General features: G+C 49.7%; 3 protein-coding genes across 4 annotated transcripts; 1 reads left to right on the top strand and 2 right to left on the bottom strand.

Moving 5' to 3' along the window:
- Positions 1–13,661: 13,661 nt before the first annotated feature.
- PWWP2B (PWWP domain containing 2B) lies at positions 13,662–31,161 on the bottom strand. The gene is made up of 3 exons (XM_050337460.1): positions 30,970–31,161; positions 23,317–24,964; positions 13,662–14,190 (listed from the first exon to the last, which is right to left on the bottom strand). The coding sequence occupies exons 1-2, from the start codon at positions 31,143–31,145 to the stop codon at positions 23,335–23,337; spliced, it is 1,806 nt and encodes a 601-aa protein (XP_050193417.1). The 5' UTR covers positions 31,146–31,161; the 3' UTR covers positions 13,662–14,190; positions 23,317–23,334.
- Positions 31,162–59,413: 28,252 nt separating this feature from the next.
- STK32C (serine/threonine kinase 32C) lies at positions 59,414–126,051 on the top strand. 2 transcript variants are annotated; one of them, XM_050337563.1, is made up of 12 exons: positions 59,414–59,580; positions 95,233–95,288; positions 113,584–113,735; positions 116,078–116,251; positions 116,694–116,731; positions 117,363–117,452; positions 118,047–118,150; positions 118,242–118,358; positions 120,169–120,294; positions 120,427–120,558; positions 121,222–121,289; positions 122,104–126,051. In XM_050337563.1, the coding sequence occupies exons 1-12, from the start codon at positions 59,496–59,498 to the stop codon at positions 122,237–122,239; spliced, it is 1,278 nt and encodes a 425-aa protein (XP_050193520.1). In that variant the 5' UTR covers positions 59,414–59,495; the 3' UTR covers positions 122,240–126,051. The 2 variants fall into 2 exon arrangements, with proteins under 2 accessions (XP_050193520.1, XP_050193526.1); XM_050337569.1 differs by lacking the exon at positions 95,233–95,288 and having other exon boundaries at positions 59,421–59,580.
- Positions 126,052–129,062: 3,011 nt separating this feature from the next.
- Positions 129,063–141,268, bottom strand: DPYSL4 (dihydropyrimidinase like 4). The gene is made up of 14 exons (XM_050337537.1): positions 141,194–141,268; positions 139,293–139,381; positions 138,808–138,992; positions 137,836–138,000; positions 136,457–136,518; positions 136,284–136,364; positions 134,677–134,745; positions 134,471–134,591; positions 133,687–133,843; positions 133,331–133,472; positions 132,768–132,938; positions 132,069–132,248; positions 130,827–130,998; positions 129,063–130,027 (listed from the first exon to the last, which is right to left on the bottom strand). The coding sequence occupies exons 1-14, from the start codon at positions 141,230–141,232 to the stop codon at positions 129,936–129,938; spliced, it is 1,725 nt and encodes a 574-aa protein (XP_050193494.1). The 5' UTR covers positions 141,233–141,268; the 3' UTR covers positions 129,063–129,935.
- Positions 141,269–141,691: the final 423 nt, after the last annotated feature.

Raw genomic sequence — 141,691 nt, 5'->3', positions numbered from 1 at the left:
TGATGCCAGCCTTTCCATGGATGGCTGCAGGGTGATGCCGACCTGCCCAGGGATGGCTGTGGGTGATGCTTAACCTGTCCAGGGATCCCCAGTTTGCCACTGATCACCAAGAGCAGGGGCATAGAGCACTTACATCAAGGTAAACCAACACAAACCTTTAAAGTAAAGCAAAGACCAAACCCCTATAAACCACGGAGCATCCCCTGGAACCATCCCAGGGACAGATTCCCAGGCTTTCTCCAGCACTTGCTTGCAGAGCTCCTTGTGTGGCTCTCAGAGGGGCCCTTGGGATCCTGCAAAGCCAGATTACACCAGAGCAAGAGGATTTCCAGTCAAGGTACATCCCAAAGGATGTTCTGCCAGCAGCTCTGATCAGCCCAGCTCTCAGCACATCCCAGGTCAATACAGCCAGGGCAGTCCCACGGTGGGCAGGAGTGGGAGAGATTTTCTTTTCCCTTTCAATAAGCACCTGTGCATCAACTTGCACCACCTGCCATCACTGACTCTGTCATGGACAGTGTGTTTACATGGGGATTGGGAGCCATTCCTGCAGGAGCCTCCCAGGTCAGTCCAGGAGAGCCACACTGCTGATCCCCCACACAGCTGGCGGTGGCACAGCCCTCCTGACCAGAAAACTAACAAGAAAGGATAACCTGGTCACAGAAAGGATCCTGTGTGGCCTTCAGCTGAGTTACTGGTTGATTCACAATCCCCAGACCCTGTCCAGCTGCAATCAGCCTTCCTGGCAAGTGCCAAATAGGGCAAAAGAAACAGAAGCACAAGAAGCTCAGTTGACACTGAGATTAGCTCAGCTGGTTAGAGCACAGTGCTAATAACACTAAGGCTGTGGGTTTGATCCCCATATGGGCCATTCACTGAAGAGCTGCACTCAATGATCCTTGTGGGTCCCTTCCAACTAGGAATATTCAGTGATTCTGTGAATATTTTGCTCAAGGTAACAAGGTTTTCTGGTTGGGACCTCTGAAAGTTTTGGGACCAAGGTAGAGCTCCAGGCTGGCCCAGTGCACAGTAACCTACCAGCCTCATTTGTTAACTCCCCAAACTACACAGGTATATATTGTCCATGTTCCAGGTTACAGAAGAATCCCCCAAAGCCCAGTCACGGTGCCATCCCTGCCCACGGAGTGCCCATGGATCATGGCTGGTAACCATGTGCAGGAGGGCCTGGCAGCAGCTGCCTTCCAGCTTGTTTCTGTTAGTGATTTATTGAAGGCGACTGTTCTCCTCAGGAACCGTGACTTCAAACCCTGTGATTTATGAAAACCCCATATGTGCTGCTGCTCTCGTCACCCCCGGATGGTTCCAGCGGGGTTTCCCTGCTGCTGGCCTGGGGAGGAACCGGCACAGGCTGCACGTGGAGCAGCAGCTCACAGCCATCCATTTACCACGCTCCCCAAGCAACAGCATCTAAATTTAGTTCTCCACCTAATCCCTTCTCCGGAGGAAGTGTCAGTTTTCCACCGGCTGCAGGTTGCCAGCGGCTGGTGGCTCGGTCGGTGCCTGACTGCAGTGCACCTGACCCCCTGCACCAGTACTCCGTATTTGGGGATCTCACCTACAGCCCCCCAGGAAGGGGGTTTGCTGGTGCCATTGCTTGGGTCTCACAAAAAGATCAGAGGATTGAGAGGAGCCCACCTCAGTGCTCCGAGGGACCCCCTGCCCTCCCTGCACACGGGGGAGCTTCAGCAGCAAACGTGGACAGGATTTCTGCAGCACAGCTCCCTTCTGCATTGCCTGCATTATGGGGGAGCTCCCTCCCCACCCACCCCTCAAAACATGTCACAGGGAGAACAGCACTGCCGATGCTGATGCTCAGAATTCCAACATCTCACCGAGTTCTTCCCCTCAGTCCCAGATCCACAGCAAAACCACCCAGCACAAACCTTTGCCTCAAAGAGATGATCCTTTCCCATCTTCACGTCTGAGGAGAAGGGAGAGAGACTCGAGCCCGTCAAAGGGTAACTCAAAGGGCACATAAAAGGCAAATGCACGTTATTTAATCACCAAATCCCAGGAGCTCGTGGTGTTAAAGCTCACTTGTCTTTCGGCAGCACAGCCGAGGGTGTCTGTGCACCCTGCTACTGGAACAAAGGGGTGGCAGCTCTGGAGGGCGTCTCACCTGCAGGCAGCTTCGAGCAGAGGGCCTGGGATGGCAGCACTCTTACCCCTGCTGGAGGTTGTTCCATGGGGAGATGGGGCTGAGCCACCAGGAGTGGAGCTGAGGCAGGGGCCCATTGCACCCCAGCCAGGGCATCAGCCCTTCAACCCATTTCAGCTTCCTGAGGTAACAAAGCAAAGTTCCCCATGCAGCACTGTAAATCCTAAATATATGCAGGTGCATCCCCATAGGAAGCAGTTCTTATGACCCCAGAGTAATGTCCCATCCCGATAAACTGGGATGAGAACTGGCACAGGAGCTGAGAGAACAGGCCATGAGCATCCTCTCAGTGAGAATCTGAGCTCCCAGTTGTGTTCCACCCCCAGCAAAAATGGGCAACATGCCCGTCTTTATCAGAGGCACTGCCCATCACAGTGACATGTTGTTAAAGGTCTAGAGGAATAGAATCTGTGCTGGATTTGGCCACCATCTCTTTGGGTTTGTTCAGACTAGAAAAGCAAAGGCACATTGAGTAAGGCCCCTCCCAGAGCCAGCCCAGCTCACCCACCCATGGAGAGGGGGAATTTCAGCTCCCCAGGGCTCTTCTGAGGGGGCTGGGCCTGGGAACGTGATTTATTTCGAAAGGTCTTCACTACAATGCATCGATTTGCTGCTCTGCCTTCAAGCCTGCTGTCTTTGGTACACAAGGAGTCTTGAAAAGGCAGGAATAGCTACCTGATAAATATATTATAAACATAATTACCAGCAGCTAAGGAAGAACAGAACAGCAACAGCAGCATGGACCAGGGCTGGGCTCGTGCTGGACGCAGCACATGAAAGGCCCCCAGGTCACAGCACTGTCACCTGTCTGAGAACAACACAGCAAGGATTCCTCCCACCATCACACGCTGCAGGGGGGGATGGTGGGAGGCACTGTGCCGGGGTTGGGGGGGAACATCCATCAGCTCCATGAAAAGACACAACAGAGCTTCTCCCTGGCCTCCTACTGCACTTGGGTCCCGCAGGGTCAGGAGCTGGATGTTGCCATGGAAAACATGGATCTGGCCTCCTGCCACCCCCTGCCTCGGGCCACCGTGTGCTGCCCTTTGCCTGCCCACACCCATCACCCTCCCTGTGCCCTGCCCAGCTCTCGGAGAGAGGGACAGCTCTGAGGACACCCCACCATTCAGTCTCCTCCCCAGAGAAGTGGAGACTCATTCCCTTGCACTGCTCCAGCCCCTTCATCCGCCTTCTTTCCCCCCATCACCTCCCAGGATCTCCTCTTGGGTGAGATCCAAGCTGATGGTGCCGGGGTTTCCCCGGGACAGGGGGCTGTGCCTCCTCCACAGCCGGATCCATCCGGAATGCTCTGCCCAAGATGACTGCAAACAACAGCAGCAAATTATTGCCGGTGCTTGGATTCAGTTAGCAAGGCCTAATAAATGCAATTGAAATGCCAAAACAAAATGCCTGAAATGCCCGATTTCTAGTAGATAAACAGTTCATTTATCACCTTTTAATCAAAGATCCGAGTCACTGGAGTAACAGGCTCCCCGTGTTTGTCTGGCTTTTCCGTTCTGTTCTGCTGCAAACAAATGTTTATTGACCTGAGTGGCACTTCCTCCACAAGGCATTAGCGATGTGATGGCTCACTGCTGTATTTCAAAGCAATTCAGTGAGAGGAGGGTACGTTGCTACCATAGACATTAATATCTGCGATATTGCAGAGTTGTTTTCAATCTCACAGGGACAAGTAAGTTTCTAAGAGATCCTTTCCAAGGTTTGTCAATGTTTTTTTGCTGCAGGTGCGATGTGACACAGCCTCAAAGCTGCTGTGGGCTCTCTGGTGAGAAGAGCTGAAGCCCTGAGCTGGGCATGGACGGCACAGAGGGCACAGCCGGGCCTGTGCTGGCACTGGGGCCAACGCTCCTGCCAGCCCCCACAGCGGATGCAAGCAGTTAAGAACATATTTTCTACACAGGAAAACAGCACAATTGGACAGGGATGTGTCTCAGCATGACCTCACTTCTCTTCATGGTCAGATTCTGCAGACCAGGCTGCACCTTTAGTTACCGTCAGTCCCAGCCCTTCCCCTTCTGGCACTGGCGCTGCTGCACTTCCCAGCTGGTGCCACGTCCCTCCCCTGCTGGGCTCGCTCCATCCACCAGCTCTGATGGTTCCTGTGGCACTGAGCAGAGGGACAGGGCTGGGAAGGTCAGCTGATTCAGAGACAGAGCTATGGCTGTGTGTCCCTGCTTGGAGCCCTGCCCAGCAGCACCTTCCCCATCCAGCTCCAACCAAACCCAGCAGGGACAGCAGTCTGGGTGACCCATTTCAGGGGTGAAACGTGTCTGGGTTTTTTTACTGCAGCAGATGCAAAGTACTTCTAGAAGGAATGATTACTGCATCCATAAATTCCCAAAAGATGGAGGTCCTGAATCCTGGTCACAGCCACTCATCCCCCCACACAGAGTGTGACAGGTCCTAGTAAACACTTGTAGCAAAGGGAAAAACCCAAAGCCCTGAGCAAAAAACGCTTTTCTAAACAGACCTGCTGCTCCACACTTCCCAGAGAGACATCAGTGGTTTCTAATAGAGGAAAGGCTGGTGGCACCACCCAAAAAAGAGCATCCGTCACCACCATGCCAGGAGCTGATCCAAACTGCTGGTCATAACTCAGCCCCAGTAATGGGGGCTGGGAAACCCATTAATTACAGCTGGTAGTTAACATCTGTGATGGGAAGAACAGTTTAACCTTGGACAAAGGCAGAATTAAATGGAGGCGCAAAGCTGCCCTGGTGAGAGCAGGACCCTGGCACAGATCCTGCCCTGGCAGTGGGGCTGGGATCAGGCACAGCACAGGGAACAATGTTATGGAGCAAGCAGGTTTAATTCAGCCAAGCACCAGCTTTCCTTCAGGGCCTTCTGCAGCCTGTATGAAGGAGGGGACATCACTTGTGTGTCTGAGAGCTGCTGGTTTTCTCCCTGTGCAGGATGGCCGCCGTGCCACGGTGCCTGTGGCAGTGCCCGTGGCGGCAGAGCAAGTGCAGCCCCTGGGGATGCAGCATGGCTGTCCCTCTGCAGGGACCGGGGGCACGAGGGATTCCCATGGCTCGCTGCCCCTCCCCACTGCGCCACACAGCCAGGTTTAGCTCTGTTGGCCAGCTCTGTGCTGACTCTGCCTGGCACAGCAGCCTGGCACAGAGCCAGCCGGGGGCTGCAGAGCAGGGCAGGTTGGAGTCAGGCCCTTCCCACCCAACACAGCCTTCCCTCTGGAAAGGATTTCGGGTCTCTACATACAACAAAGCTGCTGCAGCCAGAACACCATGAAACTCAAAAATTGGCATCACCAGCTCAGTTCTCTGTGAGCAGAGGGTGGCCGGGGAGTTCTTTTAGAATTCCAGAATCACTGAGGTTGGAAAAGCCCTCCCAGCCCATCGAGTCCAACCTGTGCCCAATCCCCTCCTTGTCACCCAGCCCAGAGCACCAAATGCCGTGTCCAGTCATTCCTTGAGCACCTCCAGGGATGGGGACTCCACCACCTCCCTGGGCAGCCTCTTCCAATGCCTGAACACCCTCTTCCGACCAGGTATCCATTTGTAGGGGAGAAATTGCACTCGTGCAGCTTGCGTCATTTTTGAGTCACTCCAGGGACTGTGTTATACTGAACAAGCTTTTTTTTTTTTTTTTTTAATTCAAAAGATGTTTGCAGAAAGAGGCCATAGACAGAAAGGTGAAACAGATGTTCCCAAAGGCAATTCCTGCCCAGACCCCTACTCCTGTTTCTTGAAATTGCTGCAATTATCATACCAAGAGCTGTTTCATGTGTCAGGGACCATCCCCTGGGGCTGAGCCGGCAGCACAGATCAGCAGGCTGACAGCGTCTGGCACCAGGGAGAAAAATTACCTGGATATTGTAATAAACTTCCTTAGTTCAAGCCACAGTGGGAATGGCCTCTTGAGAAACTGCTGATGAAATTTTTGGTGCACACACTTGCAAGCCATAATAAAAAGAAAGATAAAAAGGATTATAGCAGCAGGAATAATTCCCAGCTGCTCCCCATGGAAATGCCTCCCACCTCCCCAAAAGCTCCCACGAGGTCCTGTGGTTTGGCAGCCACCCACGGGTGTTGCCCTGTGGTTGCTGGAGCCTGGTGGGTGTTGCCCAGGGACCCCACAGGGATATGTGCCTGGCCAGGGAGCACTCAGGGATTTGGGGTTCACGATCCCTTTGAGTTTTCCAGGGGAACATAGATGTTTCACAGTGATCTTGCTTCCTCAGTCACCTTTGAGGGACTTCAAAAGAAAATATTACCTCCAGAGTAAAAGCTGAGAACTACAGAATTCACAGAATCACAGAATCTCCCAAGTTGGAAGGGACCCAGAAGGATCATGGAGTCCAGCTCCTGGCCCTGCACAAGACACTCCTAAGAATCCCACCCCAAACCCACTTTTGTTCTCTCCCATTATGAACTTCAACACTTAATGTTGTAAAAATAAACCCTGTCCTCCTCAACCCCCTCTCACTCAGGCTGTTACCCCAGCTACTACATGATCCATCTAATTCAGCACAGACTCACACACTTATTCCCGAATTTAAAGCATCCTCACATACTGAAATTCACTCATGGATCTGAAGAAAGCAACACAGGCTCTGAGTGTCTTTACATATGAAGACCCACTCAGGAGAGCAGCACGCACCTACACAAGGGCTCCAAACCCCCGCGCGCTCACACCCTCCCCTGCCAGGGAAGAGACCCAAATTCTAAAATTATCCACTCCAAACGAGCATTTTCTCAGCCCACTCTGTATCAGCACCAGTGAGTAATTCACAGCAGGTCTAAGATTAGCTAACAAAACGCCGTGACTCATCGGCCAAGCCTCCGCGCCGCTGGGAAAATTCAATTTTTCTTTAGCAACAGAGCTTCAGCTGTGGAAATTATAAATAATTAGGGTTTGGAGAGGCCACAGTAATATGGGGATTCTTATTTAAGCTTCACTGATACAGGTACTGGTGCCTGTGATGCCCTTGTGCCAACAGCATCACTGAGCACTTGCCATAGCCAGGACTGTGTCCGGCTGTTCCGTGGCAGAGCTGTGGTGCCAGGTGGGAGTGGGTCTGGACGGGAGTGGGTCCGGACAGGAGGGAGCACACAGCGACAGTGCTCCGACCAGCAGAGCCTGATCCCCAACCGCTCATTAGCTCACGCCCATCAGCAAATTAAAAACATGCAGAACCACTGCAGCTCCTGTGAACGCCGCCGCGGCGGAGGAAAACGATGGGGTGGGGGAGAGTCATGAGCAGAATCAAAGCAGGCAGGATCCCCACCCCCACGCCAGCCACAGGCCACAAAACCAGACCGAGTTTCCACTCCAGAGCAAACATATGCTCCAGACCCCAGTCCCCTATGCTTGTGTGGGCCCCCCAGGGCTGGGACACCCATCACTGCGGTCCCCACAGGGCTGGTGACCCCCTGCCCACTCCCTCCGCTCTCCTCCTCGCCAGCCCCACTGCCCAGCCCAAGCCTCTCCACCAGGAGAACCACCTTTGCCTTCAGCAGCCATCACAGGTGGCCCAAGTGACCCCGTGTCCTCATCCCGTCCCAGGTTTGCCAGCAGCAGCAGCAGGGCCCCATCCCAGCCGAGGGCATGCCAGTGCTTCCCCACCTTGCCTGCCGAGCCCCTGGGGCACCTCTCCACCAAATGGGGGGCATAAGCACGCAGGAAAGAGGCTGTATTTCAGGGGATTTGGCCCCAGATGGTTTCCCTGTTCCAGGCTGGGCATTGGGAAACCCAACACAGGGAGATCAGGTTGAGCCCCCGGCAGCAGCTCCAGCCTTGGCACAGCCGGGCCCTGCACCTCCCCCAGAACAGGACACCTGCGCCCCTCGGGGCCAGCGCTTTGTCCCCTTTGTCACCTCCAGCCACTGAAGGTGGGCCTTCAGTATTATTCTGCTGGCACCAAGGACTCTGAGCAAGGAAAACCAGCCCTTTCCCAGCCCGGAGCCAGCGGCGGGGGCTGCTCCACAGGCCGTTCAGCTGCCCTCAGCATTCCATGTTTCAGCTACGTTCTGCTAAAAGCCACGTTGGGCCTCTGTTATCAAAGCCAAATGCTCCAGGTTTTGGCGTATAATGCAAACCAGCTTGCAGTTTATGTGCTTTTCCTCAGAAATCAGCTTTAAAAACAACTTGTCCAACTTTATCTTTTGTAAGATACACTTAAAAAAAAAATTGAGTTTAGGGGAAATAAAATATTTTCCTCATACAACAGACATTTGACTGGATTAAAGCAAGCTTCCCTTTAAGGGGGCTTGCTGGAGCCCCAGTGGAGAGTTGGGCACCCAAGGCCTAATTCCCCACAATGCTTGGCCAACCTCATTTCCTGTGCCCAGAGCTGGTCCCTCCTGTGCTGCTGGAGCTCAGGCTGGAGGCACAGAAACACAGATCAGTGCCCAGTAAGAGCTGGACTCCCTGGAGGCCTTTGGTCTGACCCCCTGCCAGGATGCAGGCAGGGATGGATGGACACGCCGGGATGTGGGGAGCAGAGGCAGTCGTGATGATCCAGCTGCCCCACTGGGGGGTCCCTGCTGAGGGGGACCCCAGATCCCACCTGGTTACCCTTGCTTGAGCTCGCTCCCTGGTCTCACAGCAGAGCCATGAATCCGTAGACACAGAAAATACACACACTGAGGCTGCTTGGACGTCATCTGCTACAAACAAGAATAAAAAATGGACAGCATATTAACCTGAAGATCTAGCAAAACAAGAAAATTCCCACATTCCAGAGGGACAGGTATCTCTTTTGCCAGGATAAAGCTACTTCCACCTTTAAAGGTCAACTTCCAACTTTTTCTCCTACCTACAGAGGGACACTGCAGCCTCAGGAAGGATTATTGCAGAGAGGCTGCAGCCAGGCTAGGAGGACAGATCAAGGTAAAACTGCTGCTAAAATCCAGCCTGTTTACTCGTGAGGACAGCTTTTCCCAGAGGCAGTGATTGGAAACCTCATGGAAACCTGACGGGGCTGGCAGTGACTGACTGAGGTGCATCAGGAGGGACATGTGGTGATGCTGCTGTCCTGGGCTGTGCCTGATGGCAGAAGGAGTTTTGTTTGACTCTTGTGTTCTGGATGACCCAGTGGGGCTGTTCTGCCTTTCCATCAGTCCCCAGCACTGGGACTGAACCAGCAGGAACTCACTTTGTTCGTCCTCACACAACCTGCCTGCCCTTGCTCCCGCAGCACAGGATGTGCTTGGAGGACACGGCCTGAGGCCCAGAGGTAAAGTGTGTGAGATGTTGACACAGTTACTGGCCATGGCCCAGTTGGGAAAGAAGTGAGGAACAGTCAGAACTGATGAATGCAGACACTCACCACTGACCCACCTCTCCCCACTCACAGCCTCACAAGCGGCAAAGAGCTCTTCAGGAAACAGATTCTCATCCTGTTCACTTTAAGATGCCTCTTCCCCAATTCAGCACTGGGGCAGGAAGAAAGCTGAAATGTCACAAACTCAGACCATGAGGAACGTTTATGTCAGGTCAGTGGGAAAGCCTGGGAAACTGCAGTGCTGACATGGCAGGAGGAAGGTCAGGGGGAGCCCTGCTGTGGGCAGCGCTGCCTGCTCCAGTGTGAAGCTGCCAGTGTGCCTGGAGAAACAGGACTTGGCTTCCCAAAACCACTTGTTCTTAAGGCTGTTCTGCTGTACAAGGTGTTTTAGGGGACATCCCGAGCTATAGCAAGAGGCACATCAATGGAGAGATGAAGGGTGTGGGGTGCAGGCAGCCCCTCGGCACAGCTCGGCTTTCCCTGCCTGCTCCAATGGCCTGGTGAGGGGGAGGACCCCTGGGAAGTGCTCAAAGGGGGAACAGAGCACAGAAAAGTGTGAAACTACTAGAGAGGCAAGAGGAGAAGCTTTAGGGGAATGTCCCAGGTGATGTTTAGACAGAAGCAGGTCCTGCAATGGTTTGCAACCATAACCCCAAATTTAATTTATAGAGTATTAGCAAATAGTCTTATTACAAGAAATATTGATAGGTTTGGTGTTGAATAATGCAGAGGGACTTTGGAAAAGGGCTTGGAGGGACAGAACAAAGGGGAACGGCTTCCGACAGAAGGCAGGGTTAGATGGGATACTAGGAAGAAACTCTTGCCTGTGAGGGTGGGGAGGCCCTGGCACAGGCTGCCCAGAGAAGCTGTGGATGCCCCATCCCTGGAAGTGTCCAAGGCCAGGTTGGATGGGGCTTGAAGCAACCTGGGCTAGTGGAAGGTGTCCCTGCCCATGGCAGGGTTGTGGAACTGGATGAGCTTTAAGGTTCCTTCCAACCGAAACCATTTTAGGATTCTATGAATGTCAGAATAAAAACCTGACCAACCCCCCACCTTCAAAAGCCCCACCCTGACTCTGCAGGGCTGGTGTTTCGGAGCCCAGCTGTCTGAGCTGGAGCACAGCTGTGGGGTCCAGGAGGAAACCTCCAAAACCACAGTGCGGAGCCCTGGAGGCTGTAATAAAGCCTTCAGTGTGGCAAGAACTGAACTGGACTGAGAAAGGCCCACCAGTTCCTGAAGTCCTGTACAAGTTTTAGAAGTATAAGGAGGGAAACCTTAAAAAGGGAACAGAAAGTGAAATTTCACAGCATAAAGGAGTCTGTGAACAACACTTGATGGGCAGCACACAGAACACTGAAAGACCCCTCACTATTCCTGAATGTTACATTTAGGTTTTCAGACCAATGCAGCTTTTCCTCTGACAGAATAAAAGACTGAATTAAGCAATTCCAACCTCACATTATTAAAAGTGACATTTAGAATATTCCCCATTAGCTTCTTTAAACCAGTCAAGAAACGAACCATCATTGTGTTCTTGGTTTATTCTTTTGCATTTGCTGAGAAATTATTTTCATTTATCTGCATAATGGCCAAGGCAAAGAAGCAGTTTGCTAGACCTTTGCTTTAAGCCTTGCCAAAACCCAAGAGTCATTTTTTCACCAAGGAGCAGTGGGGCGTCTGCTGCTGGTCTGTGGTTTGGTGCTGTGTAAGGCTGGGGTTTAACCCACCTCTAGCACTGAGCTGCTGCTTTTGAGCAGGACCTGTGTCCCATCCACTCACCTGCCTCTCAAGCACCATTTTCCCTGTTGCCACATTTTTACTGGAACTCTCTGTGGCAGTTCTTAGTAAAGTGGCAAAAATCCAGTGACTCACCTGCAGTGCTGAAATGTCACTCGTCTGCTTCTTCTCTAAGCTGGTGTTGGGACAGACAGACAGACCACCTGGCATCACCAGGGACACAGGGAAAAAACAAGGTCCTGACACACCAACCTTCCAGTGCTCTCTGGAGGAGGGTCCTTGCCCAGCCCCTGTCATAAAGGGCAGCAAAGCAGCTCTTGGAACCTCCTGCCTGCTGACACAGGGCCCAGGAGCCCTAACACTGACATTTTCCCCTGAACAACACTGACATTTCCACTCACCTCTGCAGCAGCAGAGCCTCGGCAGTAAGAGCTCATTGTTTACTTTCCACAAGGCCCAGCAATGTCAGGAATGTCACACACCCAGGTGTAAGGACAGCAGGAGCTGTGCCTGGACACAGCAGGGGAGAGTTTCCCTCAGGGATACGGGCACTCGCTCTTCCATCAGCCCTGAGTTGCAGAACCACCGCTGGGAGGGCATGAGCTGCCAGTGCTGAGCAGGGCAGGGGCCGAGGCCAGCAGGTCTGACTGTGCCATTACACACCTGGCAGGGCTGGTGTGCACCAGGGGCTTTACTGCAGAGACAAACCACTGTGGGGAAAAAGTGGACATCCTTTTAAACAACTCCATCCTGAGGACCACTCCAGTGTTAGAGAGTGAACACCAGACCTGAGCAAATCTTCTCAACCCATCTGATGCCCCAAGCCTAGAGAAAGTCCCTGGACCCTTGTGTGAAGTATCTCAGTTCCCCCTCACACCCAGCAGAGACTGAATACCTGGTCTGAAGGATGCTGCTGCCTGCTCAGGAATGTGGCCAGCACTCACCTATTGTGCTTGGCATGTCCTTCAGCCTCGGAGCAGCCTTTCGGTGCCTGGGCAGGAGCAGCCCTTCACTAGAGACAGGAGCAGCCCCGTGCTTTTCCTGGGAGCAGGAGGCAGTGGGGGCTTGGTTATTTTTGCTTTGCATTTTTAAAAAATTCTTTAAGTGAACAGAAGGCTGCTTGTACCTCCCTGCAGCTCTCTACTGTAACGCTACAGCCAAATGCTTGGCAGCACTTCGGGGCAGGGATTCTGTACAATGCAGAACTGTGTGAGCAGAAAACACAAAAACCACCTCACAGCCATCAGCTCAGCCCAGGCCTAGCTCGAGAAGATGCTAGAAAAAAACCTCACAAAGAGCCCCTGAGGCCGGACAGACGGGGGCTAAGAAAGGCAGAGCTGTTCCTCCCAGAGCAGGAGCACTCCCAGCACAGGGGCACCTCTGCCAGCCTGGGATGGGCCCAGCGGGCGCCTGGGTAAACACCCGCTGCACAAAGGCTTCACACAAGGTGCAGGAACGCGTCCCTCGCCGTATACTGCTGTCCTTCTTGCACTTATTTTGGGAAAACAGGAAGCTCATTGATTTGTTTGCAGAGGTGGCCAAAACGGGCCTGGGGAAACAGCTGTCCTGGTTCAGCATTCCATGTTTTACACCACAGCCTTCCCGCTGGTCTCAGGGATGCAGATTTGACTCACTGTGTGCTGGACCGAGAGTCAGCAGAACAGTTTTGGAGCTGAGCTCTTCTTGTGACACTTCACTGATGAAAAGGGAAGCTCTGACCTCTCTTGCTGACATTCAAAGACCACAATGTGAAGCACCACGAACCAGGAAAACACAAGCCTGTGTGATTTCCGACCTGCTCGCTCTAACTCAGTGAGAGTTCAATCCTGTGTTTGCTGCAGCAGGTCCAGCAGACAGGAAGCAGGATCTGTGCAGAGATCCTGCAGCTCCAAGGCCATCTCCAACAGCCAGATAACATTTCACTGAGCAGGGACACTCTGAACTGTTTTCTCCAGCATCAGAAGCAACGGCTTACCACAAATTAATGTTTCTGGACTGGGTAAATCCAAAGAAAAGCTAGACTAATGCAAACCCCAAAACTTAACCAATACAGTTCCAGAACGCTGTCCACAGGTCACTCCATCTGTGAACCGTTTGCACTCCAAATTTGTCACAAAAGCTGTTTGCTGGATTAGAGACCACAAGTGACCTCATGTGTAAGGAGGAAGATCCTTCTATCCAACAAGTATCCAACTGGCCTTAGATCACACTTGTTGACTGGGTGTGAGCACACGAAACAGTGCAGATCAGGGATTCCCTGTCTGGCTGGAGCCATTAGCTCAGACCCACCCTATGCACCCAGCACGGGCAGGCCCAGGCTGGGCTGCTGTTCCAGATGACTTTGGAAGTACTGGGGTAGGACACAGAGCCATCCAAGTCACCAGCACTGCTTGTTCACATACCTGAAACCACTGAGTCCCTCCACTCTGCAGCAAATGACACAAAAAGGCTTTAGCACACGCAATGACAGCCACACTGTTGTGTGTTGCACATCTTCCAAGGTTTAATAGACACAAAGTGAGTCCGTTGTACTTAAGACACTACAATGATTTCATTCTATTGCATGTCCTGACCCAATTACATTTCTCAGAGTACAGTATTGAATAAAAGTTTGGTAGCTTTAAAATTAACAAGTGTGTGAAATCCGTAAGTAAAATAAGCAGCAGCAATAATTTGGGGGATTTTATCAAGAATAGCTAATTTTAAGTAATAAATACATTCCGAGTTGTGGTTTTTGCTGTTCTCCTAGTTCATTGTCGTCTGACTGGTCAAATTCTCATTCTAGGGTAAGATATCCTTAAGCCTTTCCTGCCAGCCTCACACCAGAAGAGCCTCCCAACTCTGCATCCCGGTGCCTGTCACCTGTCCCGGATGAAACGCGGAGCACTCTGACCAGGAACCTTGTCCTCCCGCCTCCCGGCAGCCTCCGGGTTCTCCTGGGGAGCACGTCAGGGTGTTACAGACTCGGTGACCCTCTAGGAGAACAGCTGTGCTCGTCTTCTGTTACCTTGAAGGAAAGGAGAGAGGGAGAGGTTACTGCAATGGACTGACACACGCTCTGGCTTCCCTCTAAATATAGCCAGGAATTCTCCTGCTCCCAGCTGGCCCAGCAGGCAGAACCAGCAGTGGCTGCAGCTTGGGAAGAAACTTGTCAGGTTAACAAACACAAAGCAAGAGCGGGAATTTTCCTGAAGACCGACATGATATGAATTGCAGCGATGATCATAAATCTTCAGCGTGGCTTAAGGACTCTTAAGTCCCCTTTCAGGTGGGTTACTGTAGGTTAATCCACCACGAGTCCCTGTGGAGCACGCCATGTGAAGAACATCTGCCTCCAGTTTCCAAACACAATCTACAAAATAGGATTATTCTCCCCTCGAGAGCAGCCCTACAGAAGCTTTCCTAAGTACCTGCAACTGCTTGATACAAAATCACAGAAAGAGAAGAGAATGGCATGGAGAGCTCCACTCCCACTGATGAGCTGCATCACAGCAGCTTGAGCAGCCAGGAGTCTGACCAGCCCCCACACAAGTCTGTGCCACATCCACTCCAGTCCAGCGGGAACTGCAGGAGACACAAGCTTGGATCTCTGTTCCTGACAAACAGCATTAATGCTATGAAGGAACAGATCAAAGACCTTCAAATCCCCCCAGCTGAGGTTTGTGACTTACAGAGCACAATGAACCAAGAACACCAAACACAGGAAGAGGATCACATCCCCAGTGCTGCTGACACAGCAGCAGCAGTGCTTCTGTGGGCAGGGGACCCAAAGGGACACTGATTCACCCAGACTCAGCATCCAGAATGATCCTCAGCAGTGCCCACACAATGGAGAATGCAAAGAGCTGATTCAATACACCAGGAACATCTGTCCCAAAAGCTGTATTGCAGAGAAGGGCTGCAGTCAGGTTTCACACAGTCCTTCAGTACTTGGCAGAATCACCCCTGAGAAACTGGGAGGTCTCACCCCAGGGCTCTACTATCTACAGTCAGATTTATACAGAATATATTGTATTAATCTGTAGAGTATATACCTACAGATTTATACAGAGTATAAATCCATACTTAATCTTGAAGGACAATCTGTTCATTTGCCTTCTGATGAACAGAGACACTTTCAAGAGCGCACAACAAACTCCCTTGCAGGTTTCTCACCTTACACCTACCAAAGCCTTCCATGAGGCCCATTGACCCGGAACAATATCCCTCAAATGGCTTTGAGAGCACCACTTACAGAGTGAGACGACCTGGTCTAAACAGGAAAAAGTGCATTTCCTGGCTGAGCAAATCCTCAGGCAGGTTGGATTCTTAAGAATTTCTCACTTGGGGGAAGGAAACATCACACCAGAAGCAGGATGCCAAGCAGCTCCCAGGGAAGGGTCCTGCCTGTACCAGGGCAGACACTGCCCTTCCATGGGGACATGGATTGGGGCCAAACCATAGCTGCTTAGGGAACTACCTGGGGCAACTATTGGGGACTCTCTCCTGTGGGAGCAAAAAGTTGGTGCTCCCAGCAATATAGCAAGCTGCTTTAGAACAGCTGGATGCTCCACAGCTTGGAATGCCAGAGCCTCAACACCCAACTCAGCACCCTGTGCCTGCAGGGGAGGCGAGTGTCTGTCCCCAGCAGAGCTCCACAGCCAGGCTGGGTGGGGGACAGAGGCCACCCTCCAAAGAGCGAGAGAGCTCAGGCTTCTGTGCAAGCAGAGCAGACCCAGGAGTTTTCAGTGTGTCCAAGACAGTCCCTCATATGCTCTCACTTCACCCTTTGGAAAACTTTAAAGATTTCTGTTTAAAAAAAAAAACAACCTTCCAAGGTGGAGCAGCAGCTGAAGCTCCACATTCCGGGCACCGCTGCCGCCTCGGTCCACAGGTGAGTAATGAACATGACACAGGCTGACTCATGACAGCCTGGGTGCTAAGTTGTGTGTCCAAAGAAGAGCCAAGGCAGCTCTCCTGAAGCCAAGTGCTTGTTCATAATTAAAATAATGAAGTTTTGGATCAAATAAAGCAATTCACAAATCCAGATTTAACAGCAGTAGTAGAGTGCAGAAGACAATTTATAGGTTGTTGCACCCCAACTGTGCCCAAAATGTGTATTTTGAGGAACATTTTCTAATCATAAAGCAATTAACAAGAGGTTGTAATTGACCATCAACAAATCAGTCTTCCTCCAGCCATCTCCCCCTGGGAGTAGGGCAGAGTGGCTGCTGCTGGCAGCAGATTGAGAAAATAGTTTCTTCCCATGCCTTCCTCCTGAGGAAGGAGGGAGAGAGTGGGTGGGGGTTACTGGATGGTAGCTGGGATACCCATCTCTGGCCCACTGAATGGCATTTTGGAACCATCTCCAACTCTCAAGGCACCAGAAGCCAGCTGACTTGAGCAGGCTGGCAACTATGTTCTCCAGCACTGGAGTTCTCAAACTCCCTCATCCGAGCATCCCTACTACAAATCCTGCATCGTGGTCCAGGGTTTTGGCTTTTGGAAAGGGCTGCTTTCTGCATGAAAAAATGGCTCAAGTTATTGGCTTGAATCAAAACAGAGCAAGTCATCACTCACAAGGGAAGTTAAACTAGTAATTTGCTACAATTCATTTCTTCAGCTGCAGAGAGCACACAGGAAATGTGCTTTATAAAGAAACACAGGCTGGTTGATCCTGCACTAGCACAGGCCTAAAACAGATGAAACAGGAACTGGTATGTCAGTGAAGGCACTCGCTCCTTCAGAAATTCATCACCTTAATGAGAAGAGCCTTCATTAAAACCTGCCCAGCTCCTCCCTTCCAGAGACATGCACATCGTGACCAGGGAATGACACGGCTGATGTGGGGCAGCCACGGGGCTGTGGGACCCCTGGGGACCCCCTCCAAGGTGAGGTGAGTCACGTTCCCCTGCATGGGCAGAGGGGCCACGTGTGGACCTTCACCTCACGCTGCATCTGCTGGGATGGGAGCACTTCTGCTGCCCATGGGCACCTCGGGGCAGGCAGGAGACACAGCCACAGCCCTCACACACCAGAGGAACATTGTCACCCGTGTGCGTGGCAGGTCCCACGCTGCCCCTGCTCTGGCAGAGAAAGCACCAGGAGAAGCGAGAGCATTCTGCAGCTGACTGAAGAGCTGGAGATTTGAAGTTGTGAAGAGCACAAGCCCTCCAGAAGTTGAGGTATTAAGCCCCATCTGTGTCCTCACCGCCGGTCAGGGGAAGCCTCTTTGAGCTGTGCGTAATCTCAGGATGTGCAGAGTTCATTATCTGCCTAATGCAGAGCCCACGTGTTCCATACAGGTACACACACAGTGCAAAACAAATGCAGCAAACAGATTTAAATAAACTAAACCAGGACTCAGCTCAGCCTCATCTAGTCTGCAGGGTACAGGTAAGCTGTTCCTGAAGTCTTTTACAGTAAGAAGCCAGAGTTTGTCACTCAGCCCACATGCTCCTGTTCACCTTAATCTCAGTACCACTGATGGGGACTCATGGATAAAACAGAACACATCAGGGCTGAAGAACAGCAGCTTCTAAGTTTAAGACCATTCACAACAATTTTTGGGATCAAAGTCCTACCTTAACATGAAAATGGGAAATATTCAAATGTTCAAGGCCAGGTTGGACAGGGCTTGGAGCACCTGGTCTAGCAGAAGGTGTCCCTGCCCCTGGCAGGGAGGTGGAACGGAATAATCTTTAAGGTCCCTTGTGACCCAAACCATTCTGTGATTCCATGATTTGTGTCACCCCATTGTGTTACCATTAGCAATGCACAGCTACTGTGAGGATCCAGTTGGTTCCTCACCTGCAGAGTACAGGAACCCTTCCCTACGCAGAGCCACTGCCAAGTTTCCCAAAATCATCTGTTCCTTCTTGGCCCAAAGGAGCCTTTCCATATGTGCACCTTGGAGGTGCTCAGTACTGTACAAATTGCAGAGGCAGGATGAGCTCTGAGCCCTGCCTGGGAGACCAGAGGATTCCCTCAGGGGTTCTTCACCCCTGTGGGGACAAGCACTGCCCATCCCGGGCTGCCCCTCAGCTGCAGCTCCCACCCTGCTGCTCTCTGTGCTTGCTGGGAAAACCGGAATTGTAGCCTCAGTTTCAGACACCTCCACTTGAGTTCAAAACCCAAATGAGTAAATAAATGCAATTCAGGAAAACATACAGAAATTTTGGTTTTACATTACCTCAAAAAGTTTTCAAAGAAACCAGTTTCCAGGTTCTTTGTCCAGACATCTCTCCCACCCAGTGCCCCAAAACCCTGGCACAGCCCCCAGTCCTGCCTGGACCTTACAGTGCACTGTGGGCTGGTGACACCACTGAGGGACACGCACCCACCCACCCTGCCCACTGTGGGCACGCTTGGCCAGCACAACCAGCAGAGGCTGAGAGCTCCAGCTGGGGCTCAGAGACCCCCAGCCCCGGGAGCAGCTCCCTGTGCTCCCAAGGGAGTTACTAAGCCCTTGGTGGATACAATCTCCCCCAGCAGCTGAAGTTACAGCTCCCGTAAGCCGATCGCATTCCTGGGCATCGGCATGGCATGGGTGCAGTTAGAAATAGCACAATGTATGGCCTGGTGGCATTTCCAGAAAACACGCCTGGGAGCAGAGAGTGGAGGGAGAGGGGCCACGGGTAGCAGGATGGAGAGCAGCAGCACGGATCTAGGTGTCTCCAAATGCAGGCCGTGGGCACAGTGTGCTTTCGGGAACAGGAAGATCAGCAGGATGTCACCTGACACAGCTCCAGCCACCAGTGCAGGGCACACAAAAATGCAGCACAGTCTATTTTGGACTCGTTCTCCCACCTTGTATTAGCGTGCAGAGACGCTGACTCCAAGATGTTTGCAGGAAGACTGAGAAGCAGTAATTAAGTCGGATGCCTGGTGGACTGAAGCATCAAGAAAGCAGGCCAACAAAAATCTCAAACATTTGTCTTCTGCACTGAAATATTTCACGTGACTAGGCAGGTGTGTTAAAAAAAACACACGGCAATCACCACCACCACTTTATATCAAGAGATACAACCTTTTTGTGTCACGGGTAGAACAGAAGAAAAGAGGTAAAAGAGGAGTGATTTATGCTGCTTCACAAGCGCTGGCAGCAGCCCTGGCTGCATGGACACGCAGAGCCCTGAATGTCTTTGAAGGTGAAGTCACAACATGACGTGCCAGGTTTTATATTGGTGGTTACTATAGATAGGGAGCGTGCACCAGCTCTGATTCTGCTGCACACAGTGGCAGTGTGATGGATGGCTCCATGTACTGACACTGAGGGTCTATTAAGCTCACGGCAGTAAAATTAAAACCTTCAGCATTTGCAAGTTTGATGGTTCCACAGCCACGGCTTGGGGGAAGGGAGGAGAGGGAGAAGAGAAGAAGAACAAAGGAGTTTCCAGACTGAAAAAGCAAAGGAATATACATCTTGTAAACTTGTTTCATGTAGAGATGTGGATGAAAGCAGCTTTTACTAGAGGTTTTACTGCATGGAAGGGCTGTGGGTAGGGAGGGGGATCTGCCATGAGGAGCCACTGAGGAGGATCACAGAGTACGAGACCCAGCCCTGCGGCACAGCAGGACCTGCTGAACTTGCCAAGGGCCTGTTTCTGCAGGGACAACCCTCCTCACGCTGGGGCTTGGAGCAACACACGCTCCTGGAAAAGCCCAGCCCCACCACATCATGTGTTCCTGGAGCAGCGACAAGGGTGGCCTTTGGAAACACGGGTCTCCTTCCCTCCTGTGCCCAAGCCTGTGGCAGAGCTGGAGCTGTGGCTGCAGCCGCTGCTCACCTTCAACAAAACATTTGTGACACCAACCCAAGGGTTCTTGCTCCCCCATCCAGGCCCTTGGACGGGCCTTCCCTCAAAGAAAGGTGAACATCCATCACTCTGGGCCAGTGGCACTGGTCCCCTCGTGCCTTGTGATGGCTCCCTGATGTCACACACCAGGGAAGCTACGGGAAGAGTAGCACGAGGAGATGCTGAGCAGACATGTCTCCCCTGGCACTACTCTAAACCAAGAGTGTCTTACAAGTCTGAGTTCTACAGGCTGCCTGTTGTTTTTCCAGAAACTTGTTTTACTTCATTAAAACCCTGTCATTACCTGACTAGTACTCTCTTTGCAAAAAAAAGCCTAAGGACAAAGCAATAACAAGAAGTGATCCTACCAGCTCCTTCAACCCAGACCAAGTTTTTAAAAAGAATAAATCCAATTGTTCCAGTTTTAAATGCATCCACAAATGACCTGCATTATTTGTACATTTTTTCCCAGTAATTACTCTCTGCAGAACAGATCACATGCCAGAAGACAAAGTTTCTCAACAGAAAGTGTCACCAGTCACAAACATCTGCCATGCCCAGAATTAGCATGAGTGGTGTCAGTGCTGAAGGCACCTCCTGGACTCTTGTTCTGATGGCAATGAGCCCTTGTGTTGCTGCTGGTGAATCCCAGCACGATGGATTTTATAGTGGTCCCATGCAATATTACCAGGTTGCCCAGAGAAGCTGTGTCTGCCCCATCCTTGTAAGTGTTTAAGGCCAGGTTAGATGGGGCTTGGAGCAACCTGGGATAGTGGAAGGTGTCCCTGTCCATGGCAGGGGATTTGAACGAGATGAGATTTAAGGTCTCTTTCAATCCAACCCATTCTATGTCATCCTTCAGGAAAGAACAATTGACGAGCACCTGAAGGAAACGTTTCAGCTCTACCTTAGGGAAAATCAAAGAAAGCAATAAAATTCAATCCTCCTGAATAAAGAGAATTAGGAACAGGCAATTCTCTGAAATGAGAAGTTTTATAAGTGATGTATCAAAACACCAGACATGCTGGTCTAATGGGGAATCTACGTAAACATGACACATGGAACATGGGAAGTTGCTTGGTTCTGCTTTTCTAGTTTTGAGCAACTCAAGTTCTTTATTCAACTGTCATGTTGTCTCCAGCTAGGCAGACTGTGTTGGCAGCTCACCTTATATATATACCCATATACACATGAGGAAGTTTGGCTGCAGAGCACAGAGGGAAGGAAAGGTCTGGTCTAATCCAGGCCATCCCACCATCTTCTTGTCATTCTCAACATGCTCTTCTTCCCCCCAGTTTAAGGACCTGCTCTGTACCTCAGATCCCATCGTGTCTGCAATAACTCTGGCTTCTGGAGCAAGGGCTGCTCCTCCTTCCTGAGGCCCTGCCCTGCAGCCTGTCCCTCTGCATCTCCTGGCCAGGTCCTACTGGTACCAACAGCCAGTGTTTTTCACAGGCTGACATGGCTGGGCAAGCACCCTCCCATTCTGACTTCCAGGTCTGGACTTGGAACTCCTCTTGGACACAACACTTTCCTACTCCCTGTGGACTGACCAGCATGGCCAATGTCTGATCTGAAGCATTAGGTGCTTCTTCACAGAATCACAGAACTGTTAGGGTTGAAAGGGACCTCTGGAGATCATCCAGTCCAACCCCTCACCCTGTCCCTTCTCCTCCAGCCATGCCAGGCCAGCCCACCCAGAGCCTACAAGGTCAAGGATAGCTGTCAGGAACGGTGACATTCACTTCAGTTGTCCTACAATGCTCACACAGGCAGTGAAGACAGCCCAGAGAAGGATGAAGTTTGCTGCTCCTTTAACCAGAGCACTGTCCAGAGGAGCCATGGATTGGCCAGGACTCTTCCACTGGCAAGGACAGTGTATTCCGGGCAGCAGGTTTATTTATACTCCTGATCAAGCCAACAGGAATTTGGGTCCAATCCAAACACTCTTGATATAAGAAAGCCAGAGTTAAGCAGCAGTTGAAGGGGTGGATGAAGCCTAAATGCTGCTGCTGCAGTTATATGCTTTTACCAGCTCCGGTGTCCAGTTGTCCACACACCCCAAGCACACAGAATAAATATGCCGTGCTCTGATTATTTACTCCAGCCAGGTTTGCTGAGATGGAGTCATAACCCAAGCAAAGCAAGTCATTCATCACACTCAAGCAAGGGGTGAAGTCCCATGGCACAGGGTACAAAAAAAAATATCCTGTTTTCCTAAACAGGATTACAGAAGCACTGACCATCCCAGTCCCACCACACTACAAAGGCTTAGATAAAGAGCAGAGTCTACAGGACTGGCTTACACACATAGAGAGTCCTTCTAGCATGGAAGAGCAAAGAGTTCAGGAGACAACATGACAAACTGTGCTGCATAAACCAAAACCTTTGCCAATAAGGCTCTTCCTAAGGATTAGTTCTGTTTTTTCACAAAAAGTTAATCCCTCCCCTTGCCTAACATCAACTGGGATGACAGATGGTATTTCTATTTCCAATCACGCCACATCCTGTATTTTTAGGTAGCAAATTTTCACCCTGGGCAGAGTTTTGATTGTTTGATGAGAAAGGGAGACCCATCCTCCTCTACTACAAACAATCAGCTCCCATGCTTCCATTCCCACCTAATGCCCTCACACAAAGAGGTTGCAGGTGAAGCCCAAACGAATTTAATTTGATCCAGGCCATTCCCCAGCACCACACTGACAATTTAGGCACAAGCCAAACATCAAGTGCTGTGAGAGATATTGAAATACTGCTCCCCAGTTAAGGAAAGTTTTTGTAACAATCATTTGGAAGAGCCATAAAGGGCCATCATAAGAAATCCAAACCAGAGGGGTCAGAGCAGGGGGAGAAAAGGACCCTCAAGGGCCTGAACTGTTCCAGGTGACTGCTGGGCATCAGCACCTACATATGATAAACATCATCTCAATCCAGTAAAAGTTTTAGTTCTTTGAGCCAAAAGGTATTCCAAAGAAACTGAAAGCCTAGGGACTGTAAATCCTCCAGGTAAATGAAGCACCCTCAGTACTCCCCACACTCTCAGTCTCAGCTGTAAACAGTGCTGATACAGAGCTACAGGTTTATCATCTCTTTGAACAGGCAGTGCTGCTTCCTCATGGGATCAGCTGCCCTGCACTTCCCTCTGGGAACAGAGGCTCCAACTCCCATAGTCCCTCCAAAAGTCTGGAATTAAAGCGTCTCACCACCTCTGAAATTACCACCACCAACAGCCAGGTGCTTAAGTTTCACAATTGTCAACCTCAGATTTTATGGAAAAACAAATGCAAACAAAACAGATTTAAAAAGCTGAAGGAAGGTAAGCATTGATGGAAAGCATTAGTCCAGCAAGCACTCACCTGAAACTGGAGGCAAAGTTATGTCTCAAACTGTGTTAAGAGATCTCTTATTTCTGGAGTCAGGTGCTCGACTGCCTTTGCAGCTTCCGTGATCGCTTTCCGGTACATCCCTTTCTTCTTGCGATTAAATCTCAGTTTGAAAAATTCCGAGAAAGGAGACAGTTTTGAAACAGATAAGAACGAAGTCGTCGGAGAACCAAACCACGACACCTTAGCTTCTCGCCACGAGGGTTCCCCGTTTTCCTTCTGGCTGAGGTTTATGTCAAGAACACGTGCTGGCCACCATGGAAACCCATGAATTTTACCCCAGACAATATCCCCCACTGAAACAGTCCTTCCATCTTCTGTGACGCATTTAGACACACTCTGGGTGTGCAGTCTGACTGTCAGTGGCGGCACAATTTTACGCTCATCTTTTGAAGATGAAGAGACGGAGGCATCATCACCAGGCAAAAAGTCACACAGTTCTGGTGATGTCATTTCTGAACTAGAAGACTTGGATTCGTCTAGACTGTCATTGCTACACACCGATAAACTAGAAGAATCTGCTTTTCTTTTGCGATAATTCATGAGGAAAGCCAAGTTATCGTGTCCATCTTTAGCCTGGGGAAACCTTTTAAAGTCATCATCTTCACCTGAACTCCCTGAAGATATCTCAGCCAAACCTCTGTCAGTGGATTCATCATTATAAAATGCTCTGGGATTGGACTCCCTGCTGTTCTGAAGGACGTTGATTTCATCAATCAGCTCTGCCTTATAAATTGAAACACTCTGGCCATCGTTGATGCGATGGGGCTTCAGCCGTATCTTTGGGGGTGGGACATCCACACTGGAATGCACTGGCCGTGTGAGCTTCAGTTTTGGAATGGAAGCAAGCTGGCTGCCTGCTGACTTGTCCATTAAACATTTGGTTTCTCTACACCGTTCAGAGTCCCTGGTCTCCTCTTGGTCCCCCGCTCCGTTCTGCAATACTCGCTCTGGACAGAACGGTTTGACCGAGCCATGGACCCGGGAAGGGATTTTTACCACTTCACCTTTCCCTTGTGGGGTACTGTAGGATATCTTTATAACTGGTGTTCGATGTACCAGCTCCGCAGAAAACTTGTCATCCTCCCTCTTCTCTCTTTTGTTCCTTTTCTCCACGTAGTCGGAGTCGCTGTGCTTTTTCTGCTCCTTGTCCTGAATGCTCAGCTTCCTCCTGGTTTTGGTGTTCTGCCGCGGCGCCGCGTCCTCGGGGTTCAGGGTGTTCTTGCACTTCTCACAGAGCACCTGCCTGGGCCGCAGCCTGATGGTGCTCATGATGAGCCTCCCCGGGTCTCTGTTCCTCGACAGGCGCCTCCTCGTTCTCTTTATAGTCCGTGGTGGCGGCTGCGGGACCCACTGGTTGTAGGTGTGGCGCAGCCAGAGGGGCCGGGGGAAGGGGGCTCCCTCAAAGTACGGCGAGTAGGGGGGCAGGCCTGGCGGGGGGGGCGGCAGCAGCGGGGGCACCTGATCCTCACCGCTCCCCTTGGGAGGCTTTTCGGCAGCGGGCAGCGCCTCCGGCTCACCCTGTGCACCATCCCCACCGTCGGCAGTGCCATTAGCGCAGGCACCAGCGGGAGGGTCCTCGTGCTTCGGGAAGGAGGATGGGAGACAGAACAATCCAGACCTAAAGTGGGGTGACAAGGGCAAGGAGGAAAAGAAACAGTCAGGAGATTTGAAAAGTGGCAACCCAAAAACGCCAACCCTCCCACAAGTTCAATACCAAGAACACAACATTCTCCCTTGGCTTTTAAGACCAGGCAGCCAATTCTGCCACTGAAAAAGGTAACAGCAGTGCAAAATATCAGCAAGGTGTCCTACTCTTCTGCCAGGAAAGCTACAGAGATCAAAACCTCTCTCTCCAAGAACACTTAGCACAAAATTTTGCCCTAAGAAGTTGTAGGTTTTATCCTGCAAAGCAGTTTATTGCATCAGCAGGCTGCTAAGGCTGAGGAGGGCTGTGACAGGATTAGCCCTCAGGCAGCTATGAAACTGCACTTCTTCACACTGTACCTGCATGGCTGATCTTCCAACTTCTTGTTCCAAAACTGAACACCTTGACTTGGGTGCATAACTTGCACTTTTGAGCCACAGGTTCATGAGGACATGGCTCTGCTCCTCTCCCACAGTCTCTCCATATACAATTGTATTTATTCAAATAAGGAATCCACTACTGCTTCAGAACAGCAAGATTAACAATGATCATGTTCTTTTGTTCAAGGCCAAGTCTCACTACAGGCCACTGAAGTCTGGATTCAATATCTTCCCTAGATATTGACAAAAGCAGATCCTCTGAAATGCTGACACTTGCAGCTGCAATTCACATCTCCAGAATTTATGAATTTATGCCCTTGGCCTGACATTAGAAATATTGTGCTAACACAGCACTGGGATAGGTATCTGGCCTTAAACATTAACTCTGACCAGGCAGCATTTCCTGTCTTGACTTTCCAGAGACAATTCTGTAGAGAACACACCATCACTGAAGTGTGGGGGCTTTTTAAATAAGAACAAAATGCTGTATTGGGGAGCCACAAAGGAGACTCAAAGGGATGGAGAACAGGTGAAACCCAAACACCACTCTAAGATGCTACATTCCCATTCCCCTCCTTGCCAGCTACTGCTTTCTTTCCAACCCGCAGGAAGTAAGGGGGAAGTTTCTTGGTGGTGTTACAGAGAGGGGGCACTTTGGCAAGCATTAGCAGAAGAGCGCTGAAGAGGAGCTGAAGGCATCCACTCAGTCCCACACCCCTCACCAAGAGCAGCACAAAGCCACTGCCATGTGTTCACTGATGGAGAGGAGCCCGGAGAGTCCTTCCCCATTACCGAAAGAATGCAAGAACATGCTGTTAAATGACAGTTTAGTTTAACTGGGAAAGGATTAAGCTGTTGAAATCACATAATTTGGAACAAAATATTTTTGTTCTAAGAGGCTTTTTTAAACAAGACAACTGAGAACGTAGGTGTCTTCAAATGACAACCCAGAAAGCCAGTACAGTTTGCACAGCCAGAGAGAGATGTCGGCACTGTTCATAAAACAATCCAAAGTGGGACCATTTCTAAATGCAGTGATGGCTACAACTTATGATTATTTTATGCAGTGAGGTTGCATGAGTTGGTCACACCACACCACTGCTTCTTGTGTGGACACAAGCCCACGCCCCCTGCTCCTGCAGGCCAGCCCGGTCCCTGTCTGTTCCCACAGCCTGGCTCTGAGCAGGCAGGTCACTGAATCCATGTCCCGCCCCAGGATCCAGCCTGGCATGGGGCTCCTCACTTGGCACAAGTGGAGCACCCAAAGGGTAACTCAGGGGGTGGTTCAGCCTGTAAGATTAACCTATCAGCACCCTGTGACCCTGCTGGCTTGGACACAGCCTCCATGCCATGGAGCGCATCCCACAGGCCCCGGGCACTGCCTGCCCCAATTGTCACCCTGTGCCAGGGCACCAGCTCAGCAGGGAGGCCTGTAAGAAACCTGGGGACAAGCTTCTGGGTACGGCCTGTTGGGAATAGGACAAGGGGTGACAGTTTCACACTCACAGAGGGCAGACTTAGATGGGATATCAGGAAGGAATTCTTGGCTGTGAGGGTGGGGAGGCCCTGGCACAGGTTGGCCAGAGAAGCTGTGGCTGCCCCATCCCTGGAAGTATCCAATGCCACGCTGGATGGGGCTTGGAGCAACCTGGGATAGTGGAAGGAATCTCCCGCCATGGCAGGGGGTTGGAACTGGATGACCCTTTAAAGGTTCCTTCTGACCCAAGCCATTCCATGATTCCATGAGTCTATGTAGCCAGTGCTCTGAGAGAAGACATGACCTGCCTTGCCCAAGGGATTACACAAATTGCCATGCTGGACAACAAAGCAGCTTAAGAGTAATTTTCAGTGGCAGGACCTTCCACATGGTCAGGTAGTGGCTCTGTCAGGAAGGCCATGGCCAGATGGGGACAGACAAGCTCTGCAAACCCCACTGAGGCACATGATATCGAAGGACCACTCCTGTACTGGAAGTGTCTCCAAAGGCCAAGACAACAGTTCTGCTAAAGAACTGTGCTTTTTCCACACCTTCCATGCCAGGTCCAGGCAGAGGTAAGACGAGCTCTGATGTCTTGCCTGCCTGCCCATGAGACAGTCTGTCCCAGCCCTACATCTCAGGCACAGGGGGAAGGAAAACAGCTGCAGAGAGGCTGTGCACTGGTACCTCTGATCTTGTCACCACATTGCCAGGTGCCAGCAGCACCCGTTCAGCATGAGTGAACCCCTGCCACTGCCCAGGGCTGCTCTGGCTTTCTCTATCCATCCCACACACTCTGGAGGGGTTTCCCTATCCACCCACACTACACGCTCTAGAGGGGTTTCTTTATCCCTCTAGCCTACACACTACGGATGGGGAAGCACTGACAGACCAAGCTCTTCAGTGCTGCTTTGGCCCTGGGAAGGCCAGCTACAGGTGGTTAAGTCCTACCCCTGGAGAGCTGATCCAGCTGCCGTGCCCGCTGCCCCCGGTGCTGCCCCCCCAGCCTGAAGCCGCCTTCCACGCAGGCAGAGCTCCTTGTAAGAGGATTTAGTGCCGGTGTCTTTCCACCCACTGCAGAGTAAGGAATGTTCTAACTGACACACTTGTCTTTCTAAGAGAAGCTCACTTTTTCCACAAGGAGAAACACCCAATTCACCACCTTTCCCTACATCCCCAGACTTTTGTGTGCAACCCAGGATGTAGTTCACGTACTTCTCGTGTCTGCTCACCGTCACTGTTGGTCCTGCAGACCTCAGCCCACCCAGCCAGGGTGAAGGTGCCAGAGGTGAAGGTTAGGGGCAGGAATGCTGTGCAGGTGTTCAAAGCCAGGCTGGATGGGGCTTGGAGCAACCTGGGAAAGTGGAAGGTGTCCCTGCCCATGGCAGGGGGTGGGATTGGATGGGCTTTAAAGTCCCTCCCAACCCAAATGAGTTTGTGATACCGTGATTAAAGCAGCAGGAAATACTGCGTGATGGGATTTCAGCCTGCTTGTAATCCCCCTTTCTGGGGCAGCTGCAGCCAAATGGACTCAGTTACCTCAGCCCAGCCTCTGCTTGGAGCAGGAGATGCAGTCCTCTGATTTATGCCCGGGCGTAATTAAAAAACAACTAATTGTAAGTTCAGCTGCAAAAAAACTGCCAAGTCTTGTTATCAAAAACAGTGTAACTGCAGTCAAAATGCATTTAAATCTCCACTGAAGCGTGGACACTGTGGAGCTCATTTCGAGCACAGCCAATTTATTAGAAGCAAATAACTGCCAGTCACCGGGCAGGCCCTGGTGCTGCTGCACCACCCAGGCTGTGGCAGGAAGGGACGCCCGCAGGAAGGACACGGCCACTTTTTTCTGCAAATAATTCCCCAGCGGTTGGAAAGTCAGGCATGACTGTTCCCTACACCCCCACCCCCTGCTCCTAAGGGCACAGGAGAGAAGGCAGGGTGCAGGCAGGGTGCAGGCAGTTCCGCTGCCCACACGCCTGACTGCAGGTTGAGACCCCCAAACCCAGGCAGGTGGGTTTGGGGTTCAAACCTGTGCCTGCCTTTTGTGGCTAAAATAATGGAGTCACCTGGCAGGACTTGGACAGACAGGGATCACCTGGGTGCTCAGGGTTGCCTCTTCAGCCCCCCATGGCACTCTCTACACCTTAGGAGAAATAATAATGGAATTACAAAATGGTTTGTGTTGGGAGGGACCTTAAAGCTCATCCAGTTCCAACTCTCCTGCCATGGGCAAGACACCTTCCACTAGACCACACTGCTCCAAACCCCATCCAAGCTGACCTTGAGCACATCCAGGGATGGGGCAGCCACAGCTCAGTAAAACAGATTCATCCTCTATGTAACGCTAAACCCACTTTAAACCGCAAAAGAAAGCTGAACAGCCACCACACAGGCCCTCCTTCTCTTTTAGGGTATTCTCTTTCTGTGCAGGTAAAACAATCTGCTGTGGTGGCTTCTCTCCTGCCAGTCCTGTCCCACTGCCCAGGGGGTACAGGCAGAGCACCAGTGACCCCACACATGGAGAGGCTGACGGGACATGGCTCCATCAGCCAGGCACAGCAGGAAGGGACACATCTCTGCCACATCTCTGTTTGGGGCACTCCAAGTTCAGCAGCAAGCTGATAAATCCCTGCTGCCTTTGGGATACATCCTGACCTTCACCTTCCAACCACTGCCAGAGCACCTCCAGAGCACCTCATGTGCTCTGCTGTAGGATGAGCAAGACCTCTCCTCCTCTCCACGCCCCAAATCTGGGGGGTGCTTTCAGCCTGCTGCCTGTGCTCACCACAAGTCCCTGGGGTTCACCAGGAGCCAGGCACCTGCCACACACACACTCTCACTCCCTCCTTGCTCACTGCCAGAAGCAGAAGCCATGGCTCTCACCCACGTGCTGGCCACCACGTCACAGTCACCACAGGCCAGGCAGCACTGGGGACCCCCGTGGGCAGGATGTGGCCCCAGGGGATGGTAGCAGAATGAGATCCAGACCTGGACCACAGCCCCAGTGCTCAGGTGGCCACTGCTCACCTTCCCACCAGCACAGACCAGGGTTACCAGTGACAGGGCTGGGGCAGCACCAGGCTCCAGAGGTGCCTTCAAGCCTGCGAAAAACACCAGTCTGGTCATTTCTTGGACACACCAGGGGCAGAGAGAGGAAGAAAGCAGCAAAATAATAATGGAGAAAGGTTAGGGTGAAAAAATACAGGTTAAAAAAGAGTCACTGCAGAGGATGTGAATGCAAGACAGAAGCAGCTGGTTTGAGGGGCTGGAGGGACACCAAAGGCTCAGGCTGAGACCAGACTCCAGGCTGGTTTATGGACTCCCGGCAGCCATTGGTGCCTGAATACTTTTGAAAATAGTGCTCCAGTTTTCCAAGATAGCCACGTGAAACTAAACAAACGATAAAAATGAAGCTCAGAAGTCCTGCCCCACACATCTCCCAGGAAGAATCGGGGAGGTGAGGCTGCTGTGCTCCCACGCAGTGCCAACCCGACACATCCCTTCCTGAGCACACAGACACCAAACCTGCTCCTCAGAGCACCGCAGCCCAGCACCAACCTCGACCACAGCCTCGGACAGCCTGGCCTGCTCCGGGGGGAAACCACACCTCAGAGCCAGGGCGGAGTGGGGGACACACACACACGAGGGAGTGGGCTGGGGTAATCCACCGCGGGTCCGCGTCCGCAGCCCCAAAGCCTGGGGGTACCCTGTTTGGAGAGATGCCCCTCTGGGGTCCCCGGGACGTCGGGCTGTGCTCGGGGGGGCTGCTGCTGCTGCGGCCACAGCCCAACGGGAACCAGGGGGCACTGCAGGAACCGGCCTGGCCCCGGGGCTCTGCCGGGGGCTCCGGGCTGGAGGGAGGGCGGGGAGGGCAGTGCCGGCCCCGCTCCGGGACACGCTCCCGGCGCCACGTGCGGGGCCGCGGCCGGTCCGGCCCCACCGGCCCCGGGGCGGGGGCACCCCGGCCCCCGTGCGCCCCGGGCCGGTCCCCCCCGTCCTTCCCCCCCACTCCGGTGCCCCGCGCCGGTCCGGCCCCGCCGGGGCGAACAAAGGGCGCGGGGGCAGCGCGGCCCCGCCGCCCCAGCCCCGCGGCCCCTGTGCCCGCGGCGCCCCCGCCGTACCTCTTGGAGCAGTCCAGCAGCACGCCGGTGAAGCGCCGCTCGCCGCAGCTCAGCGTCACCACCAGCGTGTCGTTCACCATCTGCTCCACCAGCACCGGCACCCACGCGCCCACCCGCGGCGGCGCCCCCGCCGGCTCGCCCTGCGCCCCCCGGGGCTGGGGCTGGGGCTCGGCCATGCTGCCGCCGCTGCCGCCCGGGGCCGCCGGGCCGGGCCGGGCCGGGCCGTGACCTCACGGGCCGCCCGCCGACACCGCCCGTGACGTCACGGCACCGCCCCGCCGCCCGCGTGACGTCACAGCCCCCGCCCCGCGCCGGGGCACGTGCGGGAGCGGGGGCGGGGCCAGGCGGGAAAGGGGCGGGACCGGGTGGGGAAGGGGCGGGGCCGACGCTTCGCGCCACCTGGCGGCTGATCCGCGCACCGGCACCACCAGGGGGCGGGGCCACAGTGGGGGCGGGGCCACGGCAAGGGCGGGGTCACAGCGGGGCGGGGCCATGGGAGGGGCGGGGCCACTTCCCATTCTGGAGCAGGGATTCAAGCGCAGTCATCCCAGCCAGGGCAGTGCCAGCTCTCGGAGCACCGCCACGCACCTCCAGGTTCCTTTGGAATCCAACACTCTGAAAAGTTGCACCCACTTACCTTCGTATCTGTCCTCTGTGGAACCACAGAGTGGCTGGGTTGGAAGGGACCTCTGGGGATCACCCAGTTCCATCCCCCTGCCCAGGCAGGGTCACCTGGACTAGGTGTCCAGGTGGGGTTGGAATGTCTCCGGAGAGGGAGACTCCACACCCTCCCTGGGCGGCTGTTCCAGACTTTGCCGCCTCCATGGAAAGAAGTTCTGCTTCATGCTGAGATGGAACTTCTTGTGTTTTAGACTGTGGTCATTGCTCCTCATCCTGTCCCTGGGCACCACTGAACAGAGTGTGGGACCATCCTGACATCCTTTGGAGATATTTGTGTGGGTTGATGGCATTCCCCCTCAGCCACCTCTTCTCCTCCCTGGCTAACCATGCCTGGCTCCCGTAGTCTCTGCTCATCAGAGGGTTCAGCCAAGATCCCAGCAGTGTCCCCTGTCACACACACTCACTAAATCCAGTGACTCTGGATGCACCTGGGGCAGCTGGGCCATGTTGGAATATACAGAATCAATCCACTCCCAGCTACGAGTATGGACACAGTGGACAGACATACCCTCGCCTTTACAGACATTCAAAGGAGACCTTGTCAAAGTGAACTGCATTGGCCCTGATGGGATGTTCCTTTGCATTTTCCTTCTCCTGCTTTCATCATTCCCACGTGCTGCTTGACATGCTGTTCCAGCTGATTTTCTCTGAGGGATCTGAGTAAACACGACAAAATTATTATTTCAGTTGCTTTGTTTTCTGTGCTTCACTTTCTGTGCTGTCGTGGTTTTGCCCACCAGCTCATCCCTGGGGCTGAGGATGGTTTTGTCCAGGTGATTTCCGGACAAAAAACCAATCAAAAAGTTCAGTGACGCCTTTGCTAATTACATCTTTAAGAAAACGGAAGAGAAGGTGGTGGCGCAGTTGAAATTAGGAGCAGCAGCCATGTAGGAGAGAAGTAGTGGGCCCGAGGAGGGCCAAGGCCCCCTCCTCCCCGGCTTGGGCCGGGGGGGGGCAGGTGAGGTACTGAAGCCTCCCTTCTCTCTTGTGAGAGAGTTAAGAAAAAAAAAGTTTAAAAGACGAACTGCTTAGATGAGAAACTGCTGTAGAAGAATTCCAGCCATGAGATAACAAGACTTTCAAGGTCAAAGCTGCAGTCGCAGGAGAGAGAAGAAAAGTTCGAAGGGGGGGAGAGCTGCTTTTTCTCCCTTCCGCTCTCCCTCCCTTCAGCAGGGTAAAGACTGAAAAATAAAACCCTGCCACCTGTGAAAGTTTGTTGGGGTGAAGAGACCCCCCATGCGGCTCACAGAAGAGCTTGTGGATGCACCAGAGATTTGTGACTTTAACAGAGAGAAAGCCTTATGCTGGAGTAAAAGCGGCTCAGATGAGGCAGAGTCCTGTTAAAGACTTTGTGACCCTTGAAGGGATCGATGCTTATGCTGGAGCGAGACGGCTCAGATAAGCTTGGGATCTCAGTGAGAGATCCATGCTGCTGCTGTTGAAGATTTATGACCCTGACGGGTATTAGAACCTACGCTGGAACACAAAACGGTTCAGGTAGGGATGTTGGGATCCATGTGTGGGATCCGTGCTGCTGGTGCTAGAGAGAACCTACGCTGGAACAGAAAATGGCTCAGGTGGGATATTGGGATCCAAGTAAGGGATCCAGACTGGACCCATGCCGAGAAGTCAATCAAGGACTGTTCTCCCATGGGGAGGGACCTCCATAGGGAAACAGGGGTGAACTCTTAAACCATTATCCCCTGTAACCCTGTGGAAGAAGATCCATAGTAAGCAAGTGTCCCCTTGCAAGCCTATGGAAGGAGACCCTTCAGGACCTGGGTAACCCTCAGCCTTTGGTTTTAACCCAGGAGGGGGGTAGGCCCAGCCCTGGAGGCCAACACAGAATAAGAGAGAGATAAAGAAATTCCAACTGCGACGAAAGTGCTGCAGAGTTACTAGAGAGAGAGAAAGAGCTGGAATTCCAAGAACAGAAAAGGACTGCTTCTCCTCCTTGGACTGATATAAAGGGAAGTGGGGGGAGAAGTATCTTTTGTAAATACATAATACCTTTTACTTAAGTAAAATTATTGTAAATATAATTCTTTAGTTTTAGTTTGTTAATAATAAATACTCATACTTTTTTTTAATTCAGTCTCTTTTTGTCTGCATAAACCTTCTCTCAGCTAATAGTAATTGTATGTGGGAGTATAAAAGTAAATTGAGCCAGGGCAAAACCACGACATGTGCTCTTCAGACCTGTCTGACTGCAGCTGTGGGATCTGGAACCACCTCTCTGCCATATTAAAAGATAGTGTAAGGTCATATATTTTACCTTAGAGATGATGAAAATTCCCCTTGATTTACAGACACTGTTCAGTAATCATGTCCTGAGAGGACCAGCTGGAACATGCCTGTATAGACAGTTGAGATACAGCCTCAAATACAGATACACTAATTTTCAGATGTGCAAAACAGAGCAAACCATGATCTTGTCCTGAGGAAACCCAACAGAAGATCTCCAGCTTTCCCTGAGCATGGCTGGGTTACAGAAGGGCATGTGCCCTATCTTCCTCTGCCCTGGGGAAGGCAGTGGTGCCCTGCCTGCCCTCAGGGCCTCCTGCCAGATGTTCTGACCTCTGGCTGCCCAGATCAGTTATTTATGGAACATGGCTTTGCTGGGAAACACTGATGGGTGCTGACTCAGGAGCCTCGTGGGGTCACGGGTGGCAGAGCCAAGGCAGAGCCCCACCTCCACACTCCTCACATTCCCAGACTCCTGCTCCTTGGCACTCTGCTGCCAAGTTAGGCCCTTCCCTCAGCAGTTTCCAAATTAAGCTACCAAAAAAAAAAAAAAGAAGAAAAAAAAAAGTCTTTGTTCTGCCAGGTTGAATGTCTTTTAAAACCTCAAAATTATCCTGTGAAGCCAAACTATTTCCCAGACAAACCACCTTACCTGTGCTTCAAGTTCATAAATCCCCAGGTTTTGCACTGAGAGAAATTACTGTGGTAGGTTTGAATTATTTCATAGGCACTTCATTTGTCCCTGTGCAAAGCTCCCCTCTGTGCTGCTCGTGGGACAGCTGCCAAGTCTGTTTTACAGCAGTGCCTGTGCTGCTGCAGTCACTCAGCTCACAGAGGGAGAATCCTACGGAACAAACCCATTTCCAGAGCTCTCACTTATGGTATTATCGCTAAGGGTGATGAGAGAGCAGAAATGACAGGGCACACTCACCTCCATCTGACACAGAGGATTTACTCTGGGGAGAGCCAAGGTGTGATGGCACCTCAAGTACTCCCCTGAGCCTTTAGCTCAACTGACCAAAACCAGGATTGTAAATCCAAGACAACCCCATAATTCTAGGAAAAATATTCTTAGTTTTATTAAGCAAGGTCAGCCGCCTTGTGTTTTTTCCCCGTTCCAACAACAATTTGCAAACAGAAATCTTTGGGGTTAAATAAAGGAGTATTCCCTGTCACGCCCAAGGAATATGAAAACTGCTTCTAAGACGTGATCAGAGAACAAGAAAAACTAAACATGAGAGCAAAACGGAAACAGTCAGTATAAAAGTATGCGAATATGTTGCAGAGTTCTCCTTAATTCCTGTATTTATTGAGCATAAAGCAACCCTAACCCAGGCGAGCAAGGGGACACGTCCCGGGATGCCGTCCCGTGTCCAAGATAGCAGCCCCTCCCAGTGCTCCCAGTCCCTGCCGAGCAGCGGGCAGGCCGGTTATCCTGCCGGGAAACACCAGAGGACAGCATTGCCTTTTGCTGGAGCGTTGCTGGGAGCACCGGGGTGATCCAACGTGGGGAGCTGCAGAGGATTTGGGCACGCAGGGAAAGCCATCACCCTAAACCCAAGGAAGATGCTCACAGAAAGTGGTGACTACATGGGGATACTGAGACAGGTATCAAAGAGCAGCACAAAACTTAAAACTTAAAAGTGGATGTACAGAACAAGATTTATAAGATGAAGAATTGCAGGCATTACCTGATTTCCCAAAAAACTGTTCATGAATATTGGAGGGAAAAAAAGCATTGATACCATAGCAGTTAATGACCAAAAATAAAACTAAGAACATCTCCAGTGTGTTTATTCTCTCCTTCACACAACCAGGTACTTCCCTCTTTCAGAAAGGATTTGCCAATAAATTGTCCCCAATAGGGTTTGTGTTATTTGCATATTGTAAAGTGTGACAAATAAAGCATATTTTCCATGTTTTATATGCAAATGCAAAGGAATATAACCTGTATTTATACAGTTATTTATCATACTGCATATACTAGAAATGAAAAATTAAGTTACCTGCAGGATTCTACAGTCTGTTGTTATTCTGTATTATAAAACCCTATTGCTCTTCAACAGAAAGAATCTGGACATTCAAAGATACAATTAAAAAATAATAATACAACAGGCAGTACATAAGAAGATATAAAAGCTTGACAGTGCTTTTTAATTTTGGAGAAAAATATTTTCAATAATAGAAGATACCAAAGTTCGTTTGTATTCCATATACTTACGTCTAAAATACCATTTAGTAATCAAATACAGAATTAACAAAAATTCACATTAAACTGCTTTTATATTTTTCAGTAGAAATGTAAGTTTTCCAGCACTTGCACAATCCTTATCACCACTGAGGCTTGGTCACCTGCACAGAGGAGCTGCCTCAGAGCAGAGCTGTTCTTCCCTGTTCCAGTAGAATCCTGGGCTGCACCTACATGTTCGTCAGCAAGGAATTCTTATTTTTCATCTTTTCATATTTTGTCATTCCTTCTTTCAGCTACTGAGCTCTTGGCTTGTCGCCTTCCCTAGGCCACTCTCCTGACAGATCCACATTGGACTGTGACAGTTCCCTCAAGTTCAGCTTTTCAACAGGAGGCATTTCCAGGGAACGAAAGGGGCATTGCTGCAGTCCTGTGGACCAATTAAATTAATTGGGTTTTAAGGAAAACACTGTGTTCAGAGTGTCAATCAGTCCAACAGAAATGGGAGTCACTGGTCTGTTTTCTTTTAGTTCTTATTTTAATCTCAAGGATTCTTCACAAAGCAATCTGTGTTCTGGAAGAAACCAACAATCTGTTGATGCCTGTCAGTGGAACAGTGCCCTCCTTCTGACTGATAATTAACAGATCTCATGATTAATGGATCTCATCGTTCTGCAAACCTTTCACCTGGATTTTTATCCATCCCATGATGTAGAAGCTGATCCACCTCACAATCATTTCTGTTAAGTGCTTAATCCTTCTGAATCATGCCAAGTCTGAGAGCCCTGTGTCCTCCACACCCTGCAGAAATGAAGCTCTCAGACCTGTGTCCACCACAGCCCCCAGCAAGGTTTAAATATGTCACATCCACCATAAAATGATGGAATTCTGAAACAGAGCAGGACATGACAGCGGAAAATCCCAGCTCTGTGCTGGGATCTCTTTGAGATAAAAATAGACTGGAAGCTAAGACTGACGTAATGCATGTGCATATAAGGACTGAGTTAGGTCTGTATATAACCATAACTACTTCTCTCACTTCATTTGCCTGCAGCATTTATAGCCTGCCAGTGCAGACTGGGGTATAAATAAGTATTACATGAGCTGTGTATGACTGAGTTATAAGACAGTTCTCTGCATGATGAATAGGAGTTAAAAATAAGTTCCATGTATCAGACGAAGTAAAAAGGCAAAGCAAACAGCTACAATAATCATTAACATACTACGAGGGCCCAAATGCAATCTGTGAGTCAAAACAAGAGAGATCTTTTAACATGATCAATTTACGTTTCAAGGCCAGGCTGGATGGGCTTGGAGCAACCTGGTCTAAAGGAAGGTGTCCCTGACCACGCAGAAATGAGGTGAGCTTTGAGGTCCCTTCCAACCCAATCCCTTCTGTCATTCTGTGATTCTAAATATGTGATGTAATGCCATGTAATGATGGCAACCAAAGTACTGATGACTTTTACACACCTTGCATTTCATCCCAGCTGGCATCTCAGGTTAACAAACTTAGTATTATCTCAAATTACACCTTTATAAGTACTAATGTTCACACACAACTGAGCTCATTCTGTGATCTTTCATATCTACCTGCTGATGATTCATTCTAGGGTACATCTACACTGTGCTTGACCACCACAGAACTCACTCACTTTTCAGGTGGGTCTGTGCCCTAGATCTGCTGCTGCCCCACCCACCAACAGCTGAACCTGCCCCAGCTCACCCATGTGTTGTCCAGAGATCACAAGGTACACAAAGGTTTGGCTTTATCCAAACTACACACTCAGGAGGTTCCTTGGATCCTGGAGCAGAAACACACTGGATTCCATCTCCTTAGTCTGCTCACATTTGGGAGCAGGAGCAGCATTCCCAGGCACATTCCATTACTCTCTCTGCACACAGTGTGTAGCTACTACTTCTTACCCAGCTCCCATCCAACACAAACAGATGGGCCACGTGGGAGGGAGCAGAAAACTCTTGCCTGTTACAGAAGGTTCCCAAACCTCATGTGCGTGCCCACAGATTCTAAATATTAAGACCATGGGATTATTGTTCTTTAAATATACCACCATTAAATAAACTACCATTAAATGTGATCACAGAGCTAAGTTAACAGTGCTGCTCCAGAGCATCATTTATACCTGGTTTGTCACTCCAACCTACTGGGTTTGAGTTAAACAGAACAGAACGTGACTCCACGTTCTCATGCAGACAAAACTCAGCAGGAACACTTTTGATTTGCTGCTTTGAAGAATACTAACCAAATCCTCTATGTTTTCAAGGTAGTGTACCACTGAAGGGGAGTTAAAACCTAAAATCACTAAATAGAGTGTTTCCAGTATTTTATGTGTTTATTTGGAAAGGATGGATGCAATAAATGATAAGGGAGATTGGGAAAACAGCTGGAATAGGACACTTTACTACTCAAACAACATACACTTGTCAATTCTACTCTGCTCATTTCCAAATCAAACTCCCCCTCCACACACTAACATAAACAACACATGCATTTGCTACTATCCAATTTTTTTACTTCATGTAACTATTAACAATATTAAAATAAAATTAATTTCCTAATTGCAAAGAGGAGAACTACTGTCAGTAAGCACAGTGGGAATGGGTACTCTGCTGCGCAGTTTTCCTTCAGCTTTGCATCATTTGCTCACTAAAACTCCACTGGAATGGAAGAGAAAGCTCAGTGTAACCAGACTGAAGATTCCACAATATGGATTTGTCACCAAAACACTTTGAGAGTCTATAAAAGGAATAATTTTGAACATCCAAGAGCCACACAAGTTGTCACTGAAAATTAAATGTTTGGCATTTTATTCCCACTCCCAGGTGCTTTTCTTATTTTGATTCTAACCATTGTTCTGCAGTTGCTGGAAATACCGAGGGCACACCTACCCTTGGCTTTAGGGCCAAGTTCAGGGAAACAAACATCACCTGAGCTACTTTTGGCACAAGTGAAACCAAAAGCTACTTTCTCTTTTGTTTTGGCATTCCTTGTACATGGCAGTAGCTGCATCAGGAAACATGACAGATTCTGCGGAAGGTACAGCAGAAAATAAGTTCAAAAACTTGTGTGTATTCCAGTATTGAAATGCCAGTATTTACCAACACTCCTGAAACACTTAATGAAACTCCACCTCTCCACAAACTGTGACTGCCTCCTAGGGAAAGGAACCTCTGATTTGTATCTGTAATGATTAACAATGACCTGTGCTGATTCACAGAATCATAGAATGGTTTGGGTGGAAAGAATCTTAAAGCTTATCTCATTCCACCCCCTGACATGGGCAGGGACACCTTCCACTATCCCAGGCAGCTCTATGGCCCATCCAACCCTGGGATGGGGTGTAGAGACTTCCAGGGATGGGGCAGCCACAGCTTCTCTGGGCAACCTGTGCCAGGACCTCCCCACTCTCACAGCCAAGAATTCCTTCCCAATATCCCATCTAATCCTGCTTTCTGGCAGTGGGAAGCCATTCCCCCTTGTCCTGTCCCTCCAGGACGTTGTCCCAAGTCCCTCTCCAGCTCTCTTGGAGCCCCTTTGGGCACTGCAGCATGGGCAATTCTGTGAAATAGAGAACTTTGAAGTTCTAGCTCTATCATTAATGCTACATTAAAAAAAAGAAAATCAAACTATAACCGGACTTCTAACACAGGAAAATGCCTTTAAAAACACAGTAGTGCATCTTGAAAGGCCTATTTAAATATATCACTGCTTTTGTTTCTACAAAACTCTGCCAGTGTTTCCAGATGATGAATCCCCACTAATTCTGCTGTGGCAGGAGGAAGGTATGAGAAAAACAACCTGCAGCCAAGTGCTGGGCTGCCATCCCACCTCTCCCAGTCCACTCCAGTCTGACCTACAGCAGTTCCCATCTCTCATGAGACTTGGTGAGGAAGGTATCAATGTCTGTGAGGGGCTTACAGAATTTTTGGTCTGAAACAGCCTTGATTTAGGTCTTCTGAGAAAACAGTTCAACTTGCCAACCCACTGAACTACTTAAATCTCTAACATGCCATGTGAATCTGTCTGCAGATCTCGTCCAATGTAGTGCTCTTACAAGTGAAAAAGCCAAGCCAGGAGGGTCATACAGGTGGGATCTCAGTCTGGAATTCCATTTGAGGTCCTGAGAAACTAAATATCAAGTGAGTAGGCTTTTGCATACTGTGCATGCTAAAATAAATGTCCAGTAAAACAGAAAAAATGATAGAAACATGAAGCACTGCTAAGGAAGATAAAACATGGCCACACAGAAAAATGCACTGCTCTCTCTCAGGTCACACCAAAGTGTGGTGAAATTTGAAGGTAAATAGTGGTCATTAAGCAACACTACCGGGACATAATTTATCTCAGAACAAGAATTAAAACCAAGGGCTTAAAACACAGAGACAACAATCATGTGACATTCTGCAAATGCACGTGGTTCCCTTTAATGACACCACACACGGAACTTAGATTTATTAAAAAGAGTCATCTGTACATCAGTATTTTGACCTCATTTTCTCATGGTCTCATGGTATTTTGAGCTGTAATTTTTGTATTTTAATATTTCACCAAACTGCTTAGCATTTTAAGTGGCTCGTCTGCATCCTGAATTTACTGCGCTCCCTTTAATGATATCACATTTTAACACCCCTAATTCCAGTCTGATGCTAATGGTACCCACAGTAATTAGCCTTCATTACAGGAAAGCTTAACTATGAGAAGAGGCATTCTGTGGGACTATGCCCAGTATTTCTATTATTAATGACTTCTGGAATCCATCAGACCATAAATAATGCATCTTTCCCTCTCTGCTGACAACTTCTTAATTTTAGCCTCCTAATGTAAATTTATAACTGCAATACTGGGGGGAGAAAAAGAAAGAGGAAGTGTGAGAAAGAGCAAATCGTGCTCGTCTGAAGAATATGAGCCTAAACACCATACGAAAACACAGAAAATGCTCTCAGGCTTCTGGTGTGTGGATGAACAGTTTCGAGTAGTTTGTAAAAATTAGTTATGGTGCATTTATAGTGCATTAAACTATTTTTTTAAAGTAGGTCTACGCATCAGGTTGTACACAAATGTGATGATTATGTCCCATGACGCTGGGTGAAGGAATTTCCTCCATATGTATCAGCCAGGTACTGTATTTACATTTTTTCCCCCCAGTCCTCTGCTAATTGTCTTCTTTCATTCCCTAATATCCTAATTTACCCTATATCCCCTGTAAAATGCCTCCTACCTGTACACATTCCTCTCTGCTGTTTGGGTGAAGTGCCTGCCATGCACACAGTGATTCCTCATCCCAACACAGCCATTCCCCATCCCAATAAAACAGCCCAACCTTCTGCTCATGTTTCTTCTCTTCTGACTCCAAAGAACAGCCTCTGTTGAAAACTTCGTCTTCTGTCTCTCTAATCACCTTCCGTGGAATTAGCCCTTTTTCCTCTCACACAAACACAACCTCTCCTCCACTTATGGCTTTGAGGTTCACAAGTTGATTTTTTACCACAACATTGGGGTGTTTCTCTTTTCTCCTTTCTCCTGGCCCTGAGTCTTTTAACATGTGTTTTTTAGTTTTGTTTTTAAAACTTTTGACTGTTTCTCTGGGCAAATGATTTGCCCCACGCAAGCTTAGTCCAGACAAAATGAACTTTGTCACCACAGCTCAGCTAATCAGTGCAACCCTCCCCCAGTCACCAGTGAATGGAATCTGTTGATAAATCAATTTTTTTATGCTATATTAAATTTTTTAGTATGAAAGAAAAGGAGCTGAAGCTTTACATTCAAGTTTCCCATCTTCTCTTTCTAGGTCATTATTCTGACTTTGTACTGCTTCTGAAATCCTTGGGTCTGTGTCACTTCTCAGTCCCAGCACCATCCGTAGCTGTTCTTGCCCAGGGAAACAAAGAGCCACCAGCATCTCACAGGCAGAAGTAGGTGCAGCACAGGTGGCACAAGAGAATGTGACAGGTCAGGTGGCAGTCACCTCTCACATCCTGCTCACTGCCTGGTGGGATGGGAGCACAGTGCCAAGGGTGCACAAAATCTATTTCACAAATCAGATTTCTGCTGATTATAAACATTTATAAATTATGTCTCATAGCAGTGAAATAACAGTAGCAATTTTCCCTTCCTAACTAGATTTGCAGAATTAAATAATACTTTCAAGTCAGTTTTGATTCAAACAAAAGCACAACAGCTGAAAGCTGGTAAATCTTTAAGAAAATAAAGGTACCAAGCCTCTAAGAGAAAGGTAATATCATACTTTGTTCTGAAATTTATTTTAAATGAACAAAAGGTTTATAATGATGTATTTTGTAAGCACAGAACCAAAAGCCAAACATACAACCTGAATCCAGTTAATTAGGATATATTTTCCCTACTGAAGTGCTGGAGTCAGTGTAAATCTCCATTCTCAGCTTGACTGTACAGTCCTACCTGCCTCACCTTCAAAAGGCTGGCTGCTTAAAATCCTGCCTGTGTCTGTCTGCCCTCCTCATTCAGGTGTAAAATACTGTATTTGCTCTTTTTGGATGTTTCTGTAAAACCTCACTTGCCAAAATGACAAATACATTGCTAATGGCACAGCTCCTTGGTTCTAAATTACCAGTAATTAAAGCTGAAAGGAATGTTACAAAACAAATCTTACAGCGTGATTAGCAGCTCCATTTGACACTACTTCCCTAGAAATGTCAGCTCCAGCAATATTGACAAGGTACACTCAGAAAGAAGAAATGAAAACCAGCATAAGAGGAACCTCAGGCCAGGAGCAGCTGATGAGGGATTGGGGGGCTCTGGGATAACAGAGTGGGAAGGTGTTTTTCCAGGCATCCCAATGGGAACAACTGCTGGATCCTTCTGGACTATTCTCTTGGAGGAGAGACCTGAGACCCAAGTGCAAAAGGATTCCTCACATCAAGGAGATGGTATGTACAACCTGCTGCACCTAATGCTACACCACAGCTACACCAAGAATGTACTGGGACCTCCAGTTAGCACCATGGGACATGGATTTGTCCCAGTTTCACTGAAGTGGAGAACAAATGCACCTAAAACTAATTTATTTTCAGTAAAATTCTGATTTTTCATTGTTTACCATTTGTGGTTGGTTTTTTTTTTATCAGCCCCAGGGGAGCTGACTGGTAACTCACCAGTGCTGTAAGAAAAACTGAGTTTTGCCATCACAGCACCAACAAAGTTACTTACCTGAGCTAAGGAAAATTCAGCTCAAATCTCAAATCTGTTCAAAACTTATTCCCTCCCAGGCCATAGCCAAAACTAGAACTCTGAATTTTTAATCAGAATTATTACTTTGAAGTCTGCTAAAGTTGAACTCAATCTGAGAGCCAACAAGAACTAGAAGTGGCTGAGTCATTATCCTGAAATTGCAACTGAGGGGATATAGAGAAACTGAACAGGAACACTATTGGAAAATAACTTGTTGAAATGTCTGGGGAAACATTTAGAGGGAAGTTTAACTGCACTGCCTGTGTACCACATGCTGAATGCAGAACAGGCATTTTATTTTACTGTACATTAAGTTTATGAGAAAACAATGTGGAATCAGCCTCCAGTGTCTCACAGAATCATAAAATGGCCTGGGTTGGAAGGAATTTCAAAGCTCATGCTGTTCCTTCCCTGCCATGAGCAGGGACACCTTCCACTATCCCAGGTTGCTCCAAGCCCCATCCAGCCTGGCCTGGAACACTTCCAGGGGTGGAGCAGCCACAGCTTCTCTGGGAAACCTGTGCCAGGGCCTCCCCACCCTCACAGGGGACAATTCCTTCCCAATATCCTGCCCTCTGACAGTGGGAAGCCACTCCCCTTGTCCTGTCACTAACATGCTCTTGTAATAAGATCAGGAGTTCTGAGGAGAGGTCAGGAAAGAAGAATTACCTAGGACCACACAGCAGTGGAAATATCCCAGGGAAAAAAACTGGCCAAAAAAGGTCTAAAAGGAGAATTTGCCTACAAGCCAAGAATCCACCAGCCCAGCAGTGCCGTACACGTACTTATGGCACTGAGTGACATAAGCAGATAAAATTGAAAATCCGTGTTTATTGCACAGACTGAAAATGCTGTTGTGTAATTCCTGCTGCTGGTTTTGTCAATGAATATATCGACAGAGCTTGCACAGGACTGAGTCTGTCAAACCAGTGAGCATCCCCGTGCCCTAACCCACCCCCCTGAGTGCTGTCAGCACGTGCCAGGGATAAGGAATGCTTGCCCTTTGGGGGCTTGGCAAACTGACTCTATTCTCACAAAAGTTTGCTGAGAGAGCTACAATTACCAGAACACCTTTTTATACAGCCATGAGTCACAAATTAGAAAATTACTTCAAATAATCATAAAATACAAACGTGGAGATGGAAGACTTGCGTTATTAACGAGCACAAATGGTTTTGAAAATGCACCTTGTAAAGGACTATTTGGGAACACAATTAGATTTAAAATAGTTTGTTACGAAGAAACCCGATCTATTTTTAAACAGAAATGATCAAAATGAGTCACAGATGACTTCACTACTGGAAAAACAAAATTTCTTCTTATCTTGCTGAAAGCCACTGAGGTTTGAACACTCTGATCTGAATGCAATAGGGAAGTTGCCCAGGCCATGCAGCTGCAGCTCGGGCTGCACTGGTGTACCTGGGGGAATCAAACTGGCACCTCTCAGCATCCTTACGGAATCAGTCACATTTTAAACCCCATCGCCTCCTGAAAAGCTTCAGGCTTTAGAATCGTTCCTAAATCACTCTACAAAACTCTTAGATAGAAGCAGCCACACAATTCTGCAGCTCCTCTGCTTCCTTTAGTGGGCTGAGGAGTTTATAACTGTGTTCTCACCCCTTTACATAGCAGAGCAAACTGAGGCCAGGGCAGTCCAGTGACTTATCCAAAGGCAGATAACTCTTCTGACTTCTCCTGCAAGCCACTGGCAGTCCTGGGAACAGAAGGCAGGGATCCCAAATTCCCCATGACACTGCCCAACCAGTGCACACTACACTGGAGTCTGAGGTCCATTTTTGAAACATGTTGGCTGGCAATGAACTTTTCATCTGTGCTAATTAATGACAATTCTACACAAATCAGGTGAACCAGTATAAAATCAAGGAACAGCCACGGGTGAATAACAAAACTGCTTTGTCACTGTTCAGACTTCTGCTCCCCTTCCAAAGGTTTCACATTCGTTGAACGGGCAGCTTTTAACAACAACAACAAAAAATGAAAGTTCAGAGAATGAAGGTGAACGTTGCAAATTCATTCCAGGTCTAGATGAAAACGAGCCCAGGATTAAGAGCTGAGGCAGAGTTGTCGTGGATCAGCCTCCAAACTCTCCTCAGTTCACATTACAGGATTTTGTTTGGTATTGGTGGCACCAGTGTCACAAAACTGGTGTTCTACTCACTAGAAGAGAAGACAGGAGGTCACAGACCAGCCCCTGCAGGCTGTTACTCTAACCTGAGTACTCTGCTGCACTTTTAGCTCCTGCTCTGTCCCTGCATCCAGGTGCTTCTGATGGCAGGTGTGCAGTCTAGGAGCAGTGGGGAACAGAGGAGGAGTGGGCTGGGAATTAGCTCACGAAACATGATTGTCAGAAAAAGCTGTCTTGTCAAAACATGAGTGTTTCATAAAAGCATGTTAGATTTTGTCAATGCTTCCCAGTGTCACAGGCATAATTCCCAGGTACAGGTGCACAGCCTGGTAATGCCAGGTCCCTGTGACTGTAGACTCTGCTGTGGGTTGCCTGGGATGTGCAGGGCCTTAAAAGCCCTGACAGGCACATCTCCACCTCAGGGAAATGCCTTCAGTGGATTAAGGCCAACCCCTGCATTCCATCTCACATCCTTTAGCCAAGGTTCAGACCTCTCTGCTGGTCCAGGTCTCACCCTGTCCACCACAGGAGGAGTTGAGCCTGAAGCAGCCCAGGTGCCATGGGGCAGAGGGACAGGGCTCTGCATGTCCCATGTGTACAAATACAGAAACACACACACATTCCATGGTGGCAGCTGTGGTTGCACCACTCCCAGGTGGCAATGCCACGGACATTCAGGCTCTGCCAAGGGAACAGATCATCCAAAGCAAGGCATATGGTAGGACAGCAACACCCCAGCCCAGCCATCCCACCAGCCTTTCCCAGGATCCCTGTGACTGTTAAAATACCAAAGTGGACGTGTGCGAGGGGTCGAGGCAAATGCTGCCGACAGTCCTGTGGAAGCACTGGATGGGCTGGATGGGCACCTCTGCACAGCCAGGAATTGGTGCACTGGGAGCACATGCACGGCTTGGGAAGCCTCAGTGCCTGCAGCCATCTGTCACCACGGCACTGCTGCCCAAAAACCTGCCCTGAATTCCTGCAGCACTCCTTACCCATCGCTGTGGCCTGAACAAAGCCTCCGGTGCAGCAGGAAGGCTGGCATCCTATTTTAGTACCTATCACCCACAGAGCCAGGAGAAATGGATAAATGCCACATATGGCAGGAATTCCCTCATCTCAGTAACAACCTGGGAAACCTGCAATGATCAAAGTGTTACAGTGAAGAAGTCCTGGTCTGGGATCTGGCCAGAAAGCCGACTGCAGGAGGGCAGCAGACCTGCAGCTCGTTCTACTTCCAGGGACACAAAGATGCTTAAATCCGCAAATAATATTTTTTTGATTCGTCACTGTTCAGCTTGGGGTAGAAAGAGCAGAGCTATTCCAGGAACAGGCTGCTCGTGTGAGGCAGGAATGGAAGGACTGGTGTCCTGTCCTTCCCCTGCCTGGGCTACTGGCCATTCTGCTCCGGTAGCCAGATGGGCAACAGCAGGACTGCAGAGGCCACCAGGGTCAGCTCCAGCCTGAGGCCGCTTCCCAGCTCTCTGATGTGCTTTGATCCCCTGTTCAAAGCTCTCCTTGAAAGGATGCTTCTAGGAAACAGACTCCACAGGGATGAGCCCTGCTTCAGGAAGCTCCAAGAGCAACTGGCACAGCAGAGCTGTGTCCGATCAAACAGCACCGTAACTGTGGGGCCGGTCAGTTCCCTCCCCACGCAGGTACAGACACATCCCCAGGTCACCTGCACCCCTGGACACAGTGGCTCTGAGGGGTCCCAGCACAGAGCCTGGGGAGGCCAGAGGGGGAATGGCTTTCCACTGCCAGAGGGCAGGGCTAGATGGGATATTGGGAAGAAATCCTTCCCTGTGAGGGTGGTGAGGCCCTGGCACAGGTTGCCCAGAGAAGCTGTGGCTGCCCCATCCCTGCAAGTGTCCAAGGCCGGGCTGGACAACAGGGGCTTGGAGCAACCTGGTCTAGTGGAAGGTGTCCCTGCCCAGGGCAGGGGGTGGAGCAGTATGAACTTTAAGGTCTCTTTCAACCAAACCAGTCTGGGATTCTCTCATTACAAATAACATAATTATTTTTCCCCCTTCTCTCATAGCACATGTTGGCGATAAATTGAAAATGTTCTTTAGATAAATATCAAAGCATTTTAAAGTCTAACCACAGAATTAAACACCGAGAGCCAAAAAAGTCTTTGATATTTTCAAACCAGAAGTGAGCACTCACCAAGCTCTGCAGGAGCTCATTTATAGGATTCCTTTCTGAAAGCAGTTTTCAATTGCCTTTTCAATAAAACAGAACAAGCAGCAACTGTAAGAGCGAAGTTCATTGAATTAAATAGAAACACAAGAATATTCTTCCTCCTTAATTTTTTTCTCGCCTTTGTTTCCTATGACAAAAAGGACTCCACAAGGCAAATCCAGACTTCTCTATTGCTGACATCAGTGCTGGAAAACAGCACACCCCAAAGCTTTCCAGCATGACAACCTGGAGTTTGCGTTTATGCCCATTCATTATGCGCTGCTCCAATATTTAGCATTTGATCTTTCTTTGCAAATCCTGCTTATCGCTTTCAAGTCTGATACTGACTGTCCCCGTTACAAACACATCATTTGCTGTTGTTTATAATTTTGCCGAGCTTCAGCTGTTTGGGTTGCTGAGCACGTTCCTCGGGCAAAATCTGAGCTGAAACTGCTCAGCCATTTCTGATAATGAGATTAGAAAGAAATATGCCCTGTCTGTATTTAGTTTCATCAGCTTCTTGTTTTGAAAAACTCTGGTGTTACTGTTTTGGGAAGCAGCCTGGAAGCTTAGCACAAGGCACATATGACATTTATGTCACATATAAGATAATATTTTTTGATCTATCTGAAAACCTGTTAACATTTAGGCAAACCCTAAGCTTCTGAAAAACGTCAGCATGCCCAGGCTCAGAAAACAGTTGGTACTGTTCAGCAGTAAAATGCTCAGGGTTGCTGTATGTGCTGCTGTTTGGAGCATCTCTGGTGGGAACCTCTGGGCTCCAATTTATTTGGGATACAGGGATACCTCATCCCAGCACAGGGATGGGGGGCTCTGTGTCCCACAGCCCCCAGTACCCACCAAAGGGAGACTAGAGAGAAACCAGACTTTACCTATTTCCTAATTTCTCACTGCTTCCATTTTGTCATTTCAATAACATTATTTAAAACAGCTTTTAATACCCAGCAGCAGTTCAGCTTAAATGAGATTCTACAGGAAAGGCACTGGTTTAATTTCCAAGCATTGCAATTTGACTTGTTTACTGTTAAAACTCAAAAAAAAAAAAACCAAAAAACAACAAACATGGAGAAAGCTTGCTAGTTTCTGTCATAATATTTCTTTACCTCTAGGAAAGAGAAACAAACATTTTGGCAGCTGCTCAACACAGGATTAACATTTGTGGCAATATTTTAAGACATTTCAATTCAGTCAAAACCAGAAAGCGCTGTGCTCACATTTGCTCTTTTAGAAGAGGAGGATTCAATGGCTTTTAAAACAAAAGAGGAAGGGAAAACCATACCCATAGAATTTCCAAACAGCTTGGAATACAGCCTGTGCTCCAGTACATACGGACAAATATGGACAATAAGGACAAAATGCAACTAAGGAATATTTAGTGGATATTTCTGATGGGCATTTCCTGAGCTGCTGGTTGAAGTCAGTGGAGAAACACAAATAAGATACAGCACAACACATGGAGGGACTAAACTGATGTTAGTTTTGAGGAAGATCCTCACAAAAAGTGTCAGCCTCAAAGGATTTCAACCCCTCATACAGTGATGATCACACAATTTACAAACCACATTAAAATACTATTAAGTCCTGTTCCATTTAAAAATATTTTGTGAGAGCTGTAATTAAAAGATTTCAACACATCATTAAACTTGACATTTTCCATCTATTTTTAGAAGCATAACCTTCATTTGTTACATTTTTCTAATCACAAGTAGAATATATAATGATTCACAAACAAGTGATACCAAAATATCTTTAAGCACCTTGTTTCAGTCACAAGGTAGAATCACAGACTAGAATGGTTTGGGTTGGGAGGGGCATTAAAGCTCACCCAGTCACTCTCCCTGCCATAGGCAGGGACACCTTCCACTATCCCAGGTTGCTCCAAGCCCCATCCAACCTGGCCTTGGACACTTCCAGGGATGGGGTAGCCACAGCTTCTCTGGCCAACCTGTGCCAGGGCCTCACCACCCTTGTGGAAAAATTTCCATGAAGATTTCCATGAATAGATTCCCAGAAAGTTTCCTTAAAGGTATTATGATGTTATTGTTTGGGTTTTTTTACTTTGGAAAATGCCGTAGCATGTACTGACCAAGGGCTGCCTCCTTTTCCTCCTCACTCTTCCTCAGAGAAAGGTTTATTTTAGCACCATGACTGCCAGCAAATTGACCTGTGCTGGTCTTTTCTTTCCTTCCAGAAGAAAAAAAATGATTTATTTGTTCCAGTTAATTACCATATATTGGGATTTGTTGGCTTCCACTTCTGGAGTGAGAAATAAGGAATTGTCCAAGGACATTAATAAACTTGGAGAGAAGTTTTGGTGATCACAGCAAAGTGAGAGCAAGTGTCACTTCTCAGGGTGACAGGGACATGATGAACCTTCCTCCTTGCACACTCCATCCCAACCAGGAACAGCCAATTTATCCCTCCAACGGGTGATAAATATCCTGTCAGACAGCCACCAAAGGCAGATAAATGGATAACGTTCTCTGACTGAACTGTCCTTCACTGTCACTGAAGAGAAACACGAGGTTTGTAACTGTGGGTCTCGTTTCCACCTCCCCTACAACACCATAGAAATAATCACCAAATGAGAACTGTGCAAATATCACCTGAAAAGAGCAGCAGGTCTTACTTTTCTGAAGTTAAAGAGTTTAGAGATTCACTCTGTAATATCAGTTGGACCTTTCAGTTCATCTGAGCTTTAGTAAACAACATTAAGCTTATTTACTGCTCCCCTGCACCAAGGTCAGTGCCAAAAAAAAAACCATCTCAAAGTCTGATTGTTGCAATGAAATTACAGTCAGGCAAGTGGAAGACAAATACAATTGTTATTAAATTACCTGTATGACCAGTGATCTTACCTGTGGTAACTGATTCCAGAGGGCAGCTTTAATCTTGTTAGATCAGAGATCCAGCCAAAGCAGATGTGGCAGCTTCTGAATTAAATCTTTGGGAATTGTTGATAGAACATTTCCTTCCATATGTGAGTTCTGGGAGAGAAAAACACAAATATGTTTTAAACCCAGAAAGAGTGGTTGGTATCCCTTGGTATGTAAAGTGTCACATGTGAACACCATAAGCTGGGAAGAACACTGTTCAAGAGGGTTAAAGGATATACAACTCTATCAATTACACATGCAAATTTGTTGTCAAGGACTTCTTCTTAAAAAAAAAAATTAAAAAATCCTAGGGATTGAAGACCATAGTTAAGAATGTGTAGGTTGCTCCGAGATGATGTGGCTGCCCTATCTCTGGAAGTGCCCAAGGTCAGGCTGGATGGGGCTTGGAGCAACCTGGGATAGTGGAAGGTGTCCCTGCACATGGCAGGCAGGTGGAATGGAATGAGCTTTAAGGTCCTTTTCAATCCACACCATTCCATGATTCTCTCGTGGACTTCTTTTAAAACCTCATCCCCCTGTTTCCAATTATTATTAGTTATTAATTGCCCTCCAGGCCGATGTCCATCATATCCCTCACTGCAATTAAGCAGTTTTGTTTGCAGGTTTCCCTGTTTGGGACAGTCACAGGATGGGTGCACCCAGAGTGAGAGGCAAAAGCCTTGGAAGGACACCCAGCCCTGCAAGGATCCCTTCCCAGTGTGCCAGCTCATCCATGGGACAGGCACCAGCTGTTGTTGAAGAAGTTTTTCCCTGCAGTGGGATGACTTACCCAGGAATTAGTGAGGCATTGTACTGGTTTGAAATAAAGTGTTCCTCATTAGCATGACATTAGAAATCAATTCACTGCTGGGACACTTAATCTTACAAATGCAGATGATTATGTTCCCAGTGACCCGACCAAGTTTGATCAGTAGCACTAGGAGGGTTTAAAATGCAGGAAATTAATTCAGAGTTGAGATACATATTTATTTGCTTGTTGACTTACGCCATGTTTATTAAGCTAAATGAGGAAACAAAGCTATTTTGATGGCATTCCTCTCAAAGCTATTGCCTTACAAAAGCAATTTTAATTGTTTTTGTTGTTTGGGTTGGTTTGTTTGTTTTTAATCTGTAGAAGGGAAACTGGCTCATTTTATTATAGCCTGGACCTCAAATGCACATTGATCTCCATAGGAAAGAGCATCTCACTAACCATGAGAATCATCACGTGGCAGAACAGGCAGCCTGGGCAATACATTTTTGGGCAATCATGTAAAGTTCTTGTCAGATCCTCTCCTCATACAGCTGGAACCTGAACACCTCAAAACGCTGCCTTAGTGCAGTGCCTGGATTCCAGTCATCTCTCAGTGCTCCCACCCTGGCTCACTGGAACAATCCCCTTCTTTAGGAATCCTGACCCACACAGACTACCCAGACAGCAGCCCGCTGTGTATTGGAGCAAATTGAACCCTGGAAACGTCTGTTTTACAGGAAATCTCTGAATTCTGAAAAAAAAGACCTCAGACAAAAAAATGCAACCTGTTGTCCTGCACTGACATTTGATGCTGCTCTTTCACGAGAAGAATTGCCTTCAATGCACAACTAAGTCAGCCTAAATCTTCACATTTATTTAGTTACAGGGCCACAAGCCCCTGAAAAATCTTATTACCTGGCCTCAGTGTGGCAAAGCACCTGTTCCCAGCCTGGATTCCTCTCCAATTCAAACAGACAGATGCTACTAAATAGGCTATTACGCAATTTTAAGAAAAAGCAGGTATGACTAGTCATTGTTTTATGTTTTTCCTGGAGTAGATTTTCTTTGAGGTTACTTAGGTGATTCAATCCTAATTGTGAGCAATAGTTACAAACCAGATGGCAACATTTCTGACAATTAAAAATGGATCAGTGGCAAGGCAGTGCTCAAAAAAATATTGCTTTGCATTTGTTTACGCAAAACAAGAAATACTTGGGGATAATTTTATTTGAGATTACATAAGAAAATACATGAGGATGGAAAGCAACAACACCATTCCAATAATTCAAGAGGGTATTATTTCAGCTAGTTTTCATCTCAGCATCGTGTTTAGAATTCTACAACACAATAGTAATGGAGAAACGTATTCACGGACATTTCAGGGAGAGAAAGTGGATTAGGAAAGATCCCCAATTTAGGTAAATCACCTTAAAACAGGACTTTCAGTGCTCCTTTTTCAAATCTAGTTGACCCTCTTTACTGAAGCCCGAGTTCTCTGTGCAGCATCAGCACAGTAACACAACACCATTTCTTTAACAGGATGCTGTCTATGAAGATCTTGTCCTAATGAAATAATAGATCAAAAGTCAATAAAGACATCCCTCCATGGCTTCATTTGGCTTGCATCAAGCCAGAGTTACAAGCTCCAGTCCCAAAGCAGCAGCCAGGATGTGTCTTTCTCTGCACAAACCGCTGTTAGGTCCGTCACCGTGTTTGGGTGCTGAGCTGCTCCTGAGCTTTACCTCCAAGGCCTTGCCCCCACCCTGGACCTTTGTCTTCCTCTTATATGAGAAAAATCATTGCTTTCTATACAAAGCTGCTCCCTACCACTTTAGATGGATTTTTTAATACATAACTGAAAGAACTGAATTCTATGACTGAATTCTATGAAAGACTGAATTCTAAGAATGTACCTTATTAAAATACAGCAACATATGCTCTTACTTTCTTAGTGAAGCATTTGGTTAACCTGAGTAAATGAATGATACAAGCAGAAAAGCAGATTTAATGAAAAGAAAACCAAAACAAAAACCCTAAAGGAGGCAGCAGTCACAAAAAAATTAAAGGGCTTAATTGCTCAAATAGAACCAGAAATACAACCACTTTCACAGGATTAGGCAAGAGAAAACACTACAGCATAGAGAATATTAAGCAGGATACATATTTGATACTGTAAAAGGCTAAACCAAAACAAGTAACTGAAGTAGCTACACTTACCTCAGCAGCGTGGGAGGAGGGAGCTTGGCAGGGAGGGAGGCAGCAGTTTTATCAACATTTCAATTTCAAGCACCTGCTGGTAAAAGCCCTGTAATCCCCCTGCAGCTGCACCTGGGATGGCAGGAGGCCTGCACTGCCTGAAAGGTGCAGCCCTTTCCCTGCCAGAGTGGACCAGTTCTTGCTTTAAGGTTTTGTGAGAGCTGTTCCTGCCTGTTGCTGCTTCCCGAGGGCCACCGCAGGTGATCACAGAATCATGGAACGGTTTGGGTGGGAAGTGACCTGAAAGACCATCCTGGTCCACCCCCTGCCATGGGCAGGGACACCTTCCACTATCCCAGGTTGCTTCAAGCCCTGTCCAACCTGGTTTTGAGCACTTCCAGAGATGGGGCAGTCACAGCTTCTCTGGGCAACCTATGCCAGCACCTCCTCACCCTCAAAGCCAAGAATTTCTTCCTAATACTTAATTTAACCCTGTTCTCTGTCATTTTAAGTCATTATTTCCCCCTTGTCCTGTCACTGCAGGCCCTTATCCAAAGTCCTTCTCCAGCTCTCTTGGAGCCCCTTTAGGCTCTAGAAGGGGCTCTCAGGTCTCCCTGGAGCCTTCTCTTCTCCAGGTGAACACCCCCAGCTCTCCCAGTCTGGCTCCGGAACACAGGGGCTCCAGCCCTTGGAGCATCTCTGTGGCCTCCTCCTGGACTTGCTCCAACACCTCCACATCCTTCTGATGCTGGATCCCAGAGATGGAGGCAGCTCTAAAGGTGGGGTCTCACCTGAGCAGGGCAGAGGGGCAGAATCCCCCCCTCCCTGGCTGTTCGTGCTGTGGGATCAGCCCAGCACACAAGGGGTTCTGGGATGCCAGGGCACCTGGCCAGGGCATGTCCAGCCTCTCACCCACCAGCACTCCCAGCTCTTTCTCTCCAGGGCTGCTTTCAATCCATTCTTCTTCCAGCCTGTGCTTGTGCTTGGGGTTGCCCTGACCCAGGGGCAGCACCTTGTGCTTGGCCTTATTGAACTTCATGAATTTGGCACAGCCCCCCCTCTCCAGCCTCTACAGGTCCCTCTGGATGCCCCATCTCTTCCCTGGAGTGTGCGACTGCGCCACCCAGCTCAGTGTCATTGGCAAACTGGCCAAAGGTGCATCAATCCCACTGTCCCTGTCGCAGACACAGATGTCAAACAGCTCCAGTCCCAACCCCAACCCCTGAGGACACCACTCCTCACTGGGCTCCACTTCGACATCGAGCCATTGACCACAACTCTTTGCATGGGACCATCAAGACAATTCCCTATCCACTGAGATGTTCATCCATTAAATCCTTGTCTCCTAACAGGATTTATTAGTTAACTGCGGTGGTGTTTAAAGACTTGGAACAGCTGGCTCAGAGTCATTACTATTAGCATCTTTAAAAATAGAATTGGCAGTATTTACAGAAACACTAATGATAGGAAAACATGTGAAATTTCCCCCTTATGTAATGTTTATTGAAAGAATTATGTGTTCTGTTAGAGGAACTTTCAAAAATAAACATAGGCTTTTCTCTGTAGGTTTTTCTTCTCGATGAAGAAGGCTTGTGAATTTTAAGAATCACAGTAATATTCCTTTCATCATCTTAAATACGTTGCAATTACAGCAATTATATTCAGGAAAGTGCTTTTTAAGGAATTTAATATCATGGTATCTTGCTCCCCATGTTTCTATGCCCAAATTAGGAGTGTCTTACAATATTTGCCTCCTTTGCAGTTTTGTGATAATTGGTGGTGGTTTTGTTTAGAAACCGCTTCATCAGCTGCCTGAGACCAGATAACCATGAAGAATGTAATGCTGCTTCAGGCAGTTTTATTTCTGTTTACACTGGTTTTATACAAGATAACTTCGCTGGTACCAGGGAGCCTTATCCTGATTTACAGTGATGAAAGAAGAAAATTGTCACCATTCTGTACAAGCAGTAACACAACAGAATGGGAACCATAATAGCTCCCAGTAGGGTAGAGCATAATGAGGTAAACTGCAGGATCCATGTGCCTAAATGAAGTGTGAGATTAACAGCAAAAGTTTAAATATTATCTTCAGTTTCCCTCATGCTAATTTTGACAGGATATAAAATACGCAGCTCACGATGCTTGGGAATGAGAATGGTCAGTCATTCCTCAAAAAGGGGACTCATTCACTTGCAGAACTGAGGAGTTTGAGAAAGTTGGAGGAAATAATTCCTGATACAAATCCTTTGATTAAAATAATAATCCAGGAATTTAATAAAGAATTTGTTTGGTCTGTCCTAGATTAGAGCAGGTGTTGCCTCTGCCAGGTAAATGAATGCATGTTGGCTTTGCCTGTTGAATGTCAGTAGATTTTGATGATGGTATTGGCTGGACAAAAACATGATGAGTTTGGTCCAGCATATGCAATTCTTTAAGGACAGAGGGGATTTCATGGCTGGGGAAATGTAAAAAACCCTCCCAATCTCTTGGAATCTGTGAGAAAACAGTGAGTACTCAAAAGTAAACATAGATGGGAAAAGACAGACTCTTCCCAAGGTCTGAGTGGTGGCTCTACCCTTTGCAAATCTCTGCTCTCAGCCGGATGAAACCCCATGGTGCCAACTCACCCTCCAAGGCTGCAGAGAGCCTGCCAGGCAGCTCCTGGCCCACGATCTGCTCAGCAGCCACGCACACCTTGGCCAGTGGATCTTCCACCACCAAATGCCTTGGGGTCTTCAGGTGTGGACCCATCTCCACAGCAAGGGAGCAGGGTGAGGCCCAGCCTGGAGTGCAGGTGACTCTGCTCTGCAGGGCAGCACCTGGCACGGGGCCATGCCCATGGGAAGGGTGGGCTGGGGGCACTGCACACTCTGCTCACCACAGCATTTCTGATTTCCCTAAGGATTTTCTCCTGCTTTCCCTAGAAAAAAAACAGAGCCTTCTCATAGCCTTTCTTGTCTTTTGTGATCAAAGCAAACCATCTAATCTGCTGTGTGTTCACGGTTTTCAGGACAGACAGAAATGCATGGAGTATCCCCAAGACTTCCACTGGTAAAATGCCTGATTGTCTCTTCATAAAATATAAAACATAAAAAGAAGACTGGAAAACAAAGAAAAAAAAATGAACCAAAAGGAGTAATGAATTCTCAAGAACGGCCTGTTCCCAATGACCTCTTTGGCCCCCCAGCTCACATGTTTGCCCCTTAGAGGGGCAGTCAGAGCTACAGCCAGAGATGTTTGAGGAATAAATTACCGTGAAAGTCAGCTTTTATTTGAACTCCCTCATTTCAAACACAAAGTGGCTCTCTGTTTCCCTGGAGACCAGGAGATGTAAGAAGGCAGAATTTTCTCTCCATTTCCCTTTCCTACACTGGACCCCTATAGAGCAGATTTTGGACTTTCTTTTTTTCCCCTCCTGTAAGACTAGCATTAATTAGTGACTGGGCATTTTTCTCAGGTGACTGTAGTTGTGTCCCTGAGGTGGGTGACCTGTGCTGAGACTCCTAACATGCAGGTGTTTGCCGAGGGGATCAGTGTATCTCACTGAATGTTACTCACTGGCTTTAATAGTGGTGTCAGACACAAGTGCCCACTGAACAGAAAGAAAGCCCCTTTTTCAAGTTCTAGAAGTAAAAAATTAGTAAAATTCTGCTACAGAAATAACACAGCACTAAAAAAAAAAAAAAAAAAAAAAAACCCAAACTGACTTCCATGATCTTTCATTTGTTTCCTATTTGACTTCTCTTTGGGGAGGTAAAATCATTTACTACACTACTCATGAAGCAAAAATTGAACCAACTCTGTGCTGCACCTTTTACCACTTTACAGGGAAAAAAATCAGGAGGTGGGGTGGAATGAAATCGTCCTCTGGCACGAAGACGATCACATCTTTATGTCCCAAACTTTTTCCTACGCTACATCTTGAAAATTTATTGGGAAAAGACTCTGATCCGGTGCTCTGGATTTGATTGTCCAAATATTAGTAGAGAATGAAAGAAATGACAACTGACTGAAGATGTTTTAATGGCATCTTTCATACTTTTCCTACAGACCATAAAGGCAGGAAAAAGGAAGGAGGAAAACTGATACCTCTGAGGTTTGCAGTGTATTTAAACACAAACCTATCCCTAAACAAAGCCCAAATTACTGTCTTGTATAAAACTGTTCTATCTTTTTATTTGAGAGCAAATTCTTTCTGATTTCTCAAAGAAATATTCTTTGAGAACTATTCTTTGCCTTTGGAAAACTGTTCTTAAATGACACCCTTCCATTGTAATCCTTTTACAACTTCCAGGCTCTTTGAAATAATGATTGCCTCCTCCTGTGAGGAGCACAATAACTGATGTATCCATTTCAAAACATGCTGTGAAAGAAAACAGCATCAGTTTTAAATGAAAACTTGGGAAGCAGCATCTCAGGAACCATGAAGGTAGTGTTGGTGTAACAGCTGTGATCTACTGGCTCCAGGGCTGTCCCTTGCCGGGACACTGCTGAGTTATTTCTGAGAAATGCATTTCATCAGTCATTCCACAAGACATTTCAGTTCAACAGGCCGTGAAAACCAGTGTCACGAGTGTGTTGCAGCTCAGCGTTTTCATGAGGTTTAATAAGGACAAGTGCTGGTGCTGTACCTGGGTCAGGGCAACCCCTGGTGTTAATTCAGGCTGGTGATGAGCAGATGGAGCAGCCCTAGGAGAAGGACTTGGGGGTGCTGGTGGGTGAGAGGCTCGACACAGCCCAGCCCAGAAACCCCCCTGTGCGCTGGGCTGATCCCACAGCGTGGGCAGCAGGGGAAGGGGGGGATTCTGCCACCTCAGGTGAGACCCCACCTGCAGAGCTGTCTCGAGCTCTGGGGTCCCAGCACAGGAAGGACATGGACCTGTTGGAGCGAGTCCAGAGGAGGAAGCCACGGAGATGATTAAAGGGCGGGAGCATCTCTGCTCTGAGGAAAGGCTGAGTTGGGATTGTACAGCCTGGAGAAGAGAAGGTTTTGCAGCGACCTAATTGCGGCCTTCCAGTGCCTGAGGGAGCCTACAAGAAGAATAGAGGGAGAATATTCAAAAGGCCCTGGAGTGCCAGGACAAGAGGGAATGGCTTCTTGTGGCTACCGCTGTAGGCAGTGAGCCCTAGTGACCGATGCCAGATGTGCGATGTGCGCGGTCACAGATACCGCCGAGCGCCGGGAAAGGCTGGCTGTGACACAGCCGGGTGGCTCGTCCTGCCGGGGCGATCTTTATGTACGAGATTAAAAACACCGGGGCCGGGTGAGAGAGATGCTGCGGTGAACGCACCCGGAGGGAGAGGAGTGGCGGGGGTCCGGAGCAGGGCCGTGGGTACCGGGCGGGCGGGTTCAGCGCGGGGAGCCGGGATCACGCCCTCGGACACAACCCCGTGCTCAGTGGGATGCGGGAGGAGCCCCAGGTCCCTCCCCCCGGCCCCGCTCCGCCCGGCTCCCCCTGCTCCCGCCCCGCTCCCGCCCCCCGGTCCGGCTCCACCCCACCGCCCGCATCCCTCCGGCCCCGCCTCCCGCCCCTCGGTCCCGCCCTGCCCCGCCCGCATCCCCCGGGCCCCGCTCCACCCACATTACCCTGCCCGGGCCCTGCTCCGCTCCACCCCAGCGCCCGCATCCCACCGGCCCGCTCCTGCTCGCAGTCGCGCCCCGCTCTGCTCGGTCCCCGCCGCGCTGCCCGCATCTCCCCAGGTCCGACCCCTTCCCGCATCTCCCCAGGTCCGACCCCTTCCCGTATCCCCCCGGTCGCGCTCCGCCTGCCCGCATCCCGCCGGTCCCCCTTCTCCCACATCCCCCTGTGCCTCCATCCTGGCCCTGCTGTGCTCCCCCCGCCCCGCCGCGCTGTGGCCGCCGCGGGCAGGGGCCGGGGGGCGGCGGGCGCTGCCATGCGGGCGGGCGGCGCCGGGGCGCGGGGCGGCTGAGGGCGGCGGCGGGGCCGCCCGCGGGAGCCGCCGGGCCGGCGCGGAGCGGCCGCAGGGCATGCCAGCCGCCTGCCCCGATGTTTCACTGGAGCAAGTGGAAGAAGAGGATGGGAGCGAGCGCCTCCTCCTCCAAGAGACCCGTCTTCGACGAGCGGGAGGACGGTGAGTGCGGGCCGGGAGGCTCCGGGATGCTCTGCCCTGCCCTGCTCCGGGATGCTCTGCCCTGCCCTGCTCCGGGATGCTCTGCCCTGCCCAGCCCGGGATGCTCTGCCCTGCCCTGCTCCGGGATGCTCTGCCCTGCCCAGCCCCGGCGTGCCCTGCCCCGGGGCGCTGAGACCCCCCGCCCGTCACGGGGGTCCCGCAGCACCGCTACCGGCGGGGGAGCGGTGCCGGGGTGTGGGTGTCGGGCCGGGCGGTGCCTCCCCGTGGGGCGCAGGGACTCTGTCCGCGTGTACCCCACGGGCGCCCCACGGACACGGGGCAATTGTGGTTAAAACCCGGGGCGACTGAGAAAGGGGCGGCGAAGGGACATTTCATCAGTGAAGTTTCAGTCTGTGCACGGACAGCCCCGCTTTTAACGAGGAAGGGCCAGGTGCCGCCGGCCATCAACGCCCGAACACTGCTGTCAGTGCAGAGTGCCTGCTTTGGGGTTTTTCCCAACATATAAGTTGTGGGTTTCTTTTGTAGAAATACATCACGAAATACCACCGTTGCATTAGACTTCTCGAGTGCAGGGTGAAATTGCAGAAGAGCAAAGGAAGGAAACTTTGGTTGCAGGTGGAGGAAGAGTTTGGGGAGCTGTCGGGTCAGCTGATGGGTGCTGTATGGCCGGGGCAGCCCAGCGCTGCATTGGCCCTGGGGCACCAAATGAACACGGGCAAAAATCCCCGTGTGCACGGAGTGCTGGAATTGTGCTCTGGATAAACCCGGAATTAGGTGTGTTCATTTGAGTCTCTGAGTACAGTGATGGGCAGGTCAGGGTCTGCTGGCATCCCCTCGCTGAGGGGACCAGACCTGGCTGTGCTGCTCTGGCAGCTGACAGGGGTTAAATCAGGCAAACTTTTCTTGGTGCAGGAGCTGGTTGGTTTCCCCAACACGTTTTTATTAGCAGTTCACAGCAAGCAAGCTGAGTAAAAATGCTTAAATTGGAGGCTTCGCTGCAATTTCATTCTGAAAGCAAAATTTCTTTCTGTGAAGCATTTCATTGTGCCCTGAGCCTGTGTGCAACCAACCAGGGAGCCTGAGCTCTGCAGGTGAATGACCACTGACAGGAGTCTCATTCATCAGGTGCTTTCAAGCAGCGCTTTTGTAATATGTCCTAATTATTGGGATGTTACTTTCTTGATATCTCCTGCTTTTCCATTATTCCTTGTTGGTGTATGCTTGGAGCAATTACAGTGTTGTTCTGGTGAACTCATATTTACTGGCACAGCATGGTTGCTATGGTGATCTCTGAAGACATCCCAATAACTTCCTTAGATAAAGAAGACAGTTAATACTTGGGGTTTGTATGTGACATAACATGGAAGAGTTACTAGTGATGACAATTTAATGTGAAATCAATTCAAAAAAATAAAAAGGAAAACTACTGGTTGGTATGTGAAATTTTGCCCAAAGGTGGTTCCTGGTGATGGATCTCTGCTCGTGGATGAGTCCGACTCAGCCAAAATCCATCGAATGATCCCTGGGAATTGTGGCAGGGTGTATGTAAATAGAAGGTTAAGGTTTATTGTAGTGAGTACTAGCACAAAGCCCAATATTTTCCCTCTAAAAATAAATCCAACTCTAAACCCTTACAGTCTTCTTCCTTGACTTCCTGGGGACTGGGGACTCACTGCCTCCTGTCACACCAGTGTGGCTGGGCTGGCAGGCAGGGGTTTCCTGGGGCTGGGCAGTAATGTGTTTGCTCTGTCTCAGTGTAAAACTGACCATGGAGGGTTATCTGCTGTCAGCCTCAATGTCAGAAATTGCCCTTCCTCCCCAGCCTGCATCTGTCCAGCCCCAGCTGCCTGCTCCTGGATCTCACCTGGATAAACGGAGGACTACCTGTGTCACACCCCTCTCTTGCTGTCAGGGCCGTGGCTGCCTGGTGTCCTCACTGGTGGGACACGTGGAGTCTGTTACTCCAAGGATAAAACTTCATATTCCTGAGTCTGTCCTATGGATCTTCTCTAACCCTCTCCATTTTTTTCAGGATCTCTTTTGTTAGTGCTGGTATAGGGCTCATTCTCCAGCAGGGCTGTGGTCCAGGCTGGCTGGTGCTGGTGCAGTCAGTGTGCAGGGCTGGCTCCTCATCCATCTGGGGCCAGGCACTGTGTGGAGCTGTGCCTGGGGAGTCATGCCCGAGGAACAGCTGTGCTGCTCCCTCCTTGTTTCCCTTCCTGGGCGCTGTGGTGTCCCCAGCCCCTCAGTTTTCCCCCAGTTGAGGTAATTTCCCTGGCTGTGAAGCTGAGTGTACCTGGTCCTGTGTGTTGGGGACAGCGCATCTGACTCCCTCTGGGTGCCCTGCCTGGCTGCAGCCTGCACAGTGTGTACACCCTGCTGCTCCATGTTTGCACATAAGGCCTTGGAAATATCTCTGGGCATTTCAAGTGGGGATTCAAGTAATAGAAAAGCTGACTGTGAAAGGACAGTGCCTGCACATTCGTGTTTACTTCCAAGGAACACTGGTATGAGGGAGATGGGCTTCCCTGGCTGTGGGAGCCATGGCTCCAGCTGGTTCCAGTCCCACAGAAAATCTGGCAAGCTGCACATGCATCAGCTGGGCTCGAACTCCAGCCTGTCCAGCTGAAGATTCTACCTCAGCTTGTTTTTAGCGAGGTGTTTTGAATCCTGTTCCTGAACAGAGGAAATTAATTAATGGGGAGGGGAAGGAGGAAAAACAAAGTAAGGGAAAAAGTGGGAAGAAGAGGACAAGGCAAAAGAACGGAGGGGCTGCAGGGTCGAGCCCTTGGAGTTAGAGTGCACTGGAGTATGGTGGGCTCAATAAACTCACTTGAGTTATAGTGGGCTTGTGGGTTCAGTGTTATCACCATGTGCTGTTTTCTGTTGGGAAAAACTGGCCTTTGTCTGTAGAGGCTGTTCAGGGTTTGTTATTTATACCTGTAAGAATCTTTTAAAAACTTCTCACCCCTTGAGGGGATTTGTTCTCCAGCCCCACAGAAGGCCCAGGCTGGGTGGTCACTGCCTGCCTGCCAGATGTGAGACATCTCTCTGCATAGGGCATGGAGCACTGGGGTGTCTCTTAGAGGCACAGAATCACTGAGGTTGGAAAAGCCCTCCCAGCCCATGGAGTCCACCCTGTGCCCGATCCCCACCTTGTCACCCAGCCTGGAGCACTGAGTGCCTCATCCAGTCATTCCTTGGACACCGCCAGGGATGGGGACTCCACTGTTTCTTTATGTCCTGTCCCTTGTTCCCTGGGAGCAGAGCCCAACTCTCACCTGGCTTCACCCTCCTGTCAGGGAGTTGTAGAAAGCAAGAAGTCACAGAACAGCAGTTGTGAGGCTTGTTTGTCATGTGGGCAGGAATTATTGTCTGTTGTCATTTGGGGAAATGGCCAAGCAAGTTTTATTGAAAACCCCCTCCTTTTTTTTTTTTTTTTTTTAATTATTTTTAAAATTATTTTTTATACTAAGTGAAGCAAACCTGTCATTGTGCAGCCAGTGGGAATGTTTCAACCCAGATATTTAAAAATTGTTTAGCAGAGTGGCTGGACTTGGGCATCCGGGCTGAGCAGGAGGAAATACAGGGCACACTTAGTGCTATTAGCACTGCCCACAGTTGTGTTGTGTGAGAGAGGGGAAAACCACAGCATGATGTATCTCTCCATGCAATTACGTCTGAAGAGGAATTTCAATAGTGCATTTTGGTTATGGTTTCTCCTGAATCAAAGTGGCTTACTAAAAAAACTGTGTGTAAATATACATGAAAATCTGTGAAGCCATCTGCTGCTTCCTGCTGAGCTGTGCCTCCCCTCGCTGACATGAGGCGAGTGGTCTGAGGGTTCCTGCTCATGTCCTGAGGCTGAATTAGTTTTCCAGCTGATGTACAAGGTTTTGATGCTGCAGCTCAGTGACTTTCACCATGATTAATATTTTGCCTCGGTCACTTTTTTTCCCATCCCTTGCTTGACTCTCTCTGCCAGCGTGCAGATGGTTTTTCCTAAGGGGGTCAGGTGCAGACTTCTGGGCTTATCCTACTTGCATCAAAATCGTCTTTTAAACACAAGTTTCCAGTTTTACAGCCCATGGGTGCAGCTCTCCCAGTTAAGCAGCCTGACTCTGAGAAGTGTGTGCTCAGGGTTAGTCTGGGTTGGGTGGAGTGTCTGTGGTGTGTCCCCTCTCAGGGAACAAGCTCTCTTTGGAATTCTTTGGCTCAGATAATACTGGGATGAGGCAGCAAGCTGGGGTTTGGGGCTGAAACCCCAACTGCAGGGGCAGCTGGCAGAGTTTGGGGGGGGGTTGTGCAGGGTGCTGTGATCAGTCTGCCTGTGGCTGCGTGTATTGGTAGATGTGGGTCTAAAAGGTTTCAAGGAGTCGCTCTGAATATCTGCAGGAGCTTCCAAGCGGAGAAACTGGTCTCTAAAACGTGGCTCTGTGGAAAACCAGGAAACCCTTATGCAGCTCATCACTGCTTCTCTGGCTGTGCTGTTTGTTGAAGGGTCCAGCTTTAGGGACACGCTGGGTCTGGGGGGGCTCTGAAGCCCCTCTCTGCCTCCCCACCAGCCTCCTCATCCCGGCGGGGATCGACGCGGGAGGCCGGAGAGCCTTGGCAGCCGTGCATGGCATCCGTCCCCATGGAAACGGGCGAGAAGCTGCAGAACCTGGGGGAACGTGCTTAAAATAATCCCCATTTTCATTTCAAGCCATGTGTTGGCAGCGGTGGGGTCACACACCCCGGAGCAGGAGTGGGCATCCCTCCTGCCTCGCCCTGGGCAGTGGGAACGGGAGCGGGAGTGGGAGCGCTGCGTTTGTGGAGCTGTTGGTGAACAAAGGATGAACTGTGGGTGCGGAGCCCACCTGCCTCTGGCTCCCACCTGGCATCTACAGCCACCTCCTCTGAGCCTGCTGGCCACGGGGTGCTGGGTGCCTTCGGCTGCAGCTTTGGGTAGGTTCTTATACCCACCTGTCCTTGTCATCTACATCCCTGGGAATTCAGGGATTCAGTTGTCACAGCCTGGCAAGTGGTTTGCATTCCTCCTTTTACTTCCTCTGTCCCGCTCCAATGGGAGCATCGTGTCCAGCCTTCTCCACAGACCTCAGCATTAATTTTTTAGAGTGGGATTCTTCTCCATAATTGTTCCAGGGGTTGGGACCTTCAGGGAAACAAGAGCATGCTGCTGGGCAGTCGGAGGTGTTGGAGCAACAGGGATGTGGAAGGACAGGGAGCAAAGCCTGACCTGCCTTGTCCTGTGCCCCTTTACCTCTGCAGTGACACAAACCCTTCCAGCCAGGTTTGCCTCAGATCTGGGGGCATCCTGCTGTGCCGGGATAGAGATCTGGGAGATAGACTCTGGGACCAGGAAAAGTTTCTCTCCCTCTCCTGAGGTGATCAATGCCATAAAACATGTGCTGCTCTTTCTTGGGACAGCTGCACAGCCTGGCCTACTCCCCTGGTCCCTGGGGGCCAGGGCAGCCCCTCAGCATCGTCCCTGTTCCCACTGCTGCTGGCTGTGCTCCTCCTGCCTTGGCTGCTCCTCGTGGAACCCAGCTCCATTGCCTCAGCTTGGCAGGGATTTCAAGCTCTGGGCAGGAATTTAAAGCCCTGGGCAGGAAACATTGCCCCTTTGATTTGAAAGCTACAGACAAATGCCCCGTAAGGTGGTTGTATAATCCCAAATACTACTTATGGTCAGTTAGAGGTGTGTTAAGCTTCCAAGCTCTGCAAACCACTGACTAAAGTACTCCTTGCTCAGATTGCAAGGGGAACTTTCTCCATAGCCTGAGTCTTGCACGGCTGTGGGTTGGGAGCACAGATGCCTTTCCCTGTTATTTAAAAACAAGAGAAAAAGCCCTTCTGTATTATCAAAGTGGTAGCTAAGTAAGTAAGCGGGGGGAGGAGGGAGTGGGAATTGCAAGGAGGTGTCAGCAAAGCTGTGTTTAGTATTGTCAGTGGGGCTTTGTTTCTGCTGCCCCCAGATCTGTGGAGTTGTGCCTGTGCTTTTCCCAGGGACACGCTCCCTCAGCAGGATCACTGCCCCTTCCAGCAGAGCTAATGCCCCTTCTTCTGGCTAAGGATGGAAAACTTTTCAAGGTGTGAAGCTTTGCAGTGTGTCGTGTAATGCAAAAATAGGTTAAATAGGTTAAATCCTGGCAATTCAGCAGTTCCAAGTCATGGAGGTGTGTGTTATCATGTACATTGTTGGGAGTGCTGGCTCCTTCTCCTGTGGTGGTTAATACCTGTGCTGTCCCTCTCCACACTGGTGGCTGTAGTCCCTTCACAGTAGTGCTGACACAAATCTGAACAAAAGCCATTCTTGGTGGGCTCATATGCCTGTGGGAGATCTGAGGAGAGGAGGTCAGGGTAAAAAGAGCCCTGAGGGAAGCTGGGGCTGTTCTTATTGAGTTGGAGTAAGAAAAAATCAACAAACATGGTGGCAGTTTGAGGGACGTTTAATAGATAGGGAAGGGCAAAGGCAATCAAGGAAAAGTCATCGGGAAGAACTGTTCAAGTGAAATGTTAGACCAAATTAATACTCTGTGTGTTCTGTGGAGGCCACGGTCCTCACAATGGGCTTGGAATGGGCTCTGTGAGTTTGGGCTGGTGATCAGCACACCTTCCTCACCATGTTCCCAGTGCTGGCATGGTGACCTTGCTGGCTCAGCTGGCATTCCCTCCACACCTGCAGCTGTGCTTCCTGGGGTACGAGTCCCAGGACATGGAGCTGATGCTGCCAGGTCACTCAGAGAGACCAGCACCGGCTGCCAGGAGAGCTGCGCCGTCAGTGCTGGCTGCGGGGGCAGCACAAGGTCACCTCATACTGTGCCTGGTGGAACGTCAGCGAGAGGCACTTGACAAGAGAAACCTTCCCAGAAATGGAAAAAGCTGCTCTTTTTGCAGTTTGGTGCTTTCACCATCTGAGACTGGGGTGCTGGTTAAACAGCTGGTTGGGTTCTCGGTGCAGCACATCGGCGGGAGGAGGGGTGTGTGCCCATGGCCACTCAGGGAAGGGGCACCACGTGTTTCCCTTTAAATATTTAGGGATTATTTAAATATTTTTTTAAAAAATTTAAATATTATTTAAATAAGCCCTTATTTCTTGTGGGAGTGCTTGAAGTTGAGTGTTGCTCAGCCACAGTGGTGTTCTGCCTCCGGGTCAGGACTTGGCTTTCAACTCACCGTCGGCCACAGGTGATTCTCTGTGAGTGTGGCCTGGCTGGACATAGTCGGGCAGGGGACTGCTGAGGGATATTGCTGAGCCCGTTGTTCACAGGCAGCCTGGGATGTAAAAGCAGCTTCAACTTTTCCCACTGTTTTCCGTGGAGCTGCTCTCCAGTTCCAAACACTTTGTCCCTCCGTAGGCTGTGAAGCCTCTCATGGTTGCAGTGGTTGTTACTGTGCAGTTTCTACCACCTCACCCCAGCATCCTGGAGTGAACCACCCAATTAATCATCACTAACAACTTCTGTGGCCACAAGGCATAGAGAAGTACCACAGGGAGCAGTAGCAGTCTCCGAGGGAGGGATGGTATATGGGGTGTACCCCTGAGACATGGTGTGTGCCAGCACATCTCAGGTGTGCACCAGGGAGAGGATCTGTGCTGGCTGAACCCTGCTTTGGTGTTTATCTCCCAAAGTACAGAGCATCAGGACAGCCCAGGAGCGGCTCAGCTTCTCCATGTAAGAGAAGTGTCAGTGTCCTCTTTCCCTCTCCCACTGTTCTTCAGGAATTAAATTGCTTTAGGTGACAGTTATGGAAAATAAAAAGTGCTTCGGATGTGTGGGAACAGCTGGCTCTGAGCACTGCCAGGCAAGGAGACGTGACAGTGTGTGAATGTTGATGTGCTCATTTACATCTCAGGTGGTGTTCACGGGCTCTTCCAGTAACTGGGACTGGTGAGGAGATGCAGGCACTGAATGATGTTCAGATGGTCACCTGAAGAATTCCCAATGTGTTCTTACTTCTGATGCCTGACAAAGGTCAGAAGGAAGGGCTGGGAAGGGCTCAGGCTGAAGCTTGGGTTCATCTTCTAAGCAGGTAGTTCTCGGTGAGGATTAGGAGAAACACTTTGGGTGAATCTCCTCTTGCCTCTGCTGTTGGCTGGATACAACTTTACCTCCATAGCTCAGTGCATTTCGTTGTCAGAAGGATATAGATCATCTCCTCTGAAAGGTATGTAGCATGTTAAACTGCCTTGTGAAACAAATGTCACGGAATCCACGGGAAAGCTGCGTACTGCAAATTTGCTTGGTGTGTCACTGGTTTCCAGCCTTAATGGGAACTGGCAGGCAAGACCAGCAAGCAAGGAACACAGAAAATGATACACATTAGGCTTGGATTGTTTGCACTGTTGGAAAACGTGCTTTATTCTTCACAGAAAATAGGGCTAAAGCTTGGTCCCAAATAATTTGCACTTTAAAGGCTCAGTGCTGCATGTGGTAAGCACATGAATAATTCATACACATGCAAACAGGCCCCATGATTTCATATTTCAATGTGATTCTAGATTTGCTCAGAACTTTGAACTGGCACTGATTAGTGGCTCCTCCAGCACAGAAGCAGCTGAGCAGGACCTTCAGCGCAGGGATGAAATGATCCCTTCTCCCGGTGGTGCCAGCTGTCTGTCTCCATAAGGGCTGGGAGCTTCCCCGTTATCTCCACTCAGGTGGACTGGCCAATGGCTCCAACAGTGTTCAGAGCTCAGCACCTCGAGTTCCTCCTGGCCCTGACCTTGACATGTTTTGTTTACTCCCACACACTCCTGTAACTGGTACAAACACTCCCAGGAATGCTGTCCTAGGTCCGAGCTGTTGCCATGAGCTCAGCACAGAGCTCTGAGTTCCCTAAAGGGCAGACAGTGCCTGTTCAGGGAATGAATCTGTGTTGAGGGAAGGGGTGTGGATATGTCAGCAGTGGTGGGCAGTCACAGGGATCTGGGAGCAGGTGTTGGCTTGGGGTCTCTGCCCTGGCGTGCGAGCGTGCCTGGCTCACCCCTCCAACAGGTACCCCTGGTTGGCTTCATCCCGGGATTTTTGGAGTAACTCGGTAGTGCTGAGGTTTAGGCACAGCTGTAACAGACAACACAGGCAGGAATTCTGGGTGGAGCTGAAGGGTAAAGAGTTGCTTATGTCGAGGTGATGATGGTAGCACCGCATGGCTCCCTGTCCTCCGCCTGCGGCTCCTTCGGGAGTCAGACCAGGGGCAACCTGGCAGCTGCCTTAAGCTGCCAGTTCCTGCCTGAATACTGGGTCTTTGCAATGATCTGTTGGTAACACCTTTAAGAGCAGTGACAGGCCAGGAGCTCTGTGGCCGCTCTGATGCATTGTGTGCCACACAGGGGGCCAGGGGCACTGGCAGTCGCTGCTCCTCTGCTCCACTGGGTTTTATTCCACTTTAAATGCCACAGCAGGAGCATCGCAAGCAGGTGTCAAAACAAGCACAGCTGCAGCGAGGCGAACTTAGGGATTGATTAATGAATAGTTTCAGCCTGTTGTGTGTTTCTCTACATGGCTTTCTGATGTAAAGATCAATGTGTGAATTTATTTAAAAAATAGCAGGTTTCTTTTCAGTAGAACAAATTGCTTCTGTTTATCAAAATGCTGAGTAACGTCAACAAACAATTCAGTCACTGGTTGCCCCTCAGCACTACTTCGGAAGTTATTTTAGTTAGTGTTTCCTCTGGCCTTGTTTGGATTTTTCCATGCTCTTAGGTTGGTATCTCCTAAGGCAGCCCTGCTTCCCCCCATGCTCTCTCTGGAGGCCACTCTCTCTGCTCTGTGCCAAATTGGGGGTTTTCAATTTCTGACCTTTCTTTTGCTCTCTCATCAAGGCCACATGGGGGTTATTCCCAGCAGATTTGCTCCCCAGAGTATTCTAGTGCAGCTGGAAGTGGGCAGATGGGTGGCCCCGGTGCCCCCCGGGGGTGTCGCGTGTTGGTGGTGGGGATGCTGGGTGAAAGCAGAGCCCTGGGGATGTGCTCAGGTCTCACAAACCACCCACGCTCAGGCACCAGTGTGTGTGTGGCTCTCCTAGGGGTCACCTCAGCCCCCCTCTAGCCTGCAGTGGTACCCCCTGGAGGGGAGGGCGATACCCTCTGCTCAGTGTGCCACTGTGAGACCTGGCTTCCCTCCTCCCTGTGACTGGAGTTCTCTGTCAGGAGATGTTCTTTCCAGCATGAGTTGGTACATCACTGTTCTCCAGAGAATTTCTTATCACAGAAGTAGGATGCCTGCTTTCCCCAGAGAATTTGAACTTGGTGAATAATTCTCTTTGACATCCCGCTGTGAATTTGGGGCTGCTCTTTTCTTGTGGAGTTGAAATCAGTTCTTAGCGGTTATGGCCATCCATCCCGTGCTCCTGCAGGTACTGGGTGGGCCATCCCGTGATACTCAGTTGCTTGGATGCATCAGTGTGGTCTGTCCATTGAGTGAATCTGTTCTGACACCTCCAAAAGAAAGAACGGGCTTTTGTTGACTTCAGAGAGCACTGAGGGGACGACTGCTCCTACCTGGGGTCAAGCAAAAATATCTTCAGGTATTCATCGCTCTCTTGTGGCTTCTTTTATTCCTTCCCAGATTTACTGACATCACCAGCATGTGTTACTCATTTATACTGTCTTGCTCCTAATTTTTCCTTCCTTGTGAGAAAGAGCCCCTTCCATTGCCAGGGCTGTGGGAAACGCCTGCCCAACCCAGTGTGTGGCAGAACACAGAGCCATGTGTGGCAGGAACACCGGCAGCTGCAGGGAGACCAAACCCCCTCTTGGTGCTGCCTCGGTGTTGGTGCTCACTGGGTTTGGAGTCAGTGGATCCCAGTGCCATGTGCTGCCGTCACGTTGCCGGTGCACAGCCTGCTTGGGGCAGGTGGATTCCCTCCTGAACCCTCAGTGAGCCAATGGCCCTGCTGGGCCCCATGTCTCCCCTCTTCAGCTGAGTTTGTCACAGAAGGGAGGGGCAGTGGAGAAGCAGCGTTCCCACAGGCATTAAAATGCTGCAGCAGCAGCTCTGCCAAGCGGCGCATCCATTGATCCCAGCCAAAGGTATTTTGGGAGCGTGTCTGCTTGCTGCTCATGAGCCTCCAGGACAAAGATAGGACCATGAGCCCAAAATAGCGCCCTGGAGCCTGCACACCCCACCAGTGGCTGCTCTTGGGAGGGAAATCCAGAGTTTGTTTTCAAGTCATCATCGCTGTGTTGACAAGGCTGTCGCGGGGAAAACGATCTCAACTGGGAATGTCTGAATTAACTCCGAGAGCAGTGTATGCACATGCAGACAGCGCTCACTGCTCACTACCCAGTGTGAGTGAACAAAGGACTTGTTGGCTTTTTGAATAGATATATCACACAGAGTCACTGGTTGGGAAAGACCTCCAAGACCATCGAGTCCAACCTGTGCTGGATCCCCACTTGTCACCCAGCCCAGAGCACTGAGTGCCACGCCCAGTTGTTTCTTGGATACCTCCAGGGACAGTGACTCCACCACCTCCTTGGGCAGCCCCTTCCAATGCCTGACCACCCTCTCCATGAAGAAATTCTTCCTGGTGTCCAACCTGAACCTCCCCAGGTGCAGCCTTGTTGAGGGAGAAAAGCTGTTGAGCTGCCTCAACTGCCTGTTGGGGGAGATGAGGTTTTTCTGTTGTGGTTCAGTGCCAACCCCCTCTTAGAGCTGTTGGGTGAGGGGGCTCCTTTAGACCCCTGTGTGTGAGAACTACTCTGCTCCTGAGCCACCGAGGAGTTCGTGGTGGATGCCCGTGTGTTCATTAATATGCATGTGTTAAAAAAACCCCAACCCCAAACCAGACATCACTGTGTATTTCCGTGGTGCTGATCCATCCAGTTGCCAAGAAATGAGCATAGCTGCCAGTCCAGCCCTTTTTCAGGAGATTTTTTTTTCTATTCTTTTTTATTTTCTTTGTGGTGCTCCAGTGGGGTGAAACGCTGCAGCAGAGACCACCTTTCACTCCTGTAATTGTGTGTGTGCAGCAGTGTAATTGTGGAGTGTTAGAAAGCGACACCCACAGATGAGAAGCAGGGACAGAAGTGTCTCTGCTGAGTTACTGCTGAGTTAGTGCTGGCTTCCCTTTGTGTAGGATCCAAATAGTTTGTGCTCACAGAATCCCAGACTGGTTTGGATTGGAAGGAACCTTGAGGATTATCCATTTCCAACGCCCCTGCCATAGTCTGCTCCTCCTATGGATTCACTACTGCAGTAGAACAGTCGACAGACTGATCTGGCTGGTGCACAAATGACTTTTTTTGGTGTATTTTCCCAATGTTCTGATAGTTGTCACCAGCCCCAGTGACTCAGCAGGAGGAACAAGACTGTCTTTCATGCCCCACAATGGATTTGCTGGTGTGGCAAGTAGTAAAAGCCCCTTTTGATTGAAAACCAGAAGCAGCTGATTGTAAAAAAATATTCCTGAGGCCTTGATGTTACAAAGAGTTCTTGTCCCGGGGCTGTTACACACTGAGCCTGCAGGAAGCTCCAGTGCTTCTGGATTGATTTGGGAAAAGCAGGGATAATCAGGAGACATAAAATAAATGATAGAGAATGAGGAAGGTTGTTTCCACAAAAGACCTAATTTTCAGTCTCAGACCTCTTAAAGGCTCTCATGTAATTTAAAAAAAAAAAAAAAAAAAAAAGGAAGTGCTGAATTCTGTCTTGTTCTCAGCTGGTTTTAGGTTCTCGCTTAAAAATGCTCATGTGGGATCGTCACACGCCGGTTGCCACTGTGAGCCTAGTAATTTTGTTACAATACCTCCGTGTTTGTTGCTGCATAGAACACGAAGTTAAACAAGAAGCGGGCAGCTCCTTCTCCTCTCTGCCCTGAGCAGCCTTTGTGGCTCTCTTTAGGTGCACAGGAAAAATACGCCAGGTCTGAGGACTTCAATTACCTGCAGTGATTGGATTTCATGTGGCTCTTTCTTGGAAAAGCATTGGTAATTCTTAGCATTGCTAACTCTCCTATTAATTAACGTTTAAAATGCTCCAAATACCATGTGAGGGCCTTCCCAAGTGATGTGGTGCTGAGGTTAGCCATGGTCTGTCTACCTTGAATGTCCTTGTAAGCCATTTCCCCCATCTTTTAATACAAAGCCTTGTTGTTTTTCCTTCTCCCAAGTGGCTCCATCTCTCCAGGATGCAGTTTTGCGGTTGCAGGAGGGTGGGATACTCTTACAGTGGGATGAAGTGCATTGGATTTCATGGTAGCAACCGGTCCATCTCTACAATTACTCTTGCTGCTTGTTATTATCTATATTTCCATGGCAACAGGAAGGTCTGGTCATGGACATGGGGCTGCTGTGTGTGGTGCTGATGTGGGAGCAAGGGCAGAGGCCCCTTTGCCACCTGAGCCCTGGCACCAGGGCTGCTCTGAACAGGGAGCAGCTCTGGCCTCTCCCTTAGCAGAAACTCTGCCCATCTTGTGAAAAGCTACTGAGTCATTTTGTTCTCATTTTCTTCTCATTTTCCTTACCAGCACTCCTTAACTTCCCGTACCACGCCTACTCTCAGTGAAATCCCTGAGCCATCCCAGCTCCTGTCTCCAGGTGTTGTGGTACCAGCAGGTACTGATGGGATCCAGGCAGCCCAGGCAGTGTCAGTGCATGCCTTGACAAAGTGTGAGTGTCCCTATTGCTCCCTGAGCTCGTCAGCCTGTGAGTGGTAACACAACCTGACAACTCTTAAAAAAACCTGACTGGAGAATCCGTTCTCCCGCAGTCTCGGGGCGCTGCCTTCCACAGGTTGGCTGTTGCTATATAAAGAAATAGACTGTTGTTTCTAAATTTACCCTGTTAATGTCACAGAGCATAAAGAAAAATAGCAACAATAAACTGTCATTTTTTGGGCAGGGAGTGATGCAGGAGTGATGCCGTGGTGGCTGTGCCTGGCTGGCTGGTGCTCTGTGTTTTCTCCTCTCCCTGTTTAACTACCCAAAGCTGTCAGGACACGCCTGTGTGTGTGGCTGTCTGCACTCCAGGGACCCCTGCTCTGGGTGCTTGGCTGCCAACTCAGGCTCTGACCTTGTCAGAGGAACAAGAAGGGGAGCAGAGCAGTGCAGTCAGCTTGCAATGGGGTTGGGACGTGGCCTTTCCATGGGCAGGTGGGATGGGAGCCAGAGTGGGAGCTCTCTGGACAGCTTCTCCTTACATCCCTCAGCTCGTCTCAGCTGGTGTTCCTCACGTGGACCTGCTGTTGGGAGTGTGATTGGGGTTTTTCCGACAGACCCAAGATCAGACTTCCCATGTGTGACCTAAATGGCAGCTCTGTTGCCCAGGATTGTTTTAAAGCCTTTCTGGGAAGCCCCAGTGCTTGCAAGTTCTTCGTGTCCTAACACAATGCAAGTTTGGCATAAGGTTTGCTGCAAAGTAGGTCTCAATGCAGCTGTGTTTGTAGGTGCTGAGCTCAAGCAGAGCTGTACAGAATTGTCAGATCCATGTCCTACATACCTGGATTCCTTCATACATAAGGTGCATCTGAGGGAGATGTTTGGTACATCAGGGTGTGGTATGCACCTGCCTGCAGGTAAACTCTGAACGGATTTGTTGGCTTTTGTTATGGGATCAGTGTGCCCCGAGCTGGGTGACACACACAAATCCTCCTGGTTTTGTTTTTTTTTCCTCTGGGAGCCCAATGGCCACCCTGCTGCAGCATGGAGTGAGTCAGCACTGGAGAGGTGGGTTTGGTGGGAGGGATGAACAGACCTGACGACCTGGCCAAGATCTGCCCCTAATTAAAGCACTCTGCGTTTGTAGGGCAGTGAGACGCCGTTAAGAGGTGCTTTGCTGAGTCTGCTTGGGTGACACTAATTACTGGCAGTTAATTAAAAAGCAATTAAGACGAGAGCTCTGAGGGATGCGAGTGAGGGTGTGGGGTGGCTTGCTCTGTTGCTCTTGCTGCCTTTTCTGTCTGTAACCCTGCTCTCTGCACCGTGGCTCTCCCATCCCTAATGGAACACCGGCAGCCGCTCCCAGTACCTGGCCATTCATCACCCAGCCTCTCCACCCTCCATCCACCACATCCACCACCCACCACTTTCATTTTTCTGTTTCCACTGCGAATCTATATCAGCAAATGAGCAAAATAAATGTTGCTTGTTTGTTTTGACAATTACAGTACAGATTTAATTACGCTCCTTCTTCCTCGTATACTGCTGAATGTCATGTGGTGTGTTCGGCGTAAACAAAGATGTTCTGCTAATGTGAGATACAGTTATTAAAGACACACTGTCAGGCTGCAGCCTCGTCTCTGAAATCAGAGTCAGCTGGAACCCAGCTTCCAGCATCTGTATTCTCATGTTCACGTGCTGCCTGTGAGGATGTGGCAGATGCTGAGCAAACACGTCACTGAGAGCGACTGGGTGAACCGTGGGGAAGTGAATAAGGAAATGGAAAAATAAGAGAGAAAACCACCCCTGTGTCTTCAATTATTTTGAGGCAACAGCTTCAGGTATCATAGCAGGAATACAATATTTCAGTCTCAGAGTGAGTTCTCTGTTCAAAACAGTGGGGATCCTCAATTGTCACCATGAAAAGGGCCCGATTTTCCTGCTCATCACTTACTGCCTTTGAAGGATCTGTCTTAAAACCTAAGCCTATTGTGTCATGTGAAAGCAGCTGTAGCATTGTCTGGCGATGGTAAATTGGCAATGACTTTGCATTTCATAATTAGTTAACAAGGAGTCGCTTACAATGCGCACGTCTCTCAAACCCCACTGAAATGTGCAGATGCCTGACATTATTAATTAAAAATAGGAACATCAAATGCTCTTCTATGACAGTTCCCATTTCCTCTCACTCTGCTGGGCCACTGACAGGGACAAGGATGGATTAAGGCAAGGGTTTGAATTCCTTCCTGAAAAATGCTTTGGGGCTCCAGGGTGATTTGGGGGTGGGGCATAAGAACCCATTGACTGTGTTTCAGATCCACCAACCCTCGTCCCTAAGGCTCCCAGCTGGGGCTCTGTGAGCATCCCCTACTCCTGGTTAAGGTTGCTCTCTCAATTAAGTCTTGCCAGAAAACCTCTCAAGGATATAATTCAAGGGAGAAATTATTTCTAGAGATTCTTGTCAAATTACAGTGAGCCTTTAATTAAATGAATGTCCATTACTTAATGGCAATTATAGGGAGAAAATCCTTACTTCTGAGAGAGGCAAAGCTCCACTTTCCTAAGGAAAATTTGCCTTTTAAAATAATAAGATGAAGATGGCTTATTCTGCTCCAGAACTGAAGCCTGAAAGGAATGATTGTCTGTCCTTGGAGAGATTTAACTTGGCAAGAGAAGGGCACTGGCAGTGTCTTTCTCCCACACTGTGCTGTGGGAGCTTCTCTCCCCCATGGCGTGGAGCTGACAGACCTGTCAGTGCTCTGGAGGTGCCAGTGCTCCAGGCCTTGCTGTGTGTTTGCCGCTCATCCCCAGCCATTCAGAACATTTCACAACATTTCCCAATCAGCCTTGAAACGGGCTGTGTCACCAGAGTGGTGCGAGGAGGGTGATGGTGGGAGGATGCAGAGCTGAGCTGGGGGAGCCATGTGGGTTTGAGCCCCAGCAGCCGGTCCACGGCTCATCCCAGCCTTAATCCCACCTCGCTGCAGAGCTTGGTTTGGCAATGAGCGAGAAAACACGGCCCAGTCTTGCTGGTTTAGAACCAAAGGAGTGTTTTTGAGATTTGCCTTACGTCTTTTGGGTATTTTTATCGTCTGCCTCATTCGAACGGTCTCAGCTGAGTCATCTCATCCCTAGTTTAGATTTATGCTCCTTCTACGCCTACTCCAGCAGGACCCAAATCCTCCCGGCACAGCCTGCTGCCGGCCTCGCTGGAGTCATGCAAGTCTGGCATTAAATTATATGGGCACTGGGTCGAGGAGTTATGAATATTGATATACTTTATTTAGCAGCCTTCTGCATTTAATGAGTGTCCATAATACAGTAATTCATAATTTATCACGAATAAGACAATAGATTAGGTTACAATTTAATTATTGCTTATTTTTGTAGCCGTTGTGGGGTTTGTGTAGCAAAATGCAGACAGGAAAAGCAACCTTCCATAAATTCCAACCCTTCCTTTGCGCAGTGGATTAAGGGAACAGCTGTACCCCCTCCAGTGGCACTGCTCATAGGAGGAAATTACAGGACTCTTGTCTTAGTAGAAACTTTGTCTGGTTTTGAAATTGCAATAATCATTATTCCAATACTCTGGTGATAGAAAGTAAGGGATTCACTGACGCAGATTTATGGCATTTTTTGTGCTTGCATTGACTGGTAGTGTGTGACAGGACAAGAGGATACAGCCTCAACCTCTGCCAGGAGAGGTTCAGGTTGAACATTAGAAGAATTTCTTCATGGATAGGATGGTCAGGCATTGGAAGGAGGTGGTGGAGTCCCTGTTCCTGGAGGGATTCAGCCTAAATGACTCTGTGATTTTCCTTCCACAGCCACTTGGCTTCTGCTTATTTAATGAACAAACCTCCTCCAAGTGGGGACAATGGACAGCTGCTCCACTCGTTTTATTCCAAATGGTGAATATTGTATTTATGAGAGAGAGATCCAAATATGGTCCATCTGGTACGAGTTACTCAGCTGTTCACTTCACAGAGAAGAGAACGTTTCCGTGTCTCTCCCGTGATGTTCACACAGAGAGCTGAGCTTTTTAAAGCTGTTTAATGTTTTTCTTTGCGGAGGGGTTGCGTACACATGAGAAATTCCATGAAATCACGCACTCTGTGTTCCTGAAACACCAGGACTGCCAGTGTGTGTCAGGGTGACAGGGTCTGGCCAGGGCTCACATGCAGCTGCCTGTGCTGTCTGTGGGCTGTAGTGGCTCAGATGAGCTCTCCCTCCCACTGCTCGTGACCAGCCAGCGCCGCCGGCAGGAGCACCAGGAGCACACCTCTCTTCCACTCACTGTGTTGTAGTGGCAAGCTGCCAGATGTCTTCAAATGGGGCAAAATTGGGCAGACCATCACGCTGTGAGCACAGTCAGGCTCAGGGTGGCTGTGGAGGCCACCCCTTGTGGGTGCCGGCTCTGGGAAGGCGGTGGCTGATCCCAGGCAATGCCAGGGGATCCAGCCCCTGTTCCCTGGTGTCTCCCCAGCTGGCTGTGCCATGCTCCGAATGCCTGGCAGCTCCTCTGGGCTTGGCTAAAGTTTGGACGCGGTGGTTAGAGATGGATGGCACAAAAAGCTTTAGGAACTGGAGGAGGAGTTTGTTGCCAGAGACTTTAATTCTGCATTGAGCGTTAGGGGAGCGGAAGGAGTCAGACACACTCAGGAGAGAGCCAGGAACTGTCCAGAAATAACATCCCGTCTTTCCCTCTTAAAGCATTGAGAGTTTCTGATTGATTTCAGGGGAAGCAGCACTGGAGACTGAAATGAAGGAAAGTTGCAGGAGATGCAGTAGGTCAGAGATGAGATGGTTTAAAGGATCGGTGAGCTGGGAGTTGCTAAGAATAGAGCGAGACAGAGCGGAGTGTCAGGCAGTCTGGGGGTGCTCCTGCCCATGCAGCGTCTCCGGAGATGGCAGCAGCGGCAGTGCTGGGGGACTGGGAGGAAACTGCTTAGGGAGCAGCTCCGCAAGAATAGAAGCTCTGCCTGGAACTGGGGAGGGGTTGGGTGCACAGTGAAGCCTTGACAAGGTGGCTGCTTGGGGAGGGACTGAGGTGGACCCTGGCCAGTGCCCAGGACCTCTGACCCATAAAGGTTGACCTTTGGTCTGAGACCAGGGGACAGTGCCAGAGGGAAGGAGGGAGGGAGGGAGCACTTTTTCCATCTGGGGGACAAGGTTGGGCACTCTGGAGAGTGTGTGCTGACCCACTGGGTTGGGGAGTGGTACTCGCAGTGCCCAGTGCCAGGAAGGACACGGAGGAACAGCTGCCCCCATGGGGGGTCTGAGCTCACTCTGTAGCCTCAACCCCTTTCATCTGTGGCTTTGTAGAAACCTTACCTGGTTTTGAAACACCAATAACCATTATTCTGATACCCTGGTAATAGAGTCAAGGGATGCACTGACACGGATTTATGGTAGTTTTCGAGCTTGCACTGACTGGCAATCTGTTAATATTTTTTCCAACTAGTTTATGTTCACTGTATGCCACATTCTTTCCATACAAACATTACTATTCTATACTGGTTTTGAGTTGATGCTGGCCAAAGCCCTTGGAGTAGGCTGATGGTGAGACGTGTGCTTGCTTCATGTCTCCAGGTCTTCCATAGTATTGGGTTACAGACTCCCCATGTCAGTGTATTTCCCTTCGGGCTCAGGAGACATCACCAACAGTCCCTAGCTCCCCCTGAACTATAATTAGTATGGTTTCTGGCCATGCTGAGCTGTGAGGACCACAGGGTTTCCTCATGGTGGACATGCCCAGCTAGGTAAGCAGAACCCTCTGCAGGTGTATCTGCCACTCAGCGCTTTTCTATGAAAAAATTATTATTACATTTTAGAAACTAAATTTACTGGAAAAATTATTTCTTAAGAATTCTTGATCACCTCAATGAGAAAGGAAAACAGTTTCAGCACACTCAGAAACGCACTGGCATAAATGGGAATAAAAGCCTTTGGTTTCCTCCGTGTGTGCTGCCTGGCAGGACATGTGCTGCAAGCAAGTGCTGCAATTGCCATTTCCATAACACACACACACACATTAAATTTTGATTCACGTCTCTGACATCTAGAAAATTGCTCCTTAACAAAAGGAACATTATAGTCCTACTATGAAATGCAGGCTTGGTCTGGCCACATTTTGGATAATTCTACCCCATTCTTTAGAAAATTGGGTTTATTACTGATAATTGGGCTTAAAGGAAGACTGTTTAATCCTGGCCAACCCAACTTTCTGGGACATTAAGTTCTAATAGGCAGATATAAACTGGTCTTAATGGATGAGTCTGACATCATCTGGCTGCTTATTAACTATTAAACCTTGTTTCAGTAATTCTCTTGGCAGCTCTGTGTGTGTTGCCATAGTTTCTTTGTTAACAGAGCAAGACATTAATGTGTTTTGAGTACTTCTTGCCCAAAAGACATGAAAAAACACCTTATGTCTAAAGATGCAAACTGGAGCCTGTTCCAAGCAGTGGCAGAGCTGGTGTCCCACCATGAAGCTCTGCAGCTGGTGGCACATGGGCTGTGGAACGGTGTTGGAACACCCTCCTGGTGTTGTCTGGCCTTTGCACACTTTGGGCAGTGATCAGTTAAATGTAGGGTGTGTTTTAGGCAGTGACTGGGCCCCACCAGAGGGGAGATTCCTGATGCTGTAAGGTGTGTTTGGCTGGGGACTCTCAGGGACACCTGGGGACAGGGTCCCCAGGGCTGGGTAGGATGGGGCCTCTGGTACCATTCCCCATTTTTCACCTGGGAGATGAGCTGTACCCTTTTCATCTCTTTCTCCTCATTGGCCACTGGCATCCCCTCCAGAGTCATTGCCAGAGGGTACCATGGTCAGTGTGACCTGCACAGCCACACCTGGGCTGGAGCTTGGGGAGGACTTCAATAAACATACATAACGTGTAATTCATTTCTTCTCCTCATCCGTGGGATAGATCAAACTGGAGGATAAATAGGCTGAAATCAACTCCTGTCTCGCAGCTGACAGTCATCAGCTTCAGCCTGAATTTACTGAGCGAAAATCTGTGGGAGATCTGTGCAGTACTGAAAGGCTTTTGTAAGTAATTACAGGCTTAAGGGAAGTTGTAGCACTGGATGGTGACAAGTGGTATTTATTCCATATTTTGTTCGATATTGTAAATTACATATTTATTAAAAAAAAAAAAAACACCAAAAAACCAAGCGCTGACTGGACCAGCATCTCCTCCCGCACCAGGGACGTGGTGGTAGCAGCAGCGTCTGGGTTCCCCCACTCCTGCCGGAGCCAGTGGAGTCAGCCAGCAATTAACACGGCAATTTTAAAAGGAAAAACAAATGCCTACGTACATGCAAAGTCAGCCTTGGTTTGCTTAGAGCAGCTGGGAAGGGCCTTTTGGGGAGAGGTTCCTGTCTGGGGATGAGTCAGTGTCAGCACTTGGTTCCGTTACCCTTGGAGATGCTCTGTAGGAATTCCAAGCAGGTAGCTGAGACATCCATACTGTTTACAGAAAAAGGCTGAAATGTTGCTTTGCTGGGATGCTGGATGGGATTTGGGCCTCTCTGGTGTGGATGAGCCAGCTCTTTGCTGGGCAGGTGTGGGATCAGGAGTCAGCAAGGGCGGTGCTTGGCTGTATTGGAGAAGAGGAGGAAGCACTCAGGGTGCCGAGATTCTCCTCTGCTAGGAGCAATGCTGAGATCAGACTCTGATTTCGTGGAGTGTTTTTGTTTCTTTTGGAACTTCTCCTCACTTTTTAAGCTGTGTAATGGTGCAGCTGGATGGTGAATGATGCAGCACAGGGAGGGATAGGAGGGAGAAGCGCTCGGCAGGTTGTTGTGATCCCCAGGGCCGGGCACTGACAGGCTTCATCCTGTGCTGGGATAAGCACAGCTCGAGGGATAACAGCTTAAATACCTTCTGGAAAAGCAGCACATGAAGAGGAGGAAAACGGCAAGAAAAAGTAGGGAATTTTTGGAAATGCAGAACTTTTTTTCCCCCATTTTTCCCCCATGGCCCCAGGAGTATCATTTGTGCTTGGATGAGGCTGTGGTAGGACACTGGTTTAAAGCTGGAAGGGACAAAGCAGGTTGTGTCCTCACAACTTTTCCAGTAAGGTGTATCTACGTGCCTGTCAGACACTGCCTCTCCATTACCATGAGTGGGAGATTTGGCCCCTCCCCTGGCAACAAATCCCTTCCTCTCAGTGATCAATTATGGTGAGAAGGTACATATTCTTCATTGTATGGAGATATATATATATCCATTATAGTGACTTTCTGACTATTCCTGGATACTACTAAGCTAATTTAGGAAACATTTACTCTTTCTCTCTCCGTTTCTTGATCAAAAGGAAGCAGACTTTGAGCAATTTTTTTCCCCAGGAGATAGAAAAGTAGTATTTGCCTTTAGGGAATAAGGAGAGAACACTTTCTGTTCATTAAGTCTAACTGGAAAGTGCTTGAGATGTCAAGTGTGAAAACAGAGGCTGAGAGAAGGGGAAGGTTTTGATTTTTATTCAATTGACTGTACAGTTTATCAGAAATTTTCTGAATTTTGACAATTCTCAGTGCTGTTAATAGTAAGATGCACAACAGAAGATGTGGCCAAACCATAAGGAAACCAGATGGAGTACAAGGAGTTGGAGGAGGGATTTGTGGCAGTGTCACAGACAGGTGAGGAGACTTCTCCTTGATGGAGAGGATCTTAACAGTAGGAGTAGCCCTCAGTGTTGACCCCACCTGCTTGTTGAGATTGTCTTCCCCTCCTTTTTTTTCTTGGGGGGAATTGCACTAGTTTGAACAAAGGCAAGACTTGATTGGCATTTTGGGTATTTCAAAGTTATGTTTATGAAACTTTTATAGGAGATTAGTCCTTTGTCTACTTGGAGGTGCTTTTGGCATCAGTTAGGTGCTGGGTTTGGGGTTTTCCTATTTTTGGGTGTGAGTCTCAATGTGGCTGCACTGTGCACTCTCCTGGCAGCCAAACGTGGTTCCTGCCTCCATGGCAAGGGCTGGGGAGGCTGCTGCGTGATAGCGAGAAACCATGAGTTTACAGTGTTGTTGTGTTTAGTCCATCTGGTTTGCTTAAAATGAGGATGGGACAGCCTGTTCTGGGAGAGGGACATCAGTCCCCAGCACAGCCCCAAGCAGTCCCCAGCTGTAAGGCTTCCCCTGCCTGGGCTGCCTCGGCTTCTGTGAGCATCTTCAAATTACAGCGTGCAGGTTGTTAGTGTGCAGCTGCCACACAGGGATATTGTCATGTGAGGAGCTGCTGTAAATCCAGCGCATCAGCAGATGCATAATCTGGAAGATAAGTCGTGGTGACATGTACCCGGGAGCCCATCGGCTCCAGATGGCACGATCTGCTCGTCTGTCATTGTTATACCGATCGTGGGCCTTTCCGAATGCACCCGCATTCCGGCTGTGCCGTGGCCTCCCTGCCACGTGGCTGGAAAGAGGGTTCTGGTGGGCAACAGCCTCCCTGCTGGGCTCTGCTTCAGCACCAGGCTCTGCTGCATTGAGTTGGCTCCTCTGCCCTGGGATGTGGTGTCCAGTGGCACCGCTCCTGCCTGGACGTGGCGATCCTGGGCACAGAAGTAGTTCGGTTTTTTCCCCACCTGGAAATAAAACTGCATAACTCTATTTACTAAGATTATTGTTGGATGAATTTCAGTTGGGAACATGCATATGTCCCCTGGTGGACAGGCACGTTTCCTTAGGCCTCAGACATGGTCCAGCATCATTGCACCAGTATTTATTTGGGTTAAGGTCTAAGTCGGCTGTAGAATCTATAGAATATAGTAGGTGTCCTTGTGCTTACTGGAGTCACACTTTCAGAATAGACAATGATGATTTAATGTTAATATTCATGCCTGTATTAGGTAATATTATATCTATTCAAATACACATTCCGAGCAATAAGAGGATCCCTATATTCCAGCTGACTGTTATTCCCAGGACATTTCATTGTACTAGACTTGTTCTGAGATGCTCGAATACCCCCAGCTTGGTTTTCCCTGTAACACCCAGCGGTGATGGCAGCAGCTCTGAGCACATTCTGTGCCAGACCAGCTGTCACTGGCAGAGGCCAACACCTTTGTGGGAAGCAGGAGTGAGCCTTAAATAATTATTAGACAAGAAAGGGGCTAATTTGATAATGAATAGTTTGAATGGCTCTTTGCAATAATGTGGCACCTGCTGTGGCAGAGCTGTTTCTGTAAGAACACTGTAGTACTTATGTCCAGCTGCAAAAGGATCTTTTCCAACTTTGCCTTGCTGGTGTAGAAAAGTGGAAAGGAGTTTACATGGATTAATAGGTCTCAATCAGGATGTTTCCAGCAGGAGCTGAGTGCCAGTTTGTTACGGTAGTTGAGTGGGAGGAAAGAAATGTGAATTTGTAAGTGAAACAAAACAGGAGAGGAGGAATAAGTACAGGTAGGGAATGAGGAGGGAGAGTTTAACTTCTAGATCTAGCTTAACCTGTATTCTCCTTTTGTATGTGAGTCCATCATCTGATAATTTCACATGATGTGAATTCTCTGCTTTGAGAAATGACAGAAACACAGAATGGAGGTTTTTCAGAAAGGGAAGGCTGGTGCCTCCTGAACAGGTATGAGCTTTTGCAGTCTGGATTGTGTGGGGTGTTAACATCAGTATGAGGATTTTAGATTGTGTATTGGGAAAATTTATTCACAGAAAGGGCTGCGCAGCCCCGACACAGCTGCCCAGGGCAGTGGTGGAGTCCCCATTCCTGGAGGGATTTAAAAGCCATGTGGATGTGGCACTTGGGAATGTGGGTTAGCGGTGGCCTTGGCAATGCTGGGGAACAGTTATACTCGATGGTCTTGGGGGATTTTCCAACCTTATATACTCTCTGATTCTGTGAGCAACACTTTTCTGAGCTATTTTCCTTTTCCCCAGCAAACGTTATGGGGTTGTTGCAGGCTTACAGGAGCGTGTTGTCTTTCAGAGCCTGGGCTGCACAGTGTGGCTTCTGGAACATTTTGTTTTCAGTTTAGACAACACTGAGAAAGTTTCACTTGGCCCCCCAGGAGTCCTAATTAACTCCGTCAGTGAATGTGCACTGGAATCATTAGATGTGTGTGGTTGGGTTTAGCTAAGGAGGAAGGAACATCGTGAGCCACCTGACTACACATAATTAAGTTTAAAGCATGAAGAGTTAATCCTGCTGTGAATTAAAATTTGTGCCTTTTCAGTGTGAACTCTGTATTTCTCAGTATATGGGTGTTAAAAGTTGGTAGGAATTAGTGTAAGCTGTTATTGAGCCGAACAATTGGAACGAGCTGAATGCTGGAATACGATTGGGAGCAATACTATTATTAGCACTTGTGTTCCTGAGTTGGTAATGATCGCTTCGACCTGCCATGGGAACAAACGATGCAGTAATTAATCCGCTGCATATGGCAGGGCAGCTGCATTCCGTGAGCAGCATCCCTCTCACTTGGTGTGAATCACAAACAAACAGGATCCCGGAGTGCGGAGTCACGACGGAGGGACCGGGGTTTGCCGGGGACTTTGTCATCGGGGGGCTGTGGACTGTGCTGAAGGGATGCTGAGCTGTGTCACTGGGCCTGGCTTAAGGCAGGTCTCTGGTGCTTAACCAAACTAAGTACCAGGCAGGTGCAGTGGAGTGGCACCTCCCAGAGCCCTACTGGGAGAATCCTTGTCTCATTAGAGTCCGTCGGAAAAGCCTCCCGTGGATTCTGCCTAAATAACCCCAAGCTCTGCCACTGCCATTGTATGTAGAGTTGAATTTGAACCTTAGAATGCCCAAGCAATTGTTCATGGACCTTTTTTTTTTTCCCTCCTTGTTCCTGCTCTTTCTTTCCCTGGGAGCCACAGGTGCTGCCCCACGAGCAGCAAGCTGTCCAGCCTGGGGATGACACCTCTGCACAGTTTCCATGGGGAACAAGAGCCCCTGTGCTGCTCCCATGGGTGGCACAGCATGAGGATGCTCAGGGCTGCAGAATGTGCTGTTCAACGAGCAGCACAAAGACACAGTCAGTGCAATTCACTCCAGGTCAGAGATGGTGCCAGGAATAGAGCACCGTGTCCTCGGTGACATCAGCGAGGTGCTGTGGTCCCTTCCATCCTCCCTTGCACCTGCCCTGTCCTTCCCCTCCTCTGCCTGCACACTGTGCTTAGATCTTGATTTTGCTCTTTTTCATCAGTTTTGGTGATGATATTGAAAGTTCCAGTCCCTGGAGGTGCTCCAAGGCAGGGTTGGACAGGGCTTGGATCAACCTGGTCTAGGGGAAGGTGTCCTTGCCCCTGGCAGGGGGCGGAATGAGATGAGCTTTAAGATCCCTCCCAACCCAAACCAGTCTGGGATTCTGTGATTCTATTAAAGGTCTCTTGCTTTGTCCTTTGGTTTCATGTGCCACTTGTTTCCCCTTGGTTGAATCCTGTTCCTGGAGGCTGGAGGCTCTAATGTGCTCTCTGTAATCCAACATTGGCATGTGCCACCTCTGCCAGTGCAAAACACAGCAGGAGCATGACGCTTGAGCATGGTCCTCGTTCTGTGTTTCCTAGTGAGGAAAACTTGCTGTGGACCCAACAGACAGCAGCAGCCTGGGCATATTCTATATTCTGGCTGACAGCTTGCTGGGAAAAGGCCTTGGCAAATTGCATTTCATTTGGGAATGTGGAAAAACAGAAAATTAAATGTGCCAGCAAAAAATGTCCTTTTTTTAAAGTCATGTTAAAATCTGTTTATTTTGGAGGTATTGGGGTAAAAAGCAGAAAAGAAGGAAAACTATGACCTGCTCCCCCCTTCTAGGCCAAGGGTGGTAGAGGTTGAGCTGCAGGACAGAGAGAGTTTTCTCAAGCCAAGGTAGTTGTGTTGGAAAACTGGGAATGTTCCCTTTGCAGTTATGATTAAAGCTTTGCTCAGGTCTGCGGGAACACCAGGCAGAAGTCGGTCTGTTAATTTTGTCACTGGGTGCAATTTATTAAAAATGGAAAGTCAGGGCACATGGTGGAGACTGTGGGAGCAGCATGAAAAATGCAGACGGTTTAAATTTGGCCCGTCCTCACGTGGAGCAGAGCTTAAAAATGGAAACTGGGGAGGGGAGCACATGAAGTGTATGGTAATTCTTCTATGGGATGAACATGACCTATTTCTGTAAGTCATCCTTGGCTGCCAGCTCTAAGAAATGAAAATGTATTTTCTGAGCAGTGAATAATTTAGCAACTCTGAAGTGATTAACATAGAGGAGAGGCTGGAGCATGGAAGGTACTGTGCTTTTGGAGCGAAATGTGCTCCTGGGCAGGACGGCAACACAAACCCTTTGCATCCTTTAAGTCCTGGGAATTCACTCAAAGGAGGCTCCTACTGAGAGAAAATCCAGGATTCAGGCTTGTCTCATCCTCAGAGCACAGGTGAACTGAAGACATAGTGTCAGACACTCGGAGGTGGCTTTGTCACGAATCAACTTTTGTTTAAATTGTGAATTGAAATGATTTAAAGAATTAACATCTTGTTTCATGGTTTCCTGTGTACAGTCAGGACCACAGGGTGAGCCAAGCTCATTATTTCTGATATAAAACCTGTATTTCTTGCACTGCAAGTTGGGGACACTCAGTGGAACTATTACCGTGGCATAAATGTGAAAAGAATCTGTCCTTGTTGTGTTAGACAGGACTGAACTGTGGTTAACGCTTTAAAATGGAACCAGAACAGCACAGCTTGGCCTGCTCCTTGCCCAGGTGATTTGTGTTTCATTGTCACAGACAGTACTAAAGCTTCTATAAAATACTAAAGCAGAGCTTTACCTGCCCCAGGGTAGCACAGAGCCCAGTGGCTCAGACACACAGAGGGGCCTGTGCCGCTGCCTTGCAGTGCTGTGCCTTCTGGAAACGTCAAACAAGGCAATTAAGTTTGGTTGGTGGAACTGCTTCCCCACAGAGCCATAAAACCTGCCATTAATTATTTCCTTCCTTGTCTTTGTAAGAGAAGCCAGCAGAGCTCCCTGCTATGTGTACCCAGGGTAAGCTGAACCTGCTGCCTGGCAGCTCCCTGTTGTAGTTTTTGTCCCTCCACCACAGGCTGCGAGATGCTGATCTTTCCCTTCTCTCTTGGGGAATCCCTCCCACATCACACTGGAGTGGCTGCCATGGGAAAAGCCAAACAGGAAAATGGCTGTTGGAGAGGCTGTCGTAAGACCAGCCTGTTCTGGTCCTTCTGGCTGTAGGACCTCTGTCGCGTGTCAGCAGGAGAAAGGCCGTGCTGGTGTCCTGGATGAGAATCCAGAGGCTCTGGCTCTCCAACAGGCCTTCAGACACGTCCTCCTTCCACTTAAATCTGGGTTTGCATAAGCTCAGCTGCCAGCCCTGCTGGCGTCCCGCTTCCAGAACTCATCCAGCACTGCTGGATGGGCTTCAATATTTCACAGTTCAGCTGCAGCTTGAGGGTGCAGGACAGGTTTCTTTTTTGGGTGGGAAGGCTGAGGAATGCTGCAGTATCCATTTTTTATGAGTCAGCAGGTCTGATGAGGACAACTGGGATGAAGGAGCAGCCTCTGCGGCAGGGATGGCTCCGCAGAGCCCCTGCCAGGAGGGGAGCACGAGGACTCGGCACCTTCCATTCCCACCCATTATGGGTGTTATGGCTGGTACCAAAATACAGAGATGTACTGGTTGTAGTTAAGGGAGGACTTCTGTGAAGGGGCTGTGGTAACATAAACCCTCTCACTTAAAAGCATTTATTGGAGTTATGTTTAAGGACATGAGCTGTTGAACTGGGGTCCCATGAGGGACACACCCTGTAAAGGGGGGAAAAAACCTTCACCAAGAGGATTTCTAAATAAATATCTTTCTTTGATTTTAAAAGACTAAACTGACAGAGGTTAGATTTAGATTTAGATATTGGGAAGAAATTCTTCCCTGTGAGAGTGGTGAGGCCCTGGCACAGGTTGCCCAGAGAAGCTGTGGCTGCTCCATCCCTGGAAGTGTCCAAGGCCAGGTTGGACAGGGCTTGGAGCAACCTGGGCTAGTGGAAGGTGTCCCTGCCCATGGCAGGAGTTGCAATGAGATGAGCTTTAAAGTGCCTTCCGAGACAGTTCTGTAATTCGATGAAACATTGAGAAGTCCTGATTTTAGAAAACAAAAATAAACAATTCGAATTGAAAATTAGGTGTTTTTCCAAGTACGGTATTTCACAATCCCCAGAAGTTTATAAGCTGCTTTCCAACACACACAGATGATCTCAGTTTGGGTGTTTAACCTGAAATTCAGATATTTCAGACGAGAAATGAAAAGTTCGTTTGGGGTCTAACATTTAATTTGATGTAACTATTTTTTCTATTTACCTTTTAAAATTAAACTGCAAAGAAGCCTTATTGTGCCAAAAAGTGCTGGCATGACTAGTTTTGAAAACATCCCAAAAGAGACACTTTTATGTGTTGTAAACAAATGAACTGGGAAAATTACTTCACTGTTCTGATCCAGCCTGCCTTGCAATCCTGGTTGGAATTAATGTGTCTAAAACTACTTAGCTTTACCAAGGTGTTTTCTGTTCACTTTGGGGGTTTTAGCAGTCCCAGCCAAGCAGTCCCTGAACGCAGTACAGCCTCAATCTTTCATGAGGCACCTAAACTCACCCATTTATCATTTCTAACATATGTTGCAGGCACATTAAGTAACATCCAGCAGCTGTTTATTGCTAACATTATGTTACTATAAACATGTGCTATAAAGGCTTTTTTTTTTTTCATAAATAAATTTTAGCTCCTTGAAATAAAACTTTCTAAGCTGTAGAAGTGGGGAAAAAGGGCAAAAACCCAAGTAAAGGCTGGCCCTGGGATTGCTGCTGTGAAGCAGAAGCTGATTTTCCTGTCAAATCAGCCTTGCCTTGTGGGTCCTCCTGTGGCAGTACCAGCACCTTGGTGTGGATCTGCCCTGGGAAACAGCCTCAGGTTTGTCAGAGCGGCACATCCAAGGAACTGCGTTCCTGTCGCTCCTGGTAGGAGCTCTAATTATCAATCCTTTCAGCCCAGATCACACGATTCTGTGATCAAACAGCTTCAGCTCTGCTTCATACTCGGGGCGCTGGAGAAGTTTGATTATTTGCCAGGGAGGTTTTATTCCAGCTGCATATGGAGTTTTCCACCCCACGTTGGTGCTGGTTCTGCCCCAGGAAGCTGCTCGTGGAACGTGTGCCCAGGTGTGCTGTGTGCTGGTGTTCGGGCAGCGGCTCCTGGAGCGTTCCTGGGGCAGGAAGGTTTGATGGTGGGCGTCCCTGTCACCTGCCAGCACAGAACCTGCTGGGGGATGGGACGCCCTGGTCTGGGAACCCTGACCCCAACTGGAGGCACGGGGCCACCTCCCACAGGTTACGTGGTAGTGTTGCTATGAGTGGGGGTGAATTTCTGTGTCACCTTTACTTTTCCAACACCACCACCACCACTCTGTAATTTGCTGGGAAGCTCTTTAATAAGCGGTACCACCATAAAATGGACCATTTACCAGGGAATTTTGCTGAGAGGCAGTGCTCTTCTGGCAATAGCAGCTGGACACGTGGGAGCACAGAGGAACAGAACTGTCTTTGGAGTTGGCCCTGGAGCATTGGTTACTCATGTTGAGTGTGTTTTGGGGGGGGCTCTGGTGACTGTTTGTGGGGCTGCCCCACAGCCAGCCCTGAAAACACGCCTCACCCCGAGCTCTGGGAGGCTGAGTGCTGTGAAAGCTGTGTGTGGGGAACAGCCCTGGCTGTATAGCAACCTGTGTGTGAGAAGCACATCCCTGTCTCCCGTGCTTTTGACCAGGACCACCAGGAACTCATTTAGTGCTCGTTAATCTGCACCACCGAGGGCTCAGCTGAGTGGTTAATGAGTGACCTGGTGGCCTCCCTGGGTTGTTGTTGCACAGTAACATGTATTTTTCTAATAGAAATAGCACTTGTGGAGCACACAGAGCACAAGGGCTGGGGTGCTGGAGTTTCCTTTTCTAGTGCCTTCTGAGCTCGCTGATGGAATTCAGATGAACACACCGTGTTCACACTCCTTTGGAAGGGCTCCTGGCCAAGATGGTATTTTTTCACTAATTAGGAATGGTTTCTGGCCAATCCAAACATTTTTGTACCCAATATATCAATAACCCACTATACCTAAACTGACTTTGCAGTTGCTTTGCATGTTGCATTTGATTCCTTGTGGAGTCAGAGGGATTCATTTTTAATTATAGAATAACTTGCCATTTTTACATGACTTTGGAGTTGTTTTCTAATAGTATGTTTGAATACGTGGTCTCAAAGGGGTTCATTTGTAGCACTGGGCTGGCATTGTACCTTTAATTTCTTTCATTATCTACCAGCATTCCCTGGATTCCTGGGTAGTTAATGCTCACTTGAGGTACCTGACAGTCATATTACACTGTATTTCCATTTTCCTCACCCATGTAATCTTCTCTGTGGATATGAATAGGTAAAACAGATCAGCCCCAGACGCTGGAGACCGAACATGCTGCTTGGGCTTTCTCCAGGGACAGAAAGGAAAGCAGTGGTTTCCTGCACCATACTGAGCCCTCTGGTTAGAGAAAATGGGATGCCTTGTGTTCTAAGAGTTTCAGGCTTGTGAAGGACTGCTGATATTACACCCCATTGCCCTTTGCTCTCTCTCTCCATCAAATATCTCTGCGCTTTCCCCTCTGTGCTTTAGCTCACCTCTAACCACAAATCCCACTTTTGATCTTCGCAGGTTCATCCTCCAGTTTGGAAGCTTTTTGTACTGAGTCCCCCCATCCTTCCTGTTGTCCTGCCCCTCTCTCCCATGCTGTTTCTGCCAGGCTCACCCTTTTTTAAGGAACATTTGGAGGTCTCCGTTTGCAGCGGTGCCACCTTTTCCCTTATGGACTCTCTGCCATCCTTCCTTTCTCTGCCCATCTCCGTTTTCAGGCCCTCCCTGTGGCTCTAAAGCTTCTCCTAATCTGTTAGGATCCTGCTGGGTTCCCTTTTGTTGTCCTTTGTCTTTCCCCACCGCTCCCCCCATGCTGCAGGGCTGCACACCTGCTCCCTCCATCTCCTCCCGGGGGCTTGCAGGGGCGGCCTCACCTTCCTGCATCAATCCATGGGTGGCGGCGGCTTTGGATCAAAGCTGGAACTCTCCTTCCTGCCAGATGAAACTCTTGGCGTTTTGTGGCAACAAGCTTGTGGTTTCTGTGGCCACAGTTTAATGTTTGTACATCGATTACTGGGGTGCTTCCTCCAAGCTCTGTTGCGGCAATACAATAGGTAGACAAATGCTATTAATTATGCCAACATACAGAAATATACTGAGAGAAAGTAGATCATGTCATGCTACACTGACACATTTGCTGTTACAAAACTCAAAAAAGTAATTTCTTAGGTCTCGAGTGTTGAAGAGAATCAGTCCTGAAGTTAAATGTCCCTGTTATTGATGAGGCTGCAAAGCGTGCACATAAAAGAGTGAAAGGCTGACTCGATCCTTAAAACATGATTTTTAGTTTGCTGGTTTCCCCAGATTTGAGGATATTGGAGACTGGGTTTACTAGCTGCATCCCACTACCTTGTGCTTCTACTCTTGGACATTAATACCAGGTCCTGATGAACTCTCACAGGGTGTCCACTGTGTATCTGAAGTTCTATGGTAGTTTTATCTTGCTAAACTTTTAGATATCCTCTAAATAAATGAAGGATAAACAGCAAAAATAATGAAAATATTCATCACTTTAAAATAGTAAAGACAAACCCCTTATTTTTTTGCGTCTCTCATTCTTCTATTTAAAGAAAGAGAAATGTACTCTTCATTCTCTTTATTTCATTGGCAAATGGAAGCTGTGCATCCAGGCTGCTTTATCCCACAGTACATCTTGTGACTACAATGAGATCTTAATTACAGAGATGTCAGTGCAGCACCTGGCACTCTGTTGTGCTGTGGGCAGGGCCGGGCTCTGTGAGGTTTGGGGAGGTCCCACGGGCACATGGAATGCTGCCATCCTGCTTGTCATGTGTTCCTGGAGCTGGAGAACAAAGCCACGCCACACTGAGCAAAGCCAGGTCATGGTATTCATCTTTATTTGTGATTCATGGGTTTGTCACTTGGTTCCAGGGAGAGCCAGGAAGAGGCACGTGTGTCTCTTGTTCTTACGTCCCAGGGTTCCGCTCTTCTGCAAAGGTGCTACATTGATAATGAGCTGCTGGAGGCGTCAATGGGAACAATTTGGGAACAATTAGTGTCATGTTCTCGTGAGGAGCTAAGGCAAAACCCTTGGGGACATCACAGAACAGCAGATGGCATTGGGCTGGGGTATGAGTGAGTGTCCTGGCACCGGGGCACCTTGCATTTGCACATTGCAGATGGATTTGGAATGGAGTGCAACAAAAGAAAAGACTACTTTCAGTTATAAGGAACCTACAGGGGTCATCTAGTCTCAGTGCCTGATGCTTCAGGGCTGCCCAAAAGCCAAACCACCCTGATAAGGTCACTGTCCAAACGCCTCCTGAACACTGACAGGACTGGGGCACAACCATGTCTCCAGGAGGCCTGTTCCAGGGTTTGGACACCCTCTCAGTAAAGACATGCTTCCTAAAGCATCCCAGGTTTTCAGGTCTCTCTTCCACTCTTGTGAGTTCCTCCAGTTAGTCCTCCAGCCAAATCCATTTCTGTACCTCCAGATTGTGGCTGTCAGACCCGTGCCATGTGAAGTCACAGCAGCGGGTAAGCAGGGCCTGTGAACAGGCAACAGCTGCCACCTCCTGCTTGCTGCCACAAAAGCCTCCACTGGCATCTGTGACTCAGGCCCGTACCAGTCACCCCCAAATCATCGGCGCTTCTGGCTGCGGGTGAGCGACAGCTTTCTCCTGTCAGCTCGGAGTGGAGCCTCTGGAGCACATGCAACTGTTCCAGGCAGGTTCAGGATTTCTATTTTGGGGATAATCACATATTCTGTAGTGATAAGTTGTCATTTTTAGAAATCCAGTGTGTTGTGCACAAAAAGCAACACGCTGCTACTATGATTTTCTTCCTCAAATGTTGAGGTTTGCTTTTTCTTTAACAGGATCATGAAATCATAGAATTGCTCACTTACATGGAGTTGTCAGATTGCTGACTGAATCCTGCAGAAAATACTGGAACTGGAAAACCAGTTAGTGCCTGTTCACTAACATCATCTGAACTTCCCATCAGCAGAACTGTGTATTAATTTATTAAAAGTGACATCTCTGCTGACAGGTTCAAGGGCCTGGTGAATATTCATATCTAGGTTTGTTTCCTGCTTGCTGACTTGAGCAGGCTTCCCAGAGCGGTTGTAGTCATGGATACATGGAAATGACACTTTGGGGTTTGTTTTCTCAGTGGCAATGCTTTTATACACAATATTCCAAACATTATAATAAAGAATTGTCAAAAGCTATCCTGGAGCGATGGCAGATCATGAGCACTTGCATGTGGTTTAATTGCCAAGGAAAGGCTGCCCTTCAAAGGAGCTCCCTGTAGCTGGGTGTCCTCTTGGAGTGCTTCTGAGAGACAGAAGGTCAATCAATGGATTTGATTGCACGTGGAAAACATTTGATCTGTTACCCCAAATGCTCCAGCCAGAAGATTTCAAACAGAATATTTACGAAGAAGCTGTAGCTGCAGTTTTGCATCGCTCACTGCAGCCCCTCTAACAGGGGTGGGAGGAAAAACCTCAGTAAACCGCTGCTTAAATAAAAAGCTCCAAGGAGAAGGAAGGTGATGAGGTGTCCCCATGGGGTTTTTCATGGAGACTCCTGGAGCAATCTGTGGGAGATCAATAGAATCATTAAGGTTGGAAAAGACCTCCAAGGTCACTGAGTCCAACCTTTGACCAATCACCACAGTGTCAACTAAGCCAAATAAACATGTACCAATTGGTGGTGCGTCTGCCCTTCAGCATTGCTGGTGGAGCAGGGTGGGAGTGTGGGGAGATAAGGAGTAGGAGCTGGCCCAGATTCTGTTTTCAATTTCATTTGGCAAAGTTTTCTGAGCTCTCCTGTAGAAAATGTCCCACGAAATCGACAATAACAATATTTTGGATATAAGCCTAGCACAAAAGGGTAATAGGAACTCCATGGGCATGCGTGGGCTCTTGATTCATCCTCAGAGATGGCAGATGTGCATTTATTTGAGATCTGGGAGTGGGACTGGTAATATTTATAGTGAATGCTTTGCTCCCACTCTTTCTGTGTGATTTTGGTCTCCACTGTTGGTCAAACACAGGGTCAGCGCTCACTGTTGACCATCTTGTGCATCATTCACACTGAAAATCCCTAAGCCCATGCCAAGCACTTCTCTTTCTCCAGAAAATGGGCGTGGAATGCTGAGGGTCCCCTGCAGGGTCGAGGTCTCATGGTGCAATTGTCAAGGGCTGACAGAGGTACCAGAGATGGTGCAGCTCAGTCCACCAGTGAGCTCCTCCATACCTTGTCTTCTTTATTTAAAATTGATACTAAATTAGATCACAGCAGTACTTTAGTATAAAAATAATTTTGTTTGCAGCAGCTGCCGATCGAGGCAGTGGTGAGGTGTTACATCTGCATGGTCCTTTCTTGTCATTGCTTCTCACCCTGGCTCTGGAAAAAAGAATGGATCTCGTCCAGACGGGCTTGCACTTCCAGGGAGTGGAAGGCCATCCCTGTCCTCTAAATGCTGCCCTTGGGCAGCACCACCACCAGCCCACCCTGGTGTTCAGCTGTGTTGAACGTGCATGGGTGTCTCAGGGCAGTCGTGAGGAGCGGAGCAGTGTCCTGAGTGGGGCAGGGGCTCGTTGTGCTCCCTGCTCTGCCACGCTCGGAGTTTGCCCATGAGCTCTGAGACCCCTCCTTTATCCACACAGGTCCAAGCTGTATTTTAACTTGTGCTAAACCACTAATATAATAACCTCATTGAACCCTCTGCCAGCTCCCTCAAGCAGGTGAAAAGAGACTTGACAAAACAACTGCTGTCCTGCAGCTTCCCCAGAGGCAGAGACTTCAAAAGCTTAGCCAGTGCTCTTAGTTGTCTCCCTGTCTTCTTTTAAATGCAAGGTCATTGCAGTAAAGCATTTACAAATTTAAATTCTTTTTTCTTTACCTTGTAGTGAACTTTGACCACTTCCAGATTCTCCGGGCGATTGGGAAGGGAAGCTTTGGCAAGGTAGGCCTGAGCGCTCGGTCTCGTGGGGTTTATCAGGTGTCTGCTGTTATGTACTTATGGGTTATTGAAACAGTAACAGGACTGAAATAGGCTATTTTTATATTTTTATGATGGCTACTCAGTCAACACAGGAAAAATGTTCAGGAAAATACCTTGTTGCTGTTTGGTGTTGCTTTATTTCTTGGTGTCTTGGTGAAACAGTTGTGTTTTAAACCACCAGCACAGTTGTGAGCATTTCACAGCAAACATTCATTACAGTTTATTTCCTGTGGGGGTGTCTGGATTGTGAGGGGGGCAGTAAATCAGGAAGGTGCTGGAAGTTGTCCTGGGTGATGGACTGAGCTGGCACACTGTGGTCAAAGGGGTTCTCTGAAGTCCTGGGCTGTTTTCCCAGACAGAAATGAGTTATGCTGAAGAGGTTTTATTGTTTATTTTTACCAAGTTTTTTTTGCCAAGCATGTGGGAAGAGGTGGGAGGTGATGATCAAAAAGCTGGATAGCTCTGGAAATCAGTTACTGGTTGGTTTCCTAGTGTTAGTCCTTCTTCATTCCCTTTTTCACTGACTCTCACTTGGTGCCTGTGTAGGTGACTTTGCTGAGTCTCTCATGGCATTTCCACCCTGAGTTTGCACTGCCAGCACAACTGTTCAGTGTGTGTGTGCACATCCTTGCATGCACACAAGGCTTCACTGTGTTCATTTTATCCTGTGTTTTACTGTGACCCAGCAGTGGTTGTGTCCCTCTGTAGCTGAGTCACCTGTGCCCAATGGACAGGAGCTGTGGGAGCATCAGCCCCAGTGATGATCCCTGAACTGCACTGAATTGGGTTGTCACCTTCTCAGGGGGTGGTTGTGTGGTGCAGGACTGTGTGGTGCAGGACTGAGGCTTCAGGCAGGGAAATGGCCTTGGAAATTGTGTGAAATGTGTGATATCAAACCTGTGGAATAGCCCAGCCCAGCTCAGGGAGTGACACAAGTGTCCCCAGACACTGGTAAAAGAAACTGAGGACAAGCTGAGCCGTCAGGGAAAGCTGTACCTGCTCATGCTTCCTGCTGGTTGCGTCATTTGGCCGGTTTCTCCCACTGTGTTTTGTTCAAAAGCTGATGTCATGAGGGTGAGAAAACCTGAACCTCTCCCTGGAGGTGACCTGCCCTGTCCTTTGCCTTCTCCCTCTGCCCGGTACAACCTGACAAGGCAGCGTCCCGCCAGGCCATGGCCTCAGGAACAGCCTGACGTGCTGTACTCGGATGGCTGGAAACTGGAGACTTTGCAAAGGCGGAAACTTCTCAGCACATCTGAGACCTGTTTGGCCAGAAGAGCCCAAATTTTTACTGCTTACTGGAAATCTCTTTTAAAATACTTAAAGTGTATGAAGTAGTGTCAGTGTTGAGTAACAGCAGCAGCACAAAATCCAGCCACAGCCTGGGTGGGTAGAGACCATCTTTTCTGAGAGTCAGGAGCGAGGACAGTGTTAGTCACAGTGCTGCCATTAGTGCTGCTCTCTAACGAAGTCATTTCGTTACAGCCTCAGCGAACTGACGAACACTGAGGTATCTATTACACTGCTCTGGCACAATCCACCCCCGTGAACTCCTGCTGGGCTTCGATGTGAGCCCGCATGGGACTTCCAGGGCTAATGAAAATGGATTGCCAGCAGTGTGTAAGTCACTGAGGGGGTGGTTTGAAATAGTCACCCGTGTTTGCAGCCGTGTCCCTTAAGCAGGGAGAGGCAAAAGCTGGCAGCAGAGCTCTGTCACATTTCTGAACTTCTATTAAATTATGGTGAATGATTAAATACCAGCTCAGATCCTTCCATGGAGCAGCACTGTGAGGATAAGGCAAAGAGCAGAGGAAAGTCTCCCCAGACACTCCTGGTGAGAATGGGAACTCTCCAGGTCTTGTGACTTCATCTCACTGTCAAAGACCAAACACTAATCTCAAAAAGAGGAACTCACTTTTTTTTTTTTTCCTGAGCTGATATGAGAAAACTCATATTTCCAAAAGTAACTTTCCAGAGAGGAAAGTTGTATTCTTTTGAGCAGAACCACTTGGAAAATTAATTCTGCTGAGAACGTGAAATGGAGAAAAAAAAAAATTCTTATCCCAGGGCAGGATAAGAAGACTTTGAAGAGAACTGCTCCCCAAGGCTGCTCCTCGTGGCTGCTCACTCCTCTGTTTATGTTGCAGAAAGGTTAAGTCTAGCACGTAGCAGTCTATCAGGCATCAGAACTGTACATACACTTTCAACAAAATGCTGAAATGATTCATCTGTCATCTTTCTGGATAATTATGTCAATATGCTGAATTTCCTCTGACACTGAGAAAAGCTTTTTGCATTTACCAAGTCATTTACAACTCGCATTTAATTACAGAAAACACAGAACTACCTACCTGGAAAGTGGTGTTTGAAATTTAGGAGTGATTTAGTTGCTTTGGTTGATTTAACCACTCTCTGCCCACGTTCAGGAAGATATTTAGGAGACTGATGTCCCATCCATCTCCAAGTGGTGGTGTAGACCCTCAGTGTGCATGAATGACCTCTGGAATCTGACACTGTGTGATCCCATGGTGACAGGACCTGGGACCAGCACCCGTGGGGGCTTTGGGCACAGCGTTTCCTTCACACTCACCTTGTGCACCCCTCAGGACAGATTGTGTGGTTGTTGGTGCAGGAACTGTAGGAAAGGAAGGAAAAAGGAAGTCAGAAATCCATTTTGAAGAGCCTGAGAGACCCTGAGCTGTGCCTCTGGTGTATCTGCAGTAAATGGTCAATTTCTGTTTGCTGGAGATGGGTTTAATCAGCTTTAAGATACCATTAATCAAATCAAGGTCATGTTCAAGTCCATGTTTACTCCAATTAGCAAGAGTGTAATATTTTCTACACATATTAGAGGTGATATGATTTGATTTTTAGTAATTTCATAGCAGCATGGTGTTCCTGCTGTAGCACAGCCTCCTTTCCAAACAGCTAGCAGTTGCTCAGGTTTCAGCTGCTCTGGTGCCATTTCCCAAGTGGCAGCAGCCAGGTCTGGGTTTCCAGGATGGGGTGCAGTTTGTGACCCTGTTTTAATGGGAAACATGCTCTCAGGTTCATTGTGCTTCACAAAAGACGTGATGAGACCCAGAAATCTCTGAAGGCATTGGTGGTGTTGCACTGTCCTGATATCTCCCTAAGTAAAAACTGGCATCTCCTGGCTTCACTCCTCATCCATTTGAACCATGAGGGAGCTGAGGGTGTTCTCTCCTGAACTCTTCCTCCTACCTGGGCTTCCCTCTCGATTCTCCAGCAGATCAGCCCCAGCCGCCTTTTCCAAGGGATAAAGAGCTGGATGGGGTTGTGGGAATTCATTATTTCCACTTCACTGCTGTGAAGAAATAAGAACACATCTGAAGTTTTTCAGCACTGATTTATATCTTTGTGTGCCTTTGGAAATAGGGGATTAAACCTGGGATGGGGATGGAATGAGCAGCAGCAGCAGCAAATGGAATTTTCTGGGGGAACCATATGCCTGGAATGGGTACCAGTGACCCATAGGGGCTGGAGGCCTGGCTTTTGGTTTTCTCTGGAGCGGGTTGGGTGTCCTCACTCCTTGTGCCCAGCTCTGCATCGACCCTCCCAAGGAAGGCTGGCTGTGCCGTGGGTTGCTTTGTGCAGGTACTTCAACTTCACGACTTTGTTGTTTTAATAATTCACACAGCCCAGAGCTGGGTATAGAAAGGCTTTAATCCATTTTCTAAAGGTCACAAATGCCCACCCAGTAGCTGCATCATAAATAAAATTCCCTTCAAGTCTATTCTCAACTGAATCCCTGTTTGACATCAACACAAGCTTGATCCATTTTCTTTTTTTTTTTTTCAACTTTATAAATGTTGAATTTTTCCCCCAAAAGAAAGTCTGGAAATTTAATCCCTTGGTATTAAACTGCCACAGATATTTTTTTGCCCTTGATTTTTCCTTTGCTGTCCTGGAGCTCACATGAGGCTGAGGGTTTGCCAGAGCTGCGGGCAGGGACTGGGGACACACGTCCCTGCTGGACATTGTCCCTGTCACTCGATCGCATGCCGTGTCAATGGGAGGCTCCAGAGGCAAGGATTCCTTGGCTTTGTCAAAGGGCAGCATGGCTGCTGGGAGGGGACAGCCAGGTGAGGGGTGTCTGTGGGTCCTGGGGTGCTGGAGAGCACCTGGTGCTGGACCATCCAGTGCTGCTCAGGCACTATCCTGCTCGGCCCCTGAGGCTGCACAGGGACATGTGAGAAAGCACAGAGCACACAGAGGGAGATCCTCCCTCTGATACTCCCAGGTAGTACCAAGTGGTTTTTGTTTTTGGATGTTACTAAGCTGAGAGTGTGTCCATCGGTAAAAGCCACAGGAGAGAGAATGGCAGAGCGTGGAAAGCTGCAGTGGCAATGGGGTCCAGCACCACCTCAGTGTCTTGGGTTGTGGGGGCAGCAGCAGGAAAATTAAAGTGGAAAGTGCCACTGAATCATCTGGAGAGACAGAGTGAGCAGTGACTTCATCTGAAAGGAGCCTGGGACGTGATCCTGCATGTCCCCACTAAGGACCTGTTTGTGGTTTCTGAAGGATCAGACTTCATAAGAGACTGATTTATCGTACAAGCTGCCCACTTTTGTTATTATTATACAGCCGGTGCCTTATTAACATTTGCATTAGAAACTGCCTGGGGTTTGTTTCAGCCCCCATCATTCCCTGTGGATGAGTCACACTGGCGTGGGATAGGAGGTGGGATGGGAGGTGGGACGGACCCTTGTGCCAGCAGCTGGGGGCCTGTGGACAGGAAAGAGGGGTGAGAGAGTGGAGGACAGAAGCATCATCCTCCACCCGAAAACCCACTGATGGTCCTGGGCCACCCCTGCAGGTCTCTGTGCAGGGGCTGGCACTGCCAGGAGCGGGACAGGTGGAGCACGGCCAGAGTGCTTGGGGCAGGTGGGGAAGAGGTGATTGGTGGCCCTGTGGTGGCTGATTTTGCCCGCGGTACACGCAGTGGTGCCTGGCTTTGCTTGTGGCACTCTGGTTGGTGTTCCTGCCATGGCTGGCTTTGCCCGTGGCACACTGGTGAGTGTTCCTGTGGTGCCTGGCTTGGCAGGGCACACCCTCAGCATCCAGAAGCTGGCTCCACTCAGTCTGGAAGCACAAGCGGCATCTGGAGCTGGACCACAAGACGGCTCCTGCCATCGGCACAGTGGGAACTCGCTGTGGCGGGGGCAGCAGCAATGTTTTCTCACATGAATTCCTGTGTGTGCATCAAGGCTCAGTATCTGTTGGCTGCTCAAGTTCTTCCTGGCTCTGACATGGGAGTTTTTTCGATATTAGATCCTACAACAAAATCCGCCCACACCATCCCCACTCCCCCTCCCTGCCTGAGCCCAAATGCGATCTCATTTCGAGGTCTTTGATTAAGGAAACCTTTTTGTGGATCAACATATGCTGCCTGTCGAGCAGCAGATGTCTCTGGATCCAACCCTGACCCTTGTGTCAGAAGGGCCAGCCTCGGGGTAGGGTATGGGGATGGAGAGGTGCAGGTGTTGGAGGAGGAGGAGTTGCAGTGGGAGCAGGAGAGGACAGAGCTGGGTCAGGTGGCCTGGATGTGAACAACCGTGCCCTAAATGCATTACTGAATTCCATAAAAGATCATCTGTCTTGAGGACAAAGAGCAGAATATTTTGGCATTGATCAGATTAATAATTGGAAATCTGATTATTGTTCTGTTAGCACTGCCCTTAGGAGAACCTCCTTTTCTGTCCCTGTCACGGGCAGGGTCTTGTTCTGCTCTTGGTGCCAGCCTGTGGCTCTCACAGGGACAACACTGAAAGTCTCACTTTTAAAGAAAAAAAAAGCGCCCTTCATTGCTAATGATAATTATAAACTTCTCAGTGGCTGAAATGTGACCAGCATTTGGATCTTGGTGTTGTTCTGACAAGCCCTCACAGCACACTCCCCCCCACCAGCTCGGTACTGGAACAGAGAGATGGGAGGTTCCAGCGTCAGATGCAGCTTCTGGCAGCAATAAAATTGAACTGTGTTGGACATCAAGGTCATCTACAGGTCCTTGGAAGCTGCAGATTGTGTTTGGGATGTTCTGTTAATGCTCATGGTTGGGCAATACAATTACAAGCCACTTAATGTCATAAATGACAAGGAACAACGTCCGCTGTTCTTATGAAATTATGAATACATCAGCATGATACAGCAAATAGAGTTTATTAAGGTAAATACTGCCTGCATTTGACCAGAGCATTATGGGGTGTACCCCTGTTGTCACTCTGGGCAGCACCATCGATCAGTGGTGTTTGTGGAAGGAGACTATCTCCTTTTCTTCTCATGATGTATTTTTTCACATGGGTCCGAAGTTCATGTGACTTCCTATTAAAGTGTCTGTGCCCTGCTTAGAAACAGATTTGAATCTCATGGGGGTTGCACGGACACAGCTCCACGAGGCTGGATACAGTCCTGCTCTGCTTTTTCTGTGGTGAGGGCAGGAGCTGCCCACAAGCCACTACAAGGCCATTGGGATTTCCTGCGCCTCAGCAATGAATTAAAGATGGAACATGAGAAATACAAATAGAAACTGATGCAACTGGTGCACAGCCAACAGTAGAAACGAGTGTTGCGATGATGGATTTGATGTAACTTTGCCGCGGTCGGAGGGACCCGCAGCCTGTGTTGGGCACCTGGAGTCAGTGGCAGCCACAGGACAGAACCTGTGTGTGAGCCAGGCTTGCCAGGAAGTGTCCTTCCCAGTGATGAGCACGTGACGTGCTATTACTCCTCCCAGTTTTCCTGCCTGACTTTCTCCTTTGGAATTGCCTCTTTTCCTGTCCTCTAAGAACAGCATGGTGGTTTGCCTTGTTTTCCCAGATGAACGTTGTTGGTGGACTCTGGAGACTGGCAAAAAGAGGATGTGGGAAGAGTTGTTGTGGGATAGACCTTTAGAGGTGGATCAGAAGGGTTGTGTGGAGGGTTGGGTGTTTCATCCAGCTGGTGGGGTCCATTACATGAAGCCCCCCACGTCCCTGAGCATGGGGCTTGGCCATGCACTGGGACAGGCCCTGTTTGGGAGCTGGGCAGGGCAGCCTGGAGACCCCCTGCTCCTCAGAACCAGGAACTGCTCCCTAATGCTCTGAGCTGTGCCCTGGGACTGCTCTGCTCTGCATTGCTTTCTCTGCCCAAGATTGATGGGTTTGGGGGGGAGAAGAGACAGAAATTACTAATTCTCGTGGTACCTGCTCTTTTTTGTCTCTGTTGATGTGTCTCTCTGCTCAATACTGCTGTTGGCACTGGGGAAAGAGGGCAGTGGAGAACAGGCCAATGGAAAGGTTGAGCTGCTCAGGCTGTCACTGCAAAGGGCTCCTGAGAAAACAGCCAGGAAATACAGAGCAGAGTTTGTGAGCAGCAGAGGTATTAGGGTGTAATTTTGGTGGGTTTGGGTCTCTTTCCTCTCACTCTCTGTCATTGAGGCTGTTGGCCAAGCCCAGGGTATGGGTGAGGGGCCCTCAAGTGCAACCTGGTAAAGGGTCACCTGCTGAAAGGTCCTGGACATGGTCATTTGTGTGATGTGGATAGCAAAATCCATAGTAGTTTCAATAGTTCCATAAAATTAAAATATTAGGAGAGAAATGTGGATGAACTCTAAATTTAGTGCCTTCCATTTTCATACCAACTGGCCATTTTGTTCTCTGAAATAAAACTGTAACTAAAGGATTGCCTTGACATTTGCAAATTTGCTTTTCTAATGTTCTATACTATTTTATTCTTACTGACCTGTCACAGTTGTGATGAACTGTATTTTATCTGTATGATCAGAAATTGTACCTCCCTTCAGAACACACTCTGGACTGTGAGTAGATGGGATTTTTTTTTAAAGAAAGAAAGGCATGAAAAGGAACAGTATTTATTAAACAGAAGCCTTTTGTGTCTCTGCTTTCCACTCTCACCTCCCGTTTAGTTACTATTTATGTCCAAAATCCATCGAGAATCCTTCTGTTCCTGTCGTTCTCTCACGGAGTTGCAGTAAGATTGTTGTGCCACATTATTACTTTTGATCTAAAAATTCTTTTCAAAAGTAAGTGCTAAAAATTCCTCTCAATAAAGGGCAATGCAGTATAAAATACTTATCTGTTCATACTCAGCAAGTGGTGCAGTTAAACCAAACCACACTGAAGATGAACTAACACCAACCCATTCTTCCCAGCTCCAGTAGGACAATGCTGTTTGCCAGGATGCAGGAGCTCTGGTCATCACTCACTCCATGTTGGGATAGTGCCCCATGTGTCCCCCTCTTAGAGGTCTGGGCAGCTGCTGCATCCCCAGGCACTCAGCCCTGCTTTAAAATTCAATTTTAGCCCCTGTTATTCTTAGGTTTATCAGAAAGATTAAGATTGTTCCCCAGAGAAGCTGTGGCTGCCCCACCCCTGGAAGTGTTCAAGGCCAGGTTGGACAGGGCTTAGAGCAGCCTGGGATAGTGGAAGGTATCCCTGCCCATGGCAGGGTGTGCAATGAGGTGATCTGTAAGTTCCCTCCCCATCCAAACCATTCCATGATTCTATGATTCTACGACTTGCAGGATGTTCCTGGACAGAACCCTCCAGTGGGAGTTCCATCCCTGGAGAAATAAGAAGTGTATTTCTTCATCTTGGTAATGCAATATGATTAAGTGCTGTTTGGTAGGTTTGACAGAAAGGCTTGTGAAGCTTGTGAAGGCTCCCTGGGGACAGGGTGGAGGCAGCCCCTGTCTGATGGTGCTTGCATCTGCTCAGGCTTGGGGTGAACGCAGTGATGGAGGAATGGACCAGCCTGGAGGAGCCAGGGGTTTGTCTGTGTCCAGGCTCATCAGAGCCCCTGTACCCCCTCTGGAAGGGATCTTAATCTCCCCACCCTCTACAGCTGCTCTTCCAGGGTCTATCCCTCTGTTCAATTTGGTGGTAAACACCAGCTCAATGGAGTAAGCCTCTGCTAAGGGAAAATTCAGCACTTGTCTGCAGGTGGCATTGATTCCTCCTGAAGGTTTTGCACTGTGAAACACGAGTATCGCCTTTCTTGGCTGAAAAGTCAGACCTGTGCTTATTCCCTTCAGCACAGAAGGGAAAGTTTGGCGCCTGGGGGTGTGTTGTGGCAGCAGCACAAACGAGGACACTGGGGCCACATGGGTCTCAGTGCCATTGCCCAGCGGCACCAGATCGTGATGAGTGGTGAGCCTTTTCAAAACAGCACAGCGAGTTCTTGCCTTGGGATCGGGGAAAGCTTCAACATCGATTTACGTTCAGACACTACATGAAACCCTCCATTCTTCACTGGAAGTAATTAGATTTCTTTCTGCTCCCAAGTTTTATCAAATATACAGGTAAAAAAAAAAAAAAAAATCATTGTGCCTCTTTGCCATCACGGAATGTAGTCGTGGCCGTAAGGAGAGATGGCTCCAAATACAAGATATAACTCAGAATGTGTGTCACCTACAGGAAGATACTGCACAATTTACTCAGAAAACACTTGTTAGCTGTGGTTGTGCAGTGGGGTCCAGGTCCTCGTGTAAATCTGTTGAGTGCTGCTGAGCTGGAGTGAATGGTGAATCCAGGTTTGGATCCATCCAAAAGTCAAAAAGAAGATGGGTCATGGTGTCTTCAGGGACCTCTGCAGGTTGGTCTGAGTTTTCCTCATTCTTCTTTAATTACTGAAAAAGCCCAGCAGAGATCTCTGAGCATGTGATTAAAGCCAGACAAAAATGTAGATGCCTAACAGCCTTTCCGTAGGAAGTGTGACAGCTCCAGAACACATCTCCTGGCTTGTCCTCCTCCCTGCTCTCAGCAGAGCAGTCCACACGGTGGAAAGCTCAGATCCCATCCCCTTCAGACCCTCCCCAGGGGGATCTGCTGCTCCATATCCTTGAGGTCAGAAAATCCACACTGGAGACATGTGCTCCAGGCTGTGGCCGAAGAATGATCCGAAATGCAAGCAGTTTTTATTTTAACATTGAGTAAAGACACCAGGTTTGGGGTGTCTGGCTTGGCAAAGAGGTCATACAGCCGGCACGTGAGGGGGGACACGTGGAAAACCAGGACAAGCAAAAGCAAAGAAAAATGCTCTTCTTTTTCTTTTTATTCCTTAGGTTTCTGTGCTGTCACTTTTCGGTTTCCCCTTGTTTGTTTGGATTAGTGTCTTTCCTGAGGTAAAAAAGTCTACACCTGTTTTGGAGCTGCAAGTAAAATAATCCCCCATATCCAAACTCAATTACAGAAACATCTGCGTAATGTCTGATGGAACCTTATTTTCTCAGCGTGACATTAAAGGGAAATGCTTACTCTGAGCCACATAAGGTTGCATTAAATCACAGGATTCAGAGCTGGTAGATAACATTCTGCATCCTCTTCCCATGAGTTCTTGCAGGGAAATTAGGAAATATTCCCCAATAGACACCAACTGGGAGATCCCAGCTCCCAGTTTGCTGTGTACTGGTGCCAATGAGACAAACTTTTCTTGACACAGTTCCAGTGTGCTGGTTGTGCCATTCATGTCAACAGCAAGACAGAAATAAGGTTCTTTATGGGAAAAAAAAATATAAAATATGAGCAAGCCTTGTTTTGCCTGTGTTCTGAGCCACTCACAGTTGTATCTGCACATTTCCTCTGCTGGTACACAGAAGGGTTGGCCACACTTTGTAGGTGATATAGATCTGGAGACCTTTTGAGCTTCAGGGAAGTGAACGCTTTCTTAAGACTCCAGATTGAAGTTATTGATGTTTCCCAGAAAAGCTGTGGCTGCCTCATCCGTGGAAGTGTCCAAGGCCAGGCTGGATGGGCCTTGGAGCAACCTGGTCCAGTGGAAGGTGTCCCTGCCCATGGCAGGGGGTGGGACTGGATGGGCTTTAAGGTCTCTTCCCACCCAAACCAGTCTGGGATTCTGTGATTCTCTGATATATGGCACACTGAGGTGCTGCTGTGAACAGCAGGTGTTATTTTGGGTCAGAAGAGAATTTTGGCTCTAGCATGAGCAACTGAGAAAGGGATTTTTAATGGAAGTGTTGACACGACCTGGAAACACCAACAGGCTTGCTGTGAATAAAAGTTTCATCAGCTGCTGTTACAACTTGGCTGCAGCAAACAGCAGTGCTGCATAAAAGAGATTTTAATGATTTATGGTGTTCTGACAAGCCAGTCCATCAATCTTGTGGAAAAGCACAGCTTTTCAGCAGGGAAAAAGTAAAGTTGTAAGACTTCATGAAAAATATCTTAAGGAGTGAAATGTGGCAAGGTGTTTAGAATAAGAAACAAAATCAGCACTTAAAGATGTGAAGGCGGATTTGTTGAGCTGGTAACCTTGTATTTAGAGCATGGCTCCTGAGAGTTGCACTTGTTTGCCAGTTACTGCAGTTTTAGAGGTTGAAATGGGACATTGGGAAGAAATTCTTTCCTGTGAGGGTGGTGAGGCCCTGGCACAGTTTCCCAGAGAAGCTGTGGCTGCCCCATCCCTGGAAGTGTCCAAGGGCAGGTTGGACAGGGCTTGGAGCAACCTGGGATAGTGGAAGGGGGTGGAACTGGGTGGGGTTTCAGGTCCCTTCCAGTCCAAACCATTCCATGATTCCATGATTTCATGAGCTGTGGAAAGGCCGAGGGGCACTGTCATCATGGCCAGCAGCTGGCACATATTTGTGTCACCCGGGCTGGTCCATCCCCGTGGCACAACAGGAAGGTGGCCGTGGGAACCGCGCGGGGACCGGCACAGCAGATGTGCCGTTCTTTCAAATGGATCTTTGTGTGCTGGAGATAATGGTTGGGAGAAACACTGCCAGAGACACTCTGTCAGAACTGTTCCCAGGACAGAGTCCTGGTTAAATGAGCTGCATAGTCAAGCAGTGAAGGGTTTTGATTGTTTCAGAGTATTTTCTTGTTCAGGATCAGACAGAGTTACAGTTACGTGTCCCTGCTGATGGTGGTGTGAGTGCCGGGGTAGGTTGTGTGCAGCTACAGCCCTGCCCCAGGACGTTTTGTGGTTCCATGAGGTCCCTCTGAATTCCACCAGACCCGATGCCCCCTAAGGATAAAAACAGTCTGCCTTACCCAGAACTCCCTCCCCAGGACCATCCCTGAAGGGGCAACAAGGTGCTGCACAGGCTCCTGCAGGTGCTGGCTGCCTTTAGTGTTCCCAACCCTTTGGGCTCATGGCACCAAGCTCTGGGTCAGCATCCATGGAAAGGGAGCCCCTTCAAGGGACCAGCATCCTTGAGGTGCTGGATGCCCCTCCTGGGCTTGCTCTTGTAGGGGAGCTGCTCCCAGGGTGTACCTATGGGAGATGGTTCCAGCAGAGCTTCATCTAGCTGCTCCCCATGGTTCATGTGCTTAATGGATCCCTGATATGGTAATTGTATTGCTGCAGATAAACCTTGGAGGCAGCTTCAAGCTCTGCTGTCTTGGCTATGTTTAGAAAAAAAAAAAAAAAAAAAAAAAAAAAGCAGCTGGTTTTATCTTTAGTGTTTGTGAGAACTGTAGAACAAGTTAATATGAACTTTTTAATTATCACTATTACACAGATGTTAATTACCAGGGAAGGATTGTGTTTCAGTTGCCATCATTGTCATCATAATACAGGATGGATACAAAGATGCTTTTAAATGCCAGGGGAAGTGGCTCAGCGTCCTGTGCAGCTGTGACACCGTGGCCATGTCCAGAACAGCCTGATCCCTGTTTGCTGCTTTCCTGACAGCAGTTGGGAATTTAAATGATTTGATTTTATATATATATACATAATTGGCAAGATTCTGGCTGCAGTTCTTGGTACAAAGTGAAGTAGAGGGGTCCTGGGGACACTGGGTAATAGGGATTTCCCTACAGCCACTTTCCAAAGGATGAAAACTCTGGGAGAAGTGAGCGATGTCTTGGTGCAAGAGCTGAGCCGTCCAAGGAGAGCTTGGCTGAAAGAGATGGACTGTTAAAAGTCAATATTGAGGTTATTCTTTCAGCAGTGCAGGGTACACTAAAGCGTTTCTTACCTGTTTAACTCTTTACTCAAGCAGCTCAGGAAACCAGTGATCAAAATCTTCCTGCCCTTCCCTGCAAGGAAGAGCTGCCTGTCCCTGCCTTTGCAGTCTGTCTCCAGTGTCACAGAGCCTTGCTGAGGTGATCTCCTGTAGGTGGTCTCCAGCTGTGCTGGGGTGACTGGTATTTAACCAGACGTTCTCCATGAGCCCAGCAGACAGGCTGGTGTCAGGAGAGGCGCAGCAATCACGTGGTTATGTGGCTCTGTCACAAGTTAACTGTGTTTTTTCTCTTTTCATTTCTGCTGTAAAATTTAGTGCTCAAAGCTGAACTCAGTTCTCAAAAAAGCTTGAGCTCTTTATACGTCATGGCAAATGCCTCCTTGCTGCTTGTGGTCCTTCAGAAAGAAGGACTTATAGTTCCTGCTCCAGAGGCTGCAAATCTTCCATTTCAACATCCCTCTTGAGGCTGCTGCCGTGCTTCTCCCGTAGCAGAGGCTGTTTTCCCCAGGCAGCCCCAAAGCCTACAGATGCTTTTGGTTGCCACAGGTAATTGTATGTTTACGCTTCACATTTCAAGTTTCAACCTTTCTGGTAAAATGGTGGCTCCATAGGTGTTGGGGAAAAGGGGGAAGGATAAATACCCCAGGGAAGTCAGCAGAAGTGGAGGAGAAATCAATATATGTGGGCAAGGTGCAAGCATTGCAAGTAAGCATTTTTATAGTGTAGGGTGGTGTTTGGTTTCGGCTCAGAGGCGGGCAGGATTAAGGTGTTTGGTGTGGGTGTGTAGTGCTGGCTGATGCTAAGCCTTGACTCTGCTCTAAAAACAAAATAAGTGCAATCCAGCTTTGTACACTGAAGCGTCCCGGTGGCTCTGAGCCACAGTCAATAGAATGTCTGTGTGTGGGAGGATTACAGGGCATTGTCTTCCAAAGGCAGAAGCCAAAGGAGGAGAAATTCAAGAAGAAAACCCACTGCTCCCAGTTTGGACCCCGAGGGCAGGTCCCTGAGTCAGCTGTGAAAGGTTTGTGCATCGGCCATGAGGGTGATGTCTCTCGGAGGACAGGGTCATTTCAGGTCTGCATATGCAGAAAGAGAAACATCTTTGTGCAGCCTTTGAGACTGAGATCGATCCCCAGCTCTGTGGATCCTGCCCAGAACGAAAACGGCTAGCTTTTGTTTGAGCCCAGGCAAATTGTGCTGTCCCTTCATAATGAGTTTGAGAGAAGTCAGAACGTGCTATTAAGTGATTAGGTGACCTCTCAACCGAGTGGAGATTTCAGCCTGGTGAATTCCTTCAGAATCAGCAGGAAAAAAGTTATTGGATTTCTAAAAGAGAAAAGGCAAAGCCTGACTGAGAGAGGGAGCTGGGCAGGGAAATGTACAGAGCAGCAAAAGCCGAGATGATGGGGGAAAGTGTCCTAAATACACTAGAATGAAAAAACTTCCCAAAAGGTCATAACCCCCAAGTCCTCTTAACATCAGTAAACCCCCAAACTCCTGATTTTTATTTCTGTGGCACCTTACACCACGGCTGGGTGGAAAGCAGCAATAACTCCTGTAACCAGCAGCTCGGTAAGCGGTGTCCAAGGAGTCATGGGAGGAGCCAGATAATTCCTGGTGGATTACAAACCCTTCCTGCTTTTTGGTGCACAGTTTGTGATGTGACAGTGAGTGCTCTGGTCCTACAGACTGAGGTTTATCCTGAAGCTTTAGCCCAAGGTCAGGTTTGTGTAAATGGTGTGTGTGTCCCACTGAAGGAGCAAGGTGCAACCCTGCGAGTGACAGTCGTGGTGTGGGTGGGGTAAAAGATGAACCAGGCAAAAGGGTGAGTCCCTCAGATCTGTTCTTAATTAGTCCCAGTGGGTTTTTTTGTTTGTTTTGGTTTTTAAACTTTACATTTGAAATTCTTAACGTTTTCCCTGGCTGAGTTGGAAGCTGCTGAAGAGCCCCCACCAGACTGACTCCAGGACAGCATTTTGGAGCTGTGCTGCCTGTTCCCACTCCACAGGGGAAACACATTTGTGTTTCTCAAACTAAAGCTGGTCCCTTTGTCCCCATCTCCGATTTTTAGATGCTATGGGACAATCAGGTGAGCTTTGGGTGCTGTGCTGGGTTTCTGTGCTGTGCCTGCTCCAGTGCCCAGAGCTCCAGCATTGCTGGAGCACAGCACGGAGGGGTCCCCCAGTGCAAAGGGGGAGTGCAGCCCTGCTGCCCGTGCCTCACATCCTGCAGGATGCCCATGAGATGCCTGACTCCTGCTGTGAGGGTTCCTCTTGGTTTCCCAGCTAGTGGAAGGTGTCCCTGCCCATGGCATGGGAGGTGGGACTGGATGAGTTTTATGGTCCCTTCCAGCCCAAACCATTTCATGATTCTATGATTGAAGCCAGGCTGACATTCAACTCTGTGGCTGCTTGTGGTGATGAAACAAACTCTGTGCAGGAAGCAGAGGCAGCTCTGAGCACTGTATTCATGTGCAGAGCTTCTTAATGCTAACTCTTACCTTAAAGAGGGTGTTTCAAAGCCCAGAGTCAGTTTTCCCCATATGGCTTTTTTTTTTTGCTATCACCGACGTCACTGGTGAATTACTGAGGCAGTTGGTGCTGCTGAGTGAAGGATGTCCTGGATTCAGGGGAGCTGCCAGCTCAGGTGACAGTACAGGCCTTGTCACTGTCTGGGGCCCTGTGGAGTGAGGTGGACCCGGGAGGTGTTGCAGTCCCCTCTCCTGGCTGGAATCCTGGGTGTGGGCTCCAGCCCTCTTCTCTGTTAGGGGCAGCTGCACACAAACCCTTTGGCAGTGGCTGAATGCTCGAGGTATCTGGGACTCTGTGAAAGCTTTCATGTGCCATGTCTTGAGCAATCCACTCCCAGCTGATGCCTGCCTTCTGCCTCGAAGGGCTGGCACATTTTCCTAATGGCTGTATTTAACCACTGAACATTCCCTCTGTGTGACAAGGGGCCATTGTGCAAAACGAGGACAGAGTCATTTCTGCTTCTTGCGTTATAGACTCTGCATTTTAGACCTGCCTGAAAATGGATTAATTAAAAAAAAACACTCTTGGCTTATGAACAAATAGATGTTTATTCCTTCCCCAGGAGCAGATGCATGAATGGAGAAGCACATAAAGGAAAAGATAGGTGTTGTGGCACTGATGTTTTGGGGGGGACACAAACACATTGGTGCATTTCTGTGAGCCAGGACACCTTACAAAGGGGACTTGAGTGACTGAGCCCAGCTGGGGCAGCACCGACACCGGTCATGGTGTTGGTTTGCCTTGAGTTAGATCCCCACCACGAGCAGTGTGTGTGATGGTGAACCATTAATGACTGTGGTAACTGTTGTGGTACAGACAGAGCATAGCTGGGGCACTGTGGAAGCACCTCTGCCCTGGGAGCTGCCCTGTGGGGACCCTACACCACCCACGGGCACAGCCCAGCCCCCCGCTCATCCCACGGGGCTCGGCTGCAGGAAGGACCTCTCCATCGACACCCACATCGGTGTTTCTTTCCAAAAATCAGAGAACAAAAATTTCCACTGTGCCTGGAGTTGGTGTTGCTTTGTGTGGAAGTGGTGCTGTTGCATTGCAGAAAACTGTTTGTTATGATTACAGAGTACAAGAAGTTTTCATAATTTTCTCTTTTATTATACTGGGCTCCCATTTGCCCTGTGGAGAAACAAGAGGCAAATGACAGCAATATAACGTGCAATACCTGTTAAGATACAGCAAGTCATAACCTAAAAAAACAAAGCACCTAGAAACTAAAGAGTCTCCAGCCATAATGTGGGATAAACTGACTTCAGGAGAGAATGTTGCTCAGTGCCTGGATGGCTATTATCCAGAACTTTGTTTTCAGAGCATTTCTATAGCCATGACCGGGTTTTAAAGGGATATTGTTAGGGCTTTGCTGCTTGAAGAATTTATAAAACATAAAATATATTTTTCACTGCTTTATTGGATGTACAACCAGTTCGTCCTGCTGTAGGCATGGGCTGAATCCTGCTGGTGGTGTGCATTGTGGTAGGTCATTCATTATTGTTATTAAGTTTGCACGAAGGAGGTTTTCCCTTAGGTTTTGTGCCTGAACAGTCTCTGGCAGCTGGAGCTGACGGGCGCTGCTAGCCCACGGGCACCAGAGGAAAACCCCAGGTCACTCCGCCTGCAAAGTGCCCCTAATGTGAGGTCTGAGGTGTGCAGGGAGTTATTGCAACACCTGATTTCCAGCTCTTACCGTAATTGTTACGACAATGGCAAAATAATCCCGTTAATTCCTGTGCGTGGCTAATTGGGGGTTTTTCAGGCTAACGATAACCACCTATTATTCTGCCACCTCCTCGCTGCACCGTGTCCTCGATGATATTACACTGAGCACCATTAGCACTCGCAAATGATTATTACTGGCAGTGTTTTAGAGGTGCGGAGAGTTCCGTGGCTCCCACCTGTCTGCGGTTTCCTGCCATCCACAGCAATTCCCTTTACTTGCATCCCACACGGTGTAAGCATGACCTGCTCTCTGCCTGGAGCCAGCCCTGGTCAGCCTGCTCCAGACCAAATGCCCAAATGCCAGAGGAATTATATCCAGCTCATCCTAATTGTGAACGTGTCCGATAATTAAAAGGGGGCAGACATAATTAGAGCAGATGTACACATTCCATTAGTTCATTTAAAAATAGTTACCTTGATAGCTAATTAGCTCTTCTAAAAACAGGCACCTGGGTAATTAAGGTGTCATTAGAGGAGCCGAGGGATGCACCCAAGGCCATGCTGTGGGAAGCTGTGCCAGCCCAGGGGGCTCCGTGCCTGTCGGCAGAGCAGGGCTCAGGGGAGAGGCACCGGGGTTATTCCTCTGGGGCAGATTGTTGTTGTTGTTGTAACAAATTTGCATTTTAATCACTTTCTGCCAACCCCAACGGGATTATTTTGCCCTTTCAGAGCATAGTGATGTGCACAGCAGGTTAAACCCTACCTGCTGAGCTGGGCAGCAGCAGGTGAGAGCAGAGGGGAGGAGAGGCTGGGACGGAGCCCCACGGTTGCCCGAAGTTGGTCTCCATCCACAGGCAGCAAGGCCGAAGCTTTCTCCCACAGCTCCCAGACACCATTCCCTTTGGAAAGCTCTCCGGAGCAGCTGCAGTTACCTAGTGCCAGTGGGCTGGAGCACAGCCCCTCCTCTCCCAGTGTGGGTGTGTCCCCAATTCCCAGGATACAGCCCAGGCATCAGGGAGATTTGATAAGGGGTGAGGTGCTGACCGTGTGGGTCTCAGCCCAATAAGCAGCAAATGACAGTACAGAACATATTCCTGACTTCTTTTTCCAGGTGTGCATCGTGCAGAAGAGAGACACGGAGAAGATGTACGCCATGAAGTACATGAACAAGCAGCAGTGCATCGAGCGGGACGAGGTGCGCAACGTGTTCAGAGAGCTGGAGATCCTGCAGGAGATCGAGCACGTGTTCCTGGTGAATCTCTGGTGAGCAGCTCCTCCCCTCGGCCTCGGGGCCCTCCCACCCTTGCAGAGCTCCACACCTGATAATTTGAGGGGATCTCATAACTCTTTGTCGGCATCACTACAAATAGTGACGTTTCAAGTCTCTCAATAATGACCTGACTGTGTGTGCACTGGCAGAAGTATCCTTGTTACTGGGCAATGTTTTAGGGCCTAATTTTAAAAAACCTCTTCGAATCAGGCTGAAATCTAACAAATAGCTTGGGTTGGTAATACTTATGAAATACATTCTGTCCAGGTAGTTCCAGTGCAAAAGGTCTGTCTCCTTGGCTTCCCTACAGCCCCATTGACCCCTCACCCCACCAGCACCCTCACTGTGCTCTGCAGCACACTCACTGGCCAAATAAAAATGTGTTCCTTTAGAGTTCAGATAAGTCATTATCAAATTATGCAGGAAAAATTCATTTACAAGTTTTAGAATGTAGAGCAATATATCCTAGGGTTGTTGGCCAGTTTGGGATGAGCCCGTGGCAGTCAGCCTTGGGACCCACTGCTGGGTGCTCTGGGTGATCTGTCCTTTCTTGCCTTCCTGCCTGGTGAAACAGCACCCAACACTGGGCAGGAATCAGTAAATCCATCCTTTTCACCCAGGGTCCACTAGCACAACCCAAGCTGATCCTGTGCTGGGACAGAGCTGGGGCATGCACAGACAAAGGGCGTGTGCCACGGTGATGGACACAAGGAGTCCATGGCTTCTGTTCCCAGGGCACAGGAAGAGTGACAGCAGTGAGAGGTGACAGACAACCTCTGACATCCCATTTCTACTGGGATGTGTTGTGAAGGCTGGAATCAGTGCCTTCCCTGATTCCACAGAGAGGGGCAGGAACAGCAGTTTTTCCCAGGAAGCTGCACACTCGTGTGGCTGGACCTGCTGAGCCTGGGGCATGCCCCTGCCATCTCCTCCTGCTCCGATGGTGCCAGATGCACAGCAGGCTGGTCAGAGGAGAGACCTCCAAAAATTCAGGAAGTTTTGTACCCAAAGTGATAGAAGTGGGTAATGCTTCACATTTGTTTTGTTGATCTGTTGCTCCAGAATAGCCAATTAAGTTAATACCATTTTTTTCAGTATTTTAGCAATTGCAAATGTTTTTTCCAACAAGTGACGAAATTCTGGAGAGAACTTGCTCCCTTAGCAAATCTTTCCCTTTTGGCTCATACTTTCAGAATAAACCTACATTTAAGATGGGAGTAGAAGTGAGTGATTCATAAGTATTATACAATCCCACATACTCTTTCCTTGGAACTGCAGTCACCAAATATAATAATGAGCGTTGTTTTGGTGTATCCCCCTGCTGTCAGTCTCCCGCGGGACCCACAGCAGATTTAGAGAGGCGGTTTACTCCACAGTAAATATACATTTCTTTCTGGTTTTTCTGGTTAAATTAGCGGTTGTGTTTTCCATTTCATCTTCAGGATAGGCAGAGATATTTTAAGTAGGTTTATGAGATTATTTGCAATTGAGAAAGTGAAGTTTCTCTGAAGCGTCTGGCTGGCAAAGCCTGGGCTCTGTGCTGGTGGGGTGACACAGCACTGCTCACTCGGGAGAGGACAGTGACAGGGAGAGAGGGGGAACATTAGCTGGGATACTTCCCTCTTCCTAGGAAGTGTTGCTTAGTGTAGCAAAGGGTTAAAAACCAGACTCATGTCTTGTGCTGGGCTTGCTTAGTTGGGAAGGTGCAAATATTCAAATATGAAGTAGCATATTCAGTTCTGGCCCTCATGACAAGAGAGACATTGAGGGGCTGGAGTGTATCCAGGGAAGGGAATGGAGCTGGGGAAGGGTCTGGAGCACCAGGAGCAGCTGAGGGAGGTGGGGGGGCTCAGCCTGGATAAAACAAGGCTCAGGAGGCACCTTCTTGCTCTCTGCAACTCCCTGACAGGAGCAGGGAGCTGGGGCAGGTTGGGCTCTGCTCCCAGGGAACAAGGGACAGGATGAGCAGAAATGGCCACAAGTTGCACCAATGGACATTTACATTGGATATTAGGAAAAAATTTCGTCATGGAAAGATTATTCCAGCCCTGCACAGGCTGCCCAGGACAGTGGTGGACTCCCCATCCCTGTACTGATTTAAAAGGTGTGTAGATGTGGCACTTGGGGATGTGGGTTAGTGGTGGCTTTGGCAGTTTTGGGGGAATGGTTGGACTTGATGGTCTCAGAGGCTTTTCCAGCCTGAATGACTCTGTGATTCTCTGATTCTGTGCCTGTGGTGGGACTGTTTGCAGCTCTTGCAGGAGCAGCGTAATTAGGAGAGGGGAAAAGCCTGACTTGGTTTGTAAGCCCTGCTCACCCACCGCTGGTCCCACAGGTACTCCTTCCAGGACGAGGAGGACATGTTCATGGTGGTGGACCTGCTCCTGGGTGGTGATCTGCGCTACCACCTGCAGCAGAACGTTCAGTTTACTGAGGAGACAGTGAAACTCTACATCTGTGAGATGGCGCTGGCTCTCGACTACCTGCGGAGCCAGCACATCATCCACAGGTAACTCTGCAGGCCCTGCCAGCAGGTGGGAGCTGGTGGGACCTGCCTGTGGTGGGGTTGGGGTGGGTGACACTGTCTTTGCTGGTCCTGGGTGCACTCTGTCTGCTGGTCCTGCCCCCTATCACTGATGCTTCACTGGGGGCTGAACCTTCCAGGGCAGGTGTCAAAGCCATCCAGGTCTTCACACAAATATCCCTGGTATTGTGTTATTAATTTTCCTTGGGAATGATGCCTGAACCAGTCCCATGCTCTCACTTTTTCACCCACTTACCCAGGATAAGCATGTTTCTAGTCCATTGTAAAGGGACTTACCTTGTGTTAGGGTATTTTAGTTTCATTTGTTCCTAATTTTTGATAGATTAAAAAGTTACAGGATTTTTGTTGAGTTGCATCTTTGGTCTGACTGAGATTCCATCTGCTGTAACCTTCCTTCTTTTCCCAGAGATGTAAAACCAGACAACATCCTCCTCGATGAGCAAGGTAGGATCACTCTGCCCCTCTTTGCTCCCTTATTCATTGCAGGAGCAGATCCTTTACAGTCCTGAGTACTGGACATCTTTTTACTTGGGGAAAGTGTGGGAAAAGCACCCCTTCTTTCACTTGATCACTGAGCATCCCTGAGCATTTTAATGCCGTGGAGGATCCCCCAAGGGCAGCCCCTCCCCTGGTTACCTCCTTGCTTTGCCCACACTTGGCCTCCTCCCTCGCCGGTGTCCCTGCCCATGGCAAGGGTTGGAACTAGATGTCTTTTCAACCCAAACCCAAACCATTCTGTGGTTCTATGATGATAGTGTTTCCCCATTGTCCTTTTCACTCCTAGAGCTTCTGGCCAGAACAACTTGGCCAAATGCTGGAGCTGCTGAGGGTTACTGGCTTGTTCCAAGCTTTTAAAATCAAAATCCAAAAATCCAAAGCTCGCTACCCTTTAATCACCTGACCAGCCCAGATCCTGGGAAAGCTTTGGGATCTGATATGGCTGTTCCATGGGGTCTGATCCTGACCTGCCCCTGCCTGCGCTACCCTGTGCGAAGCTTATGAAATAAATATATTCTGACTCTGCATTGCCACTGCACTGCCATTAATTCCTTCTTAAAATGTGTCTTTATTTAAGGTCATGCCCATTTAACAGATTTTAATATTGCAACAATAATTAGGGACGGTGAAAGAGCGACTGCGTTGGCTGGGACAAAGCCCTACATGGGTAAGAAACAATTGCTGCTCTTACCCCTTTGCTCTGACTCAGAGTGGGTCTTTTTGCATTTTGAGAATGCTCAGCACACGCTGCCAAAGGGGCCCTGGCTGGGGCAGAGGCAGCGGATTAATTTAGGGCTTTAATGCACGTGCCCAAGACATTCAGCAGAGCCTGATTGTTTGAAAAGTGAAACTCCCAGGGTGAAGGCATCACTGTTGGTGTGCCCTCTCTCCTCCTCCCATCCCACCCTGGCCTATCCTCCCCAGCCAGTCCTGCTGTCCCCATCCTATCATGTCCCCTTTCATCCCACCCTACCACCCCCATCCCTTCCTTCTCTTTCCACTGGCTCCACCCTTGGACTTGCTGCACCCCAGTGGGCTCCAGTTTTCTGCCATCCTTAGTCTGGGAGGGCTCTCCTGTGTGTGCCCGATAGCCCAGCTCCCGTGGAGGGCAGGAACACGCTGCTGTCACTGATCTCCTGCCTCACACACCTCCCCTCGGGCAGTTGTGAATAAAAGTCACCCCAAGCTTTTTCACTGACTTATGTGAAATACTGAAACAGAAACAATGAATAACCTGCTGCATTTTGCCCTTTCTGTCCAGCCCCAGAGATTTTCCACTCCTTCCTGAACGGTGGGACGGGCTATTCCTTCGAGGTGGACTGGTGGTCTCTTGGAGTCATGGCTTTCGAGCTGCTGCGGGGCTGGGTAGGGCTCTGGCCACGCGGCCCTCGGAACGCGCGTCTGACTGATGGAGTGGGACAGGGGATTCCTTCTCACCTCCCTGCTCTTTCCCCAGAGGCCATATGACATCCACTCCAACAACCCCGTGGAGTCCCTGGTGCAGCTCTTCAGCACTGTCAGTGTTCAGTACTCCTCGGCCTGGTCCAAAGAGATGGTCGCGCTGCTGCGGAAGGTACATCCTCCTGCTGGGAGGGTGTGTTGGGTGTTAGTTTGCTCTGTGGATGGGACTGGCTGGAAAATTATCAGCATATTAACAAGCTACTACTACTGGTAATGTCAGAAAATACAGGCTGAGAGAGCTGGTGGTGTTCGTCCTGCAGAAGGGTTTGGGGAGACCTTAGAGCCCCTTCCAGTGCCTAAAGTGGCTCCAAGAGAGCTGGAGAGGGACTTGGGACAATTGCCTGGAGGGACAGGACAAGGGGGAATGGCGTCCCACTGCCAGAAGGCAGGGTTATATGGGATATTGGGAAGGAATTCTTGGCTGTGAGGGTGGGGAGGCCCTGGCAGAGGTTGCCCAGAGAAGCTGTTCCAGGTCAGGTTGGATGGGACTTGGAGCAACCTGGGATGGTGGAAGGTGTCCCTATCCATGGCAGAGAGTTAGAACAAGATGATCTTTAATGTCCCTTCCCACCCAAACCATCCTGGGATTCCACAATTAATCATGTGTGTTGTGTGTTTATCATCCCTGTAATAATATACACTGTGTTTGATAGCAAAGGAAGCAAAAAGTCTGTTCTTGATGTGACAGTCAGATTTCCAGCTGGGCTAGAACTGTGTTTTCCAGCATCCCATCCTCTCCATGAGCTCTCTAACCCATAAAGGCAGCAGTGATGGCTGGGGTGGCATATGAGATAAAGAACGTGTGCTGCACTGCAGCACTGGCTGCTCCCTCTCGCTGGTTTTTCAGGGCTGAAGGGTCTGGTGGGGTTGTGAGAGCTGTTGGGGGGGTTGCAGGCCTATGGAATGTCCTGGTGCTTCCCTCGTGCTGCAGCTGGAAGAAGCTGGTGATGAGGTGGGGAGCTTGGTTTAGCTCCGGCTTGCTTGAGAACTCAGAAAAGTAGCTGGTGAATTTGCTGTAGGAAAGATAGACCCGGTGCTGGCAGCAAATAAGCGCCTCTGGCGTGAGTTAATGCTGGTCGGGCAATTTGTGTAATTGGATTCGGTTTGACGAGGAGCAGCAGTTTCTGGCGGCGGCGCGTTCGGCAGGTTCGCATTGCCATCTCCTGGGCATCCGGGGAATCCTCTCACCGGGAAACCATCAGCCCCTCAGCCAGGAAGGGACCCCCCTGTCCCCCCAGAGCACTGGGGGTGCCCCAGCCCTGCATCCTGCCCACTCAGCCTTCACAGCATCCCTGAGCTTGGGGGGGCTGCAAGTACAGCCACCATCACCTGCCCCATGCACTGTCACCTTCAGTGTTGGAGAAACACCCCATGCTGGCTTTATTTTATGCAAAAAGGTTGTGACCACCTAGAATCAGCGTGCCTACCACTTTAAAAAGCATTTTTTTAAGAAAAGCAGTCCCAGATGGGCATTTTGTGAAGGTCCCACTGTGGGTGCCTGCCAGCTGGAAGATCAGACATGCTCAGTTGAAGATGCCCAAGCCGAGGGGTCAGGTCTCAAATTCTGGGTGCTCTGGGAAAATGGCAAGAACTGGTCCGGAGGGACATGGAGCTCCTGGAGAATGCTGGGTGCTGCAGGGAAGGGAGCAAACCCATGCTGTCCAGGAGCTCATGCTACCCAGTGTCACAACCTCCAGAATGTTTTCTAAAGTTTTTTTTCCTGTAGTAAGTTATGTATTTCCCATAACATAAATGCTCCTTCATGGCTGGACAATCCAAGTTGTCCCAGGCAGGATGGTGCTGGGTGCTTTCTTTTTCCTCTGACACAAATGCTTTTCCCTCCAATGTTCTTATCTCCAATGCTCTTCCCTCCAGTGCTTTTCCCCCCAGTGCTTTTCTCTCTGATGTTTTTCCCTCTCCAGCTGCTGACAGTGAACCCTGAGCATCGCTTCTCCTGCCTGGGTGATATCCAAGCCTCGACATACCTGTCTAGTGTGGTCTGGAAGGACGTCTGCGAGAAGCGCGTGGAGCCAGGCTTTGTCCCCAACGTGAGTGGGAGCGATCTGCATCGGGACCACTTCTCCTTTTAAAGGAACCACTGTGGCAGTGGAGGGTTTCCCAAGGGGAGGTGGTTTCTGAGTCTCTGCTGTGCCTGACACGCGTGTCACGTTGTGTTGCAGAAGGGCCGCCTGCACTGCGACCCCACCTTTGAGCTGGAGGAGATGATTCTGGAGTCGAGGCCCCTGCACAAGAAGAAGAAGAGGCTTGCAAAGAACAAGTCAAGGGATAACAGCAAAGACAGCTCCCAGTCTGTACGTGCTCTATGGGGTATCATCCAGCTGAGAAAAGGCTGAGTGGCTGGATTTGGGGGGTGTCACAGCCTTTAACTGCTGCACTGCAGGAGCTGCAGGTTTAATTTGATAAAAACATTTCCCCATTGGAGTCTTTCTGACAACCAAGCATTCTTGTTATGGAAGTTTGATCAAAGTCTTTCACAGTAATCTGTGCTTTGGAAAAGTAAATGAGCAGAGGAGGTCTGGGCACTGAGGTGTGTGTTCAGCCAGTGTCCCCATGTCCCCACATGGCCCTGGACCACGTGTGCCTGGGGACAAGGCAGCAGCTCCCTGTGTGTGTTTGCAGGGATTCACACATGTGGGCTGTGTGCTGGGCTCTCCCCACGCTGGCTGTCCTTCCTTTGGGCTAACAGCACTCCCAAAATACAGGATACATGGATAGATGTGTTGTGTTTATGTAGTGAACGGTGTGATCTGTGTTTTATGGAAAACTGCTGCTGTGGATGACACAAGCCCCTGGTGAAAGCCTCATGGCAGCCAGCCCTGCTGCCTCCAGCTATTGGGCTGAAGTTGGGGAGTCTCCTGCACACATCTGGAGGCTCCTGCACACAGCTGGGAGCGCTGGGGCACTACAGGCAGCAATAAGATGCAAATAGGGCTGCTTATGTTCTTCTTCAACAGGAAAATGACTATCTTCAGGAATGCCTTGAAGCTATCCAGCAGGACTTCGTCATCTTCAACAGAGAGAAGTGAGTATGTTGGGTGATTTTTTTTAGGGAAAAACTACTCTTTTTCCTGACTTCCCTTAGGAATCAGTGTTCCGTGCCTGACAGCTGGTAGCACCTTGCTGCAGGCTTAGCCCCAGGTGACTGTTGTCAGCTGAGGAGCTCAGGTGCTGCCTGTGTGTGAAAAATGGCTCTGAGCTTCCACAAAGGGAGACAAGATCAGGGATTATTAATCACTACCATTAAATGAAATATGCTGCAGAGAGACTTCTGGGATTTAACTTATGTGACACTGCTTCAGTTCCCCCATGGCATCTCCTTGCCCATCCTGCTTTTAGAAGATGATGTTTTGAGAAATGAAGGTGGGGAAGCTCAGACTTGATGATCTTGAACCTGAATGATTCTGTGAAGGTGTTAAAGTCTCTGGTGGGCATAAGCAGGCACTGAAGGGCATAAGAAGGCACTGAAAGTGCTGGATTAAAACTGCTGCTTCCCCGAGTTTGGGAAACGTTTGGTTTGTAAGCATAGCAGCAAACTCCATGGAGGAGGTAATGGTGGGAGCCTGGCTGTGATGCAGGTGCTCATGGCCAAGGTCTGGGTGGGCTGAAGCCTCTCAGGATATTTTGGGGTGTTTCAGAGCAGTTCAGTTGCTGATACATTGCCTTTTTGTGTGCCCTGGCAAGCCTCCTCTTGTTCACCATGGCTCTGCAGTAGGCCTCTGTCGAGCAGTGTAAGGGCAGCCTGGGGTGCGCTCACGGCTGCAGACCACCCTCACCCCACTCCTTCTGGTGTTTGGTCTGGGGGTGCCTGATAACTCCTGGTTCCTCCGCTCCCACAGGCTAAAGAAGAGCCAAGAGCAGCCGAGTGAGTCCGTGTCTGCCTCCGAGACCACTGACGAAGCCGAGGCGGAGGCCGAGTCCGAGCCCTCCAACCTGCACATGTGCAGCTCCGTGTGCTCCTCGGGCAGCAGTTAGGCTGGAGCCCCGGGCGAGGGTCTCCACCCGCGCCTCTCACCTGCCTGGGGTGCGCTGAGCACCCGAGCTGACCCCGCTGCCACCCGAGAGCACCGACAGCTCGCCCTGCACAGCTGGAGACAGAGAGTTCCTACAGAACTGCCCTCCTGGGTTGTGGAGCGCCAGCCCGGCACGGCGTGGGGGAAGACACTGCCTATGCAACTTGCCGAGGGGAGATCAACTTCTTTGCTTGTTTTAGTGTCAGGTTGCTGAATGCACGTTTTTAATACAGCGAGTGGACAAGGAAAGAAGCCGCGTCCTTGGGTCCCACAGGGGAAGGCACGGAGCAGGGAGGAAGGCTGAATAGGTGGTTTGAGATGGAATTGTCCCTGTTCATAAAGGCTGTGTGGGGACAAGCAATCCCTGTGCAAACCGTAGCAGCCCTGAGGCCTCTCCAGTCTGTGGCGGGTGGCACCAGCTCCTGGGAGCCTCCAGCTGTTGGAGTCCTGGAGCATGAGGACGTCCCAGGCACCTCTTTGTCCTTGCGTCACCTGTCAGTTCCTTTCCTGACTGCGGGCAAATAAATGATTTTTGTGCACTCCGTGGATTCTTCAGGGGCTGGGTAAAGTGTAATGGGTTCAGTGTGTGTTTGAGATGCAGAATGTATTTAAAATATTTGCTTCCTCCACGTGGCTGCTGCAGGCAGTGGGGAGCCCTGGCGTGGTCTGGAGGGTCTGGTTCTGTCTGCCTGGGTTTGGAGAACACAGTTTATCACGGTCTCAGGTTTAGCTGGAGGCAGAATGAGTGGCCTTGCAAGGCTGATTGGTTATGAAAGACAGGAATATCTTATTGCACCCTTCAATTTACTTTATTTTCAGTCTAAAGTACAGGTACTGTATATAATTTACCAATACCTGTCTTAACTGCGTATGTAATAAGATGGGAGGTCTTCTTCCCCTGCTCCAGCTCTGGATGTTGCCTTTCTTGTTTTGGGAGCCTTCATATATTGTTTAATCTGCTATAGAGTGGCTTTTGGTTACTGTTGCTAAAATAGAGCCCTGCAGCTGTTGTGGCACCCAGGGGTGTGGTGGGACCGCAGGCACCACCAAACCATCAACAGCTCTTTGCTGCCAGACACTGGTAGGTTGCAGTGTTTGCATCCTTACTGAATATTCCTAACGCAAAAATGGATGGGAAAAGTTTTTAACAGATGCAGATTCTTTCAGGACAACTTTTGTTGCAGTTTTCGTTTCCAGCAAATAAAGCAGAAAGGCGTTAAATGGTACGAAACCATCTGACAGGAGCAGTGACATGGCCCGTGCATCTTCCACAGTTTTATGTGGGAATTACTGCGTGGCTAAAATTGTGCAGAAGCACACTTTCATGGCAGTCCTTAAAGGTGTGCAGGAGGAGGGGAGCCGGAGTGCTGGGTCCAGTTGCACAGTTGTTATTTTCAGGACAGAGCAAGGCAGATGCTGTCAGACCAGGGAGGGGGGGCTGAACATCCCGCCCTCGCCGTGCCTAGTGAGGGACCAGGGTCACACTGGGAGGCCCAGGTGTGACCGTGGGTTGCTGCACACCCTGTGCCTCGTTAGGGGCTGTGTTAATGACAGCTCAGGAGGGCTGGGCTGTTCAGTGAGTGAGGGCTGAAATCAATGTGTTGCCCTGCTCCTTTTACCAGCTGCAGGAGGGCACCTACCCCAGCTCTGATCCTGGGCTGTACAGAGGGGACCTGCCCTTTCTACCCCCAGTGACTTCCAGTCTGTTTACTGGATACCAGGGTGGCCTAATTACCTTCTCCTGCCCATCAGAGCACACCTGTGTGTGCAGGTAGCCCATGTGCTCTGGCCCATGGTGTGCTGAGCAGCCCCTGCTCTCCTGGTGAGGAGCCTGTTCCTCACCCTGGGGCTCTCTGCACACACCTCGTGTCGCTCATCACACATCCCTCAGCTGGAGCACCCAGCTCTATCCCAGTGCAGCAGATGAGGATCAAACCATGTATTTATTCAGAGGTTATGAATTACAGGTGATTTACTCCACTGGCATGGATGGTTTCAGTGAATTCCATTGTGCTATTTAGCAACTTTCTGTAAATAACAACAAAAGTTTGGATTATCAGAATGATGACAAGAGTCACTGATTTTTTTTTGACAAAATATCCTGTATATGAGAGGTGCAGATACATCCTATTCAATCAGAAGCTCTCAGGCCAGGAGAGCTGTTGGCAGTTACACCACATCTAATTGACATTTTCATAGCTTTCCTTAGGAAAAGGGACAAGGGCCCCTGAGGTGGGATTGATGAGTGTGGGGAGGAGCTGGCTCACTTCTGAAATGGAGGCTTCTTAGCCCAAACCCTCTCTGTGTCAGTCATCTGCTCCCTTTGCAGCACCCCTCCTCCTGGATGAATTGTGCAAAACATCTCAGCAGAAACCGGGAGAGCTTCTGGGGAAAAGCCAGGGAACAACTGCTTCCCAGGGGAAACACTCTGAGCAGATCCTGGCTGCCTGGGAAACACCCTTGGAATCCAGCAGCGCATCCCCAGGAATGTGCTGGGGACACGCTGCTTCTGCCTCAGTCATTGCTGAACCTAAAATCCCTGAGAACAGTGTCAGGCACAGAGCTCTGGGATCACTGCACCAAGTGGGAGAGACACTGTGAACATGTCCCTGAAGTGCTCAGTGTTGATCCAAAGAAATGCTTGGGCATAACCTCACCAGAGCCCACTGGGGCCGGGCTTCACTGACACCTGTGTCTGCCCAGTCCCTGGAGGAGAAATGGTAAGGAAAGAACAATTAGAAAAGGGAAAAGGAATGGGAAACATATGAATGTTTGCTTCATTGCCAGCACCCCTGTGATGGATTTCAGTGCTTGGGCCCTCCTGTCCCTGCTGGGCCCCACTCTGGTCCCCTGTCATGTCCTGTCCCTGTCGCTGTGTCCCAGTAACGAGCCGGTGCTGATTGAGCCAAGTGTGATCCTGCTGGCCCCACGTCTTTGTGGCTCCTTCCAGGGTGTCCCATGTCCAGCTCACCCCATCCACTATGGATTCCTGGGAATGTGTTGGGGTTTCCCACCATTGCTGGTGCCAGTGCCAGTGTTGCTGTCGGTGTTGGATGAGCCCTGGCTGATGCCGGATGTTGAGCAAACCTTACAGTGAAGTTGTGACGTAGCCCTGGTCCCAAATCCCAGCCTGGAAGGCATCACTAGCAGCTCTGGGTTACACCTCCACTACAGCCAGAACACAGGAATTTTCTGGATATAAATATTTAAATACCTGTATTTTTTGTATGACAGATTTATACAGCGTGTGGCATTATCCGCTGTGAAAAGTCTACAACACCTATAAATTATTCTCCTTTAATCACTTGCCATGAGATTGTTTTCTTATCTCTGTTATGTTACAAAGTTTGCAAAGTTGCATATTTTTAAGTGTTTCCATTGAATTCCACGGCCTTCACTGGGAAATTGTGCAGAAGACAAATATCAGGTCAGGTCCTGATGTTTCTTCTGTTGCCAATTCTTTATTACTCCAGAGCTTGCCAAAAAGAGTCTAAGAGTAATAAAATAATAGCAAAAATGCCAATAATATGGACTTGACCCTGGACAGTGCTGAAATCCTGTTGCCTTGGTAGGGTATTTTTAAAAAATTATTGCAGTGCATATATATGTAAATATATCTTTGTATTTTATGTTAATACATTCCTGTAATTTTCTTGCATGACAATTTTACCACGTCACGGGATATTTAAGTTACGACGAGTTTGTGTTTTTGCAGATACTGCCGGAAGCCATTGCACATGTGGAGTAATAAATGTGTATTTTTAACATTGCCAAGTATTTGGTGTCATTTCCACGGTATTGAGCTGTAGATCCATGAAACCATGGAAACATCTGAATGCTGGAATTCTGTGGCCGAGCCAGACCCAGGGCTGCTGGGCCACCCTGCTGGTGTGGAGCCAGGTGGGACGAGAGCTGCAGGAACATGGCCATGAGACACCTCAAAAACAGGGGCTGAAAGAGGAACAGCTGGATCCAGGCATTCCAGTGTCCCACTTTCCAGTGTCAGCCAGAAGTGTTTGTAATTCCCTAGGGAGGCTGTATGTGCACACTGTGGGGCTGAGGGCCCTGTCCATGTGGGTGGAGGGTGTCGGAGAGGTTGAGTAGAGCCCTGGGCATGGCCACAGGCCTGAGCCAGCACTGTCCAAACCTGCCCCGCTGCTGTCAGTGCTGGGGCTGGCAGGTGTTTTGGGAGTAGCAGGATGGGGCTGGGAGTACTCAGGGGACAGAGGTTGGGGCAGGGGACAGGTGGGTGGTTTGGGAGTGGCTGGGGATGGGAGGGGATGGTGGTAGGACCCTGGGATTGCTGTGGCAGGGGAGACACAGTAGCTGTGGCTCGCAGTGATTTTGTATTTCCCCTTGCACAGCCCTGGATTTTTGATCTTAAACTCTTTAAAAGCAGCCCCAGGAGTGTCAGGAGATCTCTGCTTTTTCCCTCTCATCCCTCCTCAGTGCAGGAATCACTCCTCTCGCTCGGCAGCGACGTGCTGCTGCTGGGTCACAGCGTAGGCAGCAGCTATGAAGGCTCCTCCTGACTTCAAAAGGAGCCGTGAAGGAACGAGACGAATTGATGCCTGACTCTGAGCTCGTCCCTCTCTGCAGAGCCTGTCGCCTCTGCTTTTGATGCCTCTGGGATGGCATTCCCAGCTGTCCATGGGTGTCCCCAGGGGCACCCATCAAGCGAGGTTATTCACTACAGGGGGGAAAAGGCGAAGGGCACAGGGTGAGGGCAGCTTCCCACACCCAGCCCTGAAATACAGTGGGTGGAAAACTGATGGATTCAAACTTCCATGGCAGCCAGGAGTGTTCAGTGTCTGCCTGCCCTGTGCCGTTATTGCTGTGCCTAAACTGTGGGAACCAGCTTTTGCTAGGAACAAGCATCTTGTCCCACCCCTCTGCCATGGGCAGGGACACCTTCCACTATCCCAGGCTGCTCCAAGCCCCATCCAACTTGGCCTTGGCCACTTCGAGGAATCCAGGGGCAGCCACAGCTTCTCTGGGCAACCTGTGCAGGGCCTCACCACCCTCACAGCAAAGATTTCCTTCTCAATATCCCATCTAACCCTGGCTTCTGTCAGTTGGAAGCCATTCCCCCTTGTCCTGACACTCCATGCAAGATAAAAATAAAAAAGCTGCAGTGAGCATGGAAAGGTAGGGATAATTTGGGATAAGTGTAGGAATAGTTTGGTGCCTCTGCCAGCTGATTCTGTCCCTTAGGAGCACTGCTGTCCTGCAGGGAATCCAGAGGTCCATCCCCACTCGAGGCACAAGTGCAGAGATTTAGGGCTCCTCCGTCGCAGCTGCGGTGCCGCAGAGATGGGGACGTGCCCTCGGTCAAGGGCACGGAGCGTCTCCCCAGCGCCCTGACCCAGAGCCTGCAGGAAAGCTGTCCAAAGGAATTAGGGCCAGACCGTGTTGGTGCCACGGAGGGGTTTGTCTCCCGGAGGCTCTGGCTCCATTAGCAGGCGGCTGTGGGGCTCGGCTCAGCATCTCCTGGCACTGGGAGAGCTGCAGAGATGCTCCTGGCTCCGATCCCTGCATTAGGAGTAGGCTGGAGCAGCTGTGCCAGTTCCAGCAGCTCCCTGACAGAGGGAATAAATGCAAACCCTTCCTCCGAAGGGAAGGGGTGGTGGGATTTGGGCCCTGGACTGGTGCAGTGGGCGGAGGGAAGAAAACTGGGAAATGGTGGGAGAGGGGATGGCATCTCTGGGAGCTGGCACTAACCAGCCCAACTGTGGGAAAAGGGATCTTTCCAGGACAGAGACCACGGAACTTCTTTTGTTAAATGTTACCAAGCTGAGGGTGCTGGGGTGTCCCTTTCACCCCCTGAATGTTGGGGTGGTGGGGAGGTCACTGCCAGCAGACTGACTTCTATCATTCCTATTCTTTATGGAGTTCCTACTGCCATAATGTCAAGTTCTATGTAGAAAGAAAATAGATCATGGAATCATAAATGGTTTGGCCTGAAAGGGACTTTAAAGCTTATCTAGTCCCCCCCCCCGCCACAAGCAGGGACACCTTCCACTAGATGTTAATTGTCTTGGTGCAATTGCAGGAAAAATCAGAAAACAAACAAATGAAATTAAGCAAGTTAAAACTAAATATAAAGCATATGAATAAATGCATTCCCATGTGTTTGCTGCAGAACCTACTGCAGCATTAAACTGTGAGATTTAGGTCAGATCAGATAATCAAAAAAACCCCACCAAAAAAAAAATCCCTCCCTGGTTTACATTTGGGGGTTCAGGTAATAATACATTCATTCCTAGCTAACTCATGGATTCGTGTATCCAGAGCTGCCTTACAAGCAATTCCAGCTCCCACCCAAGGAGCTGATGTTTGCCTGTGCTTCCATAACCCTTTCCCCTTTCTTGTTCCCTGCTCAGACAGAGCTGGAGAGCAAAGCCTGACACTGCTTGAGGGAAATTTGCATCTCATGGACATGTCACGGCATCTCACTGTGCCGGCATCTCACCGGCACTGGGAGCAGAGTGGACCTAGTGGGACAAACCAGCCCCCACTCCCAGTGCTGTGAGTTCCAAACCAGAGGGTTTTGGAGCCTGGCTGAATGCCCTGGATGAGCAGAATGGCTGAGGAGAAGGGTGGGATTCTGCCTCGGGCCCACACAGCGGATGAGGAGCCTCTCCCCTTGTCCAAGGGGAGCACAGTAACCTCCAAGTCAGGACTGGATCGTACCATCCTCACAGAGAAAAACCCAAAGGAAGAAAACACAAAAATAGACTCAGGAGGATCAAACACTGCCACCATTTTATGGTTTCCAACCAACTTTATTCCAAGCAAGGAGCAGACAGGAATGGGCGAGCTGTTCCTGGAGGTACATGCATGGCTCTGTGGCCAGAGGTTCAATCTATGTACACACCTTTAAATATAATAACCAGGTTATAGTAGCCTTTATAAAAGAGTGTGCCATATGCACTTGGCCTCCAAACAAGCCCTGGTATTGGGTACTGGACCCACACTCAGTTCTTGAGAAATTGTATAAATAATCTGTAAAAACAAGCCTGACAGAAGGACACAGGCCCACAGCATGGCTGGGTCCCGGAGAGCCAGCACTGCTCTGCCCCCAGGATGTGGGGCCCACACCCACCCCTGGAGCTGTGATCAGCGAGGGACGGACAGACAGACGGACCGGGGTGGCTCACGAGTGTGGTGACAGTGGCTCCAGGAGTATGGCCAAGGCTGCTCTGGAGCACTGTGGACAGGTGGGATGTGACTGACTGTATGGAAACCATGGAAGTGCTCGTCGGTTGGAAGTCCTTCGATGAGAACGGGCAGTGGATGCTGCTGGAAAGGAGCGTGATCCAGCCAGGATGCGCCTTCATTTCCGCCCCGGCCCCCAGCCAGCCCAGCAGGGCTGAGCCCGCTGCCCTGGGGACATCATGGTGCCACATGCACGGGGAAGGGCTTTCCAAGCAGCTAGTGAAGGAACACCGACGGGAGAATCCAGGCTGGGAGTGCTACCTCGGGGGTCACTCTACTTTCTACCTACGAGGGAAGGGCTGGGACAGCTGACAAAGCGCTCGCTCGTTGTCATCCTGTGCGGAGGGCACCCACCGTCCCCTTCCCGGCTGGCCTGGCCCCGGTGGGACCCTGGTGGTGGCGGTGGCAGGGACCGGCACGACGGTGGCACAGGGACAGCCTCAGGACAGCGAGGTGATGTTGGACCTCCCGCCCGGCGGGGCCATGATCTTCTGCGCCGTGCGCCGGGCAATGTGGTCATCTGCCTGCGACCCTGGGGGATGGCAAAAGGGATGGGGGGAGTCCCACTGCCTTAAATGCACACACCACACAGTGTTTCCTCAGTGGGAAATACCGGCAGTTTCACCATGTATCACTTTGGACATTCTGCTATCACAGTACGCTTAGGAACGGCTGTTATTTGACTGGACTTCTTCATTCTGTGTTGTGTCTTTCTGGAAAATGTTATAAATGGCTTTGTATATAATAAAATGTGGGGCTTTGTGCATTTATCAAACAGCACGGGATCCACCTGATCCAGTCAGCTAAAAAAATATTGCAGAAGTCATTTTAGGGCAGAGCATTGGCTTTCCAAGCTCCCAGCAGCTGCTGGCAGGTTTCTGCAGGGTGAACGATGCTGAGTCACTGCCTGCTCACACGGAAAGACCAGAGGGATTACTATTCTGGTTCCTGGAGATGGAGTTATTTGGCCAATCTTTACAAACCCAACCACTTCCAACCCCTGACTTGCATTTGGGGTTGAAGTCCCAACCCACCAACAGCCATGGCAGCATCTCATAGACCTCAGCAGGGCTGTGGTGACTCCATCACCTCCAGCCTCATCTTCCTCCTGCTCATAGTTTCAGCTTCCACCCTCCATGGAGCCGCCTCGCAGTCCCTGCCAGGCTTTGTGCCCTGACACAGGCACTGTAAAATATTTCTGTGCTGCACTCAGGCCCTCGGCTGTCCGCACAGGACAAATTGCTTTTCACTGAGCAGAAACGCAGTTTCTTTCTCCCAGCCTTGCCTGGCCGCTCACACCCACCCAAACCAGCCCCCGGCCCCCCACGTACCGGAGAGGCTGAACCCCGACTGGTGCAGGTTGCGCACGGGGGCAGCCGGGGCTTTGCCGGCGCCGGGTGCGAGGCGTGACGTGGCCGTGGGCGCTGCGGCCCTGACACTCGCTGGCACCTCATGGACTGGCCCATCATACATCCCTCTGGGAACACCATGGACCTCGGCCAGCTGCGGGGGAGAGCGAGCACAGGGGTCAGGCATGAGTAGGGACAGGTACAGGGCAAGAGGGAATGGCCTGAAGCTGTGCCAGGGGAGGCTCATGTTGGATACCAGGGAAAATTTCTTGATGGAAAGGGTTGTCCAGCCATGGCACAGCTGCCCAGGGCAGGGGTGGAGTCCCCATCCCTGGAGGGATTTAAAAGCCGTGTGGCCCTTGGGGACATGGGTTAGTGGTGGTCTTGGCAGTGCTGAGGGGTGGTTGGACTGGATGGTTTTAAAGAGATTTTCAACCTGGCCTTGGACACTTCCAGGGATGGCACTTCTCTGTGTCCCATCCTGGTCCTGCAGGGAGCTGGCACAGCCCCATCCCCATCCTGCCCTGAGTCCAGGCATCCCCAGGCACCCTGGACACCCCCAGGAACCCTCAGGCACCCCAAAGCTGGGGGTTCTGCCTCTGCAGGTAAGTGGTAAGTAGCTGAGTCCTGCTCTGCCTTCATCTAGGATGCAGCATGGAACTGCCTGCAATAGCACAGGGAAAAGGGAAGGAGGGCAGAGCTGTTAAGAAGCTTTATGCATATTTGCACGTCTTTGTGTCTCCTTAAAAAGCTGTGCCAGTGCACAGGAGGATTTATCCTACTGTATTTCCAGTACCTACAGAAACTACACACCTCACTCTCCAAAGGCTGCTGAGCAGACACTGGGAACACAGTAACAGAAACTTCTCTAGCACAAGTAGGAGAGGAATTCCTCCCTCTACCTCAATAAACAAAAAAACCCCTTTGCTAGAAGTTGTATTTTTGCTTTATAACATTATAACAGGCAAATGATACTAATAAAACTGGCATTATGAGCTCTAATACTGCACTAGGAATTACTGACTGAGGTGCCAGGCCCTGCACCGCAGCAGTTACATGACAACACACAGACTTCCAAGGCCTAGAAAGAAATAACATTAATAATATTCCTGTTGCTGTTGCAGCTTTGTCATCACAGTGACCCAAACACATCATCACAGTGACCCACAGTTTCAAGAGATTGTGATGAAAATACAGGATTACAGCAAATAAAACTCTCCTTACCCTGTTTCTTGCCTTTATCCTTTTATAAACAAAATCTGGGAAGGTCTTTCTAGGAATGAAGCGACCCAATCCCTGGGTGACACACAGGTTTCCATCTTCAAGGACAACTCTTCCCTGACTGATGACCACGGTTGGGACCCCGTGGCACTCGGTGCCTTCAAATATGTTGTACTCCACGTTCTGGAAAAACCAAAACCCGATATTCAGTCCTGGCAGGATTTAAGAGGAGGAGGTGACAGCCAACAATCCCCCCATTTCTGTTCACAGCTCCTCACACACCATGAGTTGGAACTAACTGACCCTCCATATTCCGAATAAAAAGTTTCAATGGGATGAGTTGAAGCAAATTGGAATGGAGAAACTAAACCCTAAAAACACTCCAACTGTAACAATATTTTAATTAAACCAAGTTCAGCACTTACCTTTTTCTAATCCACAGAGAATACACTGACCTCAAGATTTCCCTGCTGGATGCAGACTGCCTCAGAGTGGTCACTCAGTACCAATACCACCCTTTACAGCAACCAAAGGATATTTTCCTAGTGTGTTAAAAGCAAGTGCAAGGTCCTTCATCACTTTACCCATACAGAGATCTCCTCCCCTGCTGAACGATCTGACCTTTCTAAGAACATACATTACTTTCCAGCTCTCTTCTGATTCTAAACCCAGCTCCAGGAAATAATTTTAAAAATATTTTACCAAATTGTGGGTCTTTGCTGAGATGATTTTAGTAGCCTTGGGGTTCCACACGACCAAGTCTGCGTCAGCACCCACAGCGATGCGTCCCTTTCTAGGGTAGCAGTTGAAGATCTTAGCAGCATTGGTGCTGGTCACTGCTACGAAATCATTCTCATCCATCTTCCCAGGGACCTGGGAAGGAGCAGGGAGGAAGGATCACAGATGGGGATGGCCCTGTGCCCGCCGCAGGCACAGTCCCTCCCCGTGGCTGGAGGAACTGCTGGACCCACCCACGTGCCCGTGTGGTGTGAGGGTCTGCACCGCCTCAGGGTGTGGTTACAGGGGAAAGGGGGGAGCTGAGCCTTGTCCCTGTGGGCTAAAGGATACAAGGGACGTGTTTTATTTTCCCTGAAATTTACTGTGAAGAATTTGTGTGTCACAGTCCCTCAAGCAGCAGCTCTCTGAAGCTGTGTCTAGACAGTGTCACCCTCCCGGCTGGTCTGGATTCAGGAGGCTGTGACAGCCCCGAGCACAGGCACAGCTCACGTGTGTTCACACTCCACCTTCGCTCTTCCAGCACCTACCACACACTTCTCCCAGATGATGGACATCCGCTCCTCGATGCCGTTGGTGCCCTCGGGGATGAGGGTGAAGTTGTCCTTGCCCACGGCCTTCTGTGCAGTGGTGAAGGTGCAGTGGGCACTGCCAGTGACCTGCAGGTCCCCACTGGGAGAAGGACAGGGCAGGGTCACCAGGGGCACTGTTGATGCCAAGGCCACCTCCCTGGCCAGGATATCCTCCTTCTCCCAGCAGACTAGGGGGCCACCCATGGCTTTTTGGGCTCCACGGGCAATGCCACTGCTGGAAACGGCATCCGGATGCATCCAAGCTGGATGCAGTCAGGGCAGGTATGCTCAGGCACTCGTGACACGGGACTCACCTGGACAGGAGAGTGGTGAGGTGATCTGGTGTGGTGGGGTCGGGGCTGATGGGGGGGGATGTGACAAAGGCAGCGGCTTTGGCCCAGTTTTTGCTCCAGTAGTGGGATCCGTCGGTGCCCAGGCTGGCAGTGATGGGCTCCCCGAACACCACTGTGCCTGTGGAGCAATTGGGAATGAGGGCAGTCACACCACGTCCCGCAGGCCCCTCACCCAGCACAGACACAGACACGGTAACGACACACGACAGTTCCACTTATTTCAGCATTCCCAGTATTTCAGAATCACATTAATCCTTTAGATTATCTCAGATGACTGGGAAGTGCTGTCAAAGCAAGTTATGATGTGTCTGTTCTCTCCTTACACCAGATACGTGTTCCTGCAAGCCTTCCTTTAAACTAAACCCACGTCCCTCTGGCAGCTGCCAGGCTGGGAGCAGAGGTGGCTGTGCCCCTTTTCCACCCTGCTCCCCACAGGATCACTCCCAGCCCTTCCCACTCCACCCTCAGGTCAGAATTTGAATCTTGCTCCAGATCTGCTTTTCATTCAGTTCATGACAAACGCTCACAAGTATTTCTCATGTGTCACAGTTTGGAGCACATCCCCTCCAATCTTCCCAGCTCTAAGCAATTAGCTCTGGTATACCCTTCCAGGGAAACCAGCTCCTGAGATTCAGCCCCCAAGGCACGAGAGAGATTGGGTGATAACAGTGATCAGCCCTCGAATTTACAGCGAGATTCCTGGCTGGATTTAGAGGCTCAATGAACTACCACAGACCAGCTTTACCTTTCCTCTTTGCCTGGGCCAGGACATCAGCGGCACCCTTGCTCATGACTTTGGTGATGTAGAGGGGGCAGTTGGCCTGCCTGGCGATGGTGATGGCTCGGTACACGGCCTCTGCCTCCACCTGTGGGGACAAGAACATGGCACAGGCATCCCAGAGGCTCTGCACAGTGGGACCCAGAGCTCGGTGGGAGGGCTGGCAGCGTTACCTCCTCGGGGCGGCTCAGGACATGGCCCTCTGGCCCTGTAATCCCCAGCTCCAGCAGCCTCTTCTGCTCCTGGGTGGGTGAGGAGGAAGGAAAGAGCAGTCAGCGATGGGCACAGCCCATCCAGAGCACCAGGGGACACAAAGGCACCTGAGGGGCTGAGGGACATTCATGAATCTGCCCAGGTGGCTCCATGTTCTTGGGATGCCCCACACGCCACCCCCAGAGACCTGTCCTGTGCTGAGGAAATGTTCCTGGATGGGAACTGCTGTGTCCCAACAGCACCTCTGGACCTTTTCAGCCCTCAAACCCACAGTTCTGGAGGAGGGGGAGTCACATCCATCACTGCTAACCCTGAGGCTGTCAGAGCTCTGACGTACAGCTACAGCAAAGCGAGAGGGGCTTCCCCACACCTGGGCCTGCCTGGAGCAGCTCAGAAGCCCACTGAGGGGACAGAGATGGACACAGAGCCTGTCAGTGGGGCGCAGCAAGTGCCACCTCTCCGGAGCATTCCCTGTCCCTGTGCACTTCACCACATGGCACAGAGGAAAGGGCACCTGTGGTGACACATGCTGGGATGAGCTGTGGGGTGTCCCAGGTCACTCACGTGGCACCTGAACACAGATGTCCAGCCCACCCCTCACCCCGTCCCTCTGTGCTGTTGTGTATCATGTAACCTCCCACTCAGCTGGCACTAATTCAAGGACATCATCCAACACCATGGAGCAGATCCCACAGGATCCTCTAAAGGACCCTCTTAGAGGATGTTTATTTCTCTGTATTCCTGTCACAGATCTCCTCTGAGTTTGTCCCCAGGGCTCCAGTGTCACCACACTGGCTGGCAGTTTACAGAAATTCTGATGCAGTTACTGAACTGCCTGGGGTCATGTTATGCTCCACTGTGAGCTGGGAACAGGTTCCTCAGATAAAATCCCGGGAGGTGGGAATTAGCCTCTATCCTGTTTGTTCAAATAAGCCCATTTGAAGGATTGGATTCGGCTTTCAGTTTAACCTTCCTCCCACACCAGACTGAATGCTGGTGTGACTGTGAGCTGAAGGAATTGCCAGTCCAACTCCTCCCTGTGTATCTGACTGCAGGCTGGAGCCAGGATTGTCTTTTCTATGGGTTAAAAAGAAAAATAATGCCCATGAGCAGAGGCTGGGACACCAAGGAGTTCCCGAGTGCCGGGGTGGAGTTAAGCTCTGACAAGTGTCATGAACGTTACAGCAAAATATACAAACCTCCTGAGCTTCCCAAGTGCCCCAGATTTCTGAACAACGCAGATAATGTGATAAAGCATCACTTAAGGCAGTCAGTCATCCCTTAGGCAGCCCCAAACCGCCTGCTGGGAACCATACAGATTCCTGTGCTGGAACCCACGTTCATGTGAGGATCCATGAGGACGCTGATGATTCCACGGGAGACCCTGATCCTCCTGCACATTCCTCTGCCTGTGCACGCTGCCATGCAGGGTCCCATTAGTCCCTTCCCTCCAAGGCTTTGGGGCACCAGGTCACACTGCAGGGGAAGGGGCAGGGACTGCCCTCCCTGGTGCTCTGGTTGCAGTGCCCTGGTGACCCCGCAGTCTCAGCGGACACAGACTCGGTACCTCCTCGATGATGTCTCCGTTCTCCGCATGCACTTGGGCGATGGCCCCCAGGTCTCGAATGATGCAGAAGATCTCGTACATCTGCCAAGACACAGCGGGTTCCCAGCATCAGACCCGTCCCTGCCCATGCTCAGGGAGAGGGTGGTGGCTTTCCCTGGATGCTGCTGTCCTACCTGGGCATCAGTGCACTGCAGCTTGTCCTTGTAAGCCATGAACACCAGGAAGGAGTTCACACCTGGAGAAAAGAAAATGACATGAGGTTGTGGTCCCACTGAGAACTCATCGACCTGGTAAGGGCTGAGCAGGGGTGGTCGAGGGGTTGTGCTGGAGAGGGTTAGATGGGAAGCAAACCAAGGCCAGGGGCTGAAGTGAGAAATGTCCACAAAAGAACTGACCCCAAAGCTTGGGAGCTGTGAAAGACAATAAACCCCCATCTTTGGGTGCATCTGAACCAAAAAAAGAAAACCCAGTGGTCCAGGTTCAGGTGCCCTCTGTGACTCTATCTGAAAGCACAGTCAGCTGCCTTGCTCCCAGGCTGGTTTTTCCTCCAGTGGTGGCTTCAGTTTATGATTTATTCTTACCTTTGGACAAGGGCCTGCAGTGACAGGGCAAGGGGGAATGGCTTTCAACTGCCAGAGGGCAGGGTTAGATGGAATATTGGGAAGAAATCCTTCCCTGTGAGGGTAGTGAGGCCCTGGCACAGGTTGCCCAGAGAAGCTGTGGCTGCCCCATCCCTGGAAGTGTCCAAGGCCAGGTCGGATGGGCCTTCAAGCAACCTGGGATAGTGGAAAATGTCCCTGTCCATGGCAGGGAGTGCACTGAGATGGGATTTAAGGTCCCTTCCAGTCCAAACTATCCTCTGATTCTATGAATTGCAGCTATATTTTATATTGAGGCAACAACCAATACAAAACTACGACCAAATTACAAATAAAATGTATTTCATGTGTATTCCAAGCTCGGAATAGCTCCATTACTTCAGCCACTCTGCATTTTAATAGGAAATTCACTGTGAATTTCTATGGTAATTGGCCAATTAAACCCTTGCTTGCAAGACTACAAATTACACTGAAGTCATTTAGCTCCACATTAGCATATCTGAAGGAAAATGTAGTCCCAAACACGGCAATGTGTATTAATGAATTCACGAATCCCCGCCGTGTGGCCTGCTTTCCAGCAAGCCGTGTCCTGCGGATGCTTCAGGATGCGCAGGAATTACAGGCACAGCGGAGCCTCTGCGGAACGCCTGAACCTGAGCTGTGTTCTCCAAGCCCCATCCCGGAGGTTTTTATCTAAATATTTTTTTTGTACGTCAGGCAGCCCAGACCGGGGTGCCTGACCCCATCCGTTTAGTTTCCAAAATCCCTTTCCATGACCGACTGCCTGAGGGTGAGGGCACACCACGCAGATGCTACAGCAGGAACCTCGTGCCAGGATGGCTGAGGACAGGGCGGTCCCAGCTCTGCAGGAAGGACGATCCCCTCCATGTCCCCCCCGCCAGGTGGGGCAGCAGTGACATCCCCACTCACCCCAGGGCTCGCCCTGCCCTTACCCTTGTCCTTCACCAGCGCCTCCATCTCCTCCCTCAGGCTCTCGTGCCAGCGCGGGATGTCCACGTGCAGGCCGTAGTCGCAGCAGGCCTGGCCGTCGGCGCGGCCGCGCCACTGCTCGAAGGCGGCCACGAGGCTGGTCCCGGCGTCCAGGCACACGTGGTCAACTGGGGAGACACTGCACAGAGTTAGGGAGGGGTGGGGGACAACCCGGGGGCACCGTGCCCTTGCAGGAGACCTGCTGCTGTGGGGAGGGGCCATTGCAACACCGGTTCATTTTATAGCGCTGGTTAAAAGTGATGGGTAATGAATTTCCCAGAAGAAGTGGTAAAAACAGAACAAGAAAACTCCAAGTTATGGCTATTCTGCCTTCTTTTCACCCAGCAGAGCACTGGGAGTGGCTGGTGACCAACCCATGTCCTCACGCACTTCTGCTCTGGGGCATTTCCCAAGGGTGGCACGCCCCTGCCCATCACATTCCTCAGCTCTCCTCCCATTCCCTGCAGCACTGGCTGTGGGGTCAGTAGGGAGCTATGCCAGGACTGTCGACACTGGTCCTGCAGTCACATACTACAGTGGTTCTTGGGACCAGAACAGGAACAAAACAGAGGTCAAAATTATTTTACATTAACACAAAAAAGGAACCCATGCTCAGAGTTGAGAAACTCAAAAAAACGCACTTGCAAAGCTGTTCAAAAGATATTAAAAGGTGTTTAAAGTGTTCTTCTGTTTTGTTCTCTGATGAGGTGAGCCAGCAGCAGCCATGTATTTTTAATACATGTGTGCAGCAAGGGAAGCAGGTTCTGCGAGGCACATAACACCTTTAATTAGGTCTGTAGTGCTTCAATTTCTCCAGCAGAAATTAACGTTTCTGTGCTACGAGGGTAAATATCTCTGCAGTGGTTCAAGGCCTGGTGTATTTCGCTAGGCAACGTTCTACTTAGAAGCCTGTTGGAATTGTGCCCCCCCCTTACTGATCATGGTGGTGCCTCCTGCCAGCGCTGCCTTGGTGCCCTGGGAGAAGCCGTCGGCCGAGCTCAGCCCCAGCACCGGCGCCTGCAGCCGCGTGTGGGCATCGATGCCCCCCGGCATCACCAGCTGCCCATGGGCATCCACTGTCCGGGTGCCACCAGGCACATTCAGGTTTTCTCCGATTTGTCTGAAAAGGAAATCAAGGTTCTTCAGTTAATTGGCAACAAGTTTGAAGCGAAGATGCCAAAAAAACCCCTCTGTCTGCAGGGCCGGGTTCTCCCCAGTCTGCCGGTGGCTTTGGAAGTCTTTCTGGCTGCAGAACTACACCAGTGTAGCTCTTTCTTGACACTAATCTAAAAAACTGCCCTTTTTTTTGAAAAGGGGATAGATTTCCAAGAGAAAAATGATGGGAAGGAACCTCGTTCAAATCCCACGGCACTGTATCATTCTAAGAAATTACATTACCAAATATAAATTTTTAACTTACTTTATTAAACCGTCCTCCACGTAAATGTCTGCATAAAATGACTGATCATCGTTGACAATTTTTCCTCCTTTGATTAGAAGCTGGTCACTCTAATGAGGAAAAAAACATATCTTTTTTCTTAATCTTAAGGATTCCTTTATTTAGATGCCACTGAGCTTTATTAAGTCTAGGAATTAATATTTTCCCTGCAACCACACCAGTTTAATGACTATTCAGACCATTCTACAACTGCATTTCCAAAGGGAACCATATAAAACTGTCATCTGGAGGATCACAGATCCCTCAAGGAGCCAGGGGAGCACAGGGAGCACCAGTATCCCCAGCTCCAAGGGCTGAGCCATGTCTCTTAACTGTGTTCCTGCCTCCACCCTCAGCTCTGGGTACAGAGACTTCTCAGTGCATCTCATTAACCTGGTAATTTATTGCCATTCATTGGTTTTCAACAGTCTCATTGGATGCAGATAAAGCCTTGAGGACTCGCCTCACTTCAAAGCCAGACACTGGCACAGTTGTCAGATTTGCAGAATCTTCACCCAGAATCTTTAACTAGAAAATTTAGGAAGCAGCAGCAGCACTGATGTCAATGTGGAGCTGCAACCTAATTTCAGAGGATTCCTTTCCTGCTCGCTGGTGTTGTTAAAAGGACTATCAACAAGGCTGAAATAGGCAACACAAAGAGCATGGCCTGGGCACAAAACCAGCCGAGGGAATCCCGAGCACGTGGCAGCACAGCCTGGAGATGCTGCACCACACAGCTGATGAAAAACTGCCTGGAAACATTTGGGGGTTGTTTAAAAACACAGTGCTGGCATAAAAAAAAATAAAATTAAAGAATTATGTTGTGTTTTTTGAACTATCAAGGATTTATCGAGTCTTTATTGTTTTCCCTTGTCCCATAACATCAATCAAAGAAGCCTCAGTGTTGCTGCCCCATAGAGAGCCTGACAGCCCCTCCCTCCCCTTCTGGGGCCCATCTTCACCTCATGCTCACCCCCATCCTCACTCCGTCCCTCATCCTCTCCCCCATCCCCATCTTCACTCCAGCCTCACCCTCCTCCCATCTTCATCCTCCCCCCATCCTCACCCTCACCCCATTCACATCCTCATGCTCCCCCCATCCCCATCCTCACATTCACCCCATCTTCAGCCCCGCTTCAGCCCCCCACACCGAGGATCTGCTCCCCAGCCCAGTAACGCGGCTGGTCCCCGGCTCCCGTACCCACTGGGATGCTCCCGAGGGAGCTCTGCCACGAGCCAGCACAAGGAGTGGAAAAAACAAAACAAGGCATCGCTATCGAGGGATTTTTCCCGACTCCTGCTGGGAAGCGCTGGCTCCGGGAGGAGGGAATTCCCTCCCACACAGCCCGGCCGGGGAGCGCCCGCGGCTCCGAACGAGCGGCAGCGCCGGGGGAGACCTTGGGGTGCGGGCGGGGACCCCCGGGCTGGGGCGGCGGGATCCGGGCGGGGAGCAGGGACGCGGCGGAAAGATGCTCACAGCCCCCAAGCCCGTTCGGCGATAAAAGCATTTCCAAGCACATTTCCCGCCCCAGCGCCGAAGGGAAGCCGTGTCGGCGGCGGGGCAGCCCCGCGGCCGCACGGAGGGGCGCGCCCGCCTTTGTCCCCCCGGGACGGCCCCGGGACAAAGCGCCGGGTCCGGCCGGGCCGGCAACAAAGGAGCGGCGGGGCGGAGGGGCCCGCACGACGCGACCCCGGGCACGGGCTGGGTCCGCCGGGACCGCCGGGAGCCCACCCTGGGGGCAGCGGGACCCCCAGCGCTGCCCAGGGTGCGGGGACCACCCGCCCCGCTCCATCTCCGCCGGCCGGGGGGACCCGTGGCCCCCGGCCCCGGCTCGCAGCCCCCGGGGGTCCCGCACCCCGCGCCCCGCACGGGAGACCCTCACCGTGGTGCGGGTCGCGCTCTTCTTGCCCTGGTGCGACATCTCCGCGCCGCCGCCGCCGCCGAGGGTGTGCGGGGCTCCTGCGCGTGCCCGCGGCTGCGCGTCCCCGCCTGCGTGCGCGCCCCCCGCCCGCCCCGGCCGCGCTCCCGGAGCCGCCGACGGAGCCGGGGATTGCGGGCACCGAGCGGGACCAAGCGGGGCCGGTCCGGTCCCGCAGCCCCCGCAGGGCCCGGGGCTGGCGGGGCCGGTGACAGTTCTGTCCCCCCAGGGAGAAGCGGCCGCTCGGTGCCCTCGGACCGAACGCTGCACAAACCCGCTCGCCGGGCTCGTCTCAGCGCCTCGTCCCGGCGCGGGGCTCCCGCGGGTCATCGGGGCCAGGACGGGACGGGAAGGGATGGGATGACATGGCATGGCATGGCATGGCATGGCATGGCATGGCATGGCATGGGAAGAGACGGGATAGGATGGGATGGGAAGAGACAGGACGGGGCTGAACGGGAC

The sequence above is a fragment of the Myiozetetes cayanensis genome, unplaced genomic scaffold, assembly GCF_022539395.1.
Source record: "Myiozetetes cayanensis isolate MyiCay16 unplaced genomic scaffold, myiCay2020 scf10, whole genome shotgun sequence".
Classification (NCBI taxonomy): Eukaryota; Metazoa; Chordata; class Aves; order Passeriformes; family Tyrannidae; genus Myiozetetes; species Myiozetetes cayanensis.
The sequence above is the reverse complement of the archived record's forward strand: the minus strand, read 5'-3'. Positions and strand labels throughout refer to the sequence as shown.

What these genes read in the sequence shown, in the direction of transcription:
- PWWP2B (XM_050337460.1), bottom strand. Translation starts at nt 31,145, where the DNA reads ATGGCCGAGCCCCAGCCCCAGCCCCGGGGGGCGCAGGGCGAGCCGGCG. An exon ending in CTGCTGGACTGCTCCAAGAG is followed by an intron (nt 24,965 to 30,969) that starts GTACGGCGGGGG and finishes ACCCCACTTTAG; the next exon opens with GTCTGGATTGTTCTGTCTCC.
- STK32C (XM_050337563.1), top strand. Translation starts at nt 59,496, where the DNA reads ATGTTTCACTGGAGCAAGTGGAAGAAGAGGATGGGAGCGAGCGCCTCC. An exon ending in CATCCTCCTCGATGAGCAAG is followed by an intron (nt 116,732 to 117,362) that starts GTAGGATCACTC and finishes TCTTTATTTAAG; the next exon opens with GTCATGCCCATTTAACAGAT. An exon ending in GCAAAGACAGCTCCCAGTCT is followed by an intron (nt 120,559 to 121,221) that starts GTACGTGCTCTA and finishes CTTCTTCAACAG; the next exon opens with GAAAATGACTATCTTCAGGA.
- DPYSL4 (XM_050337537.1), bottom strand. Translation starts at nt 141,232, where the DNA reads ATGTCGCACCAGGGCAAGAAGAGCGCGACCCGCACCACG. An exon ending in GTGGAGGACGGTTTAATAAA is followed by an intron (nt 138,993 to 139,292) that starts GTAAGTTAAAAA and finishes TTTCCTTTTCAG; the next exon opens with ACAAATCGGAGAAAACCTGA. An exon ending in GGATAAAGGCAAGAAACAGG is followed by an intron (nt 130,999 to 132,068) that starts GTAAGGAGAGTT and finishes TCTCCCCCGCAG; the next exon opens with CTGGCCGAGGTCCATGGTGT.